Source organism: Ostrinia furnacalis, unplaced genomic scaffold (genome assembly GCF_004193835.3).
Source record: "Ostrinia furnacalis isolate ACB-3 unplaced genomic scaffold, ASM419383v2 OfSCF6247, whole genome shotgun sequence".
Taxonomy (NCBI): domain Eukaryota; kingdom Metazoa; phylum Arthropoda; class Insecta; order Lepidoptera; family Crambidae; genus Ostrinia; species Ostrinia furnacalis.
Genome location: NW_021136486.1, coordinates 1 through 116644, shown reverse-complemented (window position 1 = coordinate 116644; position 116644 = coordinate 1). Strand labels below are relative to the sequence as shown.

Here is a 116644-nt window from a genome sequence, read left to right as displayed (position 1 = left end):
GGCATCGAAAACATACAAAAAAAATTTGTTCGTTATCTTAATTTTAAATGTAAGAAAATTGAAATAGGCGCCGAATACGAGGAGATTTGTCGAATTTACAACATTTTAACTTTAGCCGAACGTCGATCAGTATTAGATATGAGCTTGCTATACGATATCATTCGCGGGCGTCTGGACTGTCCCGAGCTTGTTGAGCTTATCTCTTTGAAAGCCCCCCCGCGTCGCACGAGGCAAACTCGCTTGCTTCATGTCCCGCACCATCGCACTAACTATGGACGGAACTCCGTTTTCGCTAGAATACCACGCACTTATAATGATATGTTCAATCATATTGACATTTTCGTTGGCTCCAAACATAAATTTCAAAATAATATTAAACAATGTTTTAATAATGGTGAGGAATGAGGGAGATATTGGGTTGTGCATTGCGTGGGTATAATGTTTATATTTTAGTGGTGTTGGGTGGTCTTTATGTGTGAGCAAGACTAGGTTGTGTTGGGCGCTGTCCATGCAAGAATTATCTTCAGCACATTGGCAGCGCACGATACAGCCATCAAGGATGCAAAAAAAAAAAAANTCTTCAAGCAAGAACCCTTGACTTTAATGGTTATGAAAGATTTTTAACTTTCTAGAGTAGTCCTGAATAGATCCTTAAATCATTTTGACTGTCAAAATCGATTACAGTAGGCAGCGGGATACTTTCAATTTTGATAGAACTGTAATTTCCAGTTCTTCTGTTGAATAGTCTCATACTTTCGCAAAAAATATTATTTTTCTTTTGGCTCCTTTAAAGAGGTGTAAGTTTCTTTCCCTTCGTCTAAAAAGATAACGTACATAACACCTTTATAAGTAGCCTTAAACATAAAGCATACCTTTACCCAATCATCGAACTGAGAAAAATCTGAAATCCGACATTTATCACCTTCTTCCATTCATGTCTTCAATTATTATCTTCGTTCGAAAAACAATCAAAAAAAGATATTTTAGCCTATTCACTTATCTTGATCAGTGTTCAAAATAATCAAAGTCACTCACATACTTACTTTTTCAGAAAGAATCCAATAGGCAGGTTTGCAGTACACCAAAATGTTATCACATTATCTGCACAGCAGTTTTTGTGTACGTTAGCTGGCATATAAAACTATAGGTAGAAGTGTACATAATGGATCTGCAATAATGTGTGGCAATACGGCTCGGAAACGTGGCCTCTCCATATAGGCCTTATAAATAAGCTCAAAATTGCACAACGTGCTATGGAGAAGGCTATGCTCGGTGTTTCTTTACAAGATCGAATCAGAAACGAGGAGGAGATCCGTAAACGAACCAAAGTCATTGACATAGCCCAACGGATAAGCAAGCTAAAGTGGCAATGGGCAGGGCACATAGTACGCAGAACTAATGGCCGATGAAGCAGCAAGGTTCTGGAGTGGAGGCCACGTACCGGAAAGCGCAGCGTAGGACGTCCACCCACAAGGTAGACCGACGACCTCATAAAGGTAGCAGGAAGGCGCTGGATGCAGGGCACCACCAAGCAGCCATTGTGGAAATCAATGGGGGAGGCCTATGTTCAGCAGTGGACGTTCTATGGTTGAAATGATGATGGATGATGAGTATTGTCTACTGTATGGGTTGAAACCCTTACTAAACCCACTACCTACTGTAATCGATTTTGACAGTCAAAATGATTTAAGGATCTATTCAGGACTACTCTAGAAAGTTAAAAATCTTTCATAACCATTCAAGTCAAGGGTTCTTCCTTGAAGACTTTTTTTAATCATGTATGTCGCTATTATAAGTGCCAAGAAGTAGGTATATACCTAGGTAAAGGGTTGATATCTACCTAATCTATCTTACACGATAACCAGTAGACCAGTAGTGAATATTATAATGACAATAAAAACAACTTAGACTACCTAGTACCTACAAACTTAGAATCTAGTTTGAAAGGTTTTAGTGTGAAATGAGGTAATAGGGGGCTGTAGTAAGTTAGACTGAGTATATTTATTTATTAATAATTACTTTATGTGCATTAAAATCAATAATGAATAAATAAAAATATTTAAAATTTTGCATGTCCATTACTCGCTTGGCCGCGCGTGCCCGCAAAAAGTATTTATGTAGTAATGTTAGGCACCATAGGTACTTACGACTACATAAGGTTTGACCGCTACAGTTTGCAACAGTAGCCAGAAAAAAAATAAAAAAGATTTTCCTCCATACAAATTTTCTTGTCATATTTTTTTTAAGCATGAAAGGCTCGTTTTATCGAAAAATGCATAATGACAAATGTTGATCAGCATTCAAAATGCTATCCAAAACAATTTTTGTTTCGGTGAAATTATGACTTTCGATCGTAAGTCCACCTTTTAATCCAACGAACTCAAACTCTATAAGTTTCTGCCGTTTCGGTTAAGAGTTCCTATGGCCACCTCCTGACTTCATCATCAGGACCCTGAACATCATCTAGCACTTAAGTGCTTGAAAAGACAAATCCAACAAACCCAAATTCGATGAGTTTCCACCGTTTCGTTTAGGAGTTCCTATGGCCACCTCCCGAATCCATCATCAGGACCCTGGGCATCATTTAGCACTAAATTGCTCCAAAAGACAAATCCAACGAACCCAAGTTCGATGCGATTCCGCCGTTTCGTTTAAGAGTTCCTATGGTCACCTCTTGACTCCATCATCAACCCAGCTAAATGGTCGGCGGTATAGCCAACAACCTGTTTAGAACTCTTTTAAAGATTTCTCCACAATCACCCCCATTCTCATATTCACATTTCGAGATGAATTAATGTAAGCAAATCGAATCCGCTGGGTGAACTAGATGGGCGAGGTTGAAGATCTCTACTTACACTTGGCCTGCGGATGAATATGGAGAAAACAAAGCTTATGTCCAACCAATGTCCATGTTGCGCCCTACCCAGTTTCGGTTGGGAGCTCAATTCTAGAGATTGTTGACAGGTATGTCTACCTCGGACAAACGATTCAGCTGAGTAGGTCCAATTTCGAGAAAGAGGTCAATCGTCGAATCCAACTCGGCTGGGCAGCGTTTGGGAAACGACGCAACATCTTTTAGTCCAAAATACCTCAGTGCCTGAAGACTAAGGTCTACAACCGATGTGTGTTACCAGTGATGACTTATGGTTTGGAAACGTGGCTTCTCACTATAGGCCTTATACAGAAGCTCAAATTGCACAGCGTGCTATGGAGAGAGCTATGCTCGGTGTTTCTTTACGAGATCGAATCAGAAATGAGGAGATCCGTAAACGAACTAAAGTCGCTGACATACTAGCCCGACGGATACAAGCTTAAGTGGCAATGGGCAGGGCACATAGTACGCAGAACTGACGGCCGATGGGGCAGCAAGGTTCTGGAGTGACATGCAAATAATTTAAATTTGGAGTGGAGGCCGCGTACCGGAAAACGCAGCGTGGGACGTCCACCCACAAGGTGGACCGATAACATCATAAAGGTAGCAGGAAGGCGCTGGACGCAGGTCGCTATCAACCAGGCAACATGAAAAGCATTGGGGGGACCTATGTTCAGCAGTGGACGTCCTATGGCTGAGATGATGATGATGACTTACACTTGCAAGGGATATTTGCCGATTTAGCTGCTCTTTAAAACTCAGCGATATGGTGTTTCAGAATCAGAATCAGAATCAGCCGACTAGCGAATTCACTTACGCATGCGGCATATCGCGTTATTGTGCGACGAAGTTCAATCAAAACTTCGCTTGTTTTGCATCCATGTTGCATTCAATAGATATTTTGGTTTATGATTTTATGATAAAATTTTTGGGGTAAAATATTCGAAAAAATCGGATTTCAAAGTCAAAATCCGGATTTTTTAATAGCCTCAAAATCCGGATTTTTCAGATATTTTCGAATTTCGAATAATCCGGATTGCAATCTTTAAAAGGCATCGAAAACATACAAAAAAAATTTGTTCGTTATCTTAATTTTAAATGTAAGAAAATTGAAATAGGCGCCGAATACGAGGAGATTTGTCGAATTTACAACATTTTAACTTTAGCCGAACGTCGATCAGTATTAGATATGAGCTTGCTATACGATATCATTCGCGGGCGTCTGGACTGTCCCGAGCTTGTTGAGCTTATCTCTTTGAAAGCCCCCCCGCGTCGCACGAGGCAAACTCGCTTGCTTCATGTCCCGCACCATCGCACTAACTATGGACGGAACTCCGTTTTCGCTAGAATACCACGCACTTATAATGATATGTTCAATCATATTGACATTTTCGTTGGCTCCAAACATAAATTTCAAAATAATATTAAACAATGTTTTAATAATGGTGAGGAATGAGGGAGATATTGGGTTGTGCATTGCGTGGGTATAATGTTTATATTTTAGTGGTGTTGGGTGGTCTTTATGTGTGAGCAAGACTAGGTTGTGTTGGGCGCTGTCCATGCAAGAATTATCTTCAGCACATTGGCAGCGCACGATACAGCCATCAAGGATGCAAAAAAAAAAAAAAAAAAAAAAACTTGTGGTATGCATGGTGCAGTGTGTGATGGATCATTGTTTAAATTATATTAATGTTTTAGCTTCCCTTCAGTAGGATATTTAAATTCATAATGGTTGTCACTCGAGAAGGTATATAGAAATGTTTAATGTTGGATAGTCATAATTGGCCTACAAAATCTACTAAAAAACATTGTTATTAGATACAGATTGATATTGTGCTGTGTACTATCCGTAATAAATAAATAAATAAATAAATAAATAAATAAATAGAGTATTTACTCTGCTACTACTCTAGTGACTAGAGTATTTACTTGTAACAGAACAACGTATTGTACCATTCTCAAGAACGATACGTTACATAGAAATGCTTTAATGTATACTCACCTTAATATATAATTTTAATTAGTTTGCATGATCTCATACCTGCCAAGTTCAGCCAACAGGAGCGCTTGCGAGGCCTCACGGACCTCAAGGCAGTGGTGCTGCCATCTACGGGCGAGCATCTCCACCTGCGGCCGTTTGAAGCTCTTCGCACCTGCGAGAAACGTATCAGTGATACATTGAAGCGGTGTAAGTGATACACGCTCGCAGTAAGTGATGTATTGCCGCAGCATCACTGCAGCATATTCAGTGATACATGGAAGCGGTGTAAGTGATACGGGCTCGTAGCAAGTGATACACGCTCGCAAAGCGTTGCATGAACGCAGCATCACTATTTACTATGCTGGTCGAAACATATGCTAAGATAATAAATAAATAAATCTTTATTTAGTAACTTATTTGACAGTTAAAAGTCTAGGCTAAACTTATGATACAAAACTGCAGCTAGTTATACACGATTTCAGGATACACGTCATCTGCTTAAACTGTTAGTAGGACGTCATAATATATCTACAATGAACAAGTGATACATGTATGTAGATCAGTGATTATGCCCGTGGCTTATTGATAAATGCCTGTAGCATTGTGATTATTAATCATAGTTTGAGCACATTTCCTGCAGCATGTAAAACACGGTTGTTCCAAGTGATGCACGCCCTCTCCAAGTGATACACGCCTAAGTGATACGTGGCCAAGTGATACGCACCCGCAGCGACCACCTTGTCCGGTAACAGCACGCAGTGAAGCGTGGCCAGCAGCGACCAGCCCTGCTTGATGTGGGCCTGCTGTTGCGGAAACACACGCCCGTTGCGAGAGCTCGCGTGATGCACGCCCACTCCAAGTGATACGTGGCCAAGTGATACGCACCCGCAGCGACCACCTTGTCCGGTAACAGCACGCAGTGTAGCGTGGCCAGCAGCGACCAGCCCTGCTTGATGTGGGCTTGCTGGGCGGCCAGTTGCTCCTCGCGCTCCTCGTCGCCGGCCCATGATGTGCTGCTACGGGTTGAGGGTCTGGAGAGAAGGAGAGCAATAAGACTCGGTAAAGCCTGGCCCGTGAGCACGTAGAATTTTGTCCAATGACCCCAAGCTACCCATCCTTATCGCTCGCGCGTAATTATATTGCTGTCGCGACTGTGCGACGGACAGTGATCAATAATCAGAATTTAGGATGACAAAAATATTTTAATCTGAAATTACAATTATCTAATAATGTTATTGATAATATCATTAAGTAAATAAATATTTCTTTATTAAAATAATGTATTTGAGACTACAATCTTAAAAAACCGGCCAAGTGCGAGTCGGACTCGCGCACCGAGGGTTCCGTACAAACCTGTAGGTAGGTATATAACTTTGATTTTGTTACAGCTTAAAGGTACTATGGACCTGATTATTTAATATGAATTTCAATTAAATACCTCTACGCGTTCATGAGGAAAGTAGTAGACTTTAAAATTCTCATTTTATCACTTTGGAAGAATCTCTCGCGCAAACTATTCAGTTTAGAAAAAAATGATATTAGAAACCTCAATATCATTTTTGAAGACCTATCCAGAGATACCCCACACGTATGGGTTTGATGAAAAAAATATTTTTGAGTTTCAGTTCTAAGTATGGGGACCCCCCATGATGCCCTTAGTTCAATAAAAGAATCAATTAAAGACTAGTTAATTTCGATTGGGTAAAAAGTGCTAGTGCCTATTTTGTCGAATACGAAATATAATTCTGTAGACTGCCTCGTGACTTAACAGTAAATTCAGGAGATGATGATGAAATGTTATGAAGTGCTGAGGCAGCCCTACGTTTTCCGACTGAATGAAGTTTCATCTTGGCTGCTAAGCACAACTATTCTTCACTTCTGGATGATACTTCGTCTTTTAATCTACTACGCTTAGTTCTGTCACCTAAATCGATGAAAGCCTTTTTCGGGCGTCCTCTACCTACAGACCCTGAAGTTGAAGGCTGTTCAATAATGATCTTCAGATGTTATTATGCATTTACACAACTAATTCTCATATTTTTTTTCAAATTGAGAGATATCTTTGCCGATTTTAATCAATTTCTGGAAGCTGACAAACAAAAGCTATTTTTTGAATTTCGTAACTCATTTCGCTCTTGTGTTATCAAATCTGATACTCTAACGACCTCATAGACATAGTTTAATAATATATCTTTAGATTGCTTAGTTGCAGGTTTAATTGGAGGAAGTTTTTTGAGGTTTTTAAATAAATCTGAATTTCTAACTGTACTTTCGTTTCCTGCAAAAATGAAAAGTTTGTTCAGGCAGGGGTAGTTTGGGGTAAATTTTTTTATTGAATACCATAATACAGACTTCCAGCTATCTACCAGTACCAAAATTTCCATGTTCTAATATGTTCCTTGTAAGATACAGGCTTTAAAATAAAATAAAATACCTAAAATTTTAAGCTAAGTTTTGAATATTTTTTCTAAATTACTATAACAATTAACAGTTACTAAGTGTTATAGAAAATGAAGTATATACCTTCATTAATGTGCACCATATTTCATAATACGCAACAATGCACTGTATAAGTCAAACCAAACAGATAACTGTGCGCGAAAACAGGAAGTAAATAGAACAAATCAGTACAAATTAGCGAGAGCACTGCATTTACTAGCTGGTATCTCAGTAATGACTTACCTTTAACCGTTCATATTCAACAAGAATATGAGGTAAGTACCCCCAATCACATCGCGATGATTTGTTTTAACTACCCTCACAATGTCAAATTTGAATATTATCCACCTAATATCTCATTATTGATCACCGTGGGGCGCCCGCAGAGTGTGCGAGCTCACGGACCAAGCTTTAGTCGGTATTTCTCATCATTCTACTCTAAAGGCTGACTTACACATGTTAAGTTGTTAAAAATCTTAATTTTAAGTGATTAATTGCATGTTAACAGAATTTAATAATGGGGTAAACATGCAATTTCATCACTTAAAATTAAGTTAAAAAGTACCTGCTTAACTACTTAATACGTATAAATGAGCCTTTAGTGAGCACCACATAACTTATCCTTTACCCGCAGGGTAGGTCTGCAATTCATGGCATTTTTTCCCCATAAACAAAGGATTTCGAAAAACATTTATTTTGACTCGTACATAAAATGACTTCCTCATTAGCCAGAAAGTTTTGACAGTATCAACTCCTTGCCAGACAATCTTTTGAGGGCAAAGCCACGATGACCCAAACATCATGATGCACCAACATTCTATCCTATATTGGGAGCATAAGCTGGCAAACTTTCAGCTTTTATAAAATGACGTAGGCTTGGCATTCACTAGCTCTTGGTCTATTGGGTTACAGCGTAACTTTATTCATGCTTGGGATACTGCTCCTCTCGCCCGCTCCATTTAAGACGACTTATAACTTATTCGTAAGTGTCACAAACAGCAAGCAATATTTCATTCAAGAACAGCCTGCTAGTAGTAAATAAAAGTCTTTGCGTAAAGGCTGTGTTTTTGCTTCAAATTGCGATAGTACAGTTAATTGAGGCCAGCTCGTAAGCGCTAACTGCACTAATATACAAACAGAACGTGTTGAAAGCGCACTTAGTAATGGGATAGAAAAACTATCATTAACTAAAGGTCATCTATCACTTTGAGGACTACATAAATCACTGCGCTTTTTATTTAAATTTTAGAGCAAAAAGTTACTTCATGAATGCAATACCAGGAATAAAAATAAACTTTGGGCAAGGTAAATTGGATATTTGACACCATCTGTACCAATATTATAAATGCGAAAGTAACTCTGTCTGTCTTGCTCTCACGTCTAAACCACTGAACCGATTTTGATGAAACTTGGCATAGAGATAGTTTGAGTCCCGGGAAAGGACATAGGATAGTTTTTATCCCGGTTTTTGAAACAGGGACGCGCGCAATAAAGTTTTTCTGTGACAGACAAAATTCCACGCGAGCAAACCCGCGGCGGAAAGCTAGTTCCTTAATAATTCTAAAGCACAATTTTTTAAATAGACACTTCATACCGGTTTTAAATACTTAATTAATTTTAAATTAGCTGTAAATTAAGATTTTTGGTTGCATTGTAATTGAAAAAGTAGTGACGTCACTTGTTTGTATTGCCATACAAAATTTATGGGAGAGTCTTGTTTTGTCAATTTTAAAAAGTACGTCAATTACCTAATATGTATGGTGTCAAATACCCTAACCCTACCATAAACTAAAAATGTGAGTGAAGGTGGTTTCTAATTCGGATTTCGGATTCGGATTGCTCGGATCGCTGAAAATCAGTTTCGAGACATGGTCTCGATGTATGCTGAGCCTTTTTGTCAGAGGGGCACAAGTAGCTAACTGTCCACTTGTGTATTTCTTTCTGTGTGTACCTATGTCTTGTCTTATCAAACAAATTATTTTGGGACAAATGGAAGGCAGACGTGCTCGGGGCAGGGCACCGACGAGATGGTCGGACGCGGTGAGGAAGACGGTGGGCGGGAGTTTGTATCGTGCGGTCCACACAGCTCATGACCGCAGTCTGTGGAAGAACACTATCTGTGGTCGCGATCCTTATCAGTAAGGGGCCGAGGAAGAAGAAGAATGTCTTGCCTGCTTGTATACTTTTCTTTCAAATAAAAACTATTCTGTCTATATTATAATTTCAGGCACTCACCTGTGAAGCCTCCTAGCGACCTCCTGCTCGGGAACGAAACTGGCGTTGCTCATCGACATCAATGTGTTGGATAACGCCACGATGGACAGCAAGTGGTTGGTGGTGAGGGTCGTGCTTAGCTCCCAGTGGAGTTTGGAGGTGAACAGCCTGTAATAAAACAAGTAAGTAATGTTAACAGCATAGTGTTTAATTTAGAACTCCTCCTATGTTCTTCTGATTAATTTCGTTGCGGGTCAATGACAGTTTAACTTTCCCCCGGGACAAACTTGACCTTCATTGGTTGGGTTTTTATGGCGGTCAAGCTGTAGATCCTGGCTACACAGGAGTTGCAGCGGTGGGAACGAGAGGTGGGATTAGTCTCGTGTTCGGGCAGTTAGAGGTAAGATATCCAGTTTCTGTGTGGTTGAGGATTCAGGGTATAGCTCGCTTCCAACCTTCAACCTGATCATCAGTTTCCATCAGATGAGATGCAGGCCAAAAGCTTCAAAAAGGTTACGGTAGTAAGACTAAAGGGCACCGCATCACAAGCCTCCCCCCTTTTTTCTTAGAATCAATGTGAACTTATTAGGAAAGTCAGGTCTTGTCATTTACTAACCTGGTAAGTTTCTCCTGCTTCAGCAGTTCAGGCGGCAAGTCGCTGGTGACTGGAGAGACTCTGCCCTTTCTTTATTATAATCAATGTGATCCTATTAAGCGACCACGAGATCAGACTGCTTTGGCTCAGGTGGCAGGTCACTGGAAGCTTCCAGTTATTATTAATATTAGCTAATAGAGGGTCGAGGGGCGCCTCATCGCAAGCCGTTATCTTTTCTTCTTAGAATCAATGTGACCTTATTAGGATACCAGACTGCTTTGGTCTGTTACCTGGTATTAAGTTTCTCCTGCTTCAACAGTTTAGACAGCAAGTCGCTTGTGGCCAGGAGAGAATCTAGGGGCAGCGTGTCGCAGGCCTCAGCCCTTTCTTAGGATCAATGTGATCTTGTAAAGGACCACTGACCTGGTAAGTTTCTCCTGCTTCAGCAGCTCAGGCGGCAAGTCGCTGGTGGCCATGAGATTCTAGGGGCAGCGTGTCGCAGGCCTCAGCCCTTTCTTAGGATCAATATGACCTTGTAAAGAACCCACTGACCTGGTAAGTTTCTCCTGCTTCAGCAGCTCAGGCGGCAAGTCGCTGTTGGCCAGGAGAGGATCAATGGGCGCCGCGTCGCAAGCCTCCGCCCAGCCTCCGAGGCGGGTTGGTAGTTGAACCACCATGAGGCGACTTAATTGTTCGTGTTACATACTAGCCTTATAAGGAGACCATGCTAGAGTAGACTGCTTGGTCTTGTTACGAACCTGGTAAGTTTCTCCAGGTGTAGCGGTTCTGAAGGATATTCACTGTGGACCAAAGGTGCTACTAAATGTAGCCTAAACATTACCAGAGTACAGAGACCGCTTGCTCTTGTCACTGACCTGGTAAGTTACTCTTGCTGCTCCTGCTCAATGCTAATGAGTGGGACTTAGGCTGTTGGCGTCCAAGACTAGTCTGTCATTGTAAACCAAGATTGTGTACAATCAATGATCAGGCAGTTGCTGAATTAATGTGTTCTGGTATGGAGACCAGACAGTTCTGGTCTTGTTACCTGGTAAGTTTCTCCTGCTTCAACAGCTCAGGCGGCAAGTCGCTGGTGGCCAGGAGAGGGTCGAGGGGCGCCGCGTCGCAAGCCTCCGCCCAGCCCCCAAGGCGGGTGGGTAACTGGACCGCCATATGGCCGTGGCGGGATACCACGCCGAAGCAGACTGGGACCTGGGAAGGAAGATAGGTTGTATGTTGTAAAAATACTTTTTCCATTCTTTCGTTCCAGCTTAGGCAAATAATTACGTTTGAAAAATTAAAAAAAAAGAGCGCTTCTTAATTTTCCCACAATGGCTCTGATCAGGCCTAGTTTGACGCTAGCAGCAGCGAGTTGTGAGAGCGAGAACGAATGAGAATCTGGAAGTTCTACCTACATCCCTAGGATGATCCTCAACCTCTATTTAACAAACTTCTACTTTGTGCCTTTGATGCACGGTAATACTGTTTGAGGCTTTCACTTAAGGTAGAAAAAAATGTAGCTTCTTAGTCTTCTCAACAGTCGTGTAGGTCTCTGGGATCTCTGGGGTCTTAATTAGGTCTTTTCACTGGAACCCAGAGGAGTTATCAACACGAATCTGAGTAAACACAGCTTGGTGCAAGCAGCAGCTAGATTCTCCATCGTATGAAGACTGAAGAATTGGAGATATTGAAGAAAGGACTGGAAACAACATGCAGCTTCTCACCATAGGTCTCAGCAGGCCAAGCTTGGCCTCGCACACGCGGTCCAGATCCTGAAGATGGAACCTCTGGGTCTCAGATAGATGGTACCACCAGATTACAGAGGCAGTTTCATCATCATTATTTCAGCCACAGGACGTCCACTGCTGAACATAGGCCAATGACTTCCACAATGCACGGTTGGTAGCGGCCTGTATCCAGCGCCTTCCTGCTACCTTTATCAGGTCGGTCCACCTTGTGGGTGGCAGAGGTGGAAGAGGCAGTTTATTGACAATGGAAGAAGATGGAGGCTCTCGCTCTGGGCTAGAAAGAAGATGTAGCTACTCAGTCTCACCATGGTTCTGAAGGACCTCTGGTTCTAAGATAGGTGATCTTACCACTTAATCATAGAAGCGGCTAAATAACTTAAAACCATGGGTCTGAGTAGACAGAGGTTGGTGCAAGCAGCAGTTAGATTCTCCATCGTATGGAGAATTGGAGATATTGAAGAATGGACTGGAAGCAACATGTAGCTTCTCACCATGGGTCTCAGCAGGCCAAGCTTGGCCTCGCACACGCGGTCCAGATCCGGATCCAGTCCCCACGCGTGCAGCAACGAGATCAGGATCTGGGCGATCTCCATCGTGTGCGGAGGCTCCGCCATCGCGATGTCTTTGGGTCTCTGCCTCTTGCCTGGGGTGCCTTCATCTGTAACAAAACATAGGGTACTTTTGAGAATAATGTAGCTTTTAGCATCAAGTCCACCTTTTGTACGTTATTTGTGCTTAAATGAATAAACGGATAGTATTCTTGTGTGACCACTATTTACCTAGGTTTTAGGGTAAAAATCATGAGATATGTAAAGGCTTCTAATTTTTCTACTAAATAAGTCCATACGAATACATATTTTTTAATTTGTTGACCCTGAATTGTATAAAGATCTACATATACACCGTGAAATATTAGTGGTTGTTTTCCTGCGGTAGATCGATTTACGTTTAGTAGTACTATCGAATCATGCGAGTAATTTTTGAAAAAAAAAAAATGTTCTCAACTAATCAATAAAATAATCATCTAGTCTACTTACTCGGAAGCGTAAGAAACGATAGTTTTTTTTTACAAAATGTGACATTTTTGGATACTAAGTAATACCATAATACCTACAGCATAAACTGAATCGCACACGCTCCGTACAGGATATTTTTTGATTTGAATTAATAAAAATCTTCCTTAATCTATTATACTACTAAGATATTAAATTTTAATTCTTTGGCTTAGCCTTATTTCAGCACTCAATTGAAAATTACGCGAGAACCTAACACACACTAGCTATTTTGTTATACATACAACATATCAAACATTTAGGAAACGTACAAAACATAATTATTTAATTATAACTACATAATTGGCATAAAAATAGCATTGACATTAGATCAGCGTCTAACCACAATTCACACAACAATAAAACAATATATTCATAATTAATAAAAGGCAACAAGGCATGGATAAAGAGATAATTACAAATTCATGTGTAGTGCTTTCAATGGTTGGTTTATCGATATCGAGTGACTTACAGTATCACGTGGAATAATTTTAAGATGTCATGTCATAATTTACCTTAACATCTAACATAAGTGCTTATTTATTTATGACAAACTGTGTGTACATCCATAGCTTGCTACTAAAGCTATACTTTCGTAACAATGAACTGTCTTTATAGGCTAGTGAAGTCACGTGCGTGATGGATTCAAATCCCAATGTATGTAAATTGAGAATGTTACTAGGTATGCAAAATCACTTGAAACCTATGTTACAGTTAAGCTTTTACATTTACAAATACATTAGTTTTTATTTCATTCAAAAATACCCAGTAGTTATGATTTTATAGGCATTCAAAGTTCGCTTAAATATTGAGTCCCGCCGACGGTCACGTGACCCCGTGTGACGTACATTCACAGCGTCCGCTCACTAGAAAACGGATATAAACATACTTAAATATTTTTTTTTTGTAAATACAAACTTATTATACATATTAACACCCAGACCCATCACAGAAATTAAAATTGAACCAAACCCAAACTTGATGCGATTGTGTCATTTTATTGCGAATTAGCTTCCAGCTCCATCATTAGACCCCGATTACTATATAGAATTAAAATACTCATCAATACAAAACGAACGAGCCCAAACTCGATGCATTTAAGTCGTTTTATTATAGAGTTCCTATGGCCACCTTCCAGCTCCATCATCAGATCAGCTCCATGTCATCACAATATTGCATGGTCATCCAAATCACATGTGTTTGCGAAATTTCAGCTTAATCGGTTGCCTGGAAGTGGGTCTTAATTCAGCTTGCAAGATTCCACCCATACAAATATGAGCCAGTCACTGTAATATGACGTCACGCGCATAAAATTATTTCGTTTAGGTCAAATGACGTCTACTGTTGGACAAGGGCTTCCCGCAAGGATTTCCACAATGAATGCTGCCCTGTCCGCAACCTTCAACAGATTGTCGGTAAAAATTAGTTTTTTGAAAATATATCGATAATATCATCGACACTAGCACATCACTACAGTCAACACGCGTTACAAACGTCTTGACCGTTACAGTCTGTCACTGACCTTGCGTATTCAAGAACAAAATAAAGTAATGAATTATTGGTATTGTTTGCGGTTTGTTTTTTATTGCAAATTGTTTATGATTAGGCAATGTAACAACAGTTAGGTATAGTTGGTCTAAAGTCTCCCATATAATAAACTAGCAACCCGCCCCGGCTTCGCACGGGTGCTAAATGTACATTATGTATAAACCCTCCTCTGGAATCACTCTATCTATTAAAAAAAACCGCATTAAAATCTGTTGCGTAGTTTTAAAGATCTAAGCATACATAGGGACAGACAGAGGAAAGTAAATACGTGATTTTTCTATGTTTTGCATTATGTTATTTCCATATCAAATAAAGTTTTTTTTTTCTATTCTGCATAGGCCCCTAAGAGATATATTGACGCCCGTATTCACAAACGATACTTGCTTAAGTGAAGCAACAAATCGATCTGTGATTGGTTCGTGTGTCACCCTGTGCATCCACGCGCACTGTGTTGAATCTTTGTGAATACGGGCGAAATACACAAGTTCCTGAGGAAAAACTGAGTTCTGTTTGATACCATTGACCTTCGTTTGTTCCAAAAATTAAAAATACCAAACGGTCACCCATCTATGAATTTGTTCTACGAGGGTTGCTTAACATTAAATATCATGTGAGATAATTACTAGAGATTATAAAATTGTAATTAGCACATTAGCTATTGTACGATCGTCCGGCCTTGCCCATTCAAGAACAATACAGACATTGTAAAGTGTACATGTAAAGACTGATTCACACTAGTAAGACGTGTCGTGCTGTGCGTGATGAAGTTATTGTTGTTGTGTGAATGAAGGCTGTGGAGTTTATTACTATGGTAAACTACTTGATGTAAGCCTCCCACCTAAGGAGTTCCACGAACTAACGGAGATGTCACTTGCAGCTAGCTGCATTCTCCAAGGTGCAACTTCGAACTTATCCTATGTTCTTCTGATTAAATTCGTTGCGGGTCCAATGACAGTTAAATTTTTCCCCAGGACAAACTTGACCTTCACTGGTTGAGTTTTTTTGGCGGTCAAGCTGTAGATCCTGGCTATACAGGAGTTGCAACGGTGGGAACGAGAGGTTATTACAGCATCTATACTAATATTATAAATGCGAAAGTAACTCTGTCTGTCTCTCTTTCACGCCTAAACCACTGAACCGATTTTGATGAAATTTGGCATAGAGATAGTTTGAGTCCTGGGAAAGGGCATAGGATAGTTTTTATCCCGGTTTTTGAAAGAGGAACGCGTGCGATAAAGTTTTTCTGTGACAGACAAAATTCCACGAGGGGAAGCCGCGGGCTGAAAGCTAGTAGCTAAATACTTAAATGCTCGTGTGATAAGAGTAGGAGATCGTACAGATAGTTGTATGATCCTCTACAATGGCGTGGACGCCTCAATGTGAGAATGAGAGCGAACGACTGAGAAGAAGAAGAATAGATATTGTTGTGTTTAATACTGTATCTCATGTTGATAGCCCAATAAATAAAAAAATAGATGTAAGGGGGCAAGTCGATAGGGCGACGGGGTTCGATTTCGAATACTTAATTAAGTAACTAATGCGCTGAGTTCGAAACTCAGTGTCGAATTAGAAATTCACGCACACAAAGTAATCAAAATATGTGCTTATTATCCACTGCGGTATTAGTACTCAATGTTCGAATAATCTTTAAAACTATGCAAGCAATGTAAACTGTTTACATTATGACGTCGCTGCTGTCATCATTGCTTTTACGAGCAATGTGTTCTGTTTTTGGGCATATTGCTGCGACACCGGCCCCGCCCCTTGTCACATCTCCCTTTAGTTTCTGTGATCTGTGAATTCGACACTAACATCTTAGGCATTGGGCTACTGTCGCTTCACTATCTACAATTTTACTCAGCAATCCAAGGCCCATTTCATTTGCACACGAAGCGTGGTCCGTTTTTTGACAGCCCCACCCAGACCACATGATGCGTACGCGCAGATTTATAATGCTTGAACAATGCTAACGAATGGTGTTGCAACTGTAATGATTGACCGCTTATTTATGAATTGTTCAATTGGGCAATTGTACTTTTGAAAGGCTGATTTGGGCGTTTTGCAAATTAAATTGTATATTCATTTTTGGGAGTGTACAACGATAAGTGTTTGAAATGCTTGTTACCAAAGATTGTTCTATAGGTATAGCACTACTGAGTCAGTGCCTGAGGTATGGAAGCGGCACGGGAGGGTTTTTTGAGACGTCAAACGTTAGCGAGACTTCAGATCCTTTTCGTATTTGTATGTCATAATATGTCAATGTCACCCCTCCCGTACCGCTCCCATATGACAGTAAAGTAGTCTTGTCCCGTCTGTAAGGAGTATTTCAAAGTATTATAGGAACTACTGACGATCTGGTGAAGGTCGCAGGATGCACCTGGATGCAGGCAACGAAGTACCGGCAGTTGTGAAAATTCGTGAAAATTGGAAAATGTGGAAGTTCTTTGTCCAGCAGTAGACGACATTTTAGCTGACCCGATGAATTCAGATACATACGATATAAACATATACTCAACATCAAATAAACCGCACCTTCCGCGACGCGAACTTTAACGATTTTCTTCTAACACAATCATGGTGCCCCAACAATATTGGTGTTATTTGAAAGCTTAATAAATATCCTTAAAGAAAATCGCATTTAATTTCTTAATAAATGATTATCATATACCATAAATGTGACTTGAAAAAATACCTCACTTTGGACCCACCTATGGGATCAAAGAGACCAATTTTTATGGTTATAAAACCAAATAATGATCTCACGCGTCCTCTTTAACAGATGGATAGCGATTAATCCCAACTTAACAGTTTTATAGCCATAAAAGTTGGCTCTAGCGTCTACCTATTACCTATACTCTCTACCTATTTTTTGAAGTAGTGACTCTGGATCCTTCTAAAGACACATTTTTGGGGTAAAAACCTTTCCTTTAATGAAATGAAGGTTAGAACTAGGCTTTTAAATGGTGCCAATATTGGTGGGAAGTGGGGATGCATACGTTTGAAAATGCTTGTCGCGGGAGGTGCGATTTATTTGATGTCGAGTGTATAAACAATCTCAAAATCAAAATCAAAATCAAAAAATATTTATTCAGTTTAGACCACAAGTGGCACTTATGAACGTCAATAGAAAATAATAAAAAAAGAAAAAGGTAGCCCTTATGGGGCACTTTACATGTCTCCTTATCTTTTGGGCCCTACCATCTCAACCGTGTATATAAAAGTACATAATAGCGTAAGTAAACATTTCGAACGCAAAATCGCGGAACTAACGTCAAATCAATTACGTATTAACACCGGTGATTTGTCTTAAAATGGTGTCGGAATCACGATGTGGTTATCGTGTCTATAGCGATAAAATTAAATTGCGTGATAATAAAAAAATATGCATGCCGGAAATATTTACTTACTAGCTTTCCGCCCGCGGCTTCGCCCGCGTGGATTTTTGTCTGTCACAGAAAAACTTTATCGCGCGCGTCCCTGTTTCAAAAACCGGGCTAAAAACTATCCTATGTTCTTTCCCGGGACTCAAACTATCTCTATGAAAAATTTCATCAAAATCGGTTGCGAGGTTTAAGCGGGAAAGCGTAACAGACAGACAGACAGACAGACAGACAGACAGACAGACAGACAGACAGACAGACAGACAGACAGAGTTACTTTCGCATTTATAATATTAGTTGGGATTAAGACTTTTGGGTTTTGTATTTTTTGTTTGTTGCTGATATTTACTTGCTTTATAGGCGCATGAGACAAACATGAGCTATTTCATCATCATCAGGTCATTTAGTCTCCACTCCAGGAGCACGACCCTCTAATTGACCAGAGGCAAATGGAGGATTTGGCCTACACTCCCCACGCTGGCCAGACGGGTTGGGGAGGCCTGATGTTCGCATATTTGTCCTTAAGTCGCCTCTTACGATATCCACGGGAAGAGTGGGGGTGGTTCTATTTAGCTCATTTCTTCCTACTATTGGAAATTTTTTCATGCATGACAAGGCAGGTATTTGACCACAAATCACACCTGAGGGCCTAATGCGAGTTTACATCAACTAGTGAGTTCAAAAAATGACATTAAATGTATGACGGATTGTACAGAGCCCCTAGCAGGAAACGTTCAAAAACTAAAATTTTCATTAATTTTTTGATGTTTGATGTAAACTCACACAGCCCACTGATGTTAAATGAGATGAATTGAGATGCAGTCTAGGATGGTAAATATCTGCCCTGTAAGTGCCTTCACTCTCGCCTTGAAAAGGCCCGGATTAGTTTGCGTACATAGAGAAGTTTGTACGAACCATTTTTGTTTGCTTTGCCTTACTAGCTTTTAAATTATTTGACCTTTAAGATATAGAATGAAATAGCAGTCTTCAAAACAATCAAAAATATTTCAAAGATATGAACGATCTGGTTTGCCATTTCATTGTAGCATAGACATACGCCCGTATTTACAAACATTACTGTCTCACAGTGCGAGTGGACGCACAGGGAGACACACGAACCGTTCACAGAGCTCTATTCAACGCTGTGCGTTCGATTTGTTGCTGTTTCACTTAAGCAAGCATTGTTTGTGAATACGGGCAATAGCTTTTGCATTAAGGACACTTCAATATTACACAATATGGGTCATTCGTTCGGCCATAGTACCCTGCAGGCTACAAACTGTTCCGCGTTGCGAAACAAACAACAATACCAGCACATATACCTGGCATTAGCGATTTACCGTGTCTTATACAGTTCTGGCACGTTAATTTATACTAGTCTACCGCTTAGCTAAGTGACTGCCTGAGGTTTAGGAGCGGTAGAGGAGGTTGTTTTTATGACGGTCAAACTTCAACGAGACTTCAGATCTACGGATTTGTATGTTCTGTCACGTCATAATATGTCAATGTCACCCCTCCCCATACTTTTATTTATTTAAACTTTTAGCACATATACAAATAATGCACTGTGGCGGACTTAATGCCAGAAGGCATTATCTGCCAGTCAACCACGGGTCATGCAGAAAGAATAACCTCAGAGGTGGAATTGTGTAAAGCAATCGTAATCATTTGACAGTTCATAACGTACGATTATTCTGTCAAACGCTTTGTTTTACTGACTTTATCGTACGTTATGAACTGTCAAATGATTACGATTGATTTACACAATTACACCTCAGGTCCTTTAGTCTTTATTACAGGAGGAAGACTCTCTAATTTAAAGCAAATAGAGAATTCATCCTACACTATTTGATTTATATAAGCCAGTACAATTAGACTTTAAATCGGAAATAATTCCTACAAAGATTTTATTGCTTTAATGGCTTTATTGGTTGCCCCTGAAAGGGGCGTTTTTTCGGTTTTCCGGTTATACCGCGTAAAGGACTTACTCTATCGAAAAGTGGTCTTCATGACGGTTGAAGGGTGTGCCAACTTCGTCAGGTTCATCTTCTTCTTCGTCGGGGTCACCAATTTGTGCCAACTTCGTCGGGATCATCTTCTTCGTCGGGATCACCAATTTGTGTCATCTTCGTTTGGTTCATCGTCGCTTCGTCGTTGGGTTCATCTTCTTCGTCGGGGTCACCAATTTGTGGCAACTTCGTCGGGATCATCTTCTTCGTCGGCGTTGGGGTCAGCATTTTTTCACCGTAAGTGTTTATCTTTGAACCATTCGTGGCATATAACATATTGCTCATTTGGCATTGTTGCTTTACAGGATTTGCTCCTGATATGTTGCTCCCGTAACGATTAAAAACCTCATACCACTTTTTCAGTCGTTAAAAATAAGACGGTTAGACGGGTAGATAGCACAGAAGCGGTGCTGGCTGTGCGATTTCTAGTTTCCTTGATTCGTTTGTTTCGAATCACATGATTTTTCACATTTTTCTGCATACGTTGATACATATTATAATAACAAAATTGTTTCGAATCACATGATTTTTCACATTTTCCATTGTTTGGTCTTGAATTTTGCTGATGTTGTAGTTGACTGTTGAACTGCTGCGAATTCATTAATTTTGCATTCTCTAATATTTTATTAGCGATTTGATTCTTTTGAAGTTCCAAGACTGATTCCAGCTACACAGACGAAGTTGGTCCTTTTAGAAATCGGGAATACGAATGTGTCAGCGGTACTGGCAACGACTTCTTGTGGTGTTGTGTTGTACGACTTGCACGGAGTTGACATGTTGACGGTGATGTATGTTGATGACGTCACGGATTTGCTCTGCTCAATCGGATAACCATTTGTGCATACCGGCACAAAGGGCACTTAATCCTGCATTGAAAAAGACCAAATTCATATGTTTTGGACAAACCGTTCTCGTGCTATTTCGTACGTACATTTTCTACTTTGTCGAAGATACCACCCACACTGGCCAGACAGGTTGGGGAGATCGGATGTTCGCATATTTGTCCTTTAGTCGCCTTTTACGACATCCAAAGGAAAGAGAGAGGGTGATCCAATGGTTAGCACACAGCTGAAGAATAAAAGGGACAAACATACGATGAAGAATTGTTCCCGCTACTGACAACGTCACTCTTGTGTCAGAGTTTCGGGCTGACACTGTGTAGGTAGTATGTTGTCGACACGACAAGAAAAAGAAGAATCGTTCCCGAACTTATGAACCTACTTTTATTTTGATTAAGGAGAGCTTCAGCATAGCTTCATAGTGTTATTATCATAGTGAAAAACCTCTCGCTAAAATATAATAAAACCTTTAAAAATAATGTATTGGCTGTACACTAACACCCGTACTCACAAACGATGCTTGCAGAGCGCACAGCGTTGATAGAGCTCTGTGATTGGTTCGTGTGTCACCCTGTGCTTCCACGCGTACTGTGAGACCTCATAGTAATGTTTGTGAAAACTGGCGTAACGTTGTCGCCACAGGAAGTCTGGCGAGCAAATATCATAGCCGGAGGCAAAAAACTTGAACTCAATACACTAAAGTTTAGCCTTTTTTTAGCGTACTGTGTTACGCTCTGATTTTAAGAGGTTCCGTATCAAAATCAGTTTCAGGAAGAATTTTAATTAAATTATTATTTACCACAATCATATGAGCGTAAAATCAGGTGTTACGCTCTAATTTTTAGAGGTTCCGTATTAAAAATCAGTTTCAGGAAGAATTTGAATTAAATTATTATTTACCACAATCATACCAACATTGGAGCAATAAAGAATTTGAATTTGAATTATGATCGTCAAATCACTACCATATTAAGTTATTTCTATCATAAGTTTGATATCTATGAATTCACTTGTGTGCCAACTTCATTTAGTATACCTAATTGATTTCATACGAATTAAAATCAAATATAGCAAATTGATTTAAAAGTAATTGCTTTTCAGGGCTAAATAGAATACATGGTGTAGTTTCATCTTGTTGGTTATTTTCTCAACAACAGTATGGATATTTTATATTTACTTATTTAAAATATTTATTGTTCACAAAATTGAGGTACAAAGGCGAACTTAGTGCCGAATGTCATTCTCTACCAATAAACCTTTATGCGAAACTGAAATATGTGGCGTCTTTTTTATTATTGTACTTATAAATTGATATTTTTACTTGTTGTTAGTTTGTTCTTCTTTTCGTACCAAATTGTTGGGTTTAACATTAAAATATTCTTACGTTTCGAAAAGCCTAAAGAAACATTAAATAAGGTAAATGAATACCCAGACTTTCCTCATTTCACAAGTGGGCCCTAAACCAGTGCAGGGACCTTGACATTTGCGGGCGTGTCCGCCATTACGTGTGCCCACGCGCACCTCGTGCAGTAGCTTGTGGTTAACCCTTTATACGGCAGTGGGAATATACTTCCCACCACATTTAGGCTACGCTGACTGTTAGCGCTGACAGCCGAAATGTATGAAGCGTCGGCGCCGAGCGATCAGCGTCACTCAGGAACGTTCCCTTCAATTACATACATTTTGATTTGTCAGCGCCGACGATCAGCGAGTGGTCAGCGCGATTCTAAAACCAGCCTTAGAAATTGATTCCTGGCAATTGATGGCAATACCGGTTAAAGGCTTAACAGGTATAGAAACAAATACCTCAAGATACGAAGGATACAAAAAGTATATTGTATGAAAACTATCAGTTTCTGGAAGCTGTCTTCCAAACAACCCAGGGAGAGTACTTATCTATACTAATATTATAAAGCTGAAGAGTTTGTTTGTTTGTTTACTTGAACGCGCTAATCTCCGGAACTACTGGTCCGATTTGAAAAATTCTTTCAGTGTTAGATAGCCCATTTATCGAGGAAGGCTATAGGCTATACAACATCACGCTACGATCAATAGGAACAGAGCAATAATGAAAAATGTTGCGAAAACGGGTTTTCACGCGTACGAAATCGCGGGCACAGCTAGTTAAAGATAAAAAGGGGAAGAAATAGAGACATACAAAGTATGAAACAAGAATAATACATTATTTATTTTTTAGTGAACTTTGTAGGCGATGCCTGATAATCGCCTATTTACTCCTTAGTCGTTTAGACATCGGAAGAGTGGGTGGTCCTATCCTACCCTACCGGAACCCACAAATGATTTCCGTATGACGCGATCATGACTTTTAAAGGTAGCACAACCGATGAATAACCTCTGAAAGCTGAGCTTTTTTAAGTTCAACCTGAAATCAAGTTCATTATGCCCATAAAAAGACACGCTTTGAACAACTTTCTTGGGTGCAAGGTTCGTGGTGATGGGACATGATGTTTTTATCGACATCGATAGTTGGTTCACGTTTGGCAAAAACACAGTTTTTACACACATTTCCACCATAAATCCTGGTTTATAAGTGTCCTATTGGGTATGGGTATTTTCCAAATATTCAATCTAAATATAACTCAAACACAACTGTTGCTGGCAGTTTGGCCAGCAATCCTCTTTTGATAATTGTTTAACAACCTTATTCCAATTGTAACAAAGACGTGTTGCGAACTTATTGGCTACTTTGGGTGTCATGAACTATTTGACGCTGACTGTACATCGCATTATATTTTTTTATCGTAAATATACACAAACGTCTTTGCAAAAAAGTTTTATCGACAATTTTATCGTAGCACCGACACCACACGTAGGCGGTCACTCGCACTTGCCAGGCGCATATCCGGTGACAAGTCGCCCGACCAGTCCACTTGCCGACCTTGCGATTATACGCGCCCTATTTGCCGATTGTACGAAGGTGACATTCTTCAACTTTTATTAATGTAACTGTGACATAACTAATGTCATCGAAATTGAGTAATGAAAATGTCGATCTTTGTGAGCGGGATGTCTTTGTGAGTGTCCATCACTAGAATAGGAGTTTATTTTAAAGGAACGGTTTTTTCGTTAAATTTTAATAAATGTTTAAATAAATAACAGTCTTTATTAATAAGGTAGAATGAAGTCATTGTAAAACAAGTACGTAGGTAAATAAAACATATTATAAAAATCGACACAAAAATCAACTGTCTTAGTTTTCAAATGTGGAGCAATTTGCCTCTAGTAAGTTAGAGGGAATAGCCTTCTGAAAAGGAGACTAAATGACCTGATGGTGATGAAATCCAACATTTTACAGTCAGCGTCAAATAATTCGCGACACTCAAAGTCGTCGCGGGAGGTGCCTGGATGCGAGCGGCGCCGGACCTGTCTTTGTGGAAATACTTGGGGGAGGCTTTTTACGATGCGAAAGTATCTGTCTGTGACTGGCCAGACTGGCTTATAGATCGTTTCATCCACGAAGACGCGCCCCACCACTTTTTGATCGAAGGTAGCGCGGGGTGCGGAGAGTTTGATCCAAGCAATCCGACCGTCATTATTGTAGTGTGCTTGCGCACTCATGGATACGTCATTGCCGTCATTATTGTTGTACACGCACACTACAATAATGACGCTCGGATTGCTCGGATCAAACTCCCCGTACCCCGCGCTTCCCTCGACCAAAAAATTGTGGGGCGCGTCTTCGTGGATGAAACGATCTATAGCCAGTCTGGCCAGTCACAGACAGACACTTTCGCATTCATAATATTAGTATGGAAGTGTATCATAGTCAAGAATTAAGTTGGCTCTACGTCTGTCGTAGCTTCAATGTACCTTTACAAACATTTACTCCATTGCAACCTAACAACGCAATACAAATGTTTAGCGCTGCACAAAATGGACTGTATGTGACTCACCGGGCCAGATTCCGTGGGTACTGTGTAATAAACGATTGTTTACACGTTGATTTACGAAATTTTTCGTGTATGGAAACCGTAGCAGTGACGTCACCGCAGAATAAATACTATGTAGTGGACAATACTGAAATTATGGATTGAATATTTTATTATGTAACTAGCTTTTGCCCGCGGCATAACCCGCGTGAAATTTTGTTTGTCACAGAAAATCAATTTTCTTATTTTTTTTCTTTCATAAGAACCTTCTCGCGTCTTTCACCAGATCGTCGGTCCACCTAGTGGGAGGCCTGCTCACGCTACGTCTTCCGGCTCGCGAGAATGAAACTAGAGAAACAGATCTGGTGAAGGTCGCGGGAACTGGAAGATCCTGGATGGGGGCAGTGCAGGACCGGTCATTATGGAAAGCCTTGGGGGAGGCCTTTGTCCAGCAGTGGACGTCATTCGGCTGAAACGAACGAACGCCAATGCTAACTATCTTGGAACCCGCAACGAATTTTATCAGAAGAACATAGGAGAAGTTGAAATGTACTTACGAGCAAAAGTATGGAATCACCAGTTGTGTTTTGTTCCGATTACTAGTTTTAAGATAGCTACCTATTACCTCTATTCTTCTTCTTCTTATCGTGTCGACAACAAACCGATACAGTGTCAGCCCAAAAATCCGCTACAAGTCAGTAGCATTCATTAAATCTTTCTACGTGCACTATATCTATTAGTAACTAGCTGAACTACCTCCCTGATAATTTTCAGCTAAATCGGTTCAGCCGTTCTTGAGTTATAAGTGGAGTAACTAACACGACTTTCTTTTATAGATATACAAATACAAATATTTTATTTATACAAACACACCGTTTACGCATACACCTTCAAATACAATTGGTAACAATGAAATCGGTAAACATTATATTGCTTTGTCTGCGGGTCCCACACTATAGATTTAGTTCTTACGATCGCTCGGAACAAATAGGGTGATCCCATACTTTTGATCTTAAATATCGACTTCCCTCCGTTGCAAAGCTCCTCGTCATAACAGAGCCTTGCAATAAGTTCCCAAAGCTCCATTATCTCGGATCGAATCAGCTGTGTCGACATTCGTAACCTTTATCGACAGATGCTATCGCGACGGAGCTGCCCGTTGCTAATCGGGCTAATTTGAGCGAGAAATGCCATGGCCTGATGGACGGACGATTAATATTGTATTTGTGCACGTTTGGGATTAACTGAATTTTGTGTTTATAGACTCTAAAGCACAGAACTGTCTACTACTATCCTTTAAAGAGATGAATAAATTTAACAGAAATTGCAGGCTAATTCGATAATGTTTTTAAGTGACTACGGAAATTCTTCAGTTTAATACAGTGTTCAATAAGATAAGGGGGTGACATTCTAATTCATTGTACCTATATTGAGTCATGTCTGATACCTATGACGTCATGAATGAAGGAACCAACCAAGGCACGTAAATATAAGAAGTCAATACAATAAAATCAATGGGTAAGAAGTCAGTTCGAGTCTAGAGCGTTGATGTCTTTTGTATGGACGTACAGAACGGATATTTTTTAATGATTTTCTAGTAAAATTACATCACATAATCGTAGGCGTTTTTTTTTTTCAAATACATTCATAAGTCTTCTTTCTTTCTTTTAAAATATTTTTCAGCAAATCTTAATATTATTATATGAAAATGTCAATACAAAACCGATCATTTTCATAAATAAAACAAATAACAATATATTCTTGTCAGTGGCTTAATGTGCAAACCGCACGAAGCAATACAATAAAAAAAGCAGTACTGTCACCGCTTGTCAAAATGACGCAACACGTCACGCTCTTACGTCACAACACGTGACGCAATATCGATCGTAGATCTACAACACTATGCGTACGATCGAAATGATTTCCTATTGCGTCTACGCATGTCAATCAACCGCTATCTGTGCGTAGTCATCTTAATAAGGCTGTACAAAAGGCAAATCAAGCTATCATCATCAACAGCCCTTTACAGTCCACTGCTGGACTATGAGCCTCCTCCACTATAGTGGAGGGTTTTGCCATAATCCCCACGCTTGGCAGGCGGGTTGGAGATCGCAGTTTAAAAGATTTATGTTTTTCAGAGAGCTCTGCTGCCCGTTCTCTGTTTGATGTGTGGACCCTAAGTCGCCTCTTACGACACCCGCGGGAAGAGTAGGGGTTGGTGACAAATGTATTCTACTCTGCCGTCACCACACGGCACGTCAAATCAAGCTATACATTGTGGCTTTTTATGTAGTTGTAATAAGGTCGTATTTGCTACTAAAATGTGTAGAAGGATTGAGCGACATTATAAAAGAACAGTCTTTTATAATTTCGCTTTCAATTCTAACAAAGCCTACGTGATTTGACGCAACAGCTTATTATTTTGACAGCCTTGGAAGGATAACGTGCCGGAGGTGGTGATACAGGTGTCGCAAAATTAGCACGTCACACTGACACTGGAGGTAGCTGAGTCTAAGACGCATCGAACAAGCTTAATATGTCCATAGAAAAGTTTCATAAGTTTTAAGACATGACCAATTTTATTTGTTATGCCATAGACAATTTTAATGAGTTTTGAAATATGACTCATATTAGTTATTTTTAAAAATGGACTTAATATACTTCAAACATGGCTTCTACGCATTACGCCACTCGAACTTGCACTTGAGACAGTGCGTATGACGCAACGCACGCACGCAGAGGCGTAGCTAGTAACCAAAGGTTGGTGCAAAAAAACTAAACTAAATAAGGTTTTATCAAGTCAAACGAGTAGTTACGAGTACGAGTAATAGATACGAGTATACTAGCTTATGACAACATTTTTTAAATAAATATATTAAAATAGCTTTTGCCCGCGGCTTCACCCGCGTGAAATTTATTCTGGGTTATAAACAATAATACTGTAAAGTTTCATCAAAATCCGTTCAGTACTTTTTGCGTGAAAGAGTAACAAACATCCAGACATCCACACAAACTTTCGCATTTATAATATTAGTAGGATAGTCCCGTTAAACTCTCGTACTAAGCTAAAATACTTGTGTCACGAGTGGGTTCACCACAATATTCCAGCGAGTGGCGGGGTTTAAACCAGTGTTCCTCGGATCTCGAGTCGGCCAGTCAGACACCTTCAGCGTCTGGCTATTGTCGAAATAACTTGAACTTTGGATCCCCGTTTCATCCCCTTAGGGGATGAATTTTGTAAATCCTTTCTTAGCGTATTTCAGCGTAATCAGTTTATTGTCTTTCAGGAAATTCAAAATACTTCTCTCTTCTAATTACTTTGCTCAATAGGCTCCGTATGCCCTAGTTTTGAAGATCATTTATGGAAGCAATAAGGTTAGGTATGCTGGTCAGAGGTTCACTGGTTGGGTTTTTAGGGGGCGTCCATAAATTACGTGAGACAATTTTGGCCATTTTTCAACCCCCCCGCCCCCCTTGGTGAGATTTGGTGAGATTTTGCCTGACCCCCTCCCCCACCCCCCTAATCTCACGTGATATTTAATAAAATGCCTATTTTGCAACGTCTATGCTTCGAGTCTATTAGATTTATATGAAAAAATCAGTAACCCAGTGTCGTGCCACGCGCAGTGCAGGGTTCCGTAGCTTCCAGTCGTTTAGTAAGACAAGCACTTGCTTACGGAACCCTACACTGCGCGTGGTACGACACGCACTTGGCCAATTTTTTACGCAATAGCGACGTTTTTTTTAAATTTCGAATTTTCTTAATTTCGACATTTATTCTGCATCTTTAGTGTTCACAAATGCTGATGGAGGCATTTTTAGTTTAATTTGATTAGACGGTTTAGAATAAATTGTCATTATCATCATAAAAAAAAGCATTTTTTTTACTTCAATAACCCAGTTTTCTGGCAATTTTACTCTATTTCTTGTAGGAAAAATTACGTGATATTTTCCGAGACCCCCCCTCTCCCCCACGTGAGATTTAGTGAGGTTTTCGTTGACCCCCTCCCCCCCCTAAAAGTCTCACGTAATTTATGGACGCCCCCTTATTGGCGGTCAAGCTGTAGATCCTGGCTACAAAGGAGTTGCAGCGGTGGGAACGAGAGGTGGGAATAGTCCAGTTGCTGATCAGGGGCCAAGGGCCCATTGTTGTTCCATGTTGGGCCCTGGGCCATGAGTTTGTTCCGGCGTTTTTTTCTCAGCACTTGCCATATGTTTGTCTCGAAGCGCCGGTAGGGTCCAAAAGATAAGGATACATGTAAAGTGCCCCATAAGGGCTACCTTTTTTTTTATTTACTATATTTTGTGTAATTAAGTGCCACCAGTGGTCTAAATTGAATAAAATATTTTTGATTTTGAGTTTGATTGAGCTTGGGGTCCCCTGCACACCACCTTGGCCCACAGTAGTTTGATTTTAAAAAAAGGTGGACTTACGATCGAAAGTCATAATTTCACCGAAACAAAAATTGTTTTGGATAGCATTTTGAATGCTGATCAACATTTGTCATTATGCATTTTTCGATAAAACGAGCCTTTCATGCTTAAAAAAAATATGACAAGAAAATTTGTATGGAGGAAAATCTTTTTTATTTTTTTTCTGGCTACTGTTGCAAACTGTAGCGGTCAAACCTTATGTAGTCGTAAGTACCTATGGTGCCTAACATTACTACATAAATACTTTTTGCGGGCACGCGCGGCCAAGCGAGTAATGGACATGCAANCTTGAAGACTTTTTTTAATCATGTATGTCGCTATTATAAGTGCCAAGAAGTAGGTATATACCTAGGTAAAGGGTTGATATCTACCTAATCTATCTTACACGATAACCAGTAGACCAGTAGTGAATATTATAATGACAATAAAAACAACTTAGACTACCTAGTACCTACAAACTTAGAATCTAGTTTGAAAGGTTTTAGTGTGAAATGAGGTAATAGGGGGCTGTAGTAAGTTAGACTGAGTATATTTATTTATTAATAATTACTTTATGTGCATTAAAATCAATAATGAATAAATAAAAATATTTAAAATTTTGCATGTCCATTACTCGCTTGGCCGCGCGTGCCCGCAAAAAGTATTTATGTAGTAATGTTAGGCACCATAGGTACTTACGACTACATAAGGTTTGACCGCTACAGTTTGCAACAGTAGCCAGAAAAAAAATAAAAAAGATTTTCCTCCATACAAATTTTCTTGTCATATTTTTTTTAAGCATGAAAGGCTCGTTTTATCGAAAAATGCATAATGACAAATGTTGATCAGCATTCAAAATGCTATCCAAAACAATTTTTGTTTCGGTGAAATTATGACTTTCGATCGTAAGTCCACCTTTTATTAAAATCAAACTACTGTGTGGCCTCCGATAGCTACGCATCGCATCACGCGCATGTTTTATGCAACACTCGTTATCTAAGACGGATAAGTACAGTTATACATTTATAATTTTTTACATTGATCTACTTTTTCAAGTACAATATGGCGGACACTTAAATGGGCTAGTATTAAGTTGGTAAATATAATAAATTACTTTAATGACCAAGTTATAGTTTGTTTACTCAATATTTAAAGTGGCAGCTTTAATTTTATAGTCTTGTCTACAAAGACCTATTAATTAATATAATAATTGCATTTAAAAAGTGTCGTTTTTGTAAGTCATTCTTGTGAACGCTACAATGTAACCTTGTCGGTGATAAAATAAATAAATAATATTCCAAGTATGTAAAAAAAACCTAGCTTAATCAAAATGGGGTCATTTTGGTGCTCAAACAACTCTTTGAGTGGACAAAAGCCTCCTCCAAGGATTTCTACAATGATCAGTCCTGCACTGCCTGCATCCAGGTGCTTTGGTTGGATGAACTAGATCGTTTGTCAACCTAGTGGGCCTGAAGCCTGTCCATCATACTGCGTCTCGCCCGTGATCGCCACTCCAGAACTTTTTTGCCCAAACAGCCATCAGTTCTACGGTTCTACGAGCTATGTATGTACTCGTATCTATGTTTATTCTAAACAAAGTACATAATTACACTTTCTGAAGTTGAATTATGATGTGTAAAATATCTTTATTAAACATTACAATCAGAAAAGTAGTAAGTTAAAATCCAGACATTGTATTTACAATTGCCTATTCTTATATTAACAATGCTAGAGGTCACTCACGCCATAACAAATTTCATTTATAGGCAGCAAGTCAAGCTAAATATTACAATGCCTTAATACAATAGTGATAGGTGTTATTTTACAACAAACACGTATACTTTAATATGCTGTTGACTCCACGTGTGAACTTCGATTGTAGAGTTCGCAATTCTAGTATGTAATTAGATAAAATCATAGATTCGCCTTGGCCGATGTTTTTGGCAAGGAAATCCTTGGAGTCATAAATATAAGTGATATTATAGCAGGTAAATAATATTAATTAGATATAAAGGCCGAGTTAATCACAGTCAATGTGTGATACATATTGCCAAGAAATGAAGGCTGAGTTCAAAATCAAGGTGTAATACTGCCATTTAAAAATCTATGCTCCCAAATTTTCTCAACGCTAGCCGATGTTGATTTTTCCCTGAAATGTAGGATAAGGTCACAGATACTAAATGGAGATGTGACAAGGGGGCGTGGCCGGTGTCGCAGCAATATGCCCAAAAACAGAACACATTGCTCATGTCAGCAATGATGACAGCAGCGACGTCATAATGTAAACAGTTTACATTGCTTGCGTAGTACTAAAGATTATTCGAACGTTGAGTACTGATACCGCAGTGGATAATGAGCACATATTTTGATTACTTTGTGTGAATTTCTAATGCGACACCGAGTTTCGAACTCAACGTATTAGTTGGCATCTCTCTATATGTCTATGGTTGGCACCAATGTTGGTCCAAATGCCTCTCTTCCAATCTGTAGATTTAGGGCTGATTTTTCAATCGTCGGATAACTTTTAACTGAAGAATAAGTTTGGCACATTGACAGTTTTAGTACGGGAAATATGTCAAAATGACAATGTTATTCTTCAGTTAAAAAATATCTGACGATTGAAAAATCAGCCCTTAGAAAACAGTATTGGCACCAAAGTATGATTAGCTATTTTCTAGATCGAATGGCGTTTGGACTTATGTTGGGGCAAACGTAGCGGTGTTATGCAAGGATTACTATTACGCACCTTGAATTCACAGAACCCATAGCAATTAAACTGTTTGCTCCATAATTACTGCCTAAGGGCTAGCCCTTGATAAAGACAGGCCGCGCCCGTTATAACCATTTACTTTTATATTTCTCACTCAGAAGTGGATACTTTGATTTGCCGCTGATAGAAAAACGGTTATAGATACTGGTATTATAAGTGCGAAGTCTTTGTCTGTTTCGATTTTATACGTCTAAGCAGCTGTACTAATTTAGATTAATTTTGGTATAAAGATAAATTTGATCTTGGAAAAAGAACTTAACTAATCTTTGTCTAAAAAAAACTTGGAAGTTGAAATTAAGACATGTTATAATTTGGACACCGAAATCCATCTTTTAGAAAGTCGCCATAACCACAATGCTAATAAACGGGACTATTCCCTCTTCTCGTTGCCACCGCTGCAACTCCTGTGTAGCCAGGATCTACAGTTTGACCGCCAATAAAAACCCAACCAGGGAAGGTCAAGTTTGTCTCGGGGGAAAGTTAAACTGTCATTGAATTTGGACCCGTAACGTAATTAATCAGAAGAACATAGGAGTTCGAAATTAAGGTTCTACTTCCGACGACAATGCTAACAGTCTTGTTGTATTTCTGCGTTTTTAAGATGCCGAGTTCTGCTATGGTTGTGTAGGATTCAGTTTGAAGCTCGCTTCCACCTTCAGCCTGATCACTTTCCATCTGGTGAGATGCATTCTTTTCCATTATGGTTAAAAAACCGGCCAAGTGCGAGTCGGGCTCGCACACCGAGGGTTCCGCCGTACAAACGTAGCGGTTTACAATTTATGACGTATTAAATCAAATTACTTACTTGATTCCGTTGCGAGTAGTGGCAAATTTCAAAATATGCGGTATGATTATTTTTTATTTATTTATTTTTCCTATATTTGCATTATAGGTAGGTACCTNTCACAGTTTAGAGGCAATTAGATTTAAGAAGTGTTTGATATGAATTTCAACTTTAATATCTCTACGCGTTCATGTGAAAAAGGGTAGGTAGTAAGTTTATAATTATTAAAAAAATATTTTATGTCATGTAAGCAAAAATAATATTTTAAATTTTATATAACTTCAAATTTATCATTTTCGCAATTTTTCCTTTATCTGTACTATATAACGTTGCTTCGTGCCGAATTTCAAGATTCTGAGTTCACAGGAAGTACCTTGTAGGTTTTGATTCCCTAGCGTGTGACGGAAATTCGTCTAAGGTGTCGGTATAAACTGCTGTATCTTTTGATCGCGTTAACTTAGAAGTTTGATTTTTTTACTTCTTAAAGGGACAATAGATCTAGGTATTTGGTATAAATTTCAATTTGATACCTTTATTCGTTCGTGAGAAATAAGGTAGTAAGTTTCATTTTATTAAAATATTTTTATTATATTATATAACTAAAAAAATGTAATTTTCGCAATTTTTCCTATATTTGCATTATATGACAATGCTTTATGCCAAATTTCAAGATTCTGAGTTTACGGGAAGTATCCTGTAGGTTTTGATTCCTTTGCGAGTGTCGAAAATTTGTTGAAAATATCGACATAATCGGCTGTATCTTTTGATTGGCTTGGTTTAGAAGTTTGATATTTTCACAGCTTAAAGGGACAATAGACCTGAGTATTTCATGTGAATTTCAGCTTGATACGTTCACGCGTTCTTGAGATAAAGGGTCTTGACAGACGGACGGACGGACAACAAAGTGATCCTATAAGGGTTCCGTTTTTTCCTTTTGAGGTACGGAACCCTAAAAAGCAGGTCAAGATATTTTCCATTGTGCAAACTATTTTTTGCGTTCGGCGTGAATGAAGTGGTAGGTATGTCTAATTATATGGTTTCTCTGGTACCGACCATTCAAGCTAAGCTCCATACTCTATGGCATCTTATGTAGTAAGGACAATCTGGTCAGGTGGGGATTCTTGGATGGCTCAACATGGAGTGCAGGTGCGGTTTTGTTCCCCAGTCGATGAAGCACCTGATGTCGTGCCCTGAGTGACCGAACAACTGCACTCAGGAGGATTCAATGAATGCTGCTGACAACGCCATTCTTGTAGCGTAGTTTTGGGCTGACACTGCGTAGGTTTGTTGTCGACATGACAAGAAGAAGAAGTATCTATAATAAGTGCAGTATTGCAACCAAAATACAGCCCGTTTTGCTGTCAACTATATGTATGTAATATGATATAATTAACCTAACTAACTATTGTACAGTAATAGTGACAAAAGACGTCCGTCGCACGAGGCTATGTCATTGAGGCTGACCATGGCTTGGAATGTGAAAGGTACGGTCATTTACAGGGGAAGAGCGATTGTAGCCGATTTAGTTGTGATAAGACAGTAATTATAATTATCCGCCATGTAGAAATTATAGTTATTATTTCAATAGACTATAGGTTAGTGAAAATTTCACATAAGTTTCCTAACTTCCCAAAGCTTAAACCAAATTACTGGTTTCCCTCAAAAATTAAGAGTTACGCTAACTCTTTTATACAGTTAAGAACTGGAATTCGCTGCCTGCTGCTGTTTTTCCCGAACTTATAAAACTAATTTTTGCAAGTAGGTTTTAAAAAGCAATTCTACACGTCTCAGTACTCTCAGTATTAACCTACTGCTTCGGAACAATAAATGGGCCAGTGTTGAGAAGAAGCAGCGCAAGAAACTCCGTCACTATTGTCACATTGAACATTATAATCCGGGCTTCTTCAAGGCGAGACTGAGGATTTTAGAAAGCATTTTGGCAACCCTGGATTGCTTTTCACTACTCGATCCCATCCAAAAACGCCATTTTACACGTGACCCTTTGGTGGCACTGGTGCTACCAGGATAAGGTAAGTTAGCCAGTTCCTCTGTGGTTCAGGATTCCGGGTGAAGCTTGCTTCCACCGTCAGCCTGATCACCACTTTCCATCATGTGAGTGAGATGCAGGACAAGAGCTTCTTCGATACCTACCTCAATAAATAAAATAATAACCAAGAGGTCCAAAGACAGTTCTACCGTTTACTTAAAACCTCGCTACCGCTTATGAACAAGCCACCGCAAAACTGTAGCGGAGAGAATGTCTGGGCGGGGTGACGCGGACACACGTCATTGCTCCGAGAACAAATATTATTAAACTACTTTTCCGTGGGTGTTTCCCAGAAATATGTCCTTTATTTTATAGTCACTTTGATTTCCTATTTTTGTGCAGATGTTAATTGGATTTGTTTAAAAATTAAGTGCATGATAACGCTATAAAAACTCGAACTCCTCTTGTTCTTCTGATCAATTTCGTTGCGGGTTCAATGACAGTTTAACTTTCCCCCGGGACAAACTTAACCTTCACTGGTTGGGTTTTATTGGCGGTCAAGCTGTAGATCCTGGATACACAAGAGTTGCAGCTGTGGGAACGAGAGGTGGGAATAGTCCCGTGATAACACTATAAAATAGCTTCGCCAACCCGTCTGGCCAGCGTGGGGAGTGTAGGCCAAACCCTCCATTTGCCTCTGGTAAATTAGAGAGGGTCGTGCTCCTGCAGTGGAGACTAAATGACCTGATGACGATAGCAGAATTTTCATACACTAAGCAACTTGTGGACGATTTGATGACTTTATAAAGGTTGCAGGAAGGCCGAATGCAGGCCGCTGCCAACCGGCCAATCTGGAAATCATTGGGGGAGGCCTATGTTTAGCAGTGAACGTCCCGTGGCTGAAATTATGATGATGATGACGATCGTTTCGGAGCTTTGATGCTACAAACAGATAAAGAGATACACAGAAAACCCCACTCTTTTGCATCGGGTCAGTTAAAATAATACTCTAATAGAATAAAAATAAAATATATCAAGATGAATTTAATCTTAAAATTGATCATTTCTACTCTAATAATAAGTTTCGGGCAACAAAGATGTATGATTGAAATCAAGATCGTATCTGTTGTTTCTTATAATTTAATAACTACCAGATGTTCTTGATAAGGATTATAATAGTTATTCTATCTTTAGATTAATTAATTCAAGAAATTAAGATTGCTAACTACACACANGGTGTGTGTATTATAATAAAATTTTACCGTCGCTTATACATCAGACTAAGTATTTTTGTTGCTAAATACATACCTCCTATTATAAAAGCTGTGCCTTAGTGCACACAAAACTTGATAATTGCAGGAAATATAAAGTTGGAATGGCACAATTTCGCCGCACCTATCGCTAGGAAATCTTGCGGGAAAATCAAGGAGTTACTTCCAAAAACATACGAAGCTCTTACGAATCTACCCTTTTTTCCATCAAGAAATGCTTTGCGTCCCTAAAGGCTAGTGGGTTATGTGGGACTCGCCAGAAGGGTGCCTTCCCGGTAGAGTAGACTAATGAAACGGAACCGCGATTTATAGTCCTAAATTTTTAAAATTAGTTCAAAAAATCAAATTGTCTAAGATGGAAATCGAACCCACGTCGGGTTCATCCAGTAGCTCAGATGGAAGAGCAGTCGCCCGGCAAGCGAAAGGTCGTGGGTTCGATTCCCACCTTGGGCAGTTCGATTTTTTTCAAATTATTTTAAAAATTTAGATCGAGAGGTGATTCTTAACGCCAGAATTGTTTTATTAATTATTTTCCTATTTGTTCATTCGTCCGCAGCTTACAAATCTACCACCTTGCCCTACCAGCGCTTCGTGACAAACATTTGGCAAGTTGTTTACCGGCTCATCATCATCAATTAAGCCACAGGACGTCCATTGCTGAACATAGGCCTCCCTCAATGATTTCTGGATTGCACCCAGCCTGCAACTTTTATGAGGTCATCTGACCACCTTATGGGCGGGCTTCCCACGAAACGTTCAAGATTGAGTCTGCCGGTTACTTTAATACTCGAATTAGATCATTGTACAATGTCACTTACACTTTCAATTCCTGGTAATCTATACTTATATTATAAAGCTGAAGAGTTTGTTTGTTTGTTTACTTGAACGCGCTTATCTCAGGAACTACCGGTCCGATTCGAAAAATTCTTTCAGTGTTAGATAGCCCATTTATTGAGGAAGGCTATCCCAACTAATATTATAAATGCGAAAGTAACTCTGTCTGTCTGTCTGTCTGTTACGCTTTCCCGCTTAAACCTCGCAACCGATTTTGATGAAATTTGGCATAGAGATAGTTTGAGTCCCGGGAAAGAACATAGGATAGTTTTTATCCCGGTTTTTGAAACAGGGACGCGCGCGATAAAGTTTTTCTGTGACAGACAAAATTCCACGCGGGCGAAGCCGCGGGCGGAAAGCTAGTAGGCTATATACCATCACGCTAAGAGTAATAGGTGCAGAGCAAAAATTAAAAATATTGCGAAAACGGGTTTTCACGCGTACGAAGTCGCGGGCACAGCTAGTCGAATATAAAGGAATCTAGAAACCATTATTCTCCAGGGTCATAGCCAAAGTCTAGTTGTCTATGCCCTGTTATTACGTAATTCGATTGAGAAATAACTCGCACAGTTAACATAAAGTTAGTCTACAGTCCAAGATAACTATAATTACATACCCAGTTAAAGTATATACTTGCATCGCGGCACTAATAACTGGGGATTAGTGATGGGGAGTTAAGTATCGATATTGGTCACAGATCACAGAAACTAAAGGGAGATGTGACAAGGGGGCGTGGCCGATGTCGCAGCAATATGCCCAAAAAAGGACACATTGTTTTTGAAAGTAATCATGACAGCAGCGACGTCATAATGTAAACAGTTTACATTGCTTGCGTAGTACTAAAGATTATTCGAACGTTGAGTACTGATACCGCAGTGGATAATGAGCACATACTTATTTACTTTAAGTGTGTGAATTTCTAATGCGACACTGAGTTTCGAACTCAGTGCATTCGTTGGCATCACTCTGTATCTCTATGATATTGGTGGACGATAAACAAAATAATGTACAGTCGATTGCAAATCTAAATAGTATACATTTTTTGTTTTTAAATAGCGCCTATTTCAACATAATATTATGTTACATGATTTGTTTTTAAATGCTAATGGATGCTTGTTTTTGAGACCAAACAGTCCGGAACGTGGAGTTAAATTAGAAAATTAGGATAGGTAGGTACCTAGATCGAAAATAAATGACTAATCGCTATTTCTCCGCATTGTGAACATTCTTTGTAGCCAAATCTAAATATTATAACTCAAAGGTGACTGACTGACTGACATAGTGATCTATCAATGCACAGCCCAAACCACTGGACAGATCGGGCTGAAATTTGGCATGCAGGTAGAGTAGATGTTATGACGTAGGCATCCGCTAAGAAAGGATTTTACGAAACTCCACCCTAGTCGCGGGCGGCTGCTAGTATTATATGAAAAGCAAAACTGATTGTATCGAGACTTCTGTTTTTTTACTTTTCTTTCTTACTTAAAGGCCTCCAAAACTTGGCAGTGTCGCTTGATATATCATCAGGTCATTTAGTCTCCACTGCAGGAACACGACCCTTACTAATTTACCAGATGCAATGGATGATTTGGCATACACTCCCCACGTGTTGGGCAGGAGAATATTGTCGTTTGACACATCGTACAGCTGTCGATTTGATATTATCGAATATCGATCGACTATCGATACATCGATGTTGCGCCGGTTGTCGACAACACTACAGTATATGTATAAAGGTTATTTTACCACGCCATCGCAGCCGGTATAACTATTTCTAGTTCTAGCCAGGAATTTGATATTTGACGTGTCGCTCTGACAAATAGGAGGGTTTGACGATAACTGTGGCAATTTAATATTGTTGACTTAATTTACCAAGATAAGATCTTATAGGTACCCTCTTATGTGGTTAAGTAGTTTAAATTGATCTATTTTTTGGAGGTTTCCGAGGTTATAAGTATATGTATATCGTGGGGGCTTATATTCTTGGCTAAAAGCACAGCCATTTCAAACTAAAAATCACGTCATTTCGGTCATTGAAGTTTAATTATTTTTACCCGACTGCGCCAGAAGGAGGGTTGTGTTTTTCAATATATTATTTTCAATTTTTGGTTGCGCTGAGTGACTTGGTTGACTTGAAAAAAGTTACAAGTAATGACGTCATCAGTTAAATTGACAGTTTAAAAAAGATTGATTGGTGGTGTGTGTGATTGCCGTGTGGTGACGGCAGAGTAGAATACATTTGTCACCAACCCCTACTCTTCCCGCGGGTGTCGTAAGAGGCGACTTAGGGACTACACATCAAACAGAGAATGGGCAGCAGCGCTCTCTGAAAAACATCAATCTTTTAAAATGCGATCTCCAACCCGCCTGCCAAGCGTGGAGATTATGGCAAAACCCTCCACTATAGTGGAGGAGGCTCATAGTCCAGCAGTGGACTGTAAAGGGCTGTTGATGTTGATGTTGGTGGTGTGACAGTGTGAAATGTCCAAATGAACTGTCGAGTTTTCGGCGACGAGAGCAAGAAACTCAGTCACTATTGTTATTGATAGCAGTATTTTCCCAAATATAAGTGTATTCTCTCTTCTTAACTAAAATCTAAGAGGTTCCGTTGCCCTCATACCCTCTTCTTTAAACAAAGAGGGGTCATATGGACGTCCCATCATAAAACTAAAGGCTTGCGACACTCCGTGTGAACTGTTGGTCGCGTGACAACGTATCTTGGTACCACTTTGACGTTTAGGGTTGTCACTAGAACATTATTAATAAAAGACAGACAAGTAAAGGCTTTTTAAAGTACTCTAACTGTCATCACAAACGCTTTTACACGCCCCAATATTACTTTATAACCTTGCCACTGCTTCGGGACAATAAATGGGCCAGTGCTGAGAAGAAGCAGCGCAAGAAACTCATTCACTATTATCAGTCTCTTTTTCAAGGGTTTACAGTCTCCGTATAGTGTGTTTAACTGTGCTGCTGTTCCTCCTATATTCTTCTGATTAAATTTGTTGCGGGTTCCAAGACACTATCCCCGGGGACCACTCAAACTTCACTGGAGGCCAAGCTGTAGATCCTGGGTATACAGGAATTGCATTGGTTAGTCCTTTAACATGACAGTTAAAGGACTAACCAATGCAATTCATTACATTTCAATAAACCATTGAATTACAAAAGATGTAAACTATTTACAGGTTACATAATCATAATCACGTAATTTAGTCTCATCTCCAATTTACCAGAGGCAAATGGAGGATGGCCTACACTCCCCAGGGTGGCCAGACGAGTTGGGGAGGCCTGATATTCGCATTATTGTTCCTTAGTCTCAAATGATCTCAAGAAGTAGAGTATGGCCCTATTCTAGGTGGTTATATCCATTTCTACTACTAACCACATGGATACGAATTACATTCCTGTTTTGAAGTCGGGTAGAAACTCAGTGGCAACCCTATCATTGTATCACGTTTAGTTGATCATGCAGAGCTTGCTTAGTACTCCGATTGACCTACTCGACTTCATTGTTGTTTAAACGACTAATTTTCGACCTTATCACTGCTGTTTAGGGTACATTATCCTTTAAAACATCAGTGATAGGTATTTTATAACAATGCTTTGCAAAGTTGTGGTCTTTTTAATTTCTTTTGTATGACCAAGAGCTTTATTTAAGAGCTAGTAAGCGCTTTTAGTGTCTAAATAGGTAATGCAAGGTCGTAATCTCTAAATGTCTACACGATTAAACATAGAGCTGACAGTGTAATTATTTAAAACTTTATTGCACTTATTACACAAGTGTAAAAAGGATTATTTTAATGCCATATGACATTCCTTTTTGGGCGGTGCAGATTTAGCATATAATAATAAAACTAGCGGCCGCCCGCGACTACAGTGTAGTTTCGTAAAATCGGTTCTTAGTTAGCACCTACGGGATCTAAAAGTAACCCCCATGCAAAATTTGAGCCTCCTAGCACTTCTAGTTTCTGAGATTTCGGGATGAGTGAGTGAGTCAGTCAGTCAGTGACCTTTCGCTTTTATAAATATAGATAACCAACAAAAGAGGAAAATTGAACATTATGTATGTATTTGAAATACACATATTCTAACATGCTGTCCAAGTCCATCCATACAATACGTGAAAATAGTCCAGTCTGAAAATATGTCATACCAAAATCGCTGAACTAATTTTGATAGTTATTGGTGTAGGATGTAATATTTTTATGGCGAACCAAAACTTTAATAAGTTTAAATATGGGATGTTTTGTTCATTAAGGGCGTGCGAGAAATTAAGACTTTCTGTAAGAGATTCCAATTAAAATTCACATGGGCGAAGCCGCGTGCAAAACCTAGTACAGTATTTAAGACAAGGAAATGGTATTCCTACAAATCACAAAAGCGTCCAACTATGCAACCACTAGACAGCCGATTCTCTATCGAATTCGATACAAACGCAAAGTCCTGCCGAGAATGGTCCGTATTCAAACAAAACAAGGATATTAGGCAACCGTGTCTACTAGCACACTACTAGACTGTACACTTGGACGCGAAATAATGGCGTAAACTATAATATATCAGGTGAGATACAGACCAAGAGCTTCCTCTTTGTGGATAAAAAAAATATCTTTGCCAAACCGCCAAACCATGCAAGGAATGAGAGAAGTAATTTCATATAATAACTAAACCAAGAGAGAAACAACGTCGATTCAAAGCTTTGAATTCCATATTTTTCTGTAAACTCAAGTTACAAATTGGATTAATTAGGGTTTGAGGGAAAAATAGATACATTTTAGGACACCATATACAAAGCTTCAGTAAAAATAAAAGCTATGTCCAGCATAATGCGAGTAGTAAGAATAAGTCAAAAGTTTCCGTAACTCGTAATTTTTAAGAATTACTGGACTTAAAGTAGGTACCTATGTAAAAAGTGCATCCCAAATTTGACAAAAATAGACCGACCAAAATACGCGTCGACGATGGACTTTAACTTTGACAAACCGTCAAAAATTTGTCAAACTCCATACAAAAAACACCGGTTATCGTCGTAGTTACGGTCAAAGTTAGGTGGTGCAACTCAGCCTAAAATTCACGTCAGTTTTCCACGACCAGCAACACTACATTCCACGATGACGTATAATGACGACACGACGCCGCGCGTTTCGTATATTCCCGACGCCGCGCTGCATCGTTGTTCACGCGTGACCTTGGTAAAATAAATTCCCATGGGAATCCCCAATACGATGAAAAATGTAATGATAAAATTGTCGGGCTTCCTGCACCCTTCCCGCCCTTGACAGCGACGACTTTCTTTTATTCGCGTGTTCCGTTCCGCCCGCGTATAAATACCGTCGACGACGAAACGAGAGCAATCAGTAGCTTTCGAGCAGTCTACCACAGAAGTGCACGATGAGATTCCTGGTCAGTTGCGAGTACAGAACGCGGTCATTTAAAAAATATGTGATTTGTGAATTTAGTGCTGTGCCAGATTTTAAAAATTAAAAAATATTTTGTGACGCAAGGATCAGATTTCCACAGTTTCCCAAACTGTTGTGCCGGTGACGTGTCAGTGATTTGGGACTTTGGTTTCAGATTGTCGCCGCCGCCGTCCTCGCCTGCGCCGCAGCCGCGCCCTCCGGCGCCCTGCTGGCCGGGCCCTACGCCCATGGCTACGCCGCCCCCCTGGCCCTGGCCCACGCCACCCCCTTGGCTCTGGCGCACGCTCCAGTAGCCGTGGCCCACGCTGCCCCCGCCTTGCCCACCATCTCTCCCGGAGACATCCACGCTGCCGCCATCGATGCCCACGTTGACGCCTCGGACCACGCCCGCGCCGCCGTCGACGCCGCCCGCGAGATCCAAGGCCAGGCCATCAACGCCGCCGAAGACCACTCGTGGCAGGCGCTCGACGCCGTCAAGACCCAGCAGGCCGCGCTCGACGGCGCCGCCGCCGGCGTGTCCCCCATCCTGGCCAAGCAGATCGCCGGACACGCCGCCTACGCCGCGCCCGTGGTCGCCCACGCCGCTCCCGTGGTCGCTCACGGCTACGCCGCCCACGCCGCTCCCGTGGTCGCCCACGGCTACGCCGCGCCCGCTGTAGCCTACGGCGCCAGCCATTCCGTCGTGTCCCAGTCTCTGTCCCAGTCCCACCCCGCCCCCATCGTCCACGCTCCCGTGGCGTACGCGCACGGCGTCCATGGACTCGCCCACGGATACTCCCATGCTTGGTAATTTCGACAACTGTGATAGTCATTTAGGTACCAAAAATAATAGTCAATTTTCGGTTGTAAATAAATAAATTAAAAAAACAGACGCCATAGACGAGGATGAGTGAATAAATGAAATAGTAATTTCACTAAATGTTTTCATTTCCTGAACTGATACACAAACATATGAAGCTTTCCCCATTCCAGACTGGTCACTGGCCTTAAGTTCCATGACATATGAATACTATTCTATTCACACTAAGGTTAATGATTGGTTCGAATTGATTTTGCAAAGATAAGCGTAAGGTCAGAAATACTAACAAAACTACGAGTATATTTAGAAGGCAGGCAGTTATGTGACATTAAACTTGATTAAACTCGACTCATAGATATATAAAAAAAACTGCAATATGAACAAGTATGACAAGTCTTGTCACGTACTCGTAATTATTACCTATGAATTACACATGAAGCTGTTTAATTTTGTCTACTATGGGATTCTAAATTATTTGAATTTTTATAAATGGGCTACTTTACAAAAAGTTTGAGAACTTCTGGCTGATGCTCTGGACTCTACTTGGACTGACAACAATATTATTGTAGGGTTGTAGTACTGTTATGTTATTTATGTTTATTAATTATTTATTTATTTTAAGTTCGGGGATGCTATAATAGGTTTAAATTCTCGTACTCTAGAATCACAAATAATCAAAATGTTAACTAAATGTCAAGGTATTTTACAAGATCACACATTTTTCACCTCGCCAGCATTTCTGGACTATTATGGCAAGTACCCAGAAGAACCGGAAATAAATTAAATCACCACTGCCTGCCGTTTAATGTAAGTAAATAAACTGCAAGTTGTGCTCGCATATTAAGCACAACCCATTAATTGATATTTAGATTTAAGTCGTTAGTATTGTTAAATAATTACCCCACTATCAAGATAGATTACGTTACTTCAAGTTAAATACTCTTCAGGAACGCCGCTGTGTGCTTGATAATTCGTTTTTATACAAATTGGTCAACGGTGCTTTTGACTGCCCTAACCTTCTCTCAAAAGTTAATCTAAACGTTCCCTATAAGTTGCCTAGGATATCCCGATACAACTTGTTTGCGACCAGGAGCTCCAAATCAAATCTAGGTCTGTTTTCCCCTTTAAATAGAATGTTTAATCAATACAATGCCCTGTCTAGGTCCAATAATGTTAATGTTGATATTTTTTTCCTTAGTTTACGTAAATACAAGTCCACATGCTTGGACAAATCTCACCGATTTGAACAAGCATAGGGACTTCTTTACACCATATTAAATAAGTATTTTTAGTTTTTAATCCCTAATTGCTGTTGCTTTAGTCTCTAACGCATGATGTTTTCACCTATAATTAAGTTGGCATTTAACAAGTGTCATTTTTTTATAGTTACTTTTGTGAAGCCTCAATGTAACCTTGTTGGTGTTCAAATAAATAAATAAATAAATAAATAAATAAATAAATAAATAATACATCCTTGGTGATAGAGCCCACATAAAAGTCACTGTTTCTACTAAATAGAGTTCTTCACATCGAGCACTGAAAAATTAAATAGTTTGTCTGTAATAAAGAAAAAAATATCACGATAGTATTCAGGGTAAGATATAGAGATATGGATTAAGGGTTTCCCCCAAGACGAACTTGACCTTCACTGGTTGGGTTTTTATTGGCGGTCAAGCTGTAGATCCTGGCTACACAGGAGTTGCAGCGGTGGGGACGAGAGGTGGGAATAGTCCCGCATATGGATTTTCGTGTATAATTAAAAATAAAATTATCTTTTTACTTCTTACATTTGATGCCTAAAACGCAAAAAATAAGCTCTCTAAAGATTTAGTATATTCCTGAAGGAATGTATGAATATTCAGCAAATCCGTTCCCAAATCGTATACGTCATTATGGTGTCAGGCACACGTTTGGAAAAACGGTGCTAGCGTGGATTGGAAGGATATCGCACATAATACTGGTCGGAAGTTTGAGATAATCCTGCATTTCCGGTTTAAGTGCTAAGGTTGTATTAACGCTATTAAGAGCTAAATGATGTCATCATTTAAGCCTTTAAATTAAAGTGAAAATAAACATCAAATCTTATTACAAAACAGTATCTAAAATGCCCGGAAGTACTTGACAGACATTTAATGTATTTGAATACCAAGAAGTACTCTAAAGTCATACCCATACGAAACAACTTGCCGAAACGACCTTGATATTTTGTTATTTATTAGGACACCTAACAAGACAAACACCCATACAAGGCAATGAATAATTATAACTAAAAAAAGTTATCAAACTAATTATAACACCAAAACATAGCACCACGATAAATAGTAAGTATAGAAAGAACGTACGAAATTAACCTTTAGATCCACAAGGTTGCGTGATTTACAGTAGTTTCGTGCTCCAGACTAATTAAAAAAACTAATATAAAAATCCCAACTAATATTATAAATGCGAAAGTAAGTCTGTCTGTCTGTCTGTCTGTCGGTTACGCTTTCCCGCTTAAACCTCGCAACCGATTTTGATGAAATTTGGCATAGAGATAGTTTGAGTCCCGGAAAAGAACATAGGATAGTTTTTATCCCGGTTTTTGAAACAGGGACGCGCGCGATAAAGTTTTTCTGTGACAGACAAAATTCCACGCGGGCGAAGCCGCGGGCGGAAAGCTAGTATGTACATATTTAAAAAAAATGAACATAACATTAATTTACGCCCTATTCACTGACTCAAATGAAGTTCAAAACCTAACATAGCTACAAAGAACCGTATTACAGGAACTGCAATCCCCCTGGTCACAACGCAACTATCCGAGAAAGATGGATGGGACGAGTCATGTACCTACAACGACGTCACGTACAATTTCCGGATGAACTACGACCAGTTTTCCACAGACCACAACGTAAAAGCCACGACATATTTTCACACGACATCTCGCCAATAAACTCCTTACGTCCCAAATTTTAAGTTAGAAGGAACACAAATCCTTTTAATCAAGGGGTAAGAGAGGTGGTATTAAATTAGCGAACTTCCTGCACCCTTCCCGCCCTTGACAGACACGACTTTCTTTTTTTCACGTGTTCCGTTCCGCCCGCGTATAAATACCGTCGACGACGAAACGAGAGCAATCAGTAGCTTTCGAGCAGTCTACCACAGAAGTGCACGATGAGATTCCTGGTCAGTTGCGAGTACAGAACGCGGTCATTTAAAAAATATGTGATTTGTGAATTTAGTGTTGTGCCAGGATTTAAAAATTAAAAAATATTTTGTGACGCAAGGATTAGATTTCCACAGTTTCCCAAACTGTTGTGCCGGTGACGTGTTAGTGATTTGAGGCTTTGATTTCAGATTATCGCCGCCGCCGTCCTCGCCTGCGCCGCAGCCGCGCCCTCCGGCGCCCTGCTGGCCGGGCCCTACGCCCATGGCTACGCCGCCCCCCTGGCCCTGGCCCACGCCGCCCCCTTGGCTCTGGCGCACGCGCCAGTAGCCGTAGCCCACGCTGCCCCCGCCTTGCCCACCATCTCTCCCGGAGACATCCACGCTGCCGCCATCGATGCCCACGTTGACGCCTCAGACCACGCCCGCGCCGCCGTCGACGCCGCCCGCGAGATCCAAGGCCAGGCCATCAACGCCGCCGAAGACCACTCGTGGCAGGCGCTCGACGCCGTCAAGACCCAGCAGGCCGCGCTCGACGGCGCCGCCGCCGGCGTGTCCCCCATCCTGGCCAAGCAGATCGCCGGACACGCCGCCTACGCCGCGCCCGTGGTCGCCCACGCCGCTCCCGTGGTCGCTCACGGCTACGCCGCCCACGCCGCGCCCGTGCTCGCCCACGCGCCCGCTGTAGCCTACGGCGCCAGCCATTCCGTCGTGTCCCAGTCTCTGTCCCAGTCCCACCCCGCCCCCGTCGTCCACGCTCCCGTGGCGTACGCGCACGGCGTCCATGGACTCGCCCACGGATACTCCCATGCTTGGTAATTCGACAACTGTGATAGTCATTTAGGTACCAAAAATAATAGTCAATTTTCGGTTGTACATAAATAAATTAAAAAAACAGACGCCATAGACGAGGATGAGCGAATAAATGAAATAGTAATTTCACTAAATGTTTTCATTTCCTGAACTGATACACAAACATATGAAGATTTCCCCATTCCAGACTGGTCACTGGCATAAGTTCCATGACATATGAATACTATCCTATTCACACTAAAGTTAATGATTGGTTCGAATTGGTCTTGCAAAGATAAGCGTAAGGTCAGAAATACTAACAAAACTACGAGTATATTTAGAAGGCAGGCAGTTATGTGACATTAAACTTGATTAAACTCGACTCATAGATATATCCAAAAAACTGCATTGTGAACAAGTACGACAAGTCTTGTCGCGTACTCGTAATTATTACCTATGAATTACACATGAAGCTGTTTAATTTTGTCTACTATGGGATTCTAAATTATTTGAATTTTTATAAATGGGCTACTTAACAAAAAGTTTGGGAACTTCTGGGTGATGCTCTGGACTACTCTACTTGGACTGACAATAATATTATTGTAGGGTTGTAGTACTGTTATGTTCATCGTCATGTCGTGATGACACCTGATGACGACATCAGTAATGACGTCGTACAGTGGTTAAGCCTACGACACCACGGCGTGCCCACTACCTAAGTTCGAGGATGCTATAATAGGTTTAAATTCTCGTACTCTAAAATCACAAATTATCAAAATGTTACTAACAGTCAAGGTATTTTACAAGATCACACATTTTTCACCTCACCAGCATTTTAAGAATACTATTATGGCAAGTACCCAGAAGAACCGGAAATAAATTAAATCACCACTGCCTGCCGTTTAATGTAAGTAAATAAACTGCAAGTTGTGGTCGCATATTAAGCAGAACGCATTAATTGATTTATCTACATTAAAGTAGTATTGTCAAATAATATATCCTTGGTGATAGAGCCCACATAAAAGTCACTGTTTCTATTAAATAGAGTTCAGTTCACGTCGAGCACTGAAAAATTAAATAGTTTGTCTGTAAATAAGAAAAAAATATCACGATAGTATTCAGGGTAAGATATAGAGATATGGATAAAGGGTTTCCCCCAAGACGAACTTGACCTTCACTGGTTGGGTTTTTATTGGCGATCAAGCTGTAGATCCTGGCTACACAGGAGTTGCAGCTGCAGCGGTGGGAACGAGAGGTGAGAATAGTCCCGTATATGGATAAAAGGTTTTTGTTTATAATTAAAAATAAATTCACATTTTTACTTCTTACGTCATTTGATGCCTAAAACGTAAAAAAGAAGCTCTATCTAAGGATTTAGTATATTCCTGAAGGAATGTATGAATATTCAGCGAACTCGTTCCAAAATCGTATACGTCATTATGGCGTCCCTCAGGCACCAGTTTGGAAAACTTGTGCTGGATCGGAAAAATATCGCACATAATATTGGTTGGAAGTTTGAGACAATCCTTCACTTCCGGTCAAAATTTTAAGGTTATATTTACGCCATGTCACAACATTATACCTATAATTGTAGAGACAGAGATAAACATCATGTCTTATAACATGTTCTAAAATACCCGGAAGCACTTGACAGACATTTTATGTATTTGAATACCAAGAAGTACTCTAAAATCATACCTAGGTATACGAAACAACCTTGATATTTTGTTATTTATTAGGACACCTAACGAGACAAACACCCATACAAGGCAATGAATAATTATAACTAAAAAAAGTTATCAAACTAATATATGCACCAAAAAATTGCACAACGATAAATAGAAAGTATGTATAGAAAGAATGTACGAAAGTAACCCTAAGATCCACAAGGTTGCATGATTTAATACAGTAGTTTCGTGCTCCAGACTAATTAAAAAACTAATACAAGACGAAGATAAAATTATGTACTGAAAATAAAACGAACGAAACATATTGACTTATACTTCTTCACTGACTCAAATGAAGTTCAAAACCTAACATAGCTACGAACAACCGTATTACAGGAACTGCTATCCCCTGGTCACAACGCAACTATCCGAGAAAGATGGATGGGACGAGTCATGTACCTACAACGACGTCACGTATAATTTCCGGATGAACTACGACCAGTTTTCCACAGACCGCAACGTAAAAGCCACGACATATTTTCACACGACGTCACGCCCAAAAACTCCTTACGTCCCAAATTTTAAGTTAGAAGGAACACAAATCATTTGAATCAAGGGGTAAGAGAGGTGGTATTAAATTAGCGAACTTCCTGCACCCTTCCCGCCCTTGATAGAGACGACTTTCTTTTTTTCACGTGTTCCGTTCCGCCCGCGTATAAATACCGTCGACGACGAAACGAGAGCAATCAGTAGCTTTCGAGCAGTCTACCACAGAAGTGCACGATGAGATTCCTGGTCAGTTGCGAGTACAGAACGCGATTATTTAAAAATATGTGATTTGTGAATTTAGTGCTGTGCCAGGATTTAAAAATTAAAAAATATTTTGTGACGCAAGGATCAGATTTCCACAGTTTCCCAAACTGTTGTGCCGGTGACGTGTTAGTGATTTGGGACTTTGATTTCAGATTGTCGCCGCCGCCGTCCTCGCCTGCGCCGCAGCCGCGCCCTCCGGCGCCCTGCTGGCCGGGCCCTACGCCCATGGCTACGCCGCCCCCCTGGCAGTGGCCCACGCCGCCCCCTTGGCTCTGGCGCACGCTCCAGTAGCCGTGGCCCACGCTGCCCCCGCCCTGCCCACCATCTCTCCCGGAGACATCCACGCTGCCGCCATCGATGCCCACGTTGACGCCTCAGACCACGCCCGCGCCGCCGTCGACGCCGCCCGCGAGATCCAAGGCCAGGCCATCAACGCCGCCGAAGACCACTCGTGGCAGGCGCTCGACGCCGTCAAGACCCAGCAGGCCGCGCTCGACGGCGCCGCCGCCGGCGTGTCCCCCATCCTGGCCAAGCAGATCGCCGGACACGCCGCCTACGCCGCGCCCGTGGTCGCCCACGCCGCTCCCGTGGTCGCCCACGCCGCTCCCGTGGTCGCCCACGCCGCTCCCGTGGTCGCTCACGGCTACGCCGCCCACGCCGCGCCCGTGCTCGCCCACGCGCCCGCTGTAGCCTACGGCGCCAGCCATTCCGTCGTGTCCCAGTCTCTGTCCCAGTCCCACCCCGCCCCCATCGTCCACGCTCCCGTGGCGTACGCGCACGGCGTCCATGGGCTCGCCCACGGATACTCCCATGCTTGGTAATTCGACAACTGTGATAGTCATTTAGGTACCAAAAATAATAGTCAATTTTCGGTTGTACATAAATAAATTAAAAAAAACAGACGCCATAGACGAGGATGAGCGAATAAATGAAATAGTAATTTCACTAAATGTTTTCATTTAATGAACTGATACACAAACATATGAAGTTTTCCCCATTCCAGACTGGTCACTGGCATTAAGTTCCATGACATATGAATACTATCCTATTCACACTAAGGTTAATGATTGGTTCGAATTGGTCTTGCAAAGATAAGCGTAAGGTCAGAAATACTAACAAAACTACGAGTATATTTAGAAGGCAGGCAGTTATGTGACATTAAACTTGATTAAACTCGACTCATAGATATATCCAAAAAACTGCATTGTGAACAAGTACGACAAGTCTTATCACGTACTCGTAATTATTACCTATGAATTACACATGAAGCTGTTTAATTTTGTCTACTATGGGATTCTAAATTATTTTAATTTTTATAAATGGGCTACTTTACAAAAAGTTTGAGAACTTCTGGCTGATGCTCTGGACTACTCTACTTGGACTGACAACATTATTATTGTAGGGTTGTAGTACTGTTATGTTTATCGTTATGTCGTGATGATACCTGATGTCGACATCAGAAATGACGTCATCAGAAATGACATCATACAGTGGTTAAATAAACCTACGACACCACGGCGTGCCCACTACCTAAGTTCGGGGATGCTATAATAGGTTTAAATTCTCGTACTCTAGAATCACAAATTATCAAAATGTTAACTAACTGTCAAGGTATTTTACAAGATCACACATTTTTCACCTCGCCAGCATTTCTGGACTATTATGGCAAGTATCGAGAAGAACCGGAAATAAATCACCACTGCCTGCCGTTTAATGTAAGTAAATAAACTGCAAGTTGTGGTCGCATATTAAGCAGAACGCATTAATTGATTTATCTAGATTAAAGTAGTATCACAGAATAATAATAAGTACTACGTACAGAAGTTTTACTTCGCGAAGGTATTTAAAAAAATGTATGCTCAATGTCATTAACAATATGGTGTAATTTAGCCTGTCTCAAGAGTCAAGCACAATTTTGTTGACAAATGTCAGTGATCGGCACTGCGCCGAAGCTATAGGGCTGACTTCGGTAAAATGATGTGACGTGACTACGTGAGGTGCCAAACTACGGAAAATGGCGGAGGAAATACATGATTTAGCATGAATTATCATGAATATTAACACTTATTTACCTCTCAGTATCTTGAGGCAACTTAAAAAAGTACATTCTGTGTTTTTATTATTATTTAGGCAGTTAAATACTGCAGTGTTTAGTACACCATTTTCTTTATTTTCTTCCATCATACACAAGAATACGCGTGCGTGAGTCAATGTTTGCTCGTATGTGAGGCCTTGTCGAATAGTATCCTGTAGGTGGGCCATCGTGCGTGTTTTGTTTTCGATGTAAACTCGCGGAGATGAACAGGCCTGGTAGTATTGTCAAATAATATATCCTTGGTGATAGAGCCCACATAAAAGTCACTGTTTCTATTAAATAGAGTTCAGTTCACATCGAGCACTGAAAAATTAAAGTTTTCCTGTAAATAACAAAAAAATTACAATAGTATTCAGGGATATGAATGAAGGGTTTCCCCCGGGACAAACTAGACCTTCACTGGTTGGGTTTTTATTGGCGGTCAAGCTGTAGATCCTGGCTACACAGGAGTTGCAGCGGTGGGAACGAGAGGTGGGAATAGACCCGTATATGGATAAAAGGTGTTTGTTTATAATTAAAAATAAATTCACATTTTTACTTCTTACGTAATTTGATGCCTAAAACGTAAAAAAGAAGCTCTATCTAAGGATTTATTATATTCCTGAAGGAATGTATGAATATTCAGCGAACTCGTTCCCGAATCGTATACTTCATCATGGCGTCAGGCACACGTTTGGAAAACTTGTGCTGGCGTGGATCGGAAGGATATCGCACATAATTATTAGTCGGAAGTTTGAGACAACAATCCTTCACTTCCGGTCAAAATTTTAAGGTTATATTTACGCCATGTCACAACATTAGCCCTATAATTGTAGAGACAGAGATAAACGTCATGTCTTATAACATGTTCTAAAATACCCGGAAGCACTTGACAGACATTTTATGTATTTGAATACCAAGAAGTACTCTAAAATCATACCTATACGAAACAACTTGCCGAAACAACCTTGATATTTTGTTATTTATTAGGACACCTAACAAGACAAACACCCATACAAGGCAATGAATAATTATAACTAAAAAAAAGTTATCAAACTAATATCATATGCACCAAAAAATAGCACAACGATAAATAGAAAGTATGTATAGAAAGAATGTACGAAAGTAACCCTAAGATCCACAAGGTTGCGTGATTAAATACAGTAGTTTCGTTCTCCAGACTAATTAAAAAAATTATACAAGACGAAGATAAAATTATGTACTGAAAATAAAACGAACGAAACATATTGATTTATACTTCTTCACTGACTCAAATGAAGTTCAAAACCTAACATAGCTACGAACAACCGTATTACAGGAACTGCTATCCCCCTGGTCACAACGCAACTATCCGAGAAAGATGGATGGGACGAGTCATGTACCTACAACGACGTCACGTACAATTTCCGGATGAACTACGACCAGTTTTCCACAGACCGCAACGTAAAAGCCACGACATATTTTCACACGACGTCACGCCCAAAAACTCCTTACGTCCCTAAGTTAGAAGGAACACAAATCATTTGAATTAAGGGGTAAGAGAGGTGGTATTAAATTAGCGAACTTCCTGCACCCTTCCCGCCCTTGACAGTGACGACTTTCTTTTTTTCACGTGTTCCGTTCCGCCCGCGTATAAATACCGTCGACGACGAAACGAGAGCAATCAGTAGCTTTCGAGCAGTCTACCACAGAAGTGCACGATGAGATTCCTGGTCAGTTGCGAGTACAGAACGCGGTCATTTAAAAAATATGTGCTTTGTGAATTTAGTGCTGTGGCAAGATTTAAAAATTAAAAAATATTTTGTGACGCAAGGATAAGATTTCCACAGTTTCTCAAACTGTTGTGCCGGTGACGTGTTAGTGATTTGGGGCTTTGATTTCAGATTGTCGCCGCCGCCGTCCTCGCCTGCGCCGCAGCCGCGCCCTCCGGCGCCCTGCTGGCCGGGCCCTACGCCCATGGCTACGCCGCCCCCCTGGCAGTGGCCCACGCCGCCCCCCTGGCCCTGGCGCACGCTCCAGTAGCCGTGGCCCACGCTGCGCCCGCCTTGCCCACCATCTCCCCCGGAGACATCCACGCCGCTGCCATCGATGCCCACGTTGACGCCTCAGACCACGCCCGCGCCGCCGTCGACGCCGCCCGCGAAGCCCACGACCAGCACGCCGAGCTCCACGGCCAGGCCGTCAACGCCGCCGAAGACCACTAGTGGCAGGCGCTCGACGCTGTCAAGACCCAGGAGGCTCAGCTCGACGGCGCCGCCGCCGGAGCCGCCCCCATCTTGGCCAAGCAGATCGCCGGACACGCCGCCTACGCCGCGCCCGTGGTCGCCCACGCCGCTCCCGTGGTCGCTCACGGCTACGCCGCCCACGCCGCGCCCGTGCTCGCCCACGCGCCCGCTGTAGCCTACGGCGCCAGCCATTCCGTCGTGTCCCAGTCTCTGTCCCAGTCCCACCCCGCCCCCGTCGTCCACGCTCCCGTGGCGTACGCGCACGGCGTCCATGGACTCGCCCACGGATACTCCCATGCTTGGTAAACGTTGTTAGCAATTTAGATAGCAAAAAATACTATGTTTGGACTGTAAATAATATTAAAAAACAACAGTAGACAAGAGGACGTGTAAATAAATGAAAGAGTTAAATTATTCATTGTTTTCATATTCCCATCACCCCATTTTCTCTCTTATTTACGCAGAATGGGTATGGTTAAGTACAGTAGAATCTCGATTATCCGGACTTCGATTATCCGGATATCCGATTATCCGGACTAGAGGTGGGCGCCGATATAAAATTGGCCGGCGGCGGCGCGCCGACTTTTTGACCTCGGCGGCGGCGGCGTCGGCGGCGTGACCTTGTTTGACCTTTGTTCATTCGGTTTTTTTTTTAAATTTGCATTTTTAGTATCTGTTGTCAAGACTAATCAGGTGATTTGCAGTTGGTTGGGGTTTGAGCCACTAGAGCAGTGGTTTACCTTAGTAAATTAGCTCTCTTGATGATAGATACTTTGATATTTGGATAGCGAAAAACAAGATGTAAAACATATCGCCCCCCAAAAGATACTGCAATTCCTAATGGATGCAGGACTCGGAGGCGGACTGTCAGGAAAATAGCGGCGATCACAATAGATCGGTCCAGTCGCAGTGATACTAGGACTTTATTGAACTAGAATAGCCTCTCAACTCAATAAAAAAGCGTTCGAAACACAAATTAGTACAGTATAGGAGAGGAATAAATTGCAAATAGTTTGTACAGTATCAGTATCGGCGCGCCGACAGCTGGTCGTCGGCGGCGGCGGCGTGAAAAAATTCGCGGCGGCGGCGGCGCGCCGGCGTGGCGCCCACCTCTAATCCGGACTCATTCTTCACAGTTTCTAATTACCGATTTATGGTCTGGACCCATAAAAACGGAAGGCGCTGCCACCGTAACACGGTATGGAGTTCGTCTTAGTTCATTCTGAAAAGAATAATGTATTCATCTAATGGTCTAAAATTTAGATTTTTAGACTCTAAATGATGTATTGAAAACCCTTTCTATTGTAAAAAGTTAATTATTGTTTGATTTTACTTTGAAATCGATTATCCGGATTTTCGATTATCCGGAACACCCCTGGTTTTAATTGATCCGGAAAATCGGGATTCTACTGTATATGGTTTCAAATGTATGCCCAAACAACTGCTCACAGTAAGATTTAATGAATGCTGCTGACAACGCCACTCTTGTAGCGGAGTTTTGGGCTGACACTGTATAGGTTTGTTGTCGACACGACAGGAAGAAGAAGTATATGATTTTGCGAATTCTTTGGTCAACCAAACGCAAGTCCTGCCGAGAAAGGCCTGTGTCTAGGCATGCAAACAAATACAAGGATATTGTGCAACTGTATATAGGCTGTGTGTACACTTGGACGCAAGATAATGTTACATTTGGAAGACAATCAGTCATGTATTAATCGATTCGATTAAAAATTAAACAAATAAAGAAATTATGACAGCAGACTAAATGGCTCAATGATGATGATGAATCAGTCATACGACGGTAACAGATTGTTGCGACGCTTCTTTTCAGCATTTGCCAAATATTGGTTTCCAAGTTTGGTGTAGTGGTTCGGAAACGGACTACTATGCCGGGAGGTCCCGGGTTCGATTCCCGGCCGGGCAGAAATTGAAATGATGAATTTTAATTTCTGTGACGGGTCTGGGTGTTACTGTGTATAATATGTATGTATTTACAAAAAAAAGTATTTAAGAATGTTTATAATCGTTGTCTACTACACATAGTACAAGCTTTGCTTAGTTTGGGACTAGAAGCGTAGTGTAAATAAAATGCCCATGGTATTTATTATTATTATTTAAAAACAAGCGCTGATAGAGAAAAAAAATATGAGACGTCTTTAGAGCAAAACCGTATGATTTTTAAGTCTTTTATTTCCCTCTTTTTTCTTTATTTGACTATTTTAAGTACTATTTAATTTTTATAGTCTATCTATACCATTGGTTCCCAAACTTATTTGACACGCGCCCCCTTTCGATCATACAAAAAATTCCGCGCGCCCCCTCCTCCAGTCAAGATTATTTATTGGTCGTATCGAGCAGTCTGGAATGCATTCTCTCAGCGGTCGCAGGTTTCTTACAGAAGACAATGCCGGAAATTGGCGTCTTTTTTTTTTCGCGCGGCCATCGACCAAACTTTGTTTTTTGATTACAAAATAGTGTAATAAACCAAACTTACTATGACATGTATACCTCTAAACTCAGTCTGAACTGAGTTACAAGCATTAGAAGTTTGATGATTTTCATACTAGATTTGTTTTTTGCGCGCAAAGTTTTGTAAGAAATTGCAACAAAATAGTGAGATTGTATGTGTAAACAAACAATACCATCCATTAAAGGCTCCAGACATCAATATGAAGCAGAATCAGCGCAATAAAAAAATAGCGCAATATTTTGTTGCAATTTCTTACAAAACTTGCGCACAAAAAGCAAATCTAGTATGAAAATCATCAAACTTCTAATGCTCGTAACTCAGTTCAGACTGAGTTTAGAGGTATACATGCCATATTAAGTTTGGTTTATTACACTATTTTGTAATCAAAAAACAAAGTTTGGTCGATGGCCGCGCGAAAAAAAAAAGACGCCACTTTCCATACTAAATCTGGCATTGCCATTTCTTACAGATTTTGGGAACCAATGATCTATACTATTATAATGAAGAAAATGTATACATTAACTTTGACGCGTCATTTACTTAGCCGACTGTACCACAAGGCGAGCGGCGCATGCGTCATACCCCAGCGGATGCCGAGTATTCGTCTATGATCTAGATTTGTTGCTTTGAATTGTGGGCATTGTGGGCATTCTTGATTAAAACAATGAATTTATTTAGGTCTTTTATAACACAAGTATTTTCTTTATTTATAAGGTAATCATCGGAGAAACATCCTACTATCCTACTAATATTATAAATGCGAAAGTTTGGATGTCTGGATGTTTGTTACTCTTTCACGCAAAAAACTACTGAACGGATTTTGATGAAACTTTACAGTATTATTGTTTATAACCCAGAATAACATATTATTATAGGCTATAATTTATGACGATCTGTGAAAAACTAAATTTCACGCGGGTGAAGCCGCGGGCAAAAGCTAGTGACGTCATAATTTGCAAAAAATATCCAAATCCCGCTGTCAATTCGTGTCAAAGGTTCGGCCACCCATCATTTTTCCGCCATAACGCAAGCTGCTTTTCCCACACGAACAAAGAGCATAGCGTGCGATGGTGTAATCAATTAGTAGTGTCGTATTTCATTATGGTAATTTGTCTCATTTAATGATAAAAGAAAAACTTTTTTGTGGTATGCCATTGCCTATTTTTAGACGAAGACAGTACCTAATAAAGAAAAAAAAATCATGCTTATTTTGCCACGAAATGACATAACAGGGCTTGTTCCAACGGAGATGTCCCGTTTTTTGCAGGAACCCATTTAGTAGTACACGTGTTTTAATATTAACGTTCACACGAACATTTTTTTTATGCATAACAAGGCAGGTATCCCGTTTACAGTGTCCCGCAATAAACTGATCCGTTTGAATTTAAATACACACAATGTGTGTTCACATGACAGTTTTGCGGGACGACACATGAGAAAACAAATTGAATTGTAATCAAATAGAAATGGCAGATCTTAAAAAATACGTTGTCTTTAATAGGTTTGTCAGTTTTATTGCAATTACCTAAAATATTTTTATTTCTTTTATAATGTAGTTAATGTCTACGATAAATAACGTAACAACGAAAATTAATTAATTAATTGCAAGCTTCAAACACTTATGTAAAAGCATAAGTTAGAAAAAAAAGGAATTTGAATGTTAAACGTAAAACTGTATGCCAACATTACATTAAATTAATTCACACACCTACTTCTAAAACTACACATACACAATACTCTAATCAAAGTAATCGTACGTAATTTTTAAACATACAACAGTAAGTTACGTTTTAGTTATCAATGTTATTCAATTAAAAAATAATTAACAACCAAAAAGTTTGTCACCACTACATTGATTTAGAAATAATAAACCAATCATGGCCGCCCTGTCAAATTCGAAATTCGAACGCGTGCGTACTATCTGTCAAAAATTGGCGGGCTTCCTGCACCCTTCCTGCCCTTGAGAGAGACCACTTACTTTTTTTAGTGTGTTCCGTTTCGCACCACACGCGGCTAGTATAAATACCGTCGACGACGAAATGAGAGCAATCAGTAGCCTTCGAGCAGTCTACCACAGAAGTGCACGATGAGATTTCTGGTCAGTTGCGAGTACAGAACGCGCTCATTTAAAAAATATGTGATTTGTGAATTTAGTGTTGTGCCAGGATTTAAAAAATTTAAAAATATTTTGTGACGCAAGGATCCGATTTCCACAGTTTCTCAAACTGTTGTGCCGGTGACGTGTTAGTGATTTGGGACTTTGATTTCAGATTGTCGCCGCCGCCGTCCTCGCCTGCGCCGCAGCCGCGCCCTCCGGCGCCCTGCTGGCCGGGCCCTACGCCCATGGCTACGCCGCCCCCCTGGCAGTGGGCCACGCCGCCCCCCTGGCCCTGGCCCACGCCGCCCCCTTGGCTCTGGCGCACGCTCCAGTAGCCGTGGCCCACGCTGCGCCCGCCTTGCCCACCATTTCCCCCGGAGACATCCACGCCGCCGCCATCGATGCCCACGTTGACGCCTCAGACCACGCCCGCGCCGCCGTCGACGCCGCCCGCGAAGCCCACGACCAGCACGCCGAGCTCCACGGCCAGGCCGTCAACGCCGCCGAAGACCACTCATGGCAGGCGCTCGACGCTGTCAAGACCCAGGAGGCCCAGCTCGACGGCGCCGCCGCCGGAGCTGCCCCCATCTTGGCTAAGCAGATCGCTGGACACGCCGCCTACGCCGCGCCCGTCCTCGCTCATGCCGCTCCCGTGGTTGCCCACGGCTACGCCGCCCACGCCGCGCCCGTGGTCGCGCACGGCTACGCCGCGCCCGCTGTAGCTTACGGCGCCAGCAAGACCGTCGTGTCCCAATCCCTGTCCCAGTCCCACCCCGCCCCCGTCGTCCACGCTCCCCTCGTGGCCCACGCTCCCGTAGCGTACGCCCACGGCGTTCATGGCCTTGCCCACGGATACTCCCACGGATGGTAAACTGTGATAGCAATTTAGATACCAAAAATAATACTCATTTTGGATTGTACATAAATTAATTAAAAAAACAAATATGCAATAGACGCGAGGATGTGTGAATAAATGAAATAGTAATTTAATTGATTATTTTAATTTCCTGAACACCCTGATGCATTTGACACTAATTGATAGTCACGACCAGTTTTTTGTTTTGAAATGTCACTGACCAAAATTAGATTGCTTGATCTAATGCATATTCAAAAATGGACCATACTCAACTAAAATTAGGTCTAGTTAATTCAATGTAGAGTCAATGTCAATTTTCGATTTGGCACGCTTCAAAAAGCGGAAGTTTAATATCGTTCACAACCTTGATCGTGAATTCCTCAGCTTGACCGGCAATCGGAAAAAATGGACCGAGGAATTAGAGAGGTATAAAACCTTCATGTGTATTAAAAATAAAAATAAGCAATGTCTGTACGGAAGTAACTCGGGCATTGCATATTTTGTTTTTGAAACACAAAGGAGTAGATTTATAATGACTAATAAATATCATACGCATAAATAATTACATCCTGCTTATTCATGTTCAAAACTAGTTTTCGATTAATCTCTAAGTGGTCACACTAGACGTATAGTACGTAGGTACCACAAAAACAATTTAATAATGAAGTGGTGAACATTTTGAAACATAAATTACTTTAAATGGACTACGACTTCATGATAGAAATATCCTTGAGAATATAACGACGAAATATGACTAGCTTTTGGCGCAATAATGGATAATATTTTACAAATATTAATGTGTTTACGAGTGGAGTTGATCAGGGCTCGATTTTGGGACCTATTTCTTATAGGTGTACCGCAAGGTCCAATTTTGAGCCCATACTCGAATTTTCTTTGAAAACTAAGATATCATTCACGTTTACTTAAATAATCATTAGAGCAGTATCCTGATATTTACTAAAACGATCACCGATGTTAAATAATAACAATGACCGAGTTCTAAAAGGTCTGACGCTAGGGCAAATATAAACGTTACTAGCACGGACGCCTTTCTCTTTTAATGTACATAACTACGTATTTAGATTACCGAGTGTTTAGACAAAGGAATTCGGTATTATTTCTTTTGTTCTCAACAATTAGGAATATAATGAGGTTGCATGTACGTTTTAAGTTATATTTAAAGCAGTAGATGTAAAATATTATACGTAGTACATAGAGATTTGTAGAATTAAGAAAATATCCAAAACAGAACTACAGGTTTTTTGTTTTCAATAAGTAATTACAGGCAATAGAAAAGTCAATGTTTTTTTTTTTCATTTCACAACGAGGAAGCTGCATCTCACCTAATGGAAAGTGATGATTTTGTTGAATTAAGATGAAAGTTTAAAGGATAACGAAAATTTAAAAGGCTAGAATGTTTTTTAAAGAAGTTTAATTACTAATCCTATCATTGAATATCTACGTCATACACATATTTAGTACTAAGCCTTGGACTAATCAAGGGACAAATGTATCAACATGTTGCGAAACATGTATATAGTGTCACACACTTGTGCTCTCTCTCACGTAAACAGGTCACAACATGGACATTGCATTGGACATGGAAGTTGGATTTAGTAACGTTGCAACATCAAGACGAAGAAATGTTGTGCAACAGGGGCAATTTAGTCCCCAAATCTATCCTAGATGTAAATTAGGGGAAAGTCTGGTATATTGGACTTCTAAATTGTAAACCACCTTCATAATTTGTATCATATTTTTTAAATGGCTGGCAACACAGTGAAACGCAAAAACAATATGGCTGATTTTCAATGTAATTAGTTATGTGTATGTCGCTGTCACAAGTTCCCTGAGTGTATGTCGCCGTCACAATTTAGCAGCCGGTTCAATATACCAAGGGTTGTCATTCGTCCGGGTTTCCCTGGATTTGTCCTAGTTTAAAGGGCATCCAGGGTGCGTCCGGGCTTAAAATTTTCATTTTTAAGCCAAGGCCGATGCATAATCCGGGATTTACACGCGTCTTGGTCTAGTTGCCAAATTTTAGAGATAGCAACCCTAAATATCCGACTTTCCCCTATTTACGTTGTGAGTCAAATGGACAATTCACCCCGAAATCTATCAGAGACTTTAACTACAGACTAAGGAAAACAAGTATCTACCAAGTATACAATTTGCTAGCTAATTACCAGGTATATCGAATGGCTGTTCTTGACCTCAATTCAAGTACCAGGATGAATTTATATTTATTGTTGATCATATTTCGTCCAATTACGAATCCTATCCCATTTCATTTAGGTATTTCTTCTATTAATTATCTATGGTAATTAGACGACCATAAATCAAGAAATTTTAAGTAAACTTTTGGTGCTTACAATTTGGTGGTTCAGAAGTGGATACACATGTCATCCACATTAAAATACAATGTGTGAATTTTATGATCCAGAAGTTTTATGACACAGTTTTGAGCGATCATGTATGTCTTTATTATGTAAAATGATTCATAAAAAATACATAATAATTACCAATAATATTAATTAAAAACAGGATTATCACGCCATCTGCAGCTAAAGCGCGAAACCAACTTATAACTTACACAGAACTTAATGATAAATGTAAATGGGCAAGTAAGTGCGCGCGAGCAACTTAGTTCAATCCAAAGCCACGAGGTTTCTCTAGTAGTAAATAATAATCGGTATGATTCATTAGAGTTAAGGACAACCCAAGGCAGATTATCTTGACGCCTTAGAACGAGGCCAACCCCCAATGAAATGGGAAAAGACACAGAAGATGAAGAAACAATAGTAATATTAGCTATGATAACTGCATTAATAAAAATACATAATCTGTTGCAGAAAAGGTGGAGTAAAAGGATTCTCGAATTAAGACTTCATCTCAGCAAACAGTAAACATATAATTGGACATCCAAGTCCAAGAAGATAGCTGGATGAAAAAAAAATTGGGGAACGTACTCTTCAATAAAAAAAACACGATCTTCTAATTTCTAACAATTTTGAGCGTTTTAATAAAGAATTGAACCACCATTGGCTGAAATGATGATGATAATGAATTACACACAACAATATCCTCAGTGGTCTAATTTCCAACAAAAAAAGGTTCAAATCTGGATTCCCATTTATGCGTCGTTTCTTTCGAAAACCTCTTCGCATTGACCCCATTGAAGGCTATAATTAACTTTGTAACTTTTGTAAGTACTGACAGCTGTTAATTATCAAAAAGATAAAACCTTTTTTAATAGCATCAACCAGTTGCTTTGAGGAAGTCATCAGAGGGTACAATCAGTTCGCAGGCATTTCAAAATGTCACACGTTGCGGTAAATAATTTGATTTCCATTAAACTTTTTTGCGGATTTTTATTGAATTAACACCACTTCAAATATTTTTGACAGAATACGCTTCTGCCTATAAGTAATTAAGACGCCAAAACTGATATGCTTCATTTATTATTCTCCGACATCCAAAAAAGAAGGATAATTGAAAGGTAAATGGATGGTTTGGCAAGCAGCACTAGCTTTCAAACTACTTAAGATTTATGAATTAAAGTGAAATCAAAGTCAATTTTGAGCATAAATTCCTAACTATGCCACACAACAAAATTATATTACAACAAACAACGTTAAGTACACAAACCTTACGAAACTAACGACTGGTCATTTGTAACAATGCCGTATTACATTCAATGACAGCGACAAGACAGCTGGGCGGGATCGAGATCCATTAAAAACTAACAAATAATAAAAAAAATGGGCAGCCACAGTGTAATGTGTCTTGAACAGTATATTGCATTATCATATTAAGCGTATTTAGTCTTATTGCAGAAGCACAACCCTTTTTAATAATAGAGGATTTAATTTATACGCCATTTACGACATCCTGAGAAGTGTGCCTAGCAGCCTAACGTCTTATTTCACCCCAAAATAAATATAAGAAGGCCACAATATGATTTTTTTTTTAATAAATGAGATAAAATTGACAGAGAGAGAGACCTACCTAGGTTTGTATAATTGTACGGTGTGACTGGACACCACAACTGGCAGCTAGAATATGCAAAATCTAAAAAAGCTAGAATCTGTGTACTTAATATCTCGTTACTTTAGTTACTGCAACGTTTCTACACTGTGCCCTCACGCACCGGCGCTTGCGCATCCACGGAGGTCAAGTTCAAACGAAAGTAACATTTAACTGGTTCGACTCTCGCGTTCTTTGTTTAACTTCCCAGCGGCGGTTCTCAACATTCTGGGTCAATGTTGGAAGAAAAAAATATTTTTTTTTCCACTTTTCTTTTTTCTAAAATCCTAAAAACATAAAATATTGTCAAGCCAGTTATTAATTTTATTGAATTAAGTGGCTTACAACATCAAAAATGTTTTTTTTGCTTGACCAAAAATATTTTTTGAGACATCGTATACAAAACAAGGAAGTAAGCATATAAAAAAATCTAATAGACATTGTAACAAGTTTTTTTTATCAAATCTAATAGACATTATTGATTTCGGGGTACGCAGTAGCTATCTAATTACAAAAATTGATCAACCTATTTTATCTAAGGTATTTTTATTGCTGTTGGTATTTTGTATTTTTCCTGTACTGTTAAATAACATTTATTAGCAGTGCTTTGAACAAGAGCCAATTTGCCCAACGAATTACAGATACAGTCAAACGATTCTGATACGCTAAGTGGAAAAAATCGGAACTAATAACAATTAATAATTAATAAAACTCATAAAACTCATTTATTTCTGCAAATAGGCTTTAAAAAAGCACTTTTACACGTCCCAGTATTAACCCTACCACTGCTTCAGGACAATAAATGGGCCAGTGCTGAAAGATAGTAGCGCCCTCCTATAAATGCAATAATTATATGGGACACTTCCGTGTTGTCCAACGTGGCAAAAATAGGAACTATAACCCAGTATTGCTAGAAGCGCCCTCCTGTAAAGATTATAAAGCTGGGGCGGTTCAGTGTTGAACAACTGTATAAGAATTCCTTAACGCCCATTGGGGCTGTCGCCTAAAAACTTTGAGAACCAGTGGTTTGATTTAAACCGTATTAAATTTTAATCGTCACATTCAAGCCAGGTTCCTTATAAGGAGTTTTAGTGCGAAAGAGGACAAGTAAGGAGGATGTAGTTAAAGAGGTGTTAACCTTTAATGTCTTTTACATTTTGCATTCTTTTTGTATGGCATTTTTTTACTTAAATGTGTTGAGGCTTGGCTGGGGTAACTACGATTTTAACCACTATGCTGACAATAGGGAACCTAATTCTAATCGCAAATAATGTAAAAAAACACATAAAACTCATTTTTTTTGCAAATAGGCTTTTAAAGGCACTTTTACACGTCTCAGTATTAACCCTACCACTGCTTCGGGACAATAAATGGGCCAGTGCTGAGAAGAAGCAGCGCAAGAAACTCAGTCACTATTGTATTGAACTAAGGGTCCCTTTTCCACGGCAACCCACATTTGCAGGATCCTAAAAAAACTTGACAGTCATGTGGACATACAGTGTGGTTGAAATTCGAATTCATAATTCGAACGGACCGGTTTTTTGCGGGACACTGCAAACGGAATGTTCGTGTCACGGTAATAATATCTATACAGTATTCCAACTCGGCCATATTTTTGAAATAAATGTCAACAGTCGCGCGGTACGTCACAGTATGACAACATGCGATAGGGCTGCCCACCTACAGTAACCAGTTTAAAAACATCTGCCTACTTAGAATTTATATCTAGTTTTTTATTGTATTTTTTATTTAGTTAGACAAACAAAATACTTTGTGAATGGAATAGGTTAAAAATGTGTGATGTTTTGTGATTCGTAGATTGAATTTAGTAAAAACTACTTAAATAATTTCGAAACTTTAATAATAATCATAATGATCTGTTACTTTATTTCAGGCGGGCGAAGTCATGGGCAAAAGCTGGTTTAATACAATATAGTCAGTCAAATTCAATCAGTTTTGTCATTTTTAACACTTGGCTAACGACGTCCATTCGGCACATTCGCGACACCCCCGACTTTTGCATACCGAGCGCATACCGAGATTTGAATTTCGAAAGAAAATTCTCGTTTCGTCTGTTTATATGAAGTTACAATACTGTATGATATTATTACCGTGTTCGTGTCGTGCATGTTATTAATAAAACACGTATGTTACTAAGCGGAATCCTGCAATCCTGCAAAAAAACGGGATCTCTCTGTTGGGAAGAGTCCTGAATGTATTAATAAAACACGTATGTTACTAAGCGGAATCCTGCAAATTCGTTCCCCTGCAAAAAACGGGATCTCTCTGTTGGGACGAGTCCTGAATGTATTAATAAAACATGTATGCTACTAAATGGATTCCTGCAATAGGTTCCTGCAAAAAAACGGGATCTCTCTGTTGGGAAGAGTCCTGAATGTATTAAAACATGTTACTAAACGGAATCCTACAAAAAACAGTTTCTGCAAAAACGGGATGTTTCCATGAGAAAGAGACTAGTAAAAAATCTAAAGTTTTTGTTGGCCTTAAAGGACCTTTACTCTTATTTTGCAATAAGACAGTAAAAAGCTCTATTCCTACTATAAATGTTTCTATACAGACTCCTGGGCCAATAAAGCTTAAAAAGCTTGTCAAAAGACCGGTAACATCGTTAGATCTCTATATCTTCCGGTCGTTGACCTGACCGGTGAATCATTCAACCTTTAAATTCGTATGGCCAATGGAGTAAGGCACTTTTTGCAACCAAATAATGTGACTTCTTGACATTGACGGACTTTAAAAGTCTCTACTGCACGGGTGGATAATATTGACATAATATTTTGTGAACGCTATTGATCAAATACACAGGACTATTCCCACTTCTCGTTCCCACCGCTGCAACTCCTGTGTAGCCAGGATCTACAGCTTGACCGCCAATAAAAACCCAACCGGTGAAGGTCAAGTTTGTCTCGGAGGAAAGTTAAACTGTTAATGGGCCCGCAACGAAATTAATCAGAAGAACATAGGATTTCGAAATTAAGGTTCGACTTCCCTCCAGTACACAGCGGAACAAAGGATCAAATAAAGTGAGGAAAATTTTTACCATAAAAAATATAATGAAATAACTTCCTTTGATTAAATATATGTTTTATTATTATTAAAATAATGTTGAGAACAGTGAAACTTCGCTCTCTTCTCCATATCAATCATATTTCATTTTACAAAATTGCCGTACTCTATTGGCGCGTCTACATTGTGTAATGATGATTGATAATCTCACTCGTAGTTATGTAAATTTTGGACATCTGACATCTTTATTTTGATTATAACTGACAGTGGTTATTAGTTAAGCTCGTATTATGAAATGTAGATCGATAATATCGATTCTGACTAATTACGTGATTGGATAAGTTTAAATATTGTGAAGTTCCATCAAAATCCATCCAGTAGTTATTACGTGAAGGACTAACAAACATCCATTAGTTTTTGGTTTCGTTCGATACACATATTAGTATAGAAACCAAACTTCATGACACAGGTCTTTTTTATGAAGATCAAGGCAGGTATTTGACCGCATTCGCACCTGGTGTTAAGTGAGATGCAGTCTAGGATGGTACATATCTGCCCTGCAAGTGCCTATTCACTCTCGCTTTGAAAAGGCCCGGAATATAGTCTTCGGGAAAGACAGCAGGCAGCGAATTGCAGTCCCTAGCTGTTCGCAGTATAAATGAGACTACGACATTCCGTCTTTATATGACGATATATTAACTTTTACAACATCCTATTTACTACACTAAAAAGAAATAAAATTCCTTCGCTCTTTTCATACAAAACACATAAAAAATCTCATACATCTCTACTTAATGACTTCAACTTCCCTTAAGAAACTATAACAATTGCAAAAAAACCACCAGTTGACATTTAAATCTACAAAACGAGTACTACACTTGGGCTATATACATTATGTACTGTATAATTTACATACGCCCTCCTATACGTATAGCGAATCAGTAAAATTGTTTGTCTGTAAACATATTTTGTTTTTAAACCACATAGGGAATACGCTATAGGCCTGATGGTAAGTGTGTGACGAGGCGACTGTGGCAGACGAGGTGAAGAAGATCGGCAAGACTTGGAGCGAGATCAAACGCGAAGCTCAAGACCGAACGCGATGGAGGACTGTTGTGGACGCCCTCTGCCCCATCTAGGGGACATAGGACCTTAAGTCAAGTAAGTCAAGATGGTAAGTGATGATCAGGCCGAAGGTGGAAGCGAGCTTCACCCGGAATGCTCAACCACAGAGGAACTGGCTATCTTACAGCAGTTTAACATAGATAGAATTAAAATTCTATTTATGTAACCAAAGAAACTGGTAAAGGTCGCGGGAAGAGCCTGGATGCGGGCAGCGCGGAACCGTTCTTTGTGGAAAACCTTGGGGCCTTTGTACAGCAGTAGACGTCATTTGGCTGAAATGAACGAACGAACGAACGAACCAAAGGAAACGAAACTATTCCCACCTCTCGTTCCCACCGCTGCAACTGCTGTGTAGCCAGGATCTACAGCTTGACCGCCAACAACCCAACCAGTGTAGGTCAAGTTTGTCCCGAGGGAAAGTTAAACTGTCATTGGACCCGCAAAGAATTAATCAGAAGAACATAGGAGAAGTTCGAAGTTAGGGTTTCACTTCCCAACAGTAATTGTAGCCGCGTGGTTCCAGCATAGTAGAATAACACCACCCCCATTCTTTCCGTGGATGTCGTAAGAGGCGATTAAGGGACGAATATGCGAACATCAGGCCTCCCCAACCCGTCTGGCCAGCGTGGGGAGTGCAGGCCAAATCCTCCATTTGCCTCTGGTACATTAGAGGGTCGTGCTCCTGGAGTGGAGACTGAATGACCTGGGCTTAGTGTGAGTTTACATCAAACGCCGTCACTAGCGAGCGCGTCAAAAAATATATGAAGATTTTAGTTCTTGAAAGTTTCCGCTAGGGGCGCTGTACAATCCGTCATACATTTAATGTCACTTTTTTACGCGGTTGACATCGAATGCGTTTGACGTAAACTCACACTACGCCCCCTGATGATGATGATGATAACTATAGTAAAAGTATATTTTCAAAAGGAATCAAGCCTAGGGCTTCCAGGACTTTAACTTACAACGACTATTATAAAGTTCATTGCCCCAATACAAAAAGTTCAATAACTTTTACCAAAAAGTAGACTTTTCATAAACAATACAACATAAAGTCTTATAAAGACATTGAAATGACTATTGTTTTTATTTAAGGCAAATATTATGAGTTCTAAATAAGAATAACCAGGTAATAAAATGATAACCTAGTTTAAAAATACTGAACAGCTGTTTTATTGAATATCCGATTGTTATAAGTAAATATTATTTTACTAGCTTTTGCCCGCGGCTTCGCTTGTGTGTTTTGGTTTCTCACAGAAAAACTTTATCGCGCAAATGTGGCCCCTTCCAAAACCAGGATAAAAACTATTCTATGGTCTTCCCTGGGTCTAAAACAATCTCTACACAAAATTTTATCTAAATAGATTTATGTCGGTTTTCTATAATCAATTTCAATCCAAATCCGTCCGTCAACTGTCAAATTTTTATTTGTTTTTGGTCAAAAAATCCTCGGTTTTCGATGTTTCCACATTTTTATATTGTTTTTAGGACTATTTATACAATAAGAAAGTTTAATAGTCGTAGTAACAAAAATGTTTGATATTAGATCAAAAACAGATTGATTTTTGACAGTTGAAGGACAGATTTGGACAAGGATTGATTATAGGAAACTGGCATAAAGTGCTTTAAGCGTAAAAATGTAGACAGACAGAGTTACTTTCGTATAAATACATAATATATCGGTATTGAAGTATGGATGCTGTATGTTTTACAGAATATCTTGAACGCTACAATTTAAAATGATAATTCAGCCTACAGCTCTACAAAAATGGATGCACTATTTCCATTACCCCACCTGTTTTCAATATGCATACCCACATAATTGGTTTGCGACTTATTTCAGTTCCATTATGCATGGTAATGCAAAGGCCAGTCTTGCCACTTGCTCTGATAGCTTATCAGAAACTTATCTGTTAGATACTGTCCGATAGAAACTTATCGGTTTTTTTGTTTTGCATGTCTGGCAGAAAATGTCAGCATTTTTAATGGGCAACATTATAATATGTCAGATAAATGAAACTTATCAGCAATAAATAAGTAGGTACTATAACATTAACATATTTGAAAATTTCTAATTTCGATCCCAAATAACGAGTAAATCAAGTTATCTTCCACTTCTTTTATTTTGAAGTTTTTTTTATTCATTTATCTTTATTAAATAAACAATTTAAAATACACACCATACTTCTTACCATTAACTTTTTAGTTTCAATACTTTATGGGATCAACGTCGAAAAAAACGCTATTGACATAATTATTTTTAACACCAATATTGAAAGCTCCTCTCCCAAGCAAAGCCACAGGCTAGGCATATACTCAAAACCGTGTGACGCAAGAGCTCCGTCGATGACAACGAAAAAGATACTAATAACTTAGTAAAATAACTATAAAGCTCAACTTCGTAACAGCTACGTCGAAAGACTCCGAAATAGATTTAAACTTAGTCAAATAACTACGAAACTCAAGCAAAGCCAAGCGCTAGGCATATACTCAAAAAAACGTGTGACGCAAGACATACGCAGCTTGCACCCATCGCGCGTCAAAAAGCGCGCGCTTCCTGCATTCTTCCCGTTTTGGGGTACCGCTCGAAATCGGATCAAACCTTTTGGAAATATTCGGTTTTTATCATCAGTAGGCCTACGACGTGATGTGGGCCATGATAACCTTTTATCGATTTTTCGCGATAAGCCCATACGTTTGTCGTCTAAAATGATCGATGAGATTTTTTCAATGTGTGCATCTTAGCCCGGCTGGTCAAAAAATCAAAAACTTTAATTTGTTTAGAATTAAATTAGGTACTTGCAAATCGTCTTTTGCTTTACGAAGCATTTACATGTCTTTTTTTGCCTTCGAGACAAACATTTGGCAAGTGCTAATCATTTCCACTGAGACTTTCCAAATTACCGGAGGCAAATGAAGGATTTGGTCCTATCCTAATGCTATTAGTAGGCTTGCTCTTGATAACAATCCCAATCGTGAGTAGGTACAGATACGATGTATGGATCGAGTTTACCCAGAATATGCCTGTTCACTCGCGGCTTGATGACCTTAGTGTTGTAAAAAAATCTTTTAATAACATCGTCAGATCATTTAGTCTCTGTATAGACACGATCTTCTCCAATTCACCAGTGGTGTGGCGTGTAAATAGCCACACCAGGAATAAATTGCGGAGAAGAAAGATGATGCGGGGGTCGGCTGGTGACTCCAAACAACTCAAAAATACAGCTGCATAAAACGGAAACCACCAACCTGCGGATCAGGAGACGGAGACCAGGCTTCGAGGGTCGACCCGTCGATATTTCTTGCGGTTTTGATTATTTCAATTTATATTCAGATTCAGCGGATTTTTCACATTTGACTGACGTTCCAAGACAACAAGTTTTTTCTTCTTAATTTTCTATAGAGGTTTTTCGCGTGACACTTAACACTGGCCACCTGGCTCCTGCGAAGGTGCTGGCCATCCATCTCATGCAGCTAGATAATTTTGAGAGTTGGAGCCACCGAAGAAAAGGGAGATAATTTGGACATAGGCCCAACCAACCAGTCTAATGGAGAATTTGTCCTACACTCTCCAAGCTGGCTAGACGCGTTGGGGAAGAATGATGTGCGCATATTTTTCCCTTAGCCTAGGCGCAGACCACCGATTTTTGTTGGCCGATAGTTGTGCCCGATTTCAAATTGTATGAAGAATCGGCCAAATCGAATCGGTGTAATGTTCGCACTTCTATACATGCCCATACTGATCAACTGCCCGATTAAACTATCGGCCGACGAAAAATCGATGGTCTGCGCCTATGCTTAGACGCCTCTTACAAAATCCACTGGGAGAGTGACTCCCTATTCTTCCATCATCATACGGCTATTTTATCACTAATTAATTGTAACAAATAATCAATCAAAAATCAAAATCAAAAGTATTTATTCAGTTTAGACCACAAGTGGCACTTATGAACGTCAAAATATTGTTATAGAAAATAATAAAAAAAAGGTAGCCCTTATGGGGCACTTTACATGTCTCCTTATCTTTTGGGCCCTACCAGCGCTTCGCGACAAACATATGGCAAGCGCTGAGAAGAAATGCCGGAACAAACTCAGTCACCACTAATTGCCAGGAATTATCTAACGGTAGGAATAACCAAATTCGAGTACATCAAATATGTGCAGACTGAACTGACCACGCATCCTTGTCATCAATATAGTCTCGAACCTTGTACCCTTACCATAAGGACACCCTTTGGACATAAGGGTATTTTTATATGTATTAAAAATATAATTCCACAAGTAAACTTTAAACATCTAAAATTCGTACCCACATCTACTTTCGCTCTCTATCCGGAACCCGCCCTTAAGACCGCGTCGCCCTTGCCGTATTTTTTCTTCATTTTTCGTAGTTCCATCTCGGTCGTCCAGTGCTCTAAGATGGTCCGATATAAATACGGCGAGGCTCGGGATGGCAGCAATCAGTAGCCGCACATCCAGCACCATGAGAGTTCTGGTCAGTGTTCTAGTGTTTAGTGTGTTAAGTGTGTAAAAGATAAACTGGTTAATCGAAAATAGGCCTAAAAGGATTTTGATAAAATCGGATATAGGGAATAAAATGTGCCTGAAAAATACGCAAAAAACAATACCAGTACTTGATTCTAAATTAATTGACTAAAAGTTAAGCTTTTAGTCAATTAATTTAGCCAGATAGATCAGGGAAATAAAATGTCTACAAATGTACTATAGTCTATCCAATATAGCTTGATTAGAATGACAGCTGCCATCAAAAGTAACGACATAACTTTGTAGTAGCGATCAATGAGAGCTAAATATTGGCGGACAAGAAATAATTCACGTCTGACCTACAAACAATATTTTCGACGACAGTGCTTCCAATAAAAATGTTAATTTCGTGTTAATGCAGCGTTAAATTACACCAATAAGTAGTAATTCGAAATTATAAAAATCAAGCTAGAGTATTAACGACGTCTCTACAAGGTTATCTCGAGTTACAAAAATGTTAGTGTTGGGACATATCGACAAATGTCATATTAAATTAAAACTAATTTCTTAACATATTTAACATTTTTTTTTTCTAATTTTTTAACATATTTAAGTCAAGTTATACGTTTTTCTAAATGTTCACTATTAAAAACCAAAAAACATTTCATTCTTAAATAATCAAACATCGGAAATCAATCACCGGTAATTTTTTGGGTATTCATAGCACCGTTGCTCTAGAAGAGATGCCCACCGCCCTCTAGCGAGAGGAAAAAACCACTGAAGAACACTGATGATAATGACTACGACTTAGGTTGTACACCCTTGACATGAATTTTAAATTTTACTGTCTTTAAATTTAAATCATAATTGTCATTTTTATGAACAAAGATATGAAGAAAAATTTAGTGCAATTTTTTATATAATTTTTTCGAAAACTTATCGATACATCTATGTGAACCGTACGAAACATACACAGCACTAGTCACATTCGTTTGACAGCCGTCATTCTAATCAAGCTATATTGGATAGACTATAGTGTTTCGGAAAATATAAACAAAATTCTCAAAATTAAAAAAAAATCTCATACATAAAATAAATCATATGTGTGACTGCGTTCACTTTGATCAAACCGCAGACTGCAGAACACATCCAGTGTGGCAAATCCTTAAATCTTCACCTACTTACGCCTATTTCATCGTATAGCATTCAAAACAGAATTATTTTCAGAATAGAATTGGAAGACTAATAGCGTGGGCAGGCCTCCTACTAGGTGGACCGACGATCTAGTAAAGGTCGCGGGAAAACCTTGGGGGAGGCCTTTGTCCAGTCGTCATTTGGCTGAAACGAACGAACGAACGAATTCAAAATAGCCACCAAAAGGCTTGTAACTTCATGGATTTAATATAATAATATCTCTAAAGATATATCCATGGTACCTGAAAATTATTTTGACTCCATTAATAACTAAGTCACAGTAAAAATAATTCTTAACAATCGCGAAAGCATTCCTAGACAAAAGTTAGTTAGCATAAAAGTGAAAAATTATCATGCCGTCTCCCTTGAAACGTCTAGTATCGAAGAGTTGCTTTGGAATGCAATTTATTGTGAATACTGCATAACAAATGATAGACTACGTTATTCGTTTACATTAAACACAATGTAAATGATTAGTTAAAAGTTTAATTGTTTTTGTAATTAAATTATTGCTACAATTGTGACGAAGATTTATCATTTATCCGTCAATTTTTTTAGCTATTTTCTCGTATTTACATAAACCTTATTTGATATTTTTTCATTCGTACTAAAGTGTCGTAGAAAATAAATTTTGAGCAGCTCTTATTTTGTCTTAATATAAATCTAATAGCATCAAGTTCAATGTCAATGTCAGAGAATCAGTGCCAATGTCAATGTCATAAAGAGTAGCAATACCAAAGGACCTGACTGAGCAATGCTGATGATTAAAAAACAACCAACCAATTTATTGATCCTTTGATTCTCTCAAAATTATTTTAAAGAGAAGCAGTTCCAGAGTGTAGAGGGACTACATTTGTCCACAGATTCTTTATGCTATCATCCTGTCTCGCGAATGTCAATCTAGCAGTTTCAATGGCTGATCGGAGTTCATAAAAAGTAACCCTCCGTTTTGTCCGCAGATTCTTTCCGCCGCCCTCTTGGCTTGCGCCACCGCCGCGCCCTCTGGCAGCCTCATAGCTCCCATCAGCCCCATCGCCCCCGTCGTAGCCGTCCCTGCTGTCAACTCCGGAGACCTTCAAGCCGCCCTCATCGACGCCAAGGTCCAAACCGAGGACTACCTCCGCTCCATCGCCGATAAGAACCGCGAAGTCGTCGAAGAAGTTGTGGTCGACCACAACGAGAAGGTGATCGAAGCTAATGATCAAGCTAAAGAAAGGAGTCTGGAGGCTTTCTGGGCTAATGAGGATAAAAAGTGGCAGGCTTTGAATGCAGCGCAGACAGCGCAGGCTCAACTGGACGGGGAGCTGGCTAGAGATTCCGATGCTGCAGCCAAATTTGCAGCAGCAGTGTCAGCAGTGGCGCAGCCTGTGTCTCCGTTATTCTACACGCAGGGCTTCGTCACTCCCAACCTTAAGGTTGCTGAGGCACCCAAAGAGGAGAACAAAGCTGAGAAGGTAGAAGAAGCCAAATCTGACTCCGTCCAAGTCGAATCTGCGAATGTGAAGACTGCTGAAGCTAGCGCTGAATCTCCCAAGCCCGAACCAGTCAAGATTGAAACTCCAACTAAATACATCGTTGGGCAAACCCCTCTTCTGTCGACTTACCCCATTGTCCCCACCCTGAAGTTCGTCCCACAAATCCAACCCTGGGGATCAGTGGCGTACGTCCAGCCCGCTCTGAACACGGTGGCTGCAGTTCCATACCCCGGCCAAGTCTTGGCTCCCACCGTCCTCAAAACTGTTTGGTAAGACTGATGATGTATAAAAGGTTTACGTTTAGGCTGAATTCGATAATAAATTGTGATTGAATTCTATTGGTGAGTTTTGTTTTATTTTCAAAGGAATTCATGTCTGATCAATATTCCTATCTAATTTTTTCTTGATTCTCATTTGGGTCTATTTTCTACCAGTATCTGACTAGAATTTTGTCATATTGGGCTTTAATTATTAGGAATGATAAATGACAAATAAAACGATTTCTTCTTCTAATCGATTCAAAAACGTCATGAAATAATGATGCCAATATTTCCAATGATTTAGAGACAAAAAATCAGCTGGTACTGAGAATCGGTGGAAATAACTCAGTAAAACTTTGTCAAGAATTTTATTTTTTACAGGAAACCCAATTTACAACATAGATAAAGTTCATAACCTCTTATTTACCATTTGTGAGTAACGAAATTATTCATGTTAGCTGAAATAATTAGTTAACACCTTTTTATTCTTGTCTTACACTGACTCTTTTTTTTTTCTTATTAAACTACATTTTTAGCATAGTAGTAGTGCTACCGAATCCACATTCCTTGATACTAATCATAGAGCGTTTTTGTATTATAATCAGAGCACCAATTATTTAATGAATCAAGGTCAATTAACTACAGGAATATCTTTAATCAAACATGATTAAACAGGCTAGTTCATTCAATATTACTTCCACATTAAGTTTTTCTGTAAGAAAAACATGCTCTGTCTGTTAGTTACATTTTCACGCTTCAAATGCTAAATCAATTCGAAATTGGTTATCCTTAGTGAAAAATTTTAAATTAGTTACCATCATCATCAGTTCATTTAGTCTCCATTGCAGGAGGACGACCGTCTCTAATTAACCATAAGTCAAAGGGAGAAGTTAAGATTGACCATGTTTTCAAGCAAGCCTTTCTGTAAAGGCGGACTTTTCTCACCGTGACAGTATTCAGTATTTATCTCTTCATAGATAAAAATAAGTATTACGTTATCTTTCTTTTTCTCTTTATAAAAGTGTAAAATAGAAAGATATAACCAAAATTTACGTAAACAAAACCACGATCAGAAGGCAGTAAACACATAATAAAAATATTTATATACCAAATTACTATGTTAATTTGACATACAGGAAAAGTTTTTAGTTCGCCTCTAATAGGCAAATTGAATCTGTATTGCTTCCGAAACCGGTAGGTCTTTCAACTAAGAATGTTACATTAAATTATAAATAGAGATATTAAGACACATTCATGTCATTTTTTATCAGTAGTATACAAGTTAATTGGAGTGGGCGGTTTAAGTAGTTGTATATTTTTAAGCAAAAAAATAGTAATACGCCTCTGTAATCGCCTCTAGTGGCAAGACCACATGTCTCAGACCCAGAGAGCTCCCGCAAAAATTTCTGCTCGTTTTAGTTTGTTGTAGGGCTACTACTTAGTAAGGTCTGGCTAACTATCATCATTTAAGCATGTATCCATGACAACAAAATGTTAACAGAATTGTTGTGTATCAGCAGTTGGGAGTTAAGATACGAGAGTATTCCCACCTCTAGCCGTTCCCAACGCTGCAACTCCTGTGTAGGAGGTAAGATAGTCAGTTCCTCTGTGGTTGAGGATTCCGGGTGAAGCTCGCTTCCACCTTCGGCCTGATCATCGCTTTTCATCAGGTGAGATTCAGGCCAAGAGCTTCTCCGTTGTAGATGGTTATAGGTAAAAAAGAGTGAATAATAAGTTGTCAGTACTTGTACATAAAGTTTAATACAGGATATAAGTATTTTGGACGCAGTAAAGTTTTATTACGCCGACATACCGGGCGTTAAAAATGTTTTATTAAGTGTACTTACATACATAATGTTCTGCTTAAAGTTTTCAAGGTGAGTCGTTATAAAATTAATTTATTTCAAACTGATTTGGAGCAAAACTGACTCATTAGAACATGTTTTACAACGTATAAGTTGTGCGAAGTAATTGGCTGACATTTCCATTTTAGGGTTCCATTTATAATAAGAAAGCTGTAATTGGTGTAATAAAATCTTGACAACATTTTCTCAGCTATCAACCGGTTCAGCAGTGGACGTCCTGTGGCTGAAATAATTATGATGAATTTTTAGAGCTGTTNAAAAATATGCATATGTTTTGATTGGAAATGTTTAAAATAAATAAATACAATCTATTAGGTGACAGGAAAAACATCACAGCTCTAAAATTAACTTGGAGTAAAAATTAAATAAACTTCTGGTAGGCCTTTGTCCAGCAGTGGACGTCATTGGGCTGAACGCAACGAAAATTTTAAATGGATACGGGTAGCGCAGGACCGATCGTTGTAGAAATCATTGGTCCTTTGTCCAGCAGTGGACGTCATTTGGCTGAAACGAACGAAGGAAGGAATACGTAGTTTTTTTTTACTGGCCACTACGGAACCATTCACTGATGGCTTTAGCATGCTCTTGACCAGTTTAGTTTTTTATTACCTAACCGACTTCAAAAGTATCGCTCTACATTATTTATGTTAAAAGTGTGTATTGATTATTTCATTTGCCTAGAAAATAGGCGTTATAGGAATATTATCTGTATCAATCAATCGACAAATAAAGGGTGACAATACGTTTTACGTATTTGAGGACAAGGAGAAGAATTTATAAGAAAGAAAGAAAGAAAATTATTTATTCGATGCAAGTACACAACAAGATAAGAGTAAAGGACAATGACCAAAAATGTATGGAGTGTGGTCCAAATGTCCACCACTAACGAGACCTATGTAGTAAAATAGTCTACTAAATACTGATTCATTATAACCAAACCGCAATCAAAAATATGCTGTCAGTAAAAAGTTATGACTGAATGAAAAGTCATGTTTTTTACCTTTTCATCCGAAAAATGTTCTTGATATCATTCTATCCATCACACATTTTGGACTAATCTATGCATGTTATGTCGTGTCGCTTAGTGCGCCGTGTTAGGTTCTCGTTAAAAGAAAAAAAAACAAGCTCAGAAAGAAAGACAACAATATTGGAATACTTGAAATAATGCGAAAGGGGTAAAAATAGAAAAACTAAAACTATCCTTGATAAATGGGCTATCCATAACAAAAAGAATTTTTCAAATCGGACCAGTAGTTTCTGAGATTAGCGCGTAAACTACTACAATTTTTCATACAGTCATAACTTTTTACTGACAGCTTATTTTTTTTTCGTCCCATACTGAAAGTTAATCTCTATTTAATGGACTATAAGCCAATATAGGTCTCATTAGTGGTGGACATTTGGACCACTTTTGGTCATTGTCCTTTATAGGTAAGTAAATCATAAGAGTACCATTCAGACAGTTTTTACGTACTTCTTTCTTAAATACCGGCACATGACTGTCAACTGAAGAAGGACAGATAGCAATCCTGGATCCTATAAGAGTTATAGTTATTTTATTTATACAGTGTTAAATTAAAGATATTTCCATTCTTTGAAAATCAGATTTTACTTAGTTAAAAAGGCAATACACAATTAGAACCTAGTGGAATCGTGGTAAACACTTATTAGTGTTGAAGATTCCGGGTCTGGCTTCCACTTTTGGCCTGATTAAACACTTGCCATCCGGTGAGATGCAAGCCCAAAAACTTTTCCCATTTCGATTCAAATACTTATTTATTAAACTAAGGTTGGATTTACCTGTGGTGACATAAATATTAACTATACTCGATTTAAAATAAATATATTGTCTATCTATCTCAATAAATAAACAACACATGGTCACCCTACCACCGACACTAACCTTATCCAATGACATTAGAGCCATACATTCGCTCAGGCATCCTGAATGGCTAACTACATTCTTGTGTGAGTTGTATGTAATGCCGGTGACAAATTATCATGTTACCTGTCTATGTAATGATATACTTCATGATACTTTATGTGCTTAGTTTTATGTTGTTTCTGAGTGTTTATGTCAATAATTGACAGTCGATTTTTCGTAGTGGACACACTGCAAATTCAACTGATAGGCAAAAGGTGGATGATTTGTTTCCCGAACGTTTTTGAGACTTATGCCCGTTTTCACCATCAATCCCTAATTTTTAAGAGACCTCTATGAAAACAAAATGCCTGTTATGTGTCAGCATAGGGGTCACTTAAAAATTAGGTATTGATGGTGAAAACGGGCATTAGAGCCTCATTTCGCTTTTTTTTCTTTCAAAGTTCTAGTCTAGTCTAGTCAGAGATGGTGAAATTCGATAAATTGCTACTTGTGACTTTTAGCAACGAATAGCCTGAATAGAATACTTGATATTTTACTCGGAGATTGTGAAATGGTTTTTTTTTACACAACGGGGAAGTTCTTGGCCTGCATCTCACCTGATGGAAAATGATGATCAGGCCGAAGGTGAAAGGGAACTACATGCCATTGTATCTATCTGTTGTCTGGTGCTCATAGTGCAAGCTTTGCCTGGTTTGGAACTAGATGTATGAAATACTCGTATTCAAAGGAAAAAATTTGGGGAGGCCTATGTTCAGCAGTGGACGCCCTGTGGCTGAAATGATGATGATGAAACCATCTACTTCCTTAGATTAAGAATAGACGGCGGCACGTGAAATTATTATTTATTTATTTATGTAGTTGTAATAAAAACGAGTTTGCATCAAAAATGTAAAGTCTGATCTCCTGTTGTATTTTATTTCATTCACACCTTCAAACAATACTGTTGTTATCAAGTAAATGTATTTATTTATCAGTGTCGTAATAACATAGTTGCGATACTGGCTTAACGCCAAAGGTGGTCAAAGGCCTATTTAACTGGGCATTGGACAACGATTGTTGAACTAGAATTATTGCCTATAGACTTTGCCTACGCCTGCGGATTTACTAGATCGAAACTTCTAGAATTACCTTTATTATGAAGAAAAGCTTTCTAAGAAATAACTTGTCTTCTCTAAGATTTTTTTAATACTTACATCTTATTCTATGAGGTTTTCTGGTATTTCTTTAATTTATTAAACTTTCCCGCTTTGCAGGAAAGTCAATAATATATTTCGAACTACGCCTAAGATATTCATCTGATTAAATTAGTTACTGATTCCAACACAGTATATCTTTCGCTTATACAGAAGCTCAAAGTTGCACAGCGTGCTATGGAGAGGGCTATGCTCGGTGTTTTTTTACGAGATCGAATCAGAAACGAACTAAAGTCGCTGACATAGCCCGAAGGATTAGCAAGCTGAAGTGGCAATGGGCAGGGCACATAGTACGCAGAACTGACGGGCCATAGTCCAATAAAATTAATGTTTGGAAGGTAGTTGAAATGTCGTTTTTCATTGCTAAGACCAAGTACAGCAAGTGCTAAAATTGTTTTAGAACAAAACTGAAAGTTCTTTTTCTATGGGATGTGGATTTCTAAGGTGTTTTTAATTTTGGCATATCAGCTAGTATGAAATCCTTTTGGATAAATCAACTACTCGTACCTACTACTAGTCAATGACTAGTCAAGAATGCTTGCATTAGTATGTTCGAGGCGTAAAGCGGAACTGCAAGGCGATTTACATTAATTTGGTCTTGCTATAAGTCGGGTAATACGGTTGCATTCTATGTGTGAAGGTTGGGGTTGGGTTAGGTTTATCTATTCTCACTAATATAAACTTTATTTATTTAAGAACGATACATATTGTTTATAGAAAAATCCATATCGCACACAATTCAATAATTAAATTGAATAAAGATGCACGATGTTAGGGAGGCCCTGATGTTTGCTTATTTGTACCCAAGTCTATCTACGGGAATATAAGTTCGATCCTTCATTTCAAACTCCTCCAATTTTCTTCTGATTAATTTCGTTGCGGGTCTAATGACAGTTTAACTTTCCCCCGTGACAAACTTGACCTTCGCTGGTTGGGTTGTTGGCGGTCAAGCTGTAGATCCTGTCTACATAGGAGTTGCGGCGGTGGGAGCGAGATATAAGAATATTAGTCCCGTAACTACATATGTTTGACTCTGTCGGAACCACATGACCATTTTTGCGAGTACATTTCACACTTTTTGCGTATGAAATCGTGACGCCTATTACAAAATTTACAAATAGTACATTCACGGATGACAGACAGATTTCAAAAGTCCCTTGCACAATGAAAAGAAATGTACCATTTCTGAATCACTCTATATTATTCGTATCACGAGCGAAACCGGGTGACCGGGGCGAGTGACGTAAGTGTACATGACGAGAATTGGATGGTGATCAGTCATACTGCGAGTTCGATGGAATGATAAGGTATGTAAAATTCCCTAGATGGACTGACGATTTGAGAAAGGTCGCCTGGCAAAAGCTGGATAAAACAAGCTGAAAACAGGGCGTGTAAAGGTTAAAATGGCGCTTACTGGGGGAGGCATATACAAATACAAATACAAATACAAATAATTTATTGAATTTAAAACATACATTAACATAATATGTCCAGCAGTGGAAAATTATAGGCTCATGATACGATTTTGCAGAGATCAAGCCGTCTTCCGAACTAGATCCCCGTCAATCAAATTCAGAGAGTAACTATACATCTATACTAATATTATAAAGAGGTAAAGTTTATGTGTTTGTATACTTGTTAAATTGTAAGGGGTAATCTCGGGATCTACTGAACCGATTTCAAAAATTCTTTCACCAATAGAAATCCACATTATTGCTGAGTGTCATGGGTTATATAAAAAACCGAAAATTTCGCGAAAAACGCGGGCGGAAAGCTAGCAGCAAATAAAATTATCAGAGGTCTTTTTTTTTTAATTTTTATGCAGAACCAGGCAGATGTTTTTACCGCACTTGATATTCAGTGAGATGCAATCCCAACTAATATTATAAATGCGAAAGTAACTCTGTCTGTCTGTCTGTCTGTTACGCTTTCCCGCTTAAACCTCGCAACCGATTTTGATGAAATTTGGCATAGAGATAGTTTGAGTCCCGGGAAAGAACATAGGATAGTTTTTATCCCGGTTTTTGAAACAGGGACGCGCGCGATAAACTTTTTCTGTGACAGACAAAATTCCACGCGGGCGAAGCCGCGGGCGGAAAGCTAGTGGTAAATATTTGCCCTGTAAGTACCTATTCACCTTGAAAAGATAGGTCCAAAACACTACGTCATCATAACATAATTTTGAAATTAACCCTACCAATGCTTCGGGACTGTTTGGTTCGGTTCGAGGTAAACTTTAATCAGAAGTAATTGATGCCTATTTTTGGTACGAACTTTTTATCTGTAGGTAATCTTTGTCTTCTGTAATTCAAATGAATGTTTCATCTATCTATCTACAACCAAAATATGTCATCGTTCAAGTCTTTCTCATTACCCCACTGTCACCTAAATAGTTGTATTGACAATAAACAACAATATGACAGTCAGCTGGTAGTCTGGTACTAAAATGTCAAACGCCCACAACTAGTGCTGTGACAGACTTGAGACCTAAACACTAATAATAATTAAATTGAGTTCTATAAGAAGAATAAGTCCTTTTTCCATAGACTACAGAATACAAATACAGGTGTCCCAAAATTAGTACGTCACACTGACACATTTGCATAGAAAAGTTTCATAAGTTTTGAGATATTACCAATTTTAATTATGAATGTCCATAGAAAAGTTTGATGAGTTTAGAATGCGACTGATATTAATTATTTTTAAAAACTTACTAAACTTGTTCGATGCGTCTTAGCTCATCTACCAATGATGTGAAATACTAATTTTGGGAGAACTCCTGTTTAATAGTTAAGGGGTCATCCATAAAGTACGTCACACGTAAAGAGGGGGGGAGGGGGTCGACAAAGTGTGACATGGTGTGACAAGGGGTCGGATGGGTCCTAAGTTTCGTGACATCACATTTCAATTGTTTCAAATATTTGATATAATGTTGATTTCATAAAAAAGTACTTAATTTAAATGGAAATAAAACTAATAATTTCGGAGAACTGCTGTTAATTTAATAATTTTTCGANTGTTGATTTCATAAAAAAGTACTTAATTTAAATGGAAATAAAACTAATAATTTCGGAGAACTGCTGTTAATTTAATAATTTTTCGATGTGAAATTGCAAAACATGTGACGTCATACTAGGGAGGGGGGGGGGGGTCTTAGAAATGTGGCCACCTGTGACAAGGACGGAGGGGGGCTCAAAAAATCATGAAATTCGTGTGACGTACTTTATGGGTGGCCCCTAAGGACTGAGTCCTGCGAGTTCTTATCTGAAATTAAGTAAAACTAGTGGAAGTTTCACTGGACTCAATAAATTAAGTTTAATTGCGTTCATCATGTTACTTAATAAAATTTTAAGCACCCTTATTATAAAAACGCTCAAATGACTGGAAAGACTCAAAGGATTAAAAGTACTTAAAGACTCAAAGTACTAAAAAGTTCTGAAGAGACTAAAAGTCTCGAGTCATGCAAAATGCTTTGAGTCTCATTATGACTGAAAAGCCCAAATCTTTTACAACACTATTCACAAGCTGCAACGGTCGCTTGTTATTTCATCAGACGCTGGAAACGCCCTATCAAAATAGCATTCCTTTAGCCTGAATAGTGGGCCGATATTATTGAACGAAATAATTTGGTATCGTTTGTAATTAAATAAATCAATATACTGCTAAAGAAGACCTAATAGTATACGTCTAGCATACTTCCTAAATATTTACTCTAATGAATTTCAGTATGTCAGAGAATTCATTTAACGCATGTTCTCAAAATGTATGAAAATTTTAGTTTTTGAACGTTTCCCGCTAGGGGCGCTGTACAATCCGTCATACATTTAATGTCATTTTATGACGCGCACACACTAGGCCCTCAGGCCCTAATAAGTGTGAATTAGGCGGATAAAGTCCACGCACTCTTGTTGTATAATAAACATCAGTGATTACCTATGGAGAAAATTATTTCATCGAGTTAATCGTAACTGTAATACTAATTTAGAAAACTTCCCGAAATACAATGAACATGTATTAAAAAAGTTCTAAATAATTATAAATCAGTCCAAAATTCTGTTCCATGTCTAATGATTCGTAAAATTACTTACTGTTAATCACTTTGTTATTGTTTGTTCAATGTAACAATTTATTATGACTATCGTCGCTCTGATTAATATAGGTAGCATTTGATAATTAAGTTTAAGAATTTCCGTTACGTGGTGGATGATCCATATAATAAGAAAGAAATACACGTCATCATGTCCAAAAAATACCTATGTTCAGCAGTGGACGTCCTGCGACTGAAATGATGTTGACGATAAATTTTCAAATTCCCTATCAAGTTTATGTATCAATCAACCCTTTCAAGTTTATGTATTTGCGACAAATAGAAGCCCTACTTTTTCCCCCTTATTTATAAAAGTTACACTCTAGTTGAACTTTGACTTAAATCGTCATTTAATATGGAAATGTCACTTTATACCAGAGTTCATCTTAGGTGTAACTTTTTATTAATAAAGGGGTTAAGGTTTAAGCAACTAAAAATCAAATACAATGAAATACTGCTGATCATTGATTCTTAAATCAGTTTTGAAAATCAGATGTCTAAAGCTTATTGATCACAAGATTGCAGAATAATATTCGCGCGATATTTACACAAAGTAACATTGAATTAACTAGTTCTGTTAAATACATAATGAAAGCAACAGCTGGTATCGTTTCATCAGCCGGGCGGCCTTTGGCGAGCTTTGATAACTCCTTATCAAGTACTTGCTGATGTTATCAGAAGGAAATAACTGATGGATACATATATCATAAATGTGGAGAAACATAGAATAGTATGAGTAGTGTAAAGGCCTTGATATTTTTTTAACAATATTCACTAATTAGACACAAATTATCTTTGTAGCTTGTGCTATAGCGACTTCAATGAACCGCAAAGAAAAGGAAGAAAAACTAAATTAATTCAAGTTTTTTATGTATACTCGTATCTATAAAAAAGTGAAAGGCCACTGACTCATTCATTACGAAATCTCAGAAACTGCAAGTACTAGGAGTCTAAAATTTTTCATGGGGTTTCCTTTTAGAACGTAGGTGCTCACTCACTATGACTATGACGGGATTTTGCAAAATTCAAACCTTAAGGGGGTAAAACGGAATCCACGCGTACGAAGTCGCGGGCGGCCGCTAGTTTTGAATAAATGTCAAATAAAAAAATATGAGTAGTTTTTTCAGTATGTTTTGTTTCATAAGGTAGGTCAGGTACTTTAAAGATATTGAAGATTTTGTAACAGACCCTTTTTCATTGCGGTCCAGTGTATTTATTTGACAGCCTGTAACGAACATATAAAAATGTCGCATAGCACCGCTAACACACCTTTCTTTACCCTCTTTTCTGCAGTCGGTTTACTAAGCAAATCCAACTCAATTAATCCTGTTATTCTTAATTCACTATCAGTATGCCAACAATGGCATAACTGTCATTTTATAGCCCACACATACGAATTGTGCATTACGATCCATACAAATTGAATGCCAATCACTTATGGCTCTTAAATAATTGCTAAGGGGCCGACTGTCACACCGTAGTGTAGCAACGAACGTATATTATCATTAGGACATTTATGCCCGTTTTCACTATCAATTCCTAATTTTTAAGTGACCCCTTTAAAAACTGTTATGTGTTACTATAGGGGTCACTTAAAAATTAGGGTTTGATTGTGAAAACGCGCATTAGTCTCCACAATTATTTACACTCTACAGTAGGGCGAACCTTAACTTTCAACTCCTCCTATGTTCTTCTGATTAATTTCGTTGCGGGTCCAATGACAGTTTAACTTTCCCCCGGGACAAACTTGACCTTCATAACCGCCACTCGTTCGGTTTATATTGGCGGTCAAGCTGTAGATCCTGGCTACACAGGAGTTGCAGTGGTGGGAACGAGAGGTGGGAACAGTCCCGTGCAGGAGCACGACCCTCTAATATACCAGAGGCAAATGGAGGATTTGGCCTACACTCCCCACGCTGGCCAGGCGGGATGGGGACGCCTGATGTTCGCATATTTGTCCTTTAGTTGTTTCTTACGACACCCACGGAAAGGAGGCAAATTCGTATTTACCTCGTTATTTTTGTCACTAGTGGCTGTAACATGATAGGTATTGGTTTAGGTGAATGCGGTCACAGTCACTGCCCAAAGGTGTCGATATCGTACATACATTGTTGCTCTGTGTGTCACGCTTTACAAGTTATTTATTTATTTAAAACATATGCACATAAATCACGGTACATTAGGCGAACTTAATGCTATTCGGCATTCTCATCCAGCCAACCTTAAGGCCAAACTGAGAATAGAGACATTTCCTTTTAAATACAGACATTGTTAACATTCATGTTTTCTTTTATTTCATTGACTATCTGACGGTACAAAATCTCATTATGTTAAAGAATAAATTAAATTGGACGAATCCAGAACGAAAAAACTATTTTTTTTTATTCAGTGTTTCGTCCCAGTGGTACGAACCTGTTGTGGGACGAATCACTGAAAACCTATCGACAGCAACAAGATACGCATCGGTGTGATTATACAGACGGTAAAACTCTAGTAGGTAATAAGGTATCTTTGTATAGTTGGAATAGGTGCTAATTTGCGACAAAAGTTCTAATGTACTCAATGTTTTATAAATCATTGACTGTACTAGAGGGCGCTACGATCGCGTCAAATGTTGCGCTTGCGTCGAGACACTTCTTTTTTGCGCGTCAAAAGCTTCCTGCTCCACCCAACGGATCAGATTTGTATGTGAACATAGATATTGACTCTATTAGATATGACAATCAAATTATTTTTAAGTCTATACTTAATTGAGTGAAGACAGAACTGACAGCCGGTCGGGCAGCAAGGTTCTGGAGTGGAGGCCGCATAAAATGCAGCGTGTGACGTCTACCCACTAGGTGAACCGACATTGCAAAGGTAGCGGGAAGGCGCTGGACGCAGGCCGCTACCAACCGGGCAGCATGGAAAGCATTGGGGAGGCCTATGTTCAGCAGTGGACGTCCATGGCCGAAATGATGATGATGAGTGAGGACATTAAAGTATTGGGACTCCACGAACAAGACGTTCAAGATAGAATCAAATGGCGGCGCATGATTGGGAAAGCCGACTCCGCATAACTAGATCTTACCCAATCAATCATTCCCATAGGAAGAAGTTTATAACCGAGTCAGTGCCTGGGGTATGGGACCGGCACGGGAAGGTATTATTGTGACGTCAAACGTCACAGGACTATTCCCACCTCTCGATCCCACCACTGCAACTCCTGTGTAGCCAGGATCTACAGCTTGACCGCCACCAAAACCCAACCAATGAAGGTCAAGTTTGTCCCGGGGGAAAGTTAAACTGTCATTGGACCCGCAACGAAATTAGTCAGAAGAACATAGGAGGAGTTAAAAACGTCAAACGTTAGTGAGATGTCCAGTTGTTTAGGTTTAATAATAAAAGTCAAGAAAAATCCTAATATTTTCGTGTTATATCAAATCAACAAAGTTAAAAGATGTTCAGTTTGAAGTTAGGTATAAAAATACCTAAACAACTGATATTTTGAGAATTTGCGAATTTGGCAGATTGCGACCGCTTGACAATTTGCGAATTTGACAATTTGCACATAAAGGACTTATACACGCATCTGGTATAGTAGTCCAGTAAGCGAACCACTACTTCATACCGAGGATAGACTTCTGGCATAGGCCAGTACTCAAACCGCGACTTCAGACCGAGTATTATTATTTATACTCGTAGTTATATTAATTGCATTTCATTATCGACCTAAATGGGCAGCTAGCACCATTGACTTATAATTTGCAACTGATTTAAAACAGCACTTAATATTAGGCTAGAAAACCCAATTAGTTAAAGATTAGAGTTTTAATTTAAAATCAGCAAATAGTATATTGATTAAGTTAGCGATTTTAGAATTCGGTTTTTAATTCAAAATCAACAAATAAATGTAATTTGGTCAGTCGTATTTCCCATTTGCCCCAAAAGGACAAAATTTCCAAAAAAACTTCCAGCGATCATCATCGTCATTTCAGCCACAGGACGTCCACTGCTGAACATAGGGCCCATGACTCCAAGATTAACTGGATACTCGCATCGATATAACTTTTCATTTTATGTCAAACAACTGTATGAGCCCTGTATAATTGTCTAGAAGAGACTGCTTTCCAGTGATAAGACTGCCTAAATTCTGCCGTTATAATTTTGTATTTATTAATCAGTTTTGATTAGTGTGCAATTAAAATAATCGTTCTATCGTTCAGCCAAATGTCGTCCACTGCTGGACAAAGCCTTCCCCAGTTAAAGAATTAAATTAAATCATAGAATTCTTATTTATTATTTGCTAGATCGTTCTGGAAAAATGAATTTAGAACTATTAAATATTTCACAGCTACAAGTTATAATTTAAAACCATTTATTGTTTCTGTCAATACTAATGCTCAAACAAAAATATAGTAAACAAACTGTCAATAAACAAGTAATTTTGTTGTAATTGCAGCTTATTTTGTCAATGAGATGCGGATTTAGTTCAATATTATTTGAACATAGACTGAAGATGTTTAGACAGGCCATTGTAAAATTGAAGAACCAAATTACTACTAATATTATAAAATCAGCTAAGTGATTAGCACTTGAAAGGTGCCACGATATTTACACTATTGTTAAAGATAGATTTTTTTAAATTAAAATCGATTTATATCGACAGTACCACGTTACCAAGAAACTAATGATTTGCCCGGAATGAAAAGAATATCAAGAATGGAGTCATTCTGTAACAGAATTATTTGAGATCACTAAAAATAAACATAAATAATAAATTAATTATTAATCAAAATCATCCTAGCCATTTATGTGTAGACAATATGACAATTAATTTCGTTAGGTCACCTAAAAAAAAATAATATTTGGTCGAATCGATCAATTAATGAATCATCATCATCATCATCATTTCAGCCACAGGACGTCCACTGCTGAACATAGGCCTCCCCCAATGCTTTCCATGTTGATCGATTGGTAGCGGCCTGCGTCCAGCGCTTCCCTGCTACCTTTACGATGTCGTCGGTCCACCTTGTAGGTGGACAATTAATGAATACATTCATAAATTTAACGTTTTGTAAGGTTATTACATTGTCTAGTCCAATTCCTTTAAATATCCCTAAATCTATTCACAGTAACAGGTCATTTAATTTACGAAAACATAGTAATCAGGTCATTTAAGTCTAGACTGCAGGATCACGACCCTCTAATTCACCATCGGCCTCTCCATTTGTCTACACTCCCAAAAAACCACCAATTTACCTGTCCGCAGTCAAAATCCATCTGAAAATACAACAAATATTCATCTCCACATTCAATCTTAATCTAGTTAAAAAAAGAGGTCTAAAAAGCCACCCCTCACTTTCCTTGGCGACGCGGAAGACGTAGCAAGGAGAGCCTCTACGCGATCACACCTCTATGGTCTATCCAATCCTTCCAGTATAAAAGAGGTAACGCAACCAACAACAGCATTCAGTAGCTATCGAGCAGTCAAACGAAGTGCACGATGAGATTTCTGGTACGAAACCTTTTTTGTTTTTTGTGACAACAAAACGCAAGTGTGAAAAAGAAAAAGAAAAAATCTCCCGCGGTTTTTGAGCTGTCAAAATTTGCGCGCCGAAATAGCGCACCGCGCTTTTCACTGTCAAAGTTCAATTTCGAATGAAATTAGAAGCGTGATCAAAGAGTTCCTCACAGTGTTATTAAAACCTTTTTTTGTTATTTTACTCAACAAAGTTTTCGAGCTGTCAAAATTTGCGCGCCAAAGATAAGCGTCCCGCGCTTTTAACTGTCAAAGTTGAATTTAGAATTAATATAAATTAGAGACGTGATTAAAGAGTTTTTACAGTGTTATTAAACCGTTTTGGATATTAAAAAAAGGTTCAAGACTGTTTTTAATTATTGGTTCAAGTGTCTTGATATAATAAACAAGAATGTCAACACTCAGTAAAAGTCAACGAGTTAAATAAACTAACCAAGGGAGACTTGTCCATAATTACCTTAAAAGTCAAAATAATCATTGCATTTTGTTGTCACCGCTTCACATTTTACAATAAACTGTATTTCGCTTAATTTTCATATATGGAAAATAATGTAACTTTAAGTTAGTAACATAAACTTTATGTATGCTGATTTTTCAATCGTCAGATATCTTTTAACTGAAGAATGAACTTGTCATTTTAATATAACTAATAATGTGCCAAACTGATTGTTTAGTTAAAAGTTATAAACGATTGAAAAAGCAGTCATTCGTCGTTTGATATTTAATAATGATCCAATTTAGGTCTTAAATCTTGTTAGATGTACAGTCACGAGCACAATTTGTTACCAAATATCTATATTGCAAAATGACACCTAGCTGTGCAGGTTCTATTCATTGTATTTTTATTTATTTAAGTCTTAATATCCCACGACAAGAATAAAGCATCCAAACATTTGACACTGTTCCAATTCCAACTATAACTCTTTGTGTTAGACTTCAAAATCGATTAGATCAAAGCAGTACTTAAAATCAATGCCAATCTGTCAACCGATCAATCATATGTCAAACAAGGTACATAAGGCGTGGCATCATGTTTGTAGGTGCGAATACCTTCATACATTTATGCATTAATATTAAATAACATTGTTCGCATTACAATAACAATCTTGACACATTTAATTGAAGGGCCTGTGAAGAAATATGAATGACATAGGTGACTGAGTTTCTTCCGCCACTTCTTCTCAGCACCAGCCCATGTTGTCCCGAAGTGGTGGTAGGGCGAGCTATATTTGGGACATGTATAAGTGCCCTGGAAAGGGCCTATGTACTGAGTAAACTGTTTGAATTTAAACCGGCAGACAGTGGTGACTGAGTTTGTTGCGGCGCTTCTTCTCAGCACTTGCCAAATGTTTGTCTCGAAGCGCTGGTAGGGCAAAAAAAGAATGAGACATGTATAGGCTCCTTAAGAGCATTTGACGATTTGCAAGAACTAATTTAATTAGTCTAAACAAATAAAGATAATTTTGATTTTGATTTTTGAATTTGAATAACCTTCCTAGATTAAATAATGTTAATCAACATTGTATTTGCCTTTGCCCATATAATAAAAAAAACTCTATTCTAAATTCAAAATTGGTCATTGCTTAAAAAAAAATCCCAAAGCTGTAACGCATTTAAAAATAACCCTAAAGCTGTACACAATTTACTCCTTTGCCGAAAAAAAACTATCACTGCAACGTACGTACGCGTTACATAACCAGATAAAAACATAAACAAAACATTTATCCAAAACAAATTCGTTCTTATCACGAATGAAATAAAGCTCACAACCGGATTTCTCAATCAAAAAATTCGACCAGTTACCAAGAGCTGTCAAAATTATCGTTCCAAAAATAGAGTTGAATCTTAATGTCAACTTTATAACAATGCAATAAGACCCATTGTGCTCTATATTAGGTCTGAAGTCCGAAGGTCTGCCATATACGGTCATGTTTCGCGATGCGTTTTGAATATTAACACTAGGTCAAGGCTGCATGTCTAAACTAATATTATAAAGAGGAAAGATATGATTGTTTGTTTGTAATAGGCTCCGAAACTGCTGGACCGATTTGAAAAAATCTTTCACCATTAGAATCCTTAATTTCTGATGATAGCTACGAAGTTTTTCAAGAAAATTATTGTAAGTATATGGGGTACTACGTTCATTTACCTCTATTATTACCAAGGCTAATATTGAATTGGCAGACAGGCATTTAGTCACGTCTAAAGAACAATACGAGTAATTTATTCTAACTAATTAGCTAGCCAAGCAACCGTATAAGAAATGTAAAGAAAAGTGACAAATAGGTATTTTGTAAACTTAACGATGTTCGCTCTGAAAATAGTTTTAATGGTTTGAAGTCTGTGTGAAGTGTGACGAAATACAATACGAATAACAAAGGTTCCAATATTGAGCCCTGAGGGACCCCCATAAGTAAAAGTAGGTTGTGAAATATCTACTATATAAAAATAAGTCGGGTTTTCCTCCCTGACGCTATAACTCCAGAACGCACGAACCGATTTCCACGGTTTTGCATTCGTTGGAAAGGTCTCGGGCTCCGTGAGGTTTATAGCAAAGAAAATTAAGGAAAATTTAAAGGGGATATAAAACGGGATCCACGCGTACGAAGTCGCAGGCGGCCGCTAGTGTATTATAATTTTGTGTCGTCTATTAGTACAGTACAATATACATTATATTCCATAGTTTCACGGTCATGGTCTGCAGCCTTCATTCAAATTGTCAATATGTGGAAAAAAAATTACAATACTTCAAGCTTTTTGCAATGCAACCTTCAAAAGGTAGACGCCTATTCTAATTGATTTACAATAAAAAATGAGGCTGATACGTTTTTTTGTCACTGACATATTAAATATTGAATCGAATACAAGTTGTCAAGTCATGATTGTAATCTTATGATGACAAACACAACTTAAAGTTCCGGTTTATAACAAATAGCTTTGATTTCATTATCAAATGCCTATGCTAAAACTATTTACAAAAAATCATTTTTTCATCATCATCAGGTCATTTAGTCTCCACTGCAGGAGTACGACCCTTTGTAATTTACCAGAGGCAAATGGAGGATTTTTCCTACACTCCTCACGCTGGCCAGACGGGTTGGAGAGTCCCAAAATGTTACTTCCAATGTTTTTCTTTTCATACTACTGTTTTAAATTTCAAATAGACCGTGGTAACGTTAATAAATGTTAATAAATTAGTCGTTGTCGTAACGCTATTGAAAAAAATTGAAGCATTCGAAAAAAAAGCGATATAATCGATGCTAGCGTTTTTTGGAATATTAGGGTTTCGGGATTAAATACTTACGACTGATAAGATATTTTCGTAAATAGACATTGTAAAAAATCACAGGACCATTTTTATTAGTTGGCACCAGTGCTCGTACAACAAACACAGTATTTTAGGGAAGAAATTGTTAAATACTTTTCTTTCTTTTTTGGCTCAATAGGGTGTTCAGTTCAGAATACACCATAACTTTTTAGCTCAATGGGGTTTTTTGAAACAATAACAATCACTTATTGCCAGTGGAATCTCTGATCTAGTCAGTTATTTAAAAATCCTACAGAACCCAAAAACTGCACCGTCTATGCATTATGCAAACACGTCAAATTAAAATTTGTAATTAGTAATAGAACACTGCAGACGGCTAAAACACTTACATTACATGGTCTACCGAACAGTGTAAGGAAGCAACGCAACAATGTATATTTCATACATACATTTGCCTTGTGGAATGCAAATCTATTAATGAAGGAACTGACTCTAGTGTTACACATTGTTTTGTTTAACAATATTTATAACAGAGATAACGTTATTTAATAATTTATTGTTCAATTCAAGGCTCGACTACTTTTCAAAGTATCTTTTGAAAATAAATTGTCTATAGTCTCAAGTTGTACATTGTAGATTACGGAACTATTCCCACCTCGTTGCCACCGCTGCAACTCCTGTGTAGCCAGGATCTACAGCTTAACCACCAATAAAAACCCAACCAGTGAAGGTAGATCACTGATTTTTTAACCTACTGGAGCTGCAAACTCAATCGCCCATCAAAATATGTCATGCCCACAAAAATTTAAAATAAGTAACAATATTAGGTACATTATTGACTCAGGAGCAGTTTTTGAACCAGCACATTCTTGTCGTTAGGTAATAGAAGTTAAATAAGTGGCCGAATATTTGATAATAGCCCCAAATTAAAAACAATTTTGTAGACATTACATCAAATACCAAACTAACTACACTAAGTGCAATTGGATTTTTTACAGGCCGTATTATCCAGCTTATCCGTCCATGATATTTCGTCGCAAACGTTGAGCAATATCTAATACTAGGGGCTGTATTGTACAACCACACTGAAGTTACTTTATTTTAGACTAGCTATGCCCGTGACTTCGTACGCGTGAAAATAATTTGAATAATAGTTCCCGTTTTTGCAACATTTTTCTTTACTGCTCCGCTCCTAATGGCTGTAGGGTGATGTAATAAAGGCTAAAGCCTTCTTCAATATGTGCTATCTAACACTGAAATATTTTTTCAAATCGGATCGGTAGTTTCTGAGATTAGCGCTTTCAAACAAACTCTTCAGCTTTAAAATATTGGTATAGATAACCGATTTTGCAGTAGTTGAGTACCCAGCTACTGTGTCAGTGCAGATGTCACAGGTTTGATTCCCGCAAAATACACTTTTGTATTTTATATCGGTTTGTATTGCTCTAGATGATTTTATATGCATAACTTAGTTATCAAGCAAAAATATAAGTTAATACATTGGATTTAACTTTATTAAACAAATCAAACCAAATTACATTCAAATGTATGCAAATAATTATACGGTAATTAGGTAGATCCAATTTTATTATCTAATTACCATAAACTATAAAAAACGTTTACCTCAGTTGATTTGCATTCACATACTTGCACAATCATTTACTTACTTGTAGTACACATTATTTACGAGTACTACGTGCAATTAAATTAATTCTATTCATTAGCCTCTTTAAACGGTTTCAATAAAACATAACATGGTCAATGTGACTTAATTATTATTATGTGTCAAGTATTTCTTTGATGAAGATTTGTGATCAATAATTAACAATTCTATTGACGTAAGCAATGTTATTGTCTTTTAGACAACATTTAATGGCAGGATAGCTAGACAAATATCATCAATAATAACAAAAGAAAATCAAAATATTTCGGCGACAAAACCCATCGCGTTTTAAATTACACACAACGCCATCTATCATCAGTACGTCGAACTGCAAAGCACTGCTTTTTAGCACAGCCTGATGAAACACCTAATTAGGCAAAGGTGAAAGTCAGCAAGTTCTGATAAGTCAATTATTTACAGACACTTTTTCTTGTCTACCTGAACTCCTCAACCAAATACAGTCTTTGTCTAAGTATAGCTTTCGACACTTTCCAGGATATCAACCAACTCTTGATTCAACCTAATGCCGCTGGACAAAGGCATCCCCTAAGGATATCCACAACGACCTGTCCCATTGTCAGTCCACCGCGTGGGAGCCCTGCCTAATAACTTTTGTCGGTCTACCTGAACTCCTCAACCAACTCCATCTTTCTCTACAGATCGCTTTCGCCGCCATCCTCGGCTACGCCTCCGCGAGCGTCATCGCGCCCTTGGTCTACGGCATCAACCACGGAGATGCGCAGGCCGCGGCCATCGACGCGAGCGTCGCCGCGCAAGACCACGCGCGCGCCGCTGTGGAAGGACAAGCGCGCGCCGCCGAGGCTGCCGTGCAGTTCAACACTGAGGCAGTGAGACAGGTCAGTTCCTCAAGCTTATGGCTACTGTAAGCCAGGCCCAGTCCAGCTCAGTTCAACACTGAGGTAGTGAGACAGGTTAGAGCTACTTCTTCAGTCCTATGGCTACTGAAATCCAGGCTCAGTTCAGCCCAGATCAACACGGCCCAACAAGGCCCCTTCGCACGGCAATGCAGTCACTGAGGATTGAGGGCCTTTTCTCACTGCAATCCAGTATTGCGAGATCCAGTAATGTAGGTTCCCTGATCCTAAAGGGAATCCTGCCAAAAACGGATATTCTCACCATCTCTTTCTGGAGCTACTGCGTAGCCAGGATCCATCGATTCTGGGGAATGTTAACCTGAACAGCAACGGAATTAATCAGAAAAACATAGGAGGATTTCGCAGTTAATGATCAAACTTCCATCTAGTGCAAACTCCCACTACCACTTTTGCTAATGTCATTTAATCATTGCAGTCGGTACTAAGGATTTGCCAACATGGTATTCATCAACGCCTTTCTTCCCCAGGTTGCCGAGGCCAGCCGTGACATCAACGAGAACGCTTACTGGAACGGAGTGGCTCACTCCCAGAACGTCGTCGCCGCCGCCCAATCCCAAGCCGCCGCCATTGACGGCGCCGCCCATGCTGCCCGTGCTGCCCACCTCGGTAAGTGATAATCAAGCTACCTTGGATGGGTGACCCGAATTTAACAGCCCTTTTAGTACTCTATATGAAACTTGCTCAATGGCCAAAAGTATCCAGCTTGACTTATTGGATCTGCTGCATTCACTTGAAACGTCTCAGTCTAATTTTAAAAGCATATTTTGCATTTCCTTGATTGGTAATCGGTAGTCGTATCAATCGTGAGTTTCCACTATCAGAGAAACTCTTGTTGTCTTGTTGAAAGAGTACTCTCTAACGATATCTTTTGGCATGCTTTAAATAGAACCCAAAAGCATCTTTCTCTCTCTCTGTTTAGTTCCTATTATGCAGTGTCACAGACGCTTACTAAAGACCATAAACCTCTCTCCTTACAACCCACGCGATAGAATCATAAAAAAACCGCAGCAAGTAAAATTTTTGCCTCTTTTGCCTCCAGGAGTCGCTGGTATCGCCCCCTACGCCGCCGCCCCCTACGTCGCCGCCGCTCCCTACGTCGCCGCCGCCCCCTACGGTCTTGGTCTCGGCGTCCACGGCCTTGGCTACCGCGCTTGGTAAACGGACAACGACCGCCGTTATTAATAACTGTTAATTAACATACCGTTAATACCGGTATTTTGAAAATAACGTTACGTTATTTTGAAATACCGATATTTTTAACGAGTTATTAATAATGGCAATACCTTGTTGGTTAGTGGCGTACTAACTGGCGATGTGAAGAGTGCGAGTGTTGGCAACACTGGGAATTTTACAATGAGCAGTGTTGCCAACATAACGCGTAGTATTACCAACCTCAACGTCAAACGGAAGGAAGCTTGCTCAATAAAAATAAACACAAAGGTCTCAATATGTAACTCTCTTTGTAAATATCTACAAATGTCATGCCATCACTGCCAAAGTGTAAATAAAAACAAGTTATACAAACTACGTGATTTTATTGGTAAAATATACCCTTTAAAATGTCCTAATCCTTATCCTACCTAAAAAAATATCCCTTAATTTAAATCTAAACATACAGGCTAATTTATTGGTAGGTAGTTGATCAAACAAAATGTATACTGCTCGAATGCCAATTTCACCTAGAGAACAAAGTTCATGTTTTCCAATAGAAAAAAAAACAACTTTTCCATGCAAATTGTTCATACATTCATTTAATAGGAACAGGGAAGGGATCAATACTTTTTTGAGAATTCAGATATTGGTTCTATAGAGAAATAATAGATATTAAAGACCTAGGCCGGTTTTCTCTTAATCCAAATCAACTGTAAAATTTCAATCATTTTTCGATCAAATATCCACAATTTTCGATTCGTTTACACTTTCATGTTAAATACTACTGTTTCATACTAATACGTATAAACTTTGAAAACCGTAGATATTTTGACCAAAAACAAATTGTAATTCGATAGTTGACTGACGAAATTGGATTAGGATTGATTAAAGAAAACCGGCACTAAAGTAAGTAAGATCCATATAAATTGGATTTTATTTATATTAACTAATACTTATACTAAATCGTTAAACCTGGTGGTAAACATAGTAATTTAGTTAAATTAACCCAAGATTAACTAATGATTTAAATCTAATAACAACTTGTTATAATAAACAGTAATTTTGATATCCGGCGCGATTTTATCTGATTTTAGTTACATTTTCTCGCTAATGAAATTCTAATCTACACAGATATAGGTAAATGGTTAGTATTATAATAGTCAGAAATCAGAAATATGGATTTTTAAAACATTCGGTCTTCACTCCAAAATATGGTCCGAAGCTATTTTTACCCGACTGCGACAGAAGGAGGGTTATGTTTATGCTTGCAAAATTTTTAGATTGTGACCATTACTTTGTCCAGCAGTGGACGTCATTCGGCTGAAACGAACGACCATTACTTTGGTCCTTTTGCTAAACTATTAAATAAGGAAATGGAATTATAGTGTCCATCTTAAACCCAAACTTATAGACTAAGAGCTAGTGAACGCCAGACCTACGTCATTTTATAAAAGATGAAAGTTTGTCAGCGTATGCTCCCAATATAGGATAGAATGTTGGTGAATCATGAAGTTTGGGTCATCATGGCTTTGGCAGCTATCCTAAAAAAACTGTCTGGCAAAGAGTTAGAACTATCAAAACTGTCTGGTTGATGAGGAAACTACTTCTAATTATTGCCCTAATATTTTATATAAAAATCAGCTTTTATAGTATAACGAAAAACGCATAATTATGACAATAAAACTCATTTCTTTTCTAACGCCAAAAGTCTGTCAATCTTCATACAAAAAACACGCGTTATCGTTATATGTACTCGTAATTACGGTTAAACTAACTCAGCCTAACTAATAAGTGCTAATTTGCACCTAATATATATCTCATGTGCTATATTTATTATAACTATGTCAATAAAGTTTTTATCTAATTATTTAAAGTTGGCACGCGGAACTCTAAAAGCACTAAGAGCTAACATACCAGATTAACAAAGCTGTTATCGCGTTTAAAATTCCGTAGCTCGCTTGGTACAGTCAGCGTGGAATAGTTCGTGACACCCAAAGTAGCCAAAATGTTCGCAACACGTCTTTGTTACAATGAGGGCTATTGTTTTAGCGCTCACCAGTTAGCGCCACTGTAGAGTAAGGTCCTGTCACTTGCTAGTAGCGAAGACAGTGGCGCCAACTTGTGAGCGCTAAAGTGGTAAGAGGACTATCGTATTTGCACTCATCAAGATGGCGCCACTGTAGAGTAAGGTCCTGTCAATCGGCAGGGGTGCCAACTGTTAAGTATAAAAACGATAGCCCTCATTGGAATAAGGTTGTGTTAAATTGCCAACTTTTTGGCCACTTTGGGTGTCACCTACTATTTGACGCTGACATAAAAATAATACAGAAAAAAGTCTATCAGATTAATATATGAAACTAAAATCATCATCAGGTCATTTAGTCTCCACTGCATGAGCACAACCCTCTCTAATGTACCAGAGGCAAATGGAGGATTTGGCGTACACTCCCCACGCTGGCCAGACGGGTAAGGGTAATTGTCAATTAGTAAATTATGACCTAGTAGGAGGCCTGCCCACGCTACGTCTTCCAGCCCGTGGTCGCCACTCGAGAACTTTCCTGCCCCAACGGCCATCGTCTCTACGAGCTATGTGCCCCGCCCACTGCCACTTGATTTTAGCAATTCTGCGAGCTATGTCGGTTACTTTGGTTCTCCTGCGGATCTCCTCATTTCTGATTCGATCACGCAGGGAAACTCCGAGCATAGCCCGCTCCATCGCCCTTTGGGTCTGGCCCCATCGACGATCTGGTAAAGGTCGCGGGAAGAGCCTGGATGCGGGCAGCGCAGGACCGTTCATTGTGGAAAACCTTGGGGGAGGCCTTTGTCCAGCAGTGGACGTCATTTGGCTGAAAAGAAAGAAGAAAGAAAGAAAGAAAGAAGAAATTATGACATTCACGGAAAGAGAGGAAGTGATCCTATTTCACTCTACTGGAACTAAACAACGTAAACCAAAATCATAAAGAGAGATTATATTGCCTCATTCATAATACAATTTATCATTTGGCTTGGCACCAAAAGCGCGCGGAGTCGTCCGCGCGCGTCCCTCTATTCTAACGTTTTCTAGTGTGACATTGACATTACGTCAATGTCACTATGACAGCAGCTCATTGGCCATAACGCTACCGTTATTATAACGTTTTAGATTTTCACAAATAACAATAGGTATCTTCTGGATATACTTGCTTCATCATATAGGTATCGCATTTGCATTCTTTGGGATTTTTAAGCCTAACCAATCCAATATAAAAATATAGACTCAAAATATTAAAGTCACAGTAATTTGACATTTTATTCCGCTCAGATTGTGAAATTTTTGAAAAAAAAGAATCTTGTAAGCTTTTGCGCATTACTTTGTTTTAAGAAACCATTTAAGAAAGGGTGTTATTTAACAAGACTGTACAAACCACAGACAAAGGAAAACGAATGATCTAGAAAATTTCAAAACGGGTCCAGCCCTGCGACCGGTGTGACAAGGTATAGTGACCTTTAGTGGATGGTAATAAGAGTTAATTACAAATGGCAGGCGCGGACTGTTGAAATCTAGCCTGCCTTGGTGAGGGCGTAGGCTTTCTTGCGTATCGGACACACTGTTGTTATGTTCGGTGAGCAACGAGATTAATTTTGTTAATTTATTGTAAAGCGCAATACACATTGAGCCCGCCGGGTCGCCGACAAAGCCCGGCGGCCTGTATGAAAAGAATCATGTCGGCAACATGCGCCCGCGCGTGTTACCCGCCGACATGTTGGCGGCTTGGGTACGCCTGCGCGCGCTCAGTTGCCCGGCGACGCATGACCTGTAGTGACGTGCTTGTATACTGACTGCCAAATAAATATCTTATCTCAAGCCGCCGACATGCCGCCGACCAAATAGGCTAGTTGCCTAAAAAAATTTTTTTAGTCCGTAATGTTTAATATCAAAAAATATTGGACACATATATTTTTATTTGTCAATCTAACAAATAATTACATAGTTATGGTGCGTTGAAGTTGCGCACGACGTCACAACGTGCGGCATTTTTAAGCAAGCGTTGACGTCACGGGCCTCTTCTTATGAACTTTGGGGCGCTTTATCTCTTTAAATTTTCATTAGTTTAAAAAAGTGAAAAATACGTGTAGAGTATTTTTTGATAAGTTAACTGACGGACTAATTAAAACTCTTGCTTTTTGACCCAGGCAACATCCCCATTTTCCGACTTGTGATAAGTGAAGCCACCAACTAGACCGCCTACAAAAAGTTGCCGACATATTATGTTGTACGGCGGCCCGGCGGGCTCAATGTGTATTGCGCTTAAGAGTAATTTATTTGTATCATAGCTGAAAACACAGCATTGTTTGTTGTAAGTTATGATTATGATTCAAATAAATTACTCCCTGAAAATCAATTTCGAGACATGCCCTTGCGGTCTCCATGAGAAGAAGAAAGTATCAGCAGCTATGGGGTAGAAAAGTGGTCGAAAACGGTGCCAAAAAAATGTTCACTATCTAAAATCGTACACCGCAAGGTAAAAACCTAAATGGAATGAAGGGAAAATCAAATGGTGAGTGCAGTAATACATTATTTTATTTTTTCTGCAGCTACAGACACAAAATTATTTCTGGGATGGAACTATGAAAGTTTAATGTTTGTTCTGTCGACTGCAACAGCAAAAACTTTAAAAATTAAGATGTAAACTTCAAAATCCGATAACGTACACTCAGTTTTTTCCTGAGCATGCTCGCCATCCTTCCCAGTAGTATTCTCTCAAAATATCAATCGCACAAAAGAATTCACGAATGTTGATCGCCTTGGGCAAGCAAATGTATAATAACTAATTACGCTACATATAATAAGTGTTGTTTGTTATTTCGATCTTAATGCTCCACTTCCGCGGTTGGGTACGGTCGTTGATTGATAAATCGTAGGTGTGTAGATAATACGGGCCTATACACTTTTGTGATGCGTGGTGCATGGGATATTAGACTATTAAAAGTCTTCGTGCATCTTACGCCCGTATTCACAAACATTACTATGAGGTCTCACCATAGAGATATTGAGAGATGCCAACTAATGCGCTGAGTTCGAAACTCAGTGTCGCATTAGAAATTCACACACACAAAGTAATCAAAATATATGCCCATTATCCAGTGCGGTATCAGTACTCAACTTTCGAATAATCTTTAGTACTACGCAAGCAATGTAAACTGTTTTACATTATGCTATCACGAGCAATGTGTTCTGTTTTTGGGCATATTGCTGCGACACCGGCCAAGCCTCTTTGTCACATCTCCCTTTAGTTTCTGTGATCTGTGGGTCTCACAGTGTGCGTGGACGCACAGGGTGACACGTGAACCAATCACAGAGCGCTATTCAACGCTGTGCGTTCGATTTGCTGCTTCACTTAAGCAGGCATCGTTTGTGAATACTGGTTATACTGGCGTATTTCTCAGTATGTTATCGTACGCATGTAAGCATGTTCTTAAGTAAGTAAATGTATATTTTTATGACAATAAATATTTTAAACCGTAATCATTAAACTGAACTAATCTATTTTTAGCTAAGACCGCGTATTTCGATACAACATTAAATTGCAATCGACCGACTTCGAAATTAATTTATACAATGGACAACACGCATAAGTTGTAATATTAAGTTAAATTATGACTTAATTTAAAGTTTAGATCACACACATTACACTAGTTTTTATTTCACCTCAATCCATCCAGTATTACCGAAGATAGAGCCTCGAGAAGTTTACGGACTTTTTAAAATTTTCAAAAATTTCCAATATTCGCGCGTGACGTCACAACATGATTTTGCAGCCCCCGCACGTTAACCCATTTACCACTTTTTGTCTTTTTCCAACTAAAATAAAATTTTACCTAACTGACAACTGTTGTTAGTTGTCATCGTTCAATCACATTTCAAACTAAGCGCTAAAAAAGTAACCATTATTATGCCACCTATTGCCAATTTTGTGCAATATGAAGCCATTTTTACATTTATGCACTTAAATATTTTATAAATCTGGAAAAATAACCAAGTTTGTGTCTCTGTGCTCAATAACGAGTAAATATAGTCCAGTTATTTGTTAATTTTACTTGGAAAGTTTTCCGGAATTTTTGACAATTGGTGAATAAATAGATTTCGCTATGTTCTTTCCGAATTTTGTGACCTCGTTTATAGCCGCGCGCGCGCCCGCCTTATTGAAAAAAATCCGCCTTAAAAAGGTTTTTGACAACTACTTTTTTCATTTTATAATTTTTGGGACAAGCTAAGAAGCTTTGATAAATGTGATAAATTTCATGTAATGTAAGTTAAATAGATTTAGAGCTGTGAAACAGTCAAATTAATGTACCTGCTAAATTGCAGGAGAACCAAAGTGACCGACATAGCACGCAGAATTGCTAAAATCAAGTGGCAGTGGGCGGGACACATAGCTCGTAGAGACGATGCCCATTGTGGCAGAAAATTTCTTGAGTGGCGACCACGGGCTGGAAGACGTAGCGTGGGCAGGCCTACTACTAGGTGGACCGACGATCTGGTAAAGGTCGCGGGAAGAACCTGAATGCGGGCAGCGCAGGACTGTTCATTATGAAAAACTTATGGAAAACCCAAATGATTCTCGCCTTTGTCCAGCAGTGAACGTCATTTGGCTGTAACGACGAAATAGGAAAGAATGTAACTATCAAAAATCTTCTCTAAGGCAGCATTTTTACAATTTCGCAACGAGCGCGGCAATCACACTTAACTAACAGACTAACAGAGAGCATAGTCTATTTTAATCACCAATTTTCAAAACTCCCGGAACACTTTCCAGTTAACCACGTTAATTTGTACCAAACGACAGGACTATAATTTAATTGATATAAAAATTTGGGTACATCTTCTCAAAAACAAAAGAACTGGTGCTAAAAGGGTTAAGTGACGTTTTGACATTTGTAGAGGGCCTTATAGAAGGGGAGGCTATGGTGCTGAATGTGGATTAACTTGAGTGTCATAGTAACTTATTAGACTGCTAAGCTTGATGATAAAAAGAAAAATATTTTATTCAATGTACAGTCACGGAATGAAAAGGTTCGTCAGTTTTCAAATTGATTCCTTCAACGAATCGCGAGCACATATTACCTTTTGAAACTTTGTTACAGAATAATCTCGAGTTAGAGAAAATAATCTTTAACTGTTCGTCAGTAAAGTTCAAAATTATTCAGATCAAAGTTGTTTTTTTTATGTGACATGAGGCAAACGAGCAGACGGTTTAACTTGTCAAGAAGATTATAATGATTGATAAACTAAAACCTTCTTGTTGATTCAACCTGTCATTATCTATTAAATAAAAAAAACTACATTTTGTAACATTGCACTGATGGGATAGAAAAATAAACAAGCAAAACCTTATTCGTTATCAAACGTCATATTTATTTAAATGTTAGCAGCACTGTTTCTTGCACGGTTATGTTGGCAGGTTTGACTCTTACAGTACCTAGTGCAAGCGAAAACCGACACTAAGGTGACGAACCTTTTCATTCCGCGACTGTACATAGTCTGGTCATAAGTTATGTCATATGATAATAACTTTTGAATTATGAATGAAGGTTTCAAAAACATTTTTTACTGAATTAGAATTAAAAAGAAAAAATGTGCGATAGTTCGGATTTTATTGTACCTATGTGTAGTGGACGCATAAAGAAGTCCAAACTGCAGTTGTCACGTTGCATTGCTACGCGCCAAAGCTGATTTTCATTGTGGTGAAAAAATTTAGTTTGTCATTTCATTAAATGATAGGTATAGGTGTACCAGAATCTCATGGCAAACAAAAATATTGAAAAAGTGTGTCTTTCATATGGCAAATGTCTATGGATTTATTGTCACCTGTCAAAGTAAATCAAGTGAACTGTCAGTCGCTGCAGAAATTTTGTAATCTCTTCATGCCTATTTGTTATTTTTGTGAAAAAGTCGAAAAAGCTCAAGCTTTCAATTTCAGGTGTACCTCACAAATTGGTGCAGAGAAATGGTGAAAATGTTATGACCATGTAAATACAATTGAAAAAGATTTCATCAAGTAAGATGTAAGATAGAATAATTGAAGTGTTGGAAGAGCAATTTATAATAAATACATCTTTATCTTGATCATCTATTGAAGAAAAGTGGAATTCTTGGAATCGTTTTCTAGTTCTGAATGAAGTGATTAGTTATAAGTATGATACACAATAAAATTAGTTACATAAAGTAATATACGATTTACTTATTTTTCAAGACATTTTCCTATTATTATTACTGACGGGATTGCTACCATGTACCTTAGTTTTGAGTTTCCAATATTTCGGCACTATTGCAAGCGCCATGGTCACGGAGTAACTGAAGAAATTAAAACCAGACATCGTTCAGATGTGCGTTCAAAAGACCTGAGAATAAAAAAAATCCCACGTTTTGTTTTACAGTAAGCGAAAAAAAAGTGTCTTGAAAATGGAATACAAAATGATAAGGTATGGTAAATGATAAGTCTTTATCAATGAAGAAGCAGAAGTTCAATTTCATGTGTCCTCCATCTAGGCTAGTTTCCATCGTCACTCAAAGTTTGGCTGCGGTCTCAAATTTGGGCTTAATTGAGGTATTTTTTGGGTGAGAGGCATAAGAACTAATGCCGTTTTATATCAAAAATTCATACTTAGAGGTAATCAACCAGGTACAAAGTATTTCCTTGTATGTTAGTCTGCCACTCTTTAGTAAGTCCCGAAATCCCCGCTTCGGCTGCCCCTACTAACCATTCTAACCATTGTACACAGATAATATCTTACATGCAGCTTTTCATGTTACTACGTCACATTTTCAAAATCCGCGCGGAAAATCGCACCTAGCGGAAGAGCGCACTTTGAGTTTGAATATTTCAGTCATTTTTAAAGATATCAAAAAAGTAAAAATACAGTATTCATTCTAATTTTTTGTAGTTTTTTTTGGCATCTTCAACAAAAATTGTGCGCCATGTCCATTATAGTCACTTATCAGTGATAGTGGTCAAACAATGAACAAGGTAAACGGGCACACCCTGTAGTTTGTACTAGTTTAGCAAGACGGTAATAGACTGTATAATACAGGGTGTTAACTAGAACGTTCTGGTAAAAACTGGACAATTATTGGTTAAGTGCTGGTAGAATATTACACCCTATATAAAAATATAAAATATAGGGTGTAAACTGGAAAATTGTGTTAAAAACGGGGCGAATAGTTACCATTAGAATTTCATAAAATACTAGCGGCCGCCCGCGACTTCGTACGCGTGGATCCCGTTTTACCCCCTTTTCCCGAATTTTCTTTGCTATAAACCTCACGGAGCCCGAGACCTTTCCAACGAATGCAAAACCGTGGAAATCGGTTCGTGCGTTCTGGAGTTATAGCGTCAGGGAGGAAAACCCGACTTATTTTTATATAGTAGATTACGAAATATTTTATGAATATTGAACGTTCGGTGTAACCCGATCGAAACGTAAAGTTAGTTTTTTCTATGGTTAAGTGTATCACGTTGAAGTAATTTCATACATTTCCTGATTTAAAAAAGTCTTTTGAGTGCTGAGGCTAAACAAATACGAATACAAATTAATATCCCCCTTTTAAGGGGCTATCATATACTCGTTCCCCCACAAAGGAAGAGTTTGGGAACCGCTGTAAAAGCACTTGCCTTCCTCTATATTGTGGACAGACAACTCCACTCACTACTGATAATGTTTTTATGGAGCTCTCATATGCACACATTCATCATCATCATCATCATCATTTCAGCCACAGGACGTCCACTGCTGAACATAGGCCTCCCCCAATGACTTCCACATCGCACGGTTGGTAGCGGCCTGCATCCAGCGCCTTCCCGCTACCTTTATCAGGTCATCGGTCCACCTTGTGGGTGGACGTCCCACGCTGCGTTTTCCGGTACGTTCCGGTATGCACACATTGTTGAAAAGAAAATAAATCGTCGTTCTTTTTATTATTTTTTTAAGAAATCAACTTTTTAATGCAATAAACTTAAAATTTATGTCACTTCAACGATGAAACAAAGTTTGACAACCACTTATCACATCAATCAATTCCTGTGGGTCTAGACAAAGTGCAAATTATAATCGCAAACCAGTCGAAAAGTGGTCGATAAGCCCCTTTTTTGTATGGAGTTTTGACGGATTCGATTTTCGATTCGATCAAAAAGTGCGTTTTGTCTAGGGGGGCTGATCATAAAACTTTTTCTAAAGAGGCTGTCATAATAATCTCCTTATCCTACTTCCATAGAAAAAAATTAGGATGTAAAATCACAATCGTAGAAAAAGTTTGACAGCCGCTGTAAAATCACTTACCTTTCTCCGAAGCCCCTTTCAGTTGTTCAGCCTTCGCTTGTAACTTCACCTGCATGTTCTCAGCGCCTTCCTTCATCTTGGCCAGGATACCTGCATGGAAAACGATACCTTATTACACTGGCCATAGATAATAATTTCAAGTGATTAACAGTCGTCGTTTTTCACAAGAAGGGGATTTTTTGGTAATAAATTTCCAGTTGCTGCCAGTAGGGTAACTACGAATAACCGAATGCAACTATACATATCATCAAATCATCATCATCACCAAGGCCCTTACCATTAAACCTAATCGCTAGCGAGTGCGTGAATCTATGAACATTTTAGTTCTTGTAAGTAGCCGCTAGGGGCGCTGTACTATCTGTCATGCATTTTGAGTCATTTTTTTACGCAGTCGCTAGCGAGCACACCTAATGTAAAATCATGGTAAGGGCCCAGGTCATTTATGCCCGTTTTTACCATCAATCACTAATTTTTAAGTGACCCCTTTCAAAACAAAATTCCTGTTATGTGTTACCTACCATAGGGGTCACTTAAAAAATTAGGATTGATGGTGAAAACGGGCATTACTTAGTCACCCCACTGCAGGCGGACAACCCTCTTTAAATTACCAGAGGCAAAAGAGATCCTCCTAGTATAGTCTTACCAACATGCATATAGACAATACTAAATTGACAGAACAAGGATCAAATCCAAATCTTAATAAACTAATAAAATAAATATTACTAGGCCTCTAGGCCTATCTAAAAAGATACTAAAAGTACCGTGACATAATCTGTAATCAACAGAGCTACTCCGCATTTTCTGTTTTATCCGTCACTGTCATTCATACTGACATCTAACTTAGCGTGAAAGGGACAGATATGTCCTAAACTTCAAATAATTTAAAGAATAGCCCCGTTGACACACCAATGTAAAATACAAACCATGTTTGTCCTTTTCTTTCAACAGGCGTTCCATATCGCCAGCCTTGTCTTTCACTCGTCCGAAGAAATCTATCCGTTAGCATGCGTGATAAAAAGAAGTCATATATCATCATCATCATCATCAGGTCATTTAGTCTCCATTGCAGGAGCACGACTCTCTAATTTACCAGAGGCAAATGGAGGATTTGTCCTACACTCCCCACGCTGGCCAGACGGGTTGGGGAGGCCTGATGTGCATAATTATAATCAAGCTAAGCAATGTTGAATCTTATGCAGTTGTATTAGATGCTGTTTTGCGACAACAATATGTAGTTCAATGTACTGTGGTACAGTCAGTTTCAGATAGTGACACCCAAAGTGGTCAAAAAGTTGACAGCACAACCTTATTCCAATGAGGGCTATCGTTTTTATACTTAACAGTTGGCACCCCTGGCGATTGACAGGACCTTACTCTACAGTGGCGCCATCTTGATGAGTGCAAATGCGATAGTCCTCCTACCACTTTAGCACTCATCAGATGGTGCCACTGTCTTCGCTACTAGCAAGTGACAGGACCTTACTCTACAGTGGCGCCAACTGGTGAGCGCTAAAACGATAGCCCTCATTGTAACAATGGGGAATAGCGTCAATGTTAATGATCTGTTCTTACAACAAAAGAAATGTATACGAATAATGGCCCAAATTAAAAATACCCAAAGTTGCAGACCATTTTTTAAAAAATTTAATATCCTCACGCTCACATCGATATACATTCTGGAAATATGCACATTCGTCTTTAAAAATATGCACTTCTTCTTAAAAAGGAAAGACACTCATAATTTAAACACCCGACATAAAGATAAACTCTTTCTGCCACAATCTAGAATTAAAAAACTTAACTGCAGCCCACTATTTATGTCAGTAAAAATTTATAATAAAATACCTATAGAGATAAAAAACCAAACTAAATTCAAAATTTTCAAGAACCAATTAAAAAAATATTTAATTACCAACTGCTTTTATACATTAGATGAATTCTTTAATAGTAAACAAACTCTTTTAAGATAAGGCATCTCATAATGTAAGTTGCTAGACCTAAGTTTAGACTAGTCCTCTCTCACCACTAATATTGCAATACCCATTAACGGGTTATTAAGTTATAAGCTCATTGTTTAGATTAAGACCCAATTGTAAACACTTAATATGCAATAAAAAATTTGAATTTGAATTTGAATTTGAAACAAAGACGTGTTGCGAACTTTTTGGCTACTTTGGGTGTCACGAACTATTTGACGCTGACTGTATTAAACTTATTAGTGTAAGCTTCAAACCAGTCAAAAACAAACTGTCAGAACGTAATAAGTCATTTGGCACTCATAATGTTTATGATCGTACTGATGTGTCATGACTATTGATGTGCCGTTCCCGAGAACGCTCTCTCAACTGAGAATATTCTCGGGAGCGCTCCCGGGAGCGTTCTCCTAAGTGAGAAAGGTTGAGAATCATGTTTGTCAAATGGAAATAAACAAACTTTCGTAAGTAAATTAGTATTAAATTAAGTCGACAGATAAGTGTATAAACAATACACTCTATTTGCAGTGAAAGGCTATATTCCCAGTGTTCCCGAGAATATTCTCGGGAACTTTCCCGGCAATATTCTCGGCAACTGCACCTTTATATATTTTATTTTTTTCGTCGTGAAATGTCGTTTTAATGATATGTAAGATGACAGAAATTTCTTTTTACACGTAATTAAATAATGTAACTGTCCATTTTTTCGTTTTTAACACGATTTTATTAGGTCGTCGTGTATGTAACTAACTATGTAATGGAATCTTAGAATCTGAATCACACGTACTTCTAAGTCTTGTATCATCATGAAACTTGGCAATTATAATGTAGATTAGATGACAATACAATATTGTGGTACCAGCTGGTCTGATGATGGGACTGGAAGGTGGCCAAAGGAATTCCTAAACGAAACGGCGGAATCACATCGAGTTTGGGGTCATTGGATTTGTCTTTTCGAGATCTTTAATGCTAGATGATGTCCAGGGTCCTGATGATTTTTGGCCTTTTAGTGCTGTTAGTAATTAAAAGCGTGTTTTTAGTTTTTTAAACTATTCTTATTTGACATTAAGGACATATTTCACAATTGCTTAGTAAGGGCCAGTTTCGCCACTTCTGGATAAGTTGTGGATAGCTTGTCTGACGGATCATTTGACACATTTTTATAGAAAATACGTGCTAGCTAGATTGATCCGACACTTACCGAATATATCCCGGACATTAGTCTGTACGCGATTAGAATGGTTCTCAAACAGCTGAAAAACAGCAAGGCACCGTAATCACGGCTGAGCTTCTGAAAGCAGGCGGAATGCCGGCACTAAAGGCTTTTCAGAAGCTGCTCGATTCCGTCATCCTCGAGGGAATAACGCCTACGGCATGGCAAAGAAGTATGGTGATACTCATCTTCAAAAAAGGCGACAAGACCTTGTTGAAGAATTATAGACCCATTTCGCTTCTGAGCCATGTCTACAAGCTGTTTTCGATAGTCATTACGAATTGTCACGTTAGCAGGCTCGACGACTTTCAGCCTCCAGAACAAGCCGGTTTCCGAAAAGGCTTTAGTACCATAGATAGACCATAATAATATACGCTACGGCAGATTATATGGAAGATCAAGGAGTATAATCAGCCGCTTTGCGTTTGTGAACTATGAGAAAGCCTTCGATTCGATTGAGACATGGGCAGTGCTGCAGTCTCTCCAACTGTGCCAAATTGACTATCGATACATTAAAGTGTTGAAAGGCTTGTACAAATAAGCCACAGTGACAGTCCGTTTCAAGACCAGGACCCGAAACCTATCCAGTTGCAGCGAGGGGTGAGACAGGGAGACGTCATCACCATCGCCCTGGAAGATGTTTTTAAGCTTCTGGGCTAGAGCGGATTCAGCATAAATATCAACGGCGAGCACAAATAATGTATACCTGGGACAAACAGTCCAGTTAGGTAGGTTCAACTTCGAAAAAAGGTCAATCATCGAATCCAGCTCGGCTGGGCAGCCTTCGGGAAGCTTCACGATATTTTCACGCGGCGTCTCCGTCGCGTTGCCGCTCTGCTTTTAATCCGCTTTGAATCCGCTTGCAATCCGCTAGGGTGGCAAGGGCCTTAAAACTCAGAGGCACACTGATGTTCAAATACCGTAGCCGAGTCCTAAAGCCGCGGTACGCGTTCGCCACGAAAAGAGTGAGCAAGACAGCAATATCTCACTCACACGTGTCATGCCTTGTTTATAACGACTAGTCTTAACGCCCAGTTTCGAAACATTGCAAATAATATCACATAAACAACAAAATTAAAATTAAAACTAAATGTATTCTATCGAGAACACTGAGAATATTCCCGGGAGCGTTCTCGGTTCTCGAGAATATTCTCACTGGGAATATTGCCGGGAACGAGAACTTTCTCAGCGGCACATCTCTAGTCATGACATAACTTGTCAGACAAATATAAATCTGGCTTTAGAAAGCAGCATTATGTGTCAGATGAATTCTGAAACTTTATTCATCAGAAAGCGATAAAACGGGACTTAAATCTACATAATTCACACATCAGTCAGTTAGTCAAACATGCCCAGCTACACACCTCGACGAAGACCTCGAAGTAGTTAAACGTAGTTCGAAGCGCGTATCCACACACTCGTGTTCATACTTCTAAGCACTTCGAGCGGTTTGATTCGGGCGCAAAAACAGACATCTTTCTGAAACTGGACTGAACGAGGCAAGATTGCTCGAAGTGAAGTGAAATACACATCTACTTTTTACTTCGATTAACTTCGGCAAACTTCGCGAGTAATGTAGCTGAGGTATCACACATTGCCATAGACTTCTTGGCATTCTTAATTTCAAAACGATTAAGCGGAAACTCTTTGTGTTAAGCGTGAACTCTGAAACTCTATGACCTACTATGGAATTGTCTATGGTCTACGGGGCAACAGGACAGCTGCGGCGTTCCTTCGACTTCTGGTTTCAATGGCGAATCTATTAATAACCATTTTATTTGAAATATGTTAATAATTTTGAATACAAATAATTATTAAAATTTTATTATTTTTATGATACTGATTATGTTAATCTGCTGGCCTGTTTATGACTGCAGTTAAAGTCTTATTTTATTCATTATTTTATTAGTAATCTGTATTTTAAAGCAACCGTTACCATTGAAAGAATCGTTTGGCACGTAGATAAAGTCCGGTCGGCGGCAGATAGAATTTCGTCCAATGACCCCAAGATACTCATCCTTATCACTCGCATGTAATTATATTGCTGTCGCGACTGTCGACGGGCGGCCACAGTGAGTGTGCGATCGCGAAAACAATATAATTACACGCGAGTGACAAGGATGAGTAGCTTGGGGTCATTGGAATAAATTCTATCTGCTCAGCGACCGGACTTTAGTTACAAATTATGACGTAGGCATCAGCTAGGAAACTATTTTTCACAAATTCAACCCCTAAGAGGTTTAAAGGGGTCCAAATATAACGCGAGCAGAGCCGCGACCAAAAGCTAGTATTCTTTAATAGCCAAAAACTTCAAAGTAGTAATTATTATTAATAAATTAACTTTCATGACGTCACAATAGTGTGCAATGCGTAAGACCAGGCGTGAATTCTTATAAAATTATTATGTTGGTAATATTGTGTTGGTACTAACCGGATATTCGTTTGGTTGCGTCCGGACTGGCAGACTGTGTCAGTGCTGCCACCCTTATGTACTCGCTCGTGATTAGACCGGCAGCCTGCAGAAATTCATTTATTAGAACATCATCATCATCAGAGAGCCTAGTGTGAATTTAATCAAACGCGCGTCAAAAATGACATTAAATGTATGACGGATTGTACAGCGCCCCTAGCGGAAAACGTTCAAAAACTAAAATTTTCATAAATTTTTTATTGATATAAACTCACACTCAGCCCACAGGTCATTTACGCCCGTATTCACAAACGATGCTTGCTTAAGTGAAGCAGCAAATCGAACGCACAGCGTTGAATAGAGCTCTGTGATTGGTTCGTGTGTCACCCTGTGCGTCCACGCGCACTGTGAGACCTCATAGTAATGTTTGTGAATACGGGCATTAGTCTCCAATGCAGGAGCACGACGAGGGTCGTGCCTCTCTAATTTGATAGAAGCAGGATTTGGCGTACACTGTCTACGCTGGCAATTAAATAGTAAATTCAAATCAATTCAAGGTTCAAATTAATAAATATTTAGGAGAAAATTAAGGGTGTTTCATCAATCGCACACATAAACAAGATCAGCTGAACTTTGTTCAAAAGCTGTCATTGTATACATAGTTTGCTGTCACCACAGAAAATAAAAGCTGTCATTGCCATGACAATGGAATAGTCTACTGTCAAAACAGATATAATTTAATCCCTGCTAAAAGGCTGGGTTGCACCATCTCATTTTAACTTTAACAAACGTCAAAAATCTGTCAAACTCCATACAAAAAACATTATAGGTTATTGTTATAGTTACGGTTAATGTAAGATGGTGCAACTCAGCCTAGGTATATAGCGCTTAACTGAATCAGTGAAATAAATAGATAATAAATAAATATCCTTAAGACATTTTACACTGCGCTTCTAGTCCCAAACTAAGCAAAGCTTGTACTTGGGTATTACACAACGGATATAAACATACTTAAATACTTATTTTTTTTGTAAATACATACTTATTATACACAGAAAACACCCAGTCCAATACAAACAAATATGTTCATGCACACAAATGTATGTACTGTGCGGGAATCGAACCCGCTGCCTCCGGAATAGTAGTGTGTATCGAACCACTACACCAAACGATCGACAAAAAGTGTCTAAGTATTGGAAGTGGCATGGGAGGATGCTTTTGTGACATTAAAAAGTCACTGAGATGTCAAATCTCCTTCAGATTTGTATGCTCTGTCACGTCATAATGTCAATGTCACCCTCCCGTGCCGCTCCATACCACAGGCATTGAAAGAGTTAATCGCTAGAGCTATAGTTATAATTACCTCTAAGCTGGCCGGACTCATGGCAGAATACTCCTCGCTGAGGAGTTCCACGATCAGACCCTCGATGTCGAAGAACAGGATGTGACTCTCAGGATCTGCCAAATAAAACAGGTTTACAGTCACTACAATGCGTTGCGATTAACGGGTCTTTTGTACCTTTAAATGGACATAAAAAGTTCAAATACTTTGTTATTTAGAATTTAGGACAGACAAATATTATGTTTTATTTAATACTTTGAGATTGAATCCTTCTACAGTGCGTTGGCAATACCAGCCAGTGCTATTCCCGAACGCTCTAACATCCGAAACAACATTATTCGGACGTTAATGTTCGGATCGGATCTATCTTTCACTGTCTCATAACAGCATCTCGCTCTGAGAAAACTTCAGACGTTGTTAGAAGCTCCACATAGCCTGTTTAGCCAAAGCTCCAGTCTAGCTATGGCCAGGGCCTTACAAACAGACTTTGATTGCGTGGCCTGGGCACGGTAATACTATCTATACAGTATTCCAACTCGGCCATATTTTTGAAATAAATGTCAACAGCAGCGCGGTACGTCACCGAATGACAACATGCGATAGGGCTGCCCAAGTGCCCACCTGCAGACCCTATTTTCATTACATCTAGTTTTGTGATTGTATTATATTTTTATTTTATTTTGACAAACAAAATCACTTACTGAATGAAATAGGATTAAATGCATGTTGTGTTGTTATTAGTAGATTTAATAAAAACTATATTTGTGTTAAGATTTAGTAATAAATCTTATAAATTTGCGACCGTAAAATGTATACGTCTCGACTGAGGCGTACAAAATTCTTGATTATTATACAGGGTGTTAGGTAAATGGGTTAAGCCGACACTAGCTCATGTTAACATGTGCATATAAATGGTATACTTAGTGAAGTCAGAAAATTGATATCATCATTTTAATAATTTTAATTTTCATACAAATCTGATTTTATAAATTTTATTTTGTAAGTATGAAAATTAAAAAAATTAAAATGATATCACTGACTTCACCATACAATTTATATGCATAATATGTTAACATATGATAGTGTCAGCTTATAAACCTATTTACCTAACACCCTGTATAAATAGGTAGTTGTAATTATTTTTATAAAAAAAAGAGTGCTTACTGTTTCAAAAACAACACATCGTCCGTTTATTACCGTGGCACATTCGCGACACCCCCGACTTTTGCATGTCGAGCGCATACCGAGATTTGAATTTCGAAGGAAAGCTCGCGTTTCGTCCGTTTATATGAAGTTACAATACTGTATGATAGTATTACCGTGGCCTGGGTCTTGCAGCGGAGTGGAGTTGCGCAAAATCTTTTGACTATAATAAGCTAAAGCCCGGTTTCCGAGCACGTATTATTTTGTCCAATGACCCCAAGCTACTCATACTTATCGCTCGCGCGTAATTATGTTGCAGTCGCGCTCGCACACTCACTGCGGGCGCCCGTCGCACAGTCGCGACAGCAATATAATTACGCGCGAGCGATAAGGATGGGTGGCTTGGGGTCATTGGACGAAATTCTACGTGCTCGGCGATCAGACTATACTTGATATACCTTTGGGGTTAGATCTGAACCCTTGTATAGTGAGCTGAGCCCGCCTGGCCCGGGCGGGCTCGGCTAGCGGCCCGGCGTTGCTCGCGTGGCCCGGGCCCTGCAACGCAGCAAGGCCTCTCTGCGTGGCCTGGGCCTTGCAAACAGGCCTTATGACGTATATAATAAAGTACATTATCACATACCTTTGGGGTTAGATCTGAACCCTTGTATAGTGAGCCGGCCCGCCGTTGCTAGCATGGCCCGGGCCCTGCAAACAGGCCTTATAAGGCCGTATTTGCGTAGCCTGAACCTCGAAACAGGCCTTATGAACTATACAATAAATTACATTATCACATACCTTTGGGGTTAGATCTGAACCCTTGTATAGTGAGCTGAGCCCGCCTGGCCCTGGTCCTGACAGCGAGGCCTCTCTGCGTGTCCTGGGCCTCACAAACAGGCCTTATGACCTATACCATAAAGCACATTATCACATACCTTTGGGGTTAGATCTGAACCCTTGTATAGTGCGCTGAGCCCGCCTGGCCCTGCGTTATCGAATCAGAAATGAGGAGATCCGCAGGAGAACCAAAGTAACCGAGTAAAAGAATTGCTAAAATCAAGTGGCAGTGGGCGGGGCACATAGCTCGTAGAGACGATGGCTGTTGGGGCAGGAAAGTTCTCGAGTGGCGACCACGGGCTGGAAGACGTAGCGTGGGCAGGCCTCCTACTAGATGGACCGACGATCTGGTAAAGGTCGCGGGAAGAGCCTGGATGCGGGCAGCGCAGGACCGTTCATTGTGGAAAACCTTGGGGGAGGCCTTTGTCCAGCAGTGGACGTCATTTGGCTGAAACGAACGAACGAACGAACATTATTGCATACCTTTGGGCTTGGATCTGAACCCTTGTATAGTGAGCTGAGCCCGCCTGGCCCGGGCGGGCTCGGCTAGCGGCCCGGCGTTGCTCGCGTGGCCCGGGCCCTGCAACGAGGCCTCTCTGCGTGGCCTGGGCCTTGCAAACAGGCCTTATGACTTACATAATAAAGTACATTATCACATACCTTTGGGGTTGGATCTGAACCCTTGTATAGTGAGCTGAGCCCGCTTGGCCCGGGCGGGCTCGGCTAGCGGCCCGGCGTTGCTCGCGTGGCCCGGGCCCTGCAACGAGGCCTCTCTGCGTGGCCTGGACCTCGCAAACAGGCCTTACGACCTATACAATAAAGTACATTATAACATACCTTTGGGGTTAGATCTGAACCCTTGTATAGTGAGCTGAGCCCGCCTGGCCCGGGCGGGCTCGGCTAGCGGCCCGGCGTTGCTCGCGTGGCCCGGGCCCTGCAACGAGGCCTCTCTGCGTGGCCTGGACCTCGCAAACAGGCCTTACGACCTATGTAATAAAGTATGTGGGTACTTCGTGCGTGTGAGTAGTTAAGTGTTGTGTAGGGCAGGGAAACCAAGTGATCAACACAAGATTCTAGTTCCAACTCATTTATTCATAATACCTAACTAAAACATTACAGTTCGGTGTCACGTGTCCGTGCGTGTGTCAATTTGGACATTGAACTTTACAATGCAATTTATTACAAATGTTATTGACACGGTAACCACATTACTCTCCCCCTTTGAAAATTAATTGGCACAATTAAAAATAGAAAAACAATTTAGACAATATAAATACAAATTAAATAAAAAATAAACGAACACGATAAAAAA

At 39.2% G+C, this 116644-nt stretch overlaps 8 protein-coding genes across 9 annotated transcripts; 7 read left to right on the top strand and 1 right to left on the bottom strand.

Annotated features, from left to right (window-relative positions):
- Positions 1-4913: 4913 nt before the first annotated feature.
- LOC114362177 (WD repeat-containing protein 7-like) lies at positions 4914-116267 on the bottom strand (the record flags this gene model as incomplete). Its single annotated transcript, XM_028317468.1, has 9 exons — positions 116170-116267; positions 113377-113471; positions 112035-112119; positions 106418-106507; positions 12338-12504; positions 11147-11310; positions 9528-9674; positions 5739-5884; positions 4914-5025 (listed from the first exon to the last, which is right to left on the bottom strand). Coding segments are annotated over exons 2-9 (932 nt in total), but the record flags the coding sequence as incomplete, so codon positions are not given.
- LOC114362181 (larval/pupal cuticle protein H1C-like) lies at positions 41946-42957 on the top strand. The gene is made up of 2 exons (XM_028317474.1): positions 41946-42026; positions 42198-42957. The coding sequence occupies exons 1-2, from the start codon at positions 42015-42017 to the stop codon at positions 42831-42833; spliced, it is 648 nt and encodes a 215-aa protein (XP_028173275.1). The 5' UTR covers positions 41946-42014; the 3' UTR covers positions 42834-42957.
- LOC114362182 (larval/pupal cuticle protein H1C-like) lies at positions 45910-46945 on the top strand. Its single transcript, XM_028317475.1, has 2 exons — positions 45910-46007; positions 46179-46945. Exons 1-2 carry the CDS (start codon positions 45996-45998, stop codon positions 46803-46805), a joined length of 639 nt encoding a protein of 212 aa, XP_028173276.1. The 5' UTR covers positions 45910-45995; the 3' UTR covers positions 46806-46945.
- On the top strand, positions 49159-53918 carry LOC114362180 (larval/pupal cuticle protein H1C-like). Of its 2 annotated transcripts, none has more exons than XM_028317472.1 (3): positions 49159-49240; positions 49411-49869; positions 53654-53918. In XM_028317472.1, exons 1-3 carry the CDS (start codon positions 49229-49231, stop codon positions 53861-53863), a joined length of 681 nt encoding a protein of 226 aa, XP_028173273.1. In that variant the 5' UTR covers positions 49159-49228; the 3' UTR covers positions 53864-53918. The 2 variants fall into 2 exon arrangements, with proteins under 2 accessions (XP_028173273.1, XP_028173274.1); XM_028317473.1 differs by lacking the exon at positions 53654-53918 and adding an exon at positions 49870-50203 and having other exon boundaries at positions 49411-49827.
- On the top strand, positions 52927-53741 carry LOC114362184 (larval/pupal cuticle protein H1C-like). Its single transcript, XM_028317477.1, has 2 exons — positions 52927-53044; positions 53216-53741. The coding sequence occupies exons 1-2, from the start codon at positions 53033-53035 to the stop codon at positions 53534-53536; spliced, it is 333 nt and encodes a 110-aa protein (XP_028173278.1). The 5' UTR covers positions 52927-53032; the 3' UTR covers positions 53537-53741.
- On the top strand, positions 58056-59115 carry LOC114362179 (larval/pupal cuticle protein H1C-like). The gene is made up of 2 exons (XM_028317470.1): positions 58056-58125; positions 58298-59115. The coding sequence occupies exons 1-2, from the start codon at positions 58114-58116 to the stop codon at positions 58994-58996; spliced, it is 711 nt and encodes a 236-aa protein (XP_028173271.1). The 5' UTR covers positions 58056-58113; the 3' UTR covers positions 58997-59115.
- On the top strand, positions 71561-74590 carry CPH3 (cuticular protein hypothetical 3). Its single transcript, XM_028317469.1, has 2 exons — positions 71561-71651; positions 73795-74590. The coding sequence occupies exons 1-2, from the start codon at positions 71607-71609 to the stop codon at positions 74581-74583; spliced, it is 834 nt and encodes a 277-aa protein (XP_028173270.1). The 5' UTR covers positions 71561-71606; the 3' UTR covers positions 74584-74590.
- Positions 88990-96439, top strand: CPH4 (cuticular protein hypothetical 4). The gene is made up of 4 exons (XM_028317476.1): positions 88990-89097; positions 94712-94909; positions 95416-95554; positions 95988-96439. The coding sequence occupies exons 1-4, from the start codon at positions 89086-89088 to the stop codon at positions 96104-96106; spliced, it is 468 nt and encodes a 155-aa protein (XP_028173277.1). The 5' UTR covers positions 88990-89085; the 3' UTR covers positions 96107-96439.
- Positions 116268-116644: the final 377 nt, after the last annotated feature.

Excerpts from the sequence above, each read along its gene's own strand:
- LOC114362180 (XM_028317472.1), top strand. Across the intron at positions 49,870-53,653 it reads TCGCCCACGCCGCTCCCGTG|GTCGCCCACGCCGCTCCCGT; the intron begins GTCGCCCACGCC and ends GCCGCGCCCGTG.
- CPH3 (XM_028317469.1), top strand. The coding sequence starts at position 71,607 with ATGGCAGCAATCAGTAGCCGCACATCCAGCACCATGAGAGTTCTG. Across the intron at positions 71,652-73,794 it reads CCAGCACCATGAGAGTTCTG|ATTCTTTCCGCCGCCCTCTT; the intron begins GTCAGTGTTCTA and ends TTTTGTCCGCAG.
- CPH4 (XM_028317476.1), top strand. Across the intron at positions 94,910-95,415 it reads ACACTGAGGCAGTGAGACAG|GTTGCCGAGGCCAGCCGTGA; the intron begins GTCAGTTCCTCA and ends TTTCTTCCCCAG. Across the intron at positions 95,555-95,987 it reads TGCCCGTGCTGCCCACCTCG|GAGTCGCTGGTATCGCCCCC; the intron begins GTAAGTGATAAT and ends TTTTGCCTCCAG.